Raw genomic sequence first — 141,386 nt, 5'->3', positions numbered from 1 at the left:
GATGGCCCCTCAACACAACCCAGCTGAGGGCAGAGATGCTGTACCCAAAACCAGATCCAGAAAAACTCATATCCTTAACAGTGGGACCTGCAGAGCCCACCCTACTCAGCCATCAGACTGTTTGCAGTGAGACTTAGACCCCCAGGCAGGACATCATAGGGAGAAAAGATCTACACACCTGGACAGGTAGGGTTCACATGAAAGGCCCAGCAAGATCCCCGACCAGTGACAAGGCTGCCCATACACAGAAAGCTTCCAGTCACATTTTAAGGACCACTAGGGAACTCCCTCAGAGAAGGTAACGGCACCCCACTCCAGTACTCTTGCCTGGAAAATCCCATGGACCGAAGAGCCTGATGGGCTGCAGTCCATGGGGTCACTAAGAGTTGGACACGACTGAGTGTCTTCACTTTCACTTTTCACTTTCATGCATTAGAGAAGGAAGTGGCAACCCACTCCAATGTTCTTGCCTGGAGAATCCCAGGGATGGGGGAGCCTGGTGGGCTGCCGTCTCTGAGGATGCACAGAGTCGGACACGACTGAAGCAACTTAGCAGCAGCAGCAGCAGCAGGGAACTCCCTGGCGGTCCACTGGTTCGGACTCCACACTTCCACTGCAGAGGGTATGGGTTTGACCTGTGGTCTGGGAACTAAGATCCCACATGCTATGTGGTGTGGCCAAAATAAATAAGAACTTCACTAAATTTGAGTCTCTAACATAAAAGGCAGAGACCAAAACCAACAGATAAGAAGAAATGATATCTGGAGAAAACAGGCAAAATTCAAGGAGGAAAAAAAAAATTTTTTTAACTACCATTAATGTCCTGGATGATATAATATAGCATACTGCCCCACTAACATGAGAATGGGTTGTTATTAAAAAAAAAAAAAGACATTAAAAGGATAAAAGAGGATCTTTGGAATTAAAAATATGAGAGTAGAAATGGAAAAGAGAAAGATCAAAGGATATTGTCAAGATAAGAGAGAAAGAAACTAGAAGAAATTAGGGGCAGTGTAGGAGAAACATGACAGGCTGATGCCCCTTGAGGGGTCTGCAGAAGTGAGATACATGCCCTTCCTGGCCTCACCCTCCTGCAAGTTTATTACAGCCAGGTTTTGGTTGTATTTGGATGTCTTTTGGGGGAAACAACGGTTTTGGAGCTTCCTAGACCATTTTGCTGACATGAATAATCTTAAGTAAAGTTTGATTGCAGCAATTTTTTCCCCTGCTTTAAGATGTATATTAGAAGCAGAGAATAAATTTCTTAAGACAGATTTATACATCCTTTTAAGAAACCACTCTGTTTTGGAAAAGTATGTCAATTGGAATATTGTTGCTCTCTCATTTGAAAATACTTTAGCAGGAGAAGTACTCTAAAGACACACAGATGGATCTGGAGCTGGCATAGGAATGAATTCTGTAGGTCAGAGGGCCCTGTCACCTTATTCTCAGTTTTATCCCTCACCTACCCAAAGGCCTCATCATTAACATCTTAACTGATAAAACTGCACTTTAGGTACCACTTTGGGTAAAGTCCAATTTTCAGATGCTAAACTTCTAAGCATCATGAGAAACACTGGGCTGGATGAAGCACAAGCTAGAATCAAGATTACCGGGAGAAATATCAATAACCTCAGATACGCAGATGACACCACCCTTATGGCTGAAAGTGAAGAGGAACTAAAGAGCCTCTTGATGAAAGTGAAAGAGGAGAATGAAAAAGTTGGCTTAAAGCTCAACACTCAGAAAACTAAGATCATGGCATCTGGTCCCATCACTTCATGGCAAATAGATAGGGAAACAGTGGAAACAGTAGCAGACTTTATTTTTTTGGGCTCCAAAATCACTGCAGATGGTGACTGCAGTGAAATTAAAAGATGCTTATTCCTTAGCAGGGAAGTTATGACCAACCTAGACAGCACATTAAAAAGCAGAAACATTACTTTACCAACAAAGGTCTGTCTAGTCAAGGCATGGTTTTTCCAGTAGTCATGTATGGATGTGAGAGTTGGACTATAAAGAAAGATGAGCACCGAAGAATTGATGCTTTTGAACTGTGGTGCTGGAGAAGACTCTTGAGAGTCCCTTTGACTGCAAGGAGATCCAACCAGTCCATCCTAAAGGAGATCAGTCCTGGGTGTTCATTGGAAGGACTGATGTTGAAGCTGAAACTCCAATACTTTGGCCACTTGATGCACAGAGCTGACTCATTTGAAAAGACCCTGATGCTGTGAAACATTGAAGGTGGGAGGAGAAGGGGACAACAGAGAATTAGATGATTGGATAGCATCACTGACTCAATGGACATAAGTTTGGGTGGACTCCGGGAGTTGATGATGGACAGGGAGGCCTGGTGTGCTGCGGTCCATGGGGTCACAAAGAGTCGGACACGACTGAGCGACTGAACTGAAGTGAACTGAACTGAAACTTCTAACCATATCACAAGACCTAGGGACTTTCCACCCAGGACTTCCCAACAACAGGGGGCACCCTCACTGTCTCTGGACCTCCCAAGCAGCACCCTGGCCACAGCATACATCATCCATCTCTTTAGTCAGGGATGGGAGGAGCTCTCCCACTAATAATTTTGATTGCCCAGATAGGTGTGGTGACTCCACAAACAGGTGATGGCATTTGTTAATCAGTATTTTAATACAACCAATTCATATGAAACAAAGCATGATACACATTGTATGACATAAGCTCCCACTCCTTCCCCACAGAAGTGCTAATCGGGAATACATATCCCAGGGTTTACTCAAAAATCTGCCTGAAGTTAGCCATTTCTTTATATGTCTGCCTTGCTAAACCCTGGATGTTTGGGGAGTTGCTGGGATACAAACCCCACAGTCTTCCCCACAATATCACATACTCTTCCGTTTTCAGTGGGGATATGATCAGGGCCATGAAGTTGTGGAGCACCACACTCAGAGCCATCACTCCTACAGTGATATATGCCCAGTCTCTCAGGTGGCCTTTGTCCCTCCGTACATCGGGATTTATATATTCCAATGCTGTTCTGGAGCTTATCCTGGGTTCTCGACTCCCAGTCTTGATTTCCCTCCACCCACCTTCTTCAGAGAGCCTGAGAACATCCATACATGGCTCACATGTCCAGTAGGTACTATCAGTGCTGGCAGATCATTTGGGGATAAATTTGTGATAGGTACTTAGAAAACCAAGAAAAAAAAATTTTTTTAATAGAGAAAGAGACAGAATTATTAAGTCAGAGAAAGACAAAGAAAATGTAACTGTAGTACATTACATGATTCAATTCAAATGATATATAGTTTTTCAAAACTATTATCATTAAGTATTGATTTCACTAAATATTATGCCATAACTTTATTGGGAGGATGGAAATAGGAAAAGGGGGGATGAGGTCTTCAAGCTAAACCTTCACCTTCATATAAAAGAGATCAACAGACTTGTATCTAAAATAAAAAAATAATCAAGAAAGGGCATTATATGCAGTTTAATTAGAAATTTAGGCAAATATCAGAAACAACAGCTGAAAACACAGTCGTCATTGGAGAGTAGGGACAGGAAGCAATTATTCTTCAAGTAAATTTTACAGAATTGTTTACCTTTTTAATTTCTTTCTCAATAGATACATATATTCATATAAAGTTTAACTGTAAAAAACATTAAGTAAAAAATTTAAAGCATGCCCATTAAAATAGAAAAAAGATCACTTATCTTCTACCTCTGAGAGTGGAGGAACTTATAAACACTATGATTTTTTTCACCTAAGAAGAGTTGGCATTTAAAAAAAATATGTAATGAAATCCAACCATAAAATAAAATTTTTTAAGATTTTAAAGGAAATCTAATCAATCACACTGGGTGTTTTTACACATAATAAAAAATTTTTGTGTTATTACAGATTCTTTAGGAGAATACTAACCATCGCTGTCCAGCTGGACCCTGGAATTTTTTCTTGGAGAGAACCAGTGAGCAATGCAGTGCCTAGAACAGTGCCTGTCACATAGCGGGCACCCCATAAATGTTCATTAAATGATGGATAGGTGGATGAGAGATACTGATTCACTAAACACGTGTGAACATCTAGTTTTCTAGATTCAGAGTTCAGTGACTCTAACCCTATCTCTGAGTGAGAAGAAGAGTTCCTTGAAAGCAGAGGCAGTGTTGAATCTATTTTGGGGTCCTGCTCTGGAATAACTGACATTACCCATTCTGTGTCTAGCACACCCCTATTTTTACAGGGATTTTATACTAAATAGGCACTTTTTGAGCTGTCTAGTATATCAAGTGCTCAAAGATTCCTAATTTTGGAATGCCCTTCCCCTAACTTAAGATAAGTGAAATGACCGGAAATGTTTACTCCTTCATCCACTCAACAGTATGCAATGAGCACCTTCTGTGTGCCAGGCACCATTCTCGGCTCAGCTTAACAAACAGACCAACATCTATAGCCTCTTGAGGCCCATAGATTATAGAGAAGTGTGTTAATTGCCAAATATTTGGGAATTTTCCAGATATCTTACTGTTACTGATTGCTAGCTTAATTCTAGTATACTTTACGAACATACTTTGTGAGAGTCCCTTGATTTTTTTTAACCTGCCCTCCATCCCACTGGCCCAGCAAGGGTGCCATGCACACTCTGTAGGCAGCACCACTACTGCCCACAAGCCAAAACTCCAGGAACCAAGAAGAGGTTTCCATTTTTAAAAGCCTGTTAAGGTTTACTTTATGAGCCACTGTATGGTCTACCTTGGTGAATATTTTGTTGGAAATAAATGTGTTGGGGAAAAAAATGTGTTTTCTGCTCTGAGTATTCTATAAACATCAATTCGGTCGCTATTGATATTATTCAGATCTTTGTCTACTGTTTTCTGTCTACCTTTTCTATCAGTCCTTGTGGTCTCCATCTATAATTGTTGAAGTCTCTTTCTCCATTGTTTTTTTTTTTCCTTTCTCCTTTCAGTTCCAGTAGTCTTTTCCTCATGTCTTTTTAAGTACTGCCTTCGATACACACATATTTAGGATTGCTATGTCTTCTTAGAGGATTGGTCCCTTTATCATTATGTAACATCACTATTTATCCCTGACAATATACTTTATATTAAAGTCTAATTTTTCAGCTATTAATATAATATAGCTATTCCAGTGTTTACTGTTTGCATATTTATTTTTCATCCTTTACTCACAATGTATCTATGTTTTTATATTTAAAATGAGACAATGTAAAGTGGTCTAATATAGCAATTGAAATACAAGAAGGAGAAGAGAGAGAATGAGGCAGAAGAAATACTGAAAGAACTCATGACTGAGAATTTTTCAAAATTCATAGCAGACACCAAACCACAAATCCAAAACCTTAGAAACATCAGGCAGAAAACAAAAACATCATACCTAGATATATCATTTTCAAACTGCTGAAAATACAAGATGAAGGAAATCTTGAAGACAGTCAGAGGGGGAAAAAAGGTATATTACATTCCCTGGGGAAGGCTGCTGCTGCTGCTGCTGCTAAGTTGCTTCAATCGTGTCTGACTCTGTGCGACCCCATAGATGGCAGCCCACCAGGCTTCCCCGTCCCTGGGATTCTCCAGGCAAGAACACTGGAGCGGGTTGCCATTTCCTTCTCCAATGCATGAAAGTGAAAATGAAAGTGAAGTCGTGAAGTCGTGTCTGACTCTTAGTGACCCCATGGACTGCAGCCTACCAGGCTCCTCCATCCATGGGATTTTCCAGGCAAGAGTACTGGAGTGGGGTGCCATTGCCTTCTCCGTGGGGAAGGCTAGAGACTCTCAAACAGTAGTCAGAAACATCATTCCAGTACCTCTTTAGAAGATCATCAATCCAAAATTTTAAAAAGGAAAAAAATAGAATTGACTTCACCAAACCTGGAGCATCTGTTTTGCAGCAATCTTAACAATTTTAATAACATGCTTTTGAGCACAAGACATTAGAGAAGTGCCTTATTCAAAATAATCCAGAAGAACAACTCCCCACACACCATACACTTCTTTTACCAATTTCTTCATCAACCTGCCTGCTCTGCCCACCAACCCTGCAGGTGACTTCTGAGCTGTTCCCCCACAAGCCCTACAGAGGGGCACTGGAGAAGAGCAGGACCCCTGTAGGCACATTCAGCTTCAGGGAAGGAGGCTAAACATATTGCCAGGTGGGAATGACCCACGCAAATTTCTGGAAACAGGATGGAAGGGGCTGGATGGGGATTGATCACACCTGTCTCGCAAGTACTAGAGAGCTCACTGGTGAAGAGCCTGGGAGGTATGGCAAAAGGGCTGCTGATACCAGGGCTGCTGGTGATGTTGATCAGTTTCAGCACCTGCGATCTGGTTTCCACATCCCTGGGAGAGGGCTTCCCTCATAACTCAGTTGGTAAAGAATCCACCTGCAATGCAAGAGGCCCCAGTTTGATTCCTGGGTCAGGAAGATCCGCTGGAGAAGGGATAGGTGACCCACTCCAGTATTCTTGGGCTTCTCTTGTAGCTCAGCTAGTAAAGAATCTACCCGCAATGTGGGAAACCTGGGGTTGATCCCTGGGTTGGGAAGATCCTCTGGAGCAGGGCATGGCAACCCACTCTAGTATTCTGGCCTGGAGAATTCCATGGACTGTATAGACCATGGGGTCGCAAAGAGCCAGACACGACTGAGTGACTTTCGGTTTCACTTTCACCCCTGGGAGAGAAAAACCAAAGCAACAGAAAAAAAGAAAAACTGTAATAATGGCAAACTGAGTAGAAGACACAATCAAGAGCACAGTATCAGAATAAAACAAGTATGTGTTTGCTAAAGAAAAGCTAGATGTAAGATGGTAGACCGGGGTCTCCTGCACTGCAGGCGGGTAAGATGGTAGACAAGAAAATTAAAAGATAAAATGTATACCAGGACACAGAACAATTAAGTGATGGGACACAGGTGTGAATGTGTGTCAGGAGGAGAAAAAAGAAATGAAGAACTGACAGGAAGAAAGCATATGTTGTTCATAGGAAGGTGAGTGGGTACCCTGGGGCAGAGCTAACTCACAAAAGCATAGGGGTACATGTTGAAGGAGGGGGCCAAAGAGGGAAGGCAAGGAAAAGGGCAGCGGTGCCCATGTGCACAAGTGATTCAATTAGTCTTCTACCCAAAATCTCTTTTCACCTAAAATGCATGAAGGAAAATTATTAATGTGCTCACCATGGATCAAGAAACTGATGATTCAAATGATTTCTAGGTACTAATTAGCAGCCATAACTTCCAACATCTTTAAAAGTGTACAAAAGGGTACACTTTTGTGTACCCTTGACCCTGCTGGATCAAGGCTTCCTCACTTTGCCAAATAACTTTATTTTTAAGGACAGAGTCCAATTCGTTTTCCGAACTACCTCCAAAGCCCCCAATGGCACTGGCCGTCACAGAATGGGGACTTCCTCCCTGAAGCCATTCTCCATCCCATTTGTTCACGTGTCAAATTTTGCACCTTCAATACATTGATATTTTAGGGAAATTGAAAATTCATATCCCCAACATAGTGAGACAATGGATCTCACTTTGGCAAAAAGGGCCATTCAAAATTAGGCCTGGGGGCAGGGGGTTGTCAAAAATCTTTCCAAATATGGCAGGACGTGATGGCCCTGACTACCAAGTTAGCATTGGCGGGGCCTGGAGACTCTCCCGGGGGGACCAGTAATGCTGGGAGACCGCATGTGCTCCTAGCCTAATTTCACTCTGAACTTAGCAGCTACTGGACAGGTGATAGTTCTCTGGAAACTACAGAGTGATGGACTGGATTCTTTTTGTCTCCATAAATCACTGGAGGAACTGGGATTCTCTCCCTTACCTGAAAGATTTCCTGTTACTAATTAGAATATTAACATCTTACGGAACAACAAGGTAACCAAAGCCTGTTTGAAACTCTACAGTGACTATACTCAGAAAGAATTAGGCACAGCATTGTTTTGAGTCTTCAGATTTCAATTGTATGTGACAGAACACAGCACTGCATTAGAGTTCTATCTTCCAAGTAAGAACACACAGTCCAGGGAGGCAGGGTTTTATGAGACCCAAATTATGATAAACATTTACTACATATTATTAAATTTTCACCTCAAATCCTCCAAATGCCTGCCCTTGTTTTCCTTTCCTGGACCAATCCCCAGTTCCCCAGTGAACTTGGGTGTCACGTGTGAAGGACAAATCCATGGAGGATGCTCTGCTCAGGGTCCTGTTTTCACCTGCAGTGAGAGAAGACAAGTGGGCCTCTGCCCTGGGGAAGACAAGAACCCCCTCCCTGGGGCGAGCATCTCCACCACATAAAGGCTCATTTGTGGGAAGGAAAGCACCTCTCCTGTCAGGAGCTCAGCTGGTTTCTCTGACCAAGTTTAAGCATCTGATGGGAACAGTGGGCTCTCCCAGGAAGCCAGCACTTCCTGGGTTTTGGGAGCTTCCTGACCATAGCTCCAGCCTGACAGCCAAAATGCTGGCTATGAAGGTCCAGATGGGACACCCCACCCCCAGAGTCATCTTTCAGGTACCAATGAATTGCACTTTCACTCATCAGGGTTTTCTTGGTGTTATGGGTTGAATTGGGGCTTCCTTGGTGGTTCAGACGGTAAAGAATCTGCCCGCAGCAGGAGACCCGGGTTTGATCCCTGGGTTGGGAAGATCTCCTGAAGAAGGAAATGACTACTCACTACAGTATTCTTGCCTAGAGAATTCCATGGACAGAGGAGCCTGATGGGCTACAGCCCATGGGGTCACAAAGAGTTGGACACGACTGAGTGACTAACACACACACACACACACACACACACAGGTTGAACCATGTCCCTCACAACAAAATATATTGAAATCCTAACCCCTACTTCCTCAGAACATGACCTTATTTGAGATAGGGTCTTTACAGAGGTATCAGGGTAAAGTGACCTCATTAGTTCAGTTCAGTTCAGTCACTCAGTCGTGTCCGACTCTTTACAACCCCATGGACTGCAGCATGCCAGGCTTCCCTGTCCATCACCAGCTCCTGGAGTTTACTCAAACTCCTGTCCATTGAGTCGATGATGTCATCCAACCATCTCATCCTCTGTCGTCCCCTTCTCCTCCCACTTTCAATCTTTCCCAGCATCAGGATCTTTTCAAATAAGTTAGTTCTTCCCTCTCAGGTGGCCAAAGTATTGGAGTTTCAGCATCAGTCCTTCCAATGAATATTCAGGACTGATTTCCATTAGGATTGACTGATTGAATCTCCTTGCAGTCCAAGGGACTCTCAAGAGTCTTCTCCAACACCACAGTTCAAAAGCAAAAATTCTTCAGTGCTCAGCTTTCTTTAAGTCCAACTCTCACATCCATACATGACTACTGGAAGAACCATAGCCTTGACTAGACAGACCTTTGTTGATAATGTCTCTGCTTTTTAATATGCTGTCTAGTTTGGTCATAGCTTTTCTGCCAAGGAGCAAGTGTCTTTTAATTTCATGGCTTGCAGTCACCATCTGCAGTGATCCTAGAGGCCAAAAAAAAAAAATCTGGCACTGTTCCCACTGTTTCCCCACCTATTTCCCATGAAGTGATGGGACCAGATGCCATGATCTTCATTTTCTGAATGTTGAGTTTTAAGCCAACTTTTTCATTCTCCTCTTTCACTTACATCAAGAGGCTTTTTAGTTCTTCTTCACTTTCTGCCATAAGCGTGGTGTTATCTGCATATCTGAGGTTATTGATATTTCTCCCGGAAATCTTGATTCCAGCTTGTGCTTCATCCCATCCAGCATTTCTCATGATGTACTCTGCATATTAGTTAAATAAGCAGGGTGACAATATACAGCCTTGACATACTCCTTTCTCTATTTGAAACCAGTCTGTTGTTCCATGTCCAGTTCTAACTGTTGCTTCCTGACCTGCATATAGGTTTCTCAGAAGGCAGGTCAGGTGGTCTGGTATTCCCATCTCTTAAAAATTTTCCACAGTTTATTGTGGTCCACACAGTCAAAGGCTTTGGCATAGTCAATAAAGCAGAAGTAGATGTTTTTCTGGAACTCTCTTGCTTTTTCAATGATCCAGTGGATGTTGGCAATTTGATCTCTGGTTCCTCTGCCTTTTCTCAATCCAGCTTGAACATCAGGAAGTTCACAGTTCATGTACTATTGAAGCCTGGCTTGGAGAATTTTGAGCATTACTTGGTTAGCATGTGAGATGAGTGCAATTGTGCGGTACTTTGAGTATTCTTTGGGAATACTTTGAGTATTGCCTTTCTTTGGGATTGGAATGAAAACTGACCTTTTCCACTCCTGTGGCCACTACTGAGTTTTCCAAATTTGCTGGCATATTCAGTGCAGCACTTTCACAGCATCATCTTTTAGGATTTGAAATAGCTCAGCTGGAATTCCATCACCTCCACTAGCTTTGTTCGTAGTGATGCTTCCTAAGGCCCACTTGACTTCATATTCCAGGATGTCTGGCTCTAGGTGAGTGATCACACCATCGTGATTATCTGGGTCATGAAGATCTTTTTTGTATACTTCTTCTGTGTATTCTTGCCACCTCTTTTTAATATCTTCTGCTTCCGTTAGGTCCATACCATTTCTGTCCTTTATTCTGTCCATCATTGCATGAAAAGTTCCTTTGGTTTCTCTAATTTTCTTGAAGAGATCTCTAGTTTTTCCCATTCTATTGTTTTCCTCTATTTTTTTGCATTGATCACTGAGGAGGGCTTTCTTATCTCTCCTTGCTATTCTCTGGAACTCTGCATTCAAATGGGTATATCTTTCCTTTTCTCCTTTGCCTTTCACTTCTCTTCTTTTCATAGCTATTTGTAAGGCCTCCCTCCTCAGACAACCATTTTGCCTTTTTGCATTTCTTTTTCTTAGGGATGGTCTTAATCACTGCCTCCAGTACAATGTCATGAACCTCTGACCAAAGTTCTTCAGGCACTCTGTCTATCAGGTCTAATCCCTTGAATCTATTTGTCACTCCTACTGTATAATCGTAAGGGATTTGATTTAGGTCATATCTGAATGGTCAAGTGTTTTTCCCAACTTTCTTCCATTTAAGTCTGAATTTGGCAATAAGGAGTCCATGATCTGAGCCACAGTCAGCTCCCAGTCTTGTTTTTGCTTACTATATAGAGCATCTTCATATTTGGCTGCAAAGAATATAATCAATCTGATTTTGGTATTGACCATCTGGTGATGTCTATGTGTAGAGTCTTCTCCTGTGTTGTTGGACAAGGGTGTTTGCTATGACCAGTGCATTCTCTTGGCAAAACTCTATTAACCTTTGCCCTGCTTCATTCTGTACTCCTAAGGCCAAATTTTCCTGTTACTCCAGGTGTTTCTTGACTCCCTACTTTTGCATTCCAGTCCTGTGGCCTGGACATCTCTTTTGGGTGTTAGTTCTAGAAGATCTTTTAGTTCTTCATAGAACTGTTCAACTTCAGCTTCTTCAGCATTACTGGTTGGGGCATAGACTTGATTACTGTGAAATTGAATGGTTTGCCTTGGAAATGAAAAGAGATCATTCTGTCATTTTTGAGATTCCATCCAAGTACTGCATTTCAGACTCTTTTGTTAACTGTGATGGCTACTCCATTTCTTCTAAAGGATTCTTGCCCACAGTAGTAAATATAATTGTCATCTGAGTTAAATTCACCCATTCCAGTCCATTTTAGTTCGCTGATTCCTAGAATGTCGACGTTCACTCTTGTCATGTCCTGTTTGACCACTTCCAATTTGCCTTGATTCATGGACCTAATATTCCAGGTTCCTATGCAATATTGCTCTTTACAGCATCAGACTTTACTTTCATCAACAGTCACATCCACAACTAGGTTTGTTTTTGCTTTGGCTCCTTCCCTTCATTCTTTCTGGAGTTATTTCTCCACTGATCTCCAGTAGCATATTGGGCACCTACTGACCTGGGGAGTTCCTCATTCAGTATCCTATCATTTTGCCTTTTCATACTGTTCATGGGGTTCTCAAGGCAAGAATACTGAAGAGGTTTGCCATTCCCTTCTCCAGTGATGTCATTAGGGTGGGTTCTAATTCAATATGAACTGGTATCCCTATAAAAAGAAGAACTTTGGACATGGACAGACGTGTATAGAGGGGAGACAGTGTGAAGAGACACCAGGGAAAAACACCATCTACAAGCCAAGGACAGACCCTGGGGTGATCCTTTCCTCACAGTTCTCAGAAGGAACCAACTTTGCTGACAGCTTGATTTCAAAAATCTAGCCTCCAGAACAGAGACAATACATTTCTGTTTTGAAGCCACCCAGTTTGTGGTAATTTGTTAGAGCAACCCTGGGAAACTAATACATTTGACTTCCTCAATAAAGGACAGAAATGGTATGGAACTAACAGAAGCAGAAGATATTAAGAAGAGGTGGCAAGAATACACAGAAGAACTGTACAAAAAAGATCTTCACGACCCGGATAATCACGATGGTGTGATCACTCATCTAGAGACAGATATCCTGGAATGTGAAGTCAAATGGGCCTTAGAAAGCATCACTATGAACAAAGCTAGTGGACGTGATGGCATTCCAGTTGAGCTGCTTCAAATCCTGAAAGATGATGCTGTGAAAGTGCTGCACTGAATATGCCAGCAAATGTGGAAAACTCAGCAGTGGCCACAGGACTGCAAAAGGTCAGTTTTCATTCCAATCCCAAAGAAAGGCAATGCCAAAGAATGCTCAAACTACCACACAGTTGCACTCATCTCACATGCTAGTAAAGTAATGCTCAAAATTCTCCAGGCCAGGCTTCAGCAATTCATGAACTGTGAACTTCCTGATGTTCAAGCTGGTTTTAGAAAAGGCAGAGGAACCAGAGTTCAAATTGCCAACATCCGCTGGATCATGAAAAAAGCAAGAGATTTCCAGAAAATATCTATTTCTGCTTTATTGGCTATGCCAAAGCCTTTGACTGTGTGGATCACAATAAACTGTGGAAAATTCTTCAAGAGATGGGAATACCAGACCACCTGACCTGCCTCTTGAGAAATCTGTATGCAGGTCAGGAAGCAACAGTTAGAACTGGACATGGAACAACAGACTGGTTCCAAATAGGAAAAGGAGTACCTCAAGGCTGTATATTGTCACCCTGCTTATTTAAGTTATATGCAGAATACATCATGAGAAACGCTGGACTGGAAGAAATACAAGCTGGAATCAAGATTGCTGGGAGAAATATCAATAACCTCAGATAGGCAGATGACACCACCCTTATGGCAGAAAGCGAAGAGGAACTAAAAAGCCTCTTGATGAAAGTGAAAGAGGAGAGTGAAAACGTTGGCTTAAAGCTCAACATTCAGAAAACGAAGATCATGGCATCCAGTCCCATCACTTCATGGGAAATAGATGAAGCAGTGGAAGCAGTGTCAGACTTTATTTTTTTGGGCTCCAAAATCACTGCAGATGGTGATTGCAGCCATGAAATTAAAAGACGCTTACTCCTTGGAAGAAAAGTTATGATCAACCTAGATAGCATATTCAAAAGCAGAGACATTACTTTGCCGACTAAGGTCCATCTAGTCAAGGCTATGGTTTTTCTAGTAGTCATTTATGGATGTGAGAGTTGGACTGTGAAGAAGGCTGAGCACCGAAGAACTGATGCTTTTGAACTGTGGTATTGGAGAAGACTCTTGAGAGTCCCTTGGACTGCAAGAAGATCCAACCAGTCCATTTTGAAGGTGATCAGCCCTGGGATTTCTTTGGAAGGAATGATGCTAAAGCTGAAACTTCAGTACTTTGGCCACCTCATGCGAAGAGTTGACTCATTGGAAAAGACTGATGCTGGGAGGGATTGGGGGCAGGAGAAGGGGACGACAGAGGATGAGATGGCTGGATGGCATCACTGACTCGATGGATGTGAATCTGAGTGAACTCCAGGAGTTGGTGATGGACAGGGAGGCCTGGCGTGCTGTGATTCATGGGGTCGCAAAGAGTCGTACACGACTGAGCGACTGAACTGAACTCAACCTCCCAGACTAAGCAGGTTAGGACCAAGGAGAGCATATCTAGATCCGAGTCAATCCTATTTTGGATGGGATTTCATAGTGGAGTGAGGAAATAAGCTCAACAAGGGCCAAGCAGTGTTATTAGGAATTTTATAAGGGATCAGGTTCCTCATAGGGGATTGAGTCCTTTGACCCAAAATCTAAATGTAACAGACACACAGACTGTTGGTGTGTGTGTGTGTCCTATAGGATAGTGGTTGTAAAATAGTTATCCAAAAGTGAAGTCTCCAGGAGGCTTCCACCGGGCTTTGTACAGGGTGGTGTACAGGTGGCATCATGAGTTCCATATATCTGCCCCACCCAACAGTCCTACTCAGCCTGGTCTCCAGTCAGAAAGTAAACCTCTGTGCCAAAATTACAAAGCACAAATTTGGCTGTTAAAATAAGTTTACTTTGGCTGCCTGATGCAAAGAGCTGACTCACTGGAAAAGATCTTGATGCTGGGAAAGATTGAGGGCAAGAGGGGAAGGGGACAACAGAGGATGAGACGGTTGGATGGCATTACTGACTCAACTGACATGAGTTTAAGCAAACTCAGGGAGATAGTGAAGGACGGGGAAGCCTGGCGCGCTGCAGTTCATGGGGTTGCAGAGTCAGACACCACTTACCAACTGAACAACAACGACAATATAAAAACATTAAGCTTCTCGAAAGGAAAGCTTCCATAGACATAAAGGGCAGCAGCTTTAGCTGAATTCCATGATCTAAGTGATTGGTTGTTTCTTTTTAAAATCTGTTAAGAAAGCTGATGGCTTGGGAGAAAAGTCACAGACAAAACTGTACTTGAGTTTACCGGAAACAAAACAGAGAAAAATTGCATTAAAAAAAAACACAACTATCCAGGTTTTTACAAGTGGAGTTTAAAATATATAGATAAGAAGACATTCAAAAGAACAGAAATGAGTGAGTGCTGAGAGCTTCACACATTTTTCCATTCATCTACAGATTTCCCTTCCTCCTTCCACATAAATTCATTCTTGGCTAGTTACCAGAAAAAATACAGGACATTCAGTCAAATTCAAATTTCAGAGAAACAAGAAACACACACACATACACACATATACATTTAGCATACCAACTGTATACTCCTGATACATGTATATTTATTAATAATGTTTATATATATTATGTAATGTATTTAGCATATTTTCCTAAACACACAGTATAAAAATATATAGTTAAATACATTTCAGTATAAGTGCGTACCAAACATTGCATGAGCCACACATCCTAAAAAAATAATCTGTTGTCTATGAGAAATTCAAATTTACCTGGCATTCTTTTGCGTGCGTGCTAAGTCTGGCAACCCTGTTGCTGGACCCAGAGCCAGGCCCCTGACAGCTCGGAAGGAATGTATTTATCCTGGGGGTGCCTGTATTTTCTCCCTGCTCTAGCAAGAGACCCCCAAATTCACTGGGTCACTCCTCCGAGGCAATGACCGTAGGAAGCTGTCGGCCCTCGGGGTAGGGGGTCAAGGGCTGGGTCCTGGGGACAGCGGGGAGCGGGGCGGACTCTCTGGGGCAGGGCGCCAGCCCTAACATCCGAGAGACCAACAATCAAAGCGACAGTGACTCCCTTTTGCCTCCAGAGTTCCGAGGAGGAGTGGGAAGGGGGTTCGTGGTCGGGACTCCGGGCCGCCCGGACCTCGGGAGTGGCAGGGGCCTGCCCTGCGGCCGTGAGGCGCCGGCGGGGCTGCGGAGCGCAGCGGCGTTCCTGCCACAAAGGTTCGGGCCGCGGGGTCCGGAAAGCGGCCCCGGATGTCCCGGCTCCTCCTCGGCCTCCTTGCGCCCCCTGGCGGCCGCAGCTGGACACGCGGCACTGAGTCCGTTCCCGCCTGAATCTGAACACCTGCACTAAACACCTGCATTGAAGGGGGAGAGTCCTGGGGGAGCCAGTGCTTCACGGGACAGGGCAGAAAAAAGTGACCCTTTCAACCGAAGGCACCTCTTTCAGGGTCTTCAGAGACAAGGGAATAACTGAGCTCCTGGTCAAAAGTCCCCCAGGAACAACCTCACTACTTCTGAGAGCACTTTTGCCCATGACTTCTGCAGGTATTAGCTTAATGCTCTGCTAGCCCCACCACTTAGAATAACTTGCGTTAAATGTGATGAAGAGTCCATCTTTTCAAACACAAGACTTGCCAAAGTGTAAGCAAGATGTAAGTGGATATCTTGCTTACTCAGAATTAATAATATCCTCAGGCTCTTGCTGCAAACTCAAAAAGATCACGGTCTCAGGCCTGTTTTACCTGATTCACACAATGAGTCCATCCTCTCCACTTCCCACAATGCTGTGTGCACGTTCTCTAGGTGGACAGAAAAGTCAGGAGGCAGACGTTCTAGTGAAAATTGAAAGCAAGGAGTCCTAGCAGCCAACTGACTGTCTCCCTCCTTCTCCACCCCAAGCAAGTTAATTGACAAATACTGTCAAAGTCTTCACAGTGAGTGGTAATTTTCTGTGTCAGTTTGGCTGGGCCTAAGGACTCTCATATTTCAAACACAGGTCTGGATGTTGCTGTAAAGGTAGGTTTTAAATGAGATTACCAGTTTGATCAGTAGACTCTGAGTAAGGTAGATTATCCTCCATAATGTGAGTGGGTCTCATCCAATCTGTTGAAGAGATCAAAAGGGAAAAGTTTGACTTCCCCCAAGGAAGGTGGAAATTCTGCCTCCAAGCTGCCTTTGGACTCAAGACTGCATCAACCCTTCCCTGGTCTCCAAGGCTGCCAGCAGCCACCCTAGAGATTTGGGGCCTGCCCAGCCTGTACAGAGGATGAGATGGCTGGATGGCATCACTGACCAATGGACATGAGTTAGAGTAAATTCTGGGAGTTGATGATGGACAGGGAGGCCTGGCGTGCTACAGTCCATGGGATCGCAGAGTTGGACATAACTGAGCGACTGAACTGAACGGACTGAACTGAGCCTGTACAACTGTTTGAGCCAATTCCTTAAAATGCCTGTCAGTCTCCCTCTCTCTCAGACACATAGATATAGAGATGTCTATATCTGGCTGGCACCCAGCTCAGTCCAGACTCAGTCCAGCTCATCCCTCTTGCCTACTGCAGAACCTGGCTTCAGCAATTCCCCTCTCTTGTCTTGTAAGTTTTTCCTCTCTAGTAGATGACTTCCTTCTGCATAAAATACAATGTTATTTCATTTCTCTTCCAGCCACTACTCTCTTTGGTCTTTTCCACACCACCCCCTTTGGTCTTTCTGTAGCAATATTCCTCTAAAGAGTTGCTTGCACTCTTTCTCCAGTTTTCTCCTCCCATTCTCTGTTTGCCTTTTTTATCATGAAATACAACACATATACAAAAAAGGGTGAGGGGTGGAAGGTAAAAACCGAACCATACTGCTTAATGATTTATTTGAAACAAATACCTTTGCTAAAATAGCACAGAAGCCTTCCTCAGTCCTCCTCCCACTTCCCCGTCTGCCCCCAAAGGTAGCCACCATCCTGACTTTTGTGACCAACACTGGCTTGATTTATTTTCCTGTTTTGCCTTGTAGCCATGCATCCCTCAACACTGTAGTTTTACCTGGTTTTTGAACTTTAACAGTAGGATAATAAAAAAATGGATTCTGATCCTGGCTTCTTTCATGCAATATCATGTTAGTAAAATTCACCCATGTTGACAAATGTGACTGCATTTCATTTATTTTCATTACTTTATAAAACCCCTTTGCACTAGTTATCTATTTCTGTGTAACAAATTACCCCAAGATTTAGTGGGCAGAAACTAGCATTAATGATATCACCTACCTCCTGAAAGTCAGGGATCATTTATGGCTTAGCTGGGTATTCTGGCTTTGGGTGTCTCGTGTAGCTGCAGTTAAGCCGTTGCCTGAAATTATAATCACTGAAGACTTAGTCTGAGTTGGAAGATCCTCTTCCACTTTCACTAACATGGCTGTTGACAAGAGTGTTGCCACAGGGGCCTCTCCACAGGGCTGCTCATGACATAGATTCCCCAGAGCAAAGAGTCCAAAAGAAAAAAAAAAATGTGATTGAAGGAGCTCCCAAGATGGAAGCTTCAGTGTTTTGTGTAACCTAATCTCAGAAGTGACACATTGCTGCTGTAAGCTGTTGATCACACGGATCATCCTTGTCTAGTGTGGGAGGGGACCACCAAGGGTGTGAGCACCAGGAGGCAGGGGCATCACTGGGGGTCATCTTGGAGGCGGCCCACCTCAACCTTTGTATAAACATAGAAAACTTGATTTATCCATTCTATTATCAATCAATATTTAGGTTACTTCTAGTTTGGGACTGTTATGAATAGGGCTTCTATGAACATTCTTATACATGCCTACTGGTGCATATATACATGCATTTTTGCTGGATAAATTCCTAAAGGTGTAATTTCTAAGTCACTGTCTATACATGTCAAGTTTAGTGTGTGTGGCAGGGGGAGCGGGGTGTGCTCAGTCATTCAGTTGTGTCCCACTGTTAGTGACCCTATGGGCCCTATGGAGCCTGCCAGGCTCCTCTGTCCATAGGGTTTCCCAGGCAAGAATACCAGAGTGGGTTGTCATTTCCTCCTCCAGGGGATCTTCACCATTCAGGGACTGAACCAGAGTCTCCTGAATTGGTAGGTGAATTCTTTATCACTGAGCCACCTGAGAAACCCCATCAAGTTTAATAACAAATGGCAAACTGTTTTATATAGTAATCTACAAAGTTATAAGCCTATCAGGAGTAGATGAGATTTCCAGTTGTCCTCAATATCACTTGGTATTGTCAATCTCTTCAACTTCTGCCATTCTCGTGAGTTTGTAGTGATATCTCACTGTAGTTTTCATTTGCATTCCCTGATGGCTAAAGGGTTTGAGCAGCTTTTTGTGTGTCTTTTTGGACCTTAGGATACAGTGTTTTGTGAACTGTAGTAGATATGGAGACACAGTACTCAGCTCCTTCTTCCAGGAAGGACTTACTGCCCAGCAGCAGGAAGTGTGGTCCCCAGACAGCCTCCAACCAGCAGCTTCTTCAGGGTCAGCCTCAACAGCAGAGAAACACCTTGTCCAAGGTCATGCTCTTCCTGGAAAGCTCTACTCTGGCTGAGCAAGGCACGGCTGCATCAACCTGACACGGGACACAGGACACATCAATGAGCAACCTCCACTGGATTAGCCTGGGCTTTGCTGAGCCTGCCTCGAAGTTCAGCTCCTTTCTCCTCCCAGACCTGCTTCTTCTCCCTTTGGTTCACAATAAGCATCTTGATTCTTACAAACATCTCATACCACAAACTCCTTCTCATGATCTGCTTCTGAAAAACCCAGTCTGTGACACAAAGTGTCTTTTTAAGCCTATTGCCCATTTTCCTATTGAGTTATCTACCTTTTTTTTCTTACCAGTTTTGTCAGCATTTTTTATTTAATATGGATACAAGTCCTTTGTCAAATACATGTGTGGCAAATATCTCTCCCACTATAGGGCTTGCTGTTTCATTTCTTTATTGTGTTTTTGAACAGAAGTCCTTTATTTGGATATAATTCAGTTTCTCAATTTTCTTTCCTTTTTAGACATGCTCATTGTATCCTACCCTAAGGTTATGAATAAATTCTCCTGTATTTCAAAAACATTCATTGTTTTGTCTTTCAATTTTAGACTTACATGGAACCTGGAATTAATTATTGTATAAAGCATGAGACAGAAGCCTTACATCTTTTTTTTTTAACCAAATGGATTTCCTATTGTCCCAGCACCATATTTTGAAAATGCCTTCCTTTCCCCCATTGTCTGCAGCTCCGAACTGTCACATATGTTAAATGTGTGAGTCTATCTGCACGTGCGGGATTGTTTCTGGATTCCCACTCTGAGCCACTGGCCTCCTTGTCTGCTCTGGTCCCAATACTGCAGTTATAATTTCCATTTGGAATTTCAAGCCTGCTTGGAGCAGGGTTTTTGTCTCCAACTGTTCCACTGAAATGGCTCTTATAGAGATCAGCACCTTCTACCTTCAAAATATGCACATCCCAAATCCGAACACTGCACCCCCCCCACATGGCTGCCAGCCCATAGAAGCCCCGACTTGGACAAGAGCGCTATGCAGGCATAGAGGCTTCCCTGGTGGCTCAGACTGTAAAGAATCTGCCTGTGATTCAGGAGACCCAGGTTCAGTCCCTGGCTCAGGAAGATCCCTTGGAGAAGGGAATGGCAACCCACGCCAGTATTCTTGCCCGGAGAATCCCATGGACAGAGGTGTAGGGCTACCGTCCATAAGGTTGTAAAGAGTTGGACATCACTGAGCAACCAACACTTCCTTTCCTTCACACAGGCATACCTAGTTTTATTGTGCTTTTTTTCTTTTTTATAAATTGAAAGTTTTTGACAACTCTGTTTCAAGAAAGTCTATCAAGCCCATTTTTCTACAGAATTTGCCTACTTCATGTCTTTGTGTCACAATTTGGTAATTCTCACAATATTTCAAGCTTTTTCTCTATAATATTTGTTGTGATGATTTGTAAGGGTAATCTTTGATATTACTACTGCAAACAGATTGACTTGCTGAAGGCTCAATGATGGTGCTTTAGCAATAAAGTATTTTTAATCAAGGTGCATATGTTTTTTAAGACATAATGCTATTGCACACTGTTATAGTATCATGCAAATATAAGTTTTATATGCACTGGGAAACCAAAAAAAAAAAAATACCAACCTTGTGACTCACTTTATTGCGATACCTGCTTTGCTGCAGTGGTCTGGAACAAGGCTGCAGTCTCTGAGGTCTGTCTCTATATTACCCATTGCCTCATAACACATGTAAAAATTCCAGGGAGAATTCTTCAGTAACCTTCTAATTGGTCATCTTACTTCAACCCCTCTCTCCTTCATTTGTTCTTTTTTTTAAAACACAATAGCCAGAGGAATCCTTTGAAGACTTAAGCCAGATCCTGTGATTCCTCTGTTCAAAACCCAGCAGTGGCTCTTCCGTCACTCAGAGCAGAAACCACAGTCCTTAAACAGCCTTCAGGGCCTTTCCTGCTGCGCCCTTGGCCTTCCACGTCTCTGAGCTCATCGGCTGCTCTTCTCCCCTGACTCTGTCCAGCCACTTTGATGTCCTGTTTGCTGCTCCCCACGCTTGCCAGCTGCTTCTGGCTTACAGCCTGTGTGTCAGCTTCGCCCTCTGACTAGAACACTCTTCACCCAAACATCTGCATGGCTAACTTCTTCACTCCTTGGCCCAAATGTCAGCTTTGAGATGAGAATCGTCTTGACCACAAAAATCAAAACCTGTTTTCCATCTGCCTGCTTTGATTTTCTCTACATTCTTTTTCCCATCACTCTTATCACCATCAATGTGTGCGTGCAGCTCAGTCATGTCCAACTCTTTGTGACCCCACGGACTGTAGCCTGCCAGGCTCCTCTGTCCATGGGGATTCTCCAGGCAAGAATACTGGAGTGGGTTGCCATTCCCTTCTCCAGAGGATCTTCCCAACCCAGGGATTGCATGGGAGTCTCCTGAGTCTCCGGCATTGGCCGCAGATTCTTTACCACTGAGCCACCTGGGAAGCCCCGTCACCTTCAGTGATACTATATAAATGATCTATCGATTGCATTTATTGTCCATTCTTTCTCCTCTTCTAGAATGTCCCCAGGGATCTTTGTCTGCTTTTTTTCTGTGTTGCTCTCTTTGCATCCCAAGCACCCAGAACTGTAAACCACAGTCCAGTGTGCGCGTCCTCTGCCCCTCCCCTCTCTCAGGTGCCTGCCCCTGCAGCCCCTGGAGGAGCCCAGGCAGTGATGGGCTTCTGCTCTCGCCCTGCTATTGGCAGCAGCGGTGCGAGTTGAGACATGGGGATTGTTCAACGTAGCCCCTGTGGTGCAAGGTGCCTGGGTCCCAGCTCCAGGTCTGTCAAGAACTGTGACGGGTCACGTCTCTTACCTTCGTTTCCATGTCTCTCCCTCAGGTCAATGCCCTGCCCTCTGTGGGCACAGATGGGAGTGTGACTTACTGCGAATCAGAGCTGGGGACAGGGAGCCTCCCAGGGCCTCAGCATGTACACTCAAGCTCTCATTAACTCCCCACTGTAATGCCACCCGATGGAGGTAGCGCCAAGACTAAAATCCATGGATTTTGCTTCCATACCTATATCCCGGGCTCTTTTATTAGGCTGTGGAGGGGGTTGAGGGAGGGGAGGTGTGGGCAGGCACTTGGTTCAATCAGATTGTAAGTACCTAGTACTAAATGCAAAGAAAACTTTACAAATTATACCAAGGGAGATGATTTTTTCTCGTTCTAAATATTATTCTTTCAACACACCGAAACAGTCACAATTCTACTCAAAATTCAAACCTAAGCTCATCTGAAATGTGCTGCTCCTGAGGTGTCATTCCTGACACTCAATGCGATATCCTGTCATTAAGTCAGAAGACTTGAAAGACGTGGGGGCTCAGTGTATAAAGAAATAATGCTGTGAGTCATAACACTAGTTCCATCTCCAATTCTCAAGAGCACCCTGCTAAAAATCGCATTAATCCTTATAATTTCCATGGTAATAGACCCAGATCAGCACTTGGTGAGTGGGGTGGGTAGATGGAGCAGGATCTTCTCCTCGGGACGATGAAGGAACTGCGGAGTTCTGAACAGGGACTTGGTGGTGGGGAGAGCTGCAACTCCGATACTTGGAAGGGAGGCCCTGCTTCCCTTCAACTGGGGGCACCTCTCTCGGTGTTCCTCTTTCTCTCTCTCACTCATATATGTGTTGTCATGTCAAAAAGAGGAACTGTAGGCTTCTGGAAAAATTTGAAAAGTTGGATGTACAGCATCGTCGGCAACTAGAGTCGCAAGAAAAGTGGCAGAGAATCAAATTTAAAAGCTGGAGACACTGTGGATCTGATTACAGACTAATTCCACAAAGATATAGGTGTGGATTAATTCTTAAAAATGAGGGAGGCTATAGTTACCCCTGTAATATTACTGAATGTCTCCTTGGAAGTCCTCAGTGCACTTTAAATAAAAATCATGATTTTTTAAAAGTCACTCATTGAATTTTAGTCACATGCTTAAGTTTTCATTGAAATAATCAGCAAATATGACTATCCTCTCAATTTATTTGGATCATCTCTAAATACTTTTCACAGGAAAAAAATAAATATTCCTTCAAAGGATGATCAGATGCCAGCACAACAGTTCAGAAGAATATTTCAACGGTCCCTCGATTATTTCAGTCAAAGATGTTCCAAAGACTTCTTGGACTTGGGTAGCATCTTAGGAAAAAGGAATGGCAGCTGTTCTACAAGAATCCAGACTCACTTGGAGGCACACTTTCAGTTTGTTGGGAAGAGTGTGATTTAGGAGAGAAGGTGGATGGGTGTTGGCGAAGGACACGTTTTGGGCTGAGGTTTTGGGGAAAGGCACAGAGGCAATTATCAAAAGATTTCATGTTTACAATATATAACAACTATAGTGTTCATTTTTAGACACCTGTTTTTCCACTGTCACACTGCTCTGGATTCAATTTGGAAAATTCTGGACCTTTTTTTAGTTGGCACACATGTTAAGTAAACTGTCTTCAACTGTAACATAGAATTATCTTTGACAATAAAACATTTGTAAGAGGTTTATTGTCAAGGAGGATGGTCTCACTGGTCCTGCTGCTGCTGCTGCTAAGTCGCTTCAGTCGTGTCCAACTCTATGTGACCCCATAGACAGCAGCCCACCAGGCTCCCCCGTCCCTGGGATTCTCCAGGCAAGAACACTGGAGTGGGTTACCATTTCCTTATCCAATGCATGAAAGTAAAAAGTGAAAGTGAAGTCATTCAGTCGTGTTCGAGTCTTCACGACCCCATGGACTGCAGCCCACCAGCCTCCTCCATCCATGGGATTTTCCAGGCAAGAGTACTGGAGTGGGGTGCCATCCCCTCCTCCAGGGAATCTTCCTGACCCAGGGATCCAACCCAAGTGTCTCCTTTATTGCAGGCGGATTCTTTACCTGTTGAACCATCGGAGAAGCTCATGTCTTTGTAAATAGAGATACTCTATATTTTGAATTCCAACTTTTGAGACAATTCTCTATAGTTATCTCATGTTTCTGCAAACCTTGTGAGCAGAGGCACACTGCTTTTGTTCCAAACTATCCTTTTATATTTGCATAAGGAACAGCCTTGGAAGAAAGAGTACCTCCCTCTTGGGCAGCTATGCTTGCATACACTTTAGAGAGGTTTCTTGAGCTCAAAATTCCTCAGCATATGCATGCAGTGTCCACCTGGGTTGCTCCACATTGGCCCCATGGAACTTGGGGGACAGAGGAGTAACTAGGCAACAGGAAGCTGTCTGTGATGCCTCTGACTTGGGGGTCTCCTATCTTCTGCCAGCATCCACGACACTGCCCAGGGTGTTAGCTTGCACAGAGTCAGACCCTTTCATGGTTTCTGACACTTACCATCCAAAAACTAATTTCGTACAATAAAAGGATTTCTTTGTCCTACTCGACTTCCCACTTCTCTCAGGCAAACAATCTGATACAATTCTAGCACAATTAATAAATGTGGATTGTCTTCTGGAGTTTGCTGCAAAGGGGCTCAATGGATCAAGCCAGAAAACCAAGAAGTTTAATATATTAAAAGACATATATAAGAAAGAAAACACTGAGGAGGAAGGAGGTAAGCCTAGAAGGTGATGATAGAAATAAATTACACAGCATGTCTTTAATTTTGGTTGTCTCACAAACTAAATCACTCTTTTGCTAAAGAAAATTATAGCCCTATCGCCCTCTACCGGAACCAAGCTAGAAACTACAGGAAAGTGGTTTAAAGTTCTTTCTGAAATTTGCTGATACCCTTTGTGGCATCCAGGGGTTTCCCAGGTGGCTCAGTGGTCCAGAATCCTCCAGCCAATGCAAGAGACACGGGTTTGATCCCTGGGTCAGGAAGATCCCCTGGAGAAGGAAAAGGCAACCCTCTCCAGTATTCTAACCTGGAAAATCCCATGGGCAGAGGAGCCTGGCGGGTTACAGACCACGGGGTCTCAAAGATGAGGACACGACTTGGCAACTTAACAACAAAGTGGTATCCACTGCAGCAGTTATGCAGATTTTAAAATGTAAACTTCAGGTGTTCACGAAGGTAGAAGGTACACAGCTCCCTTTGCATACCAAGCCTGAGACATTAGTGCTAGGCCATCTAGTGCTGCAGAGTGGACAGCCCTTCTCACACTCACCTGCAATCTGTAGCAGCCACTGACTGCAGGGACCACTAACAGAGCTGCAGACTTTGCTGGAAGTCCCTGAAGCCGTACCTAGCACTTCTGCCCTCACCTGTTCCACGTTCATTCTGTGGACAACAGCTGCCTAGAACCCTCTGCTCATCTATTAACCCTGTCACCATACTTGCTCAGTTCCACCTCAGAAAATAACCACTTTGCTACACAGTGAATACTGGCCCTTCGACTCTAGCAAAGGAGCATCATCTTGTGAACTCAAATGGTAAGTACTAAAACCCCAAACCTTCATTTCTGCTTAAACGGCACTATACCAACACTTTAAACAGCACTACACCGACACTTTAAGGCAGCATATCCAGATATTTGATCAAGCATTGAATCAGAAAAAAATGTCTAATACACCAATAAATGTATTTATTTATAAATTATAGAAGTGTACAATTGTACAATATATTATGTACATTATAAAACACACAAAAATAGAAATTTAAAAGGTTGAGATTAAATACAAACAACCACTTTAACATTTTCCCAATAGACTGATTACTGCATACTCCTGGGAGGTACACATCCCCACCTAAAACCACAGCCCTAAAGCATGCCAATGATTGCTAGATTTGAATTTTTAGCTAGTTACAGAGAAATGTACAAGATCACAGCTTTTTAAAGTTTTGCAAAATAGCCTGAGCATCAAGTTTAAATGTGAAGATGCTTGATGCTAACTTTTTAAGACATAATTGGACTGATCACTGCACAGCTAGTAAAATGTCACATTATAGCTCACTGGTAGCTGTCTCAGTTATCATAGAGCAGATTAAACTGGGGATTCTGTAAAACTTAATATGTGGGGAGGAAAAGCTTTAAAGAAACATTCAAAATGAACAAATAGCTAGCACCTAAAAAAAAAAAAACCCTCCTCTGCCTACAGTGGAAAAACAAACCAAAAAATGCATTCCAAACAATGACCATCAGAATGCAAACGGATTAAAATCGATTGCCATACATTTATTTGCCTGCCTTAACACCTGTGAGCCATAAGAACATAAATTCTTTATTTTAAATAGCCTCAGTGTCTGATCACAGACCTGGACATAATGAAATTCAGTAAACAGGTGGTGAACAATGAACAACTCTTGGAAAAATACGTGAGATGTGGAATTACATTTGGAATTACAACTGTTGCTAAAGACCACTCCAGTATCTGTCTTTGCTTGGCTGAAGCAAATGACTGGATAAATGTTGTGGTCAAGAATAACATGCTCAGAGCCTCTTTACATTCCTTCACACCCTTGCTCCCCTTTCCCACATCAGTCCGTTGGTGTCCGCCTGCTCCGCTTCTACCCAGGGCTTGAGCTTCCCCCATCGCGGGGGAGCCCTACGGCCAGACAGGCTCATCCTTTTCCAGCACGCAGTGCAAGCTGGGATAAAGAGAACACAGTTATGTTCTACACAGAAAACCTTATTCCATGTACTCCTTAATTTAAAAAAAATTCACAAAAAATTTTTTTAATTGTTAAAGGATATGAACACATGACTTTGAGACTGAGATATGCACATATGGCTTCAATCAAGTTGTGCAACAAAAATTTATAACTGAAAGACTTCCACTGATGGTCTCCTCTGGAGGAGTACCTTTTAATAGGTACTTCACCAATTCAAAAAGATAAAAATACTACACAATTTAAGTGGCTTAATTTCATAAAAAAAAACTTTCACTTTACATACACACACTGATGGGTTTTCATCTATATGTTTATCTGTTCTGTTGACAAAATGTCAGTGTTTTTTGATGGGACCAAACTGAAACTACACTTAATGAGTTCCATTTAATTAAATGCACACAAGGGTAAATTAGCTATTGTATCTCAAGAGAAGGAAAGAAGGGATGCAGAGTTCAGAGACGTGCTGGAGAGAATGATAAAATGAAAGCTCAGTCATTTCACTATGGCAATATGGAAAGAGCTTACTTAAAGTACTCATTAGAGGAAAACGTGTTATTGGCTGTGAAGTTCAGATATATCACACAAATGGCAAAGCAGCACAGACCAGTAGGATTTCCTAATGAGGTAATGCTGTTTTTTTAAGCATTGTGGTGAGTTACTAGGTTGTGAAATCATCCTCTAGTCTTAAAAAGGAGAAAGAAGCCAGTTGTTTGAGTAACTTATAAAACCTCTTTAAGACAAAACAGCCACCAGAGTAAGTACTTTTCTTGGAAAGTATCTTTCAAGAAAACCAGGACTGTGTAGTGACACTTTGTTTCATTTGCTCATTTTCACACCGCCTGCGTTCTCTCTAACCTCTCCTTTCCCTGGATGCTACTGGCTGGCTCACTCCCTTCCACCTCACTTAGATGACCAGCAGCTTCCCAGCAAAACCTCACCTGAAAATTAAACCTACCCTCTACTTACAAAATGAAACAAATCCTCACAAACAAATCAGTGGTACTCCTGCTTGTCAAGAAGGGTCTCACTAACACCTTTAAAACAAAAACAGATGATGGAGGCTCCAGAGAAAAAAATTTGCTTTGACCATATTATAGGAAACACTACATCCCAAATTTAGAACCAAAAAAAAAAAAAGAATTCGTGCTTTGGTAAGGTTCAAATTTTATTTCCAACTACTGCAGTAACAAAATACCAGTGGTAGTTCTGCATGGGAAGTGGCAACCTTTTAAATAAACAAGGCCACAAATTAGTATTCTGACAGCACTTGGACCTATGGAGATTTTGATAGGGGAGGATTATTACCATCAGTACTATAATATAAACTTATGTTTCCTCCGTATTTAGTAACAAAAATATTCATTTTACCTCAATAATTCATCATGTACACATTTCTACCCTTTGTAAGCATGATCCTTGCAGGCTGTACTGTGTGAGAGTGTGAGGGGAAGTTTCCCCCAATCACAGGTTTTTCTATAGTATACAGAAATAGCACTTAAGCAGTCATGGACAGTATTACTAAATTTTTAGTTGAAAAATAAAAGAATGAGTTCTCCTATATATCCCTTTCTGGGAGTAAAAAGACACACACCATTACAAACATAAAATGAGTCAAACTTCTATTTTATTGACAGGAGTCCAAAATGAATACAAAAAAATGCCTCCTTTGCATGTTATATTTTACCTTAAAAGGCTTCTGATAAGAGTCAGGTAGATTAAAAGCTAAGAATGTATTTCAGCTTTTATAGTGACCTTTTTTTAAAAAGGTTTAGTAACACAAGTCACCAACATCAGAGAACGTATGGTCCCACAATCATTTTTAGATCTATAGCTTATAAAAAGAATTAGATCCTGCATTGCTCTGCTAAAATAGAGGCTTAAAAATGTTTTAAGCCATTAAAAGCCGTTTTTATAATCTATCTGGTAACTCTGGGCAATTAAGAAAAGGAAAATCCCAAAACGTAGCCCTCTAGATTATGTGGAATGTGACAGAATGCCAACTTATGACCAAGATAGGCAAAAATAAAATATTTAAAGCTATGAATGGAGCTGTTATAAATAGTTTTATAACACTGCAAAATGTCAGTAAATGAATAATAGAGCTTATTAAAGACATTAAAACTTGAGCAGATGTTACTTAAAACATTTGTGGTGTTTATCACACATACTTTAATGTTAAAACTAAAGCTAAACAAAGAACGGTCACTCATTTATAGATTGTTTTTCATGTACCTTTACTTTTACTGGGACCACAGATGATCAGATAATACATAGCCCACACTTCTGGACAGTTATAACAAAGGGTTTATTATCATTTGCAGATGAAATAAATGCACCATCCCATACCTGAAAGGCTTTCACAAACCTTAAGCATCTTTCAGACTGCACCAAGGCACCACCAATGCCTTGGTAACACACCCATTTCTAGCAACACTTCCCTCAACATCAGTTCTGCACTGCTTTTGGTTTATTATACACTTCCGAAACAGCAAAAATTTGCAAAGATGTGCAAATATTGTGGTCCATGCTTAGTCATCATCTTCCTCCTCTTCTTCCTCTTCCTCAAAGCTGTCTTCAAAGCCCTCGCTGTCCTCCTGGTCTTCATCCCCCTCTATTGCTGTATCCCACTGTGGGTGATTTTCTGGCACGGGCTTAGCCTCATGAACTTCCAACTAGAAAAAAGAATTACATGCAGACATTAGAAATCTGGGGAGGAATAACGTAAGAAATATCTGGTAAAGAAAAGATTATCTTTGACAGCAACACTTGTAAAGAAAAGATTACATCTTTTAACTCTAAATTTAACACATTTAAGAACAGATAATCATCCTCAAAATAAAAACGTGAATCTAGTAACATGTTAGTATAATTAAGTTTCTAGTGTAGTTTAATAGAATGATTTTACAGGAGCTATATACTATTTATTCTGCAGTATGAAAGATGAATAATTCTGACTCTTGAGCAGGAACACTGTTCATAATAAGTCTTCTGTGGATGGAAAAAAAGTTCAAGTGTGACTTCCAAAGAGGTATTTGCAGCCTCCAGACTACTCATGAAGTTAACATCCTATAGCCAACGGAAAGAAATACAGTGCCCTCATGGGGAAAAAAAGCCACGCCTTTGTTGGCTCCTTTCAGTTTAGTCCCAGTACACAATGCAACACTTCTTCCGCACAATCTCTCTAACACAATAGCATGCCTTTTATGAAAAGCTCAAGAGACTTCCCTGGTGGCTAAGATGGTAAAGCGTCTGCCTACGATGTGGGAGACCTGGGTTCGATCCCTGGGTTGGGAAGATCCCCTGGAGAAGGAAATGGCAACCCACTCCGGTACTTCTGCCTGGAAAATCCCATAGACACAGTCCACAGGGTCGCAAAGAAATGGACATGACTAAGCAGCTTCACTACTTTCACAAGTGAAATGGTAACATTGATGAGAATGTGCTTCAGATGATACTCACACAAGTGTATACTCTAAAATGCAATACATGTGCCTTTCTAAAGAAAACAGAAACCATCTGGTGAGGCCCTATAAAGGTATGGCATATTTTCAGTTCAGTTCAGTTCCGTCGCTCAGTTGTGTCCGACTCTGCGACCTATCATGCTGGTAAGTTATACTCAAGGTTCTAAATCATCATACTCCTTTAACACAAGTTTATTATTGAGAGCAGTCCATCAAGTGTATTATATTAAACTATGAGAGGACCTCTTTCCCTGTTATTCTACATTTCAAAACTAGAACTGCTTCCCCAAGATGTAATACACTTATTCAAATAGACAACCTTATTTTTTTAAGTTCCCTTTATTACCTCAAAAATGTATAAAAAAATTTTTATATGGTTTGATTCACTCTTTTTCTCTGTGTATTCCTCTTCTTCCTTCTTTCTCAGGTATTTGAAAATTTCTCAAAAAGGAGGAAGTGGTAACTTTCATTTCCCACACAAGTATAATAATGCAAATCCATACCCATCATAGATTAAAAAAAATATTCATTTTCAAAAAAACTTTATTATAAGAGTATAGTTGATTGACAGGGTGTATAGCAAAAAGAATCAGTTATACATATATGTAAATCCACTGTTTTTTTTTTTTTTAAGATTCTTTTCCCATATGGGCATTACAGAGTATTGAGTAGAGTTCCCTATGGTATACCGCATGTTCTTATTAGCTACCTATTTTATATACATAGTAGTATGCATATGATCAATCCCAATCTCCCAATTTATCCCTGCCCCCTCACTTTTATCACCCCAGTAACCATAAGGCTGCTTAAATAAGTTAATTTGTATTTTTAGTGTGCACATATAAACAATATCATCTAATATTTGTTTTTCTGTGTCTGACTGACTTCATTCAGTATGACAATTTCTAGGGAACACCACATTTACAGCATAGTCATTATTCTTACCTTCAGTGGTTTAATCTGATCCAAACCCATATAGGAGTCTGATCTCAGAAACACTGTATATTGATAATTTCCAGGCTTGCCTGGTGCAGGAAACTTCAGTTCTACCTAGAAGATAAATCAGAACTTAAAATCTGTATTTTAAAGAGTGGAAGAAACAGTAGCTCCCTCCTAACATATTTAGACCAGAGAGTATTTAATAGCCAGTGCTTACTCAGAAGACAGAAGAGGTCCTAACACATGTTACAAAAGTTCTAATGACAACAAATGTATTTACATATATGACATTTGTGTCATATATATACTATGTAAAAAGGAAATAAAAATAAGCAGAATTGATGGGGGTAATTTCTATCTCCAGAATTCAAGAAAACATATTTAAAGCAACCAAGTTCTATCTTGATAATTTAAAGAAATGAAGCTGGGTATAAAAGTAAAATAAATGAAATGTTGAACTAAAACAGACTTCACCAAACAGGAATAGTTCTTGCCAAATTTTCTTATTTCTAGAACAAATGTTGAGAGAACAGAAAATACATTCATCATACATACATACATATATATATACATCATACATCATATACATCATACATACATACATATATATATATATATATGTCTCTGCCCTCAGTCACAGGCACAGAGCTTCTCAAATCCCTGTAATTCCAAAGTGACAAGAGCACATAAGGAGCATCTTCTTTTCTAAAATTTGGTCTTTGGATCTGGTTCAAGACACTGAGCTGACAAATCCTTTGGAATTTCCTGGACGATAAGAATAAGTTCTCTTCTAATGAGGCAACTCTTGGTCTCCTAGATGAGGACCAGTCACCAGAAAGCCCAAGCCATGGGTAAAAGCCTGGAACTTTTAGTCCCACCCCCTACTCTCTGGAGAGAGGATGGAAACTGCGTTAATGATCAGTTATGCCTAGGTGATAAAGCCTCCATAAAAATACCAAAATAAGGGGTTCAGGGAGCTTTCAAACTGGTGAACACGCAGAAGTGCTGGGAGAGCAGATTGCTCAGAAAGAGCATGGAAGCTCGACATCCCTTCCCATATACCTTGCCCCATGTATCTCTTTCATCCGGATATTCATCTGCTTCATCATACTATTTTCATAATAAACTGGTAAATATGTTACCCTGAGTTCTTTGAGTCATTCTGGCAAATTACTGAACCCAAGGAGGGGATCATGGGAGCCATGATTTACAGCCAGTTGGTCAGAAGTACAGGTGACAAGCTGGGACTTGCAACTGGCATCTAAAGATGGGCAGCGGGGCAACAGCAGTCTTCTGGGACTGAATCTTAATCTGAGCTGTCTGGGGAAATAGTGTCAGCACTAGGTTAAACCACAGGACACTCAGCTGGTGTCACAGAGAAACAGAAAGAGGTCAAAACCATCGATGAATGGTCTGTGGGGGCATGACAATATGCCTGCAACATTTTTCTGTATCTCACAAACTGAGAGGTAATGAACATACTACACTTGACCATTCTTTCTTCCTATGGAGAAATAAACATTTAACAACATCTATCAGAATTACAATGTACAGAGCCTCTAATTCATTAATTCTACCTCTATCCTATAGATGTGTTTGAATGATATGAGGTTATTCATTGCAGCAAAAGACAAGAAACACCTTGTAAGTCCTCTAAAGAGCTGAGCACTGAATAAATAAACTTCCACACTAAAGAATATCATGCAGCTGTAAAAACAAACAATGAAGCTTTTTTCTATATTAATATGGTACAAATTCAAAGTTTTATCACTGAGAAAAAGGCAAGGTGCAGAACATGATGTATGCTACTTTTTGTGCAAAACTGGGGAGAATATACCTATGTATATGCTTGTACTTTACTACAATATCACATGAAGAATAAATAAAAATTTGGTAATATCGATGGTTTCCAGGAAGTAGAACGGGTGACTGAGAGACAGGAATACAAGATGTTTCAGTGTGTGCACTTCTGTATATCTTCTGAAACACTAACTAGGCACATGTATAATCCATTCAAAAATGGGTAAAATTTAAATTTTAAAAAATGTTAAAAATTACTCTGTGAAAGAGATACCCATAAGTTGGCACTATCACTAAGTGTCAAACAACAACAAACTACTTTAAACATTTACTACTTGGTTAGAAAGGCAGGAAAAAACTTTTAGGATTTAAAAATCATCATTACAGAACTCTCTTGAAATTCAAAAGCTTTGCTCTTGTCCACCACGTCCAGGTAGACAGAACCTTCTTTCTCAAATACTAACGTAAAGAAATCAAGAAGAAAAACAAGGAAATCCAAGGGCAAAATATGTTCATCACAATGCTATTTAAGTGATGTCACTGACAGTGGACAATGCAATAAAATAAGAAATTCCACTTTAACAAATGAATCACTAGTACTTACATTTGTTTTTAACACAAAAGCACTAGTTCAATGAGGATATAAACAATAATTTCTGAGCACTAATCCAACGAGGATAAAACTCATAAAGGTTTGTAGAACATAACTAAATTCTGGAGATATGGTAAGGCAAATATTCTTAAGACAGCAACAGTGAAAACTCCCCAAAATAAGTTGAGAACAAGGTTTTAAAAGACCACCAAGCTGTCTACCTAAATTTAATATTATATCAATTTCCAATGAGCTCCCTCCAAAAGCTGTCAGAGAACAGTTACAAAATGTGTTTTCAATAAAATGCAATAAGCCATATATGATAAATGGATTTCTATACTGTTTTCTATATCTAAATAATGTTGTTGCATACCTACCTCTTCCGTATCTTTTAGTGTACACACATGATATGGCATAGATATTAATGTCTGTTCCTTCCTATCTGCGATATAAAGCCACCACCATTCTTGCTTTTCCTGCAAAGAGAAAAAGAGAAGAGTATAAATAGCCAGAAAGAATTACAGAAATACAGTTTCACCTTATCTCATTTTAGGGGTATGGTTACTCCTTGGTACCTGAGGGGGGCTGATTTCAGACAAGTTCCCCTTTCACCCCTACAATGTGGATACCAAAATCCATGAATGCTCGAATCTCTTACATATATTGGTGCAGTACTTGCATATAACCCATGCACATACTCCTGTACACCTTATCTAGCCTCTAGATTAGATTACTTATAATAGCTAATACAATGTAATTGCTATGCCAATATCCAGAAAATTCAAGTTTGCCTTTTTGGACTGTCTGGAATCCACCCCTCAACATTTTCAATCCACAGGTGATCAAATCCATGGATGCAAAACCCACAGATACAGAGGGCCAACTGTATTGCCCTTTAGCCACTGCTATATCCCCAGCACAGACACCATGGTTGGTACAAAATACAATAAACATTTACTGAATGAATAAATTCTTCTTAGAGCCACTCTCCAACAAAAGAATTTTGTATATAATTTTGGGGTTTCAATTAGCCCCTTAAACCCTACTGATGAACCTCTGTATTTTAAAAACTCCTAATTAACCTTAAATGATAAAAGATATGCTAAAAAATAAAACAGTATAAGCTATTACGAATTCATTTAGCAAATAATTTTAGTAATCTTACCTAGTAATAAGCAAAAGACAGAAAGTAGGAGTGGAAGGGACTTGGGTAACAGTATCAGAAATCAATACATTAAAACATATTACTTACAAGACAGCATCTCAGATTCTAAGAATCTATTTGTACCATTTACGGTACACGATTTCAATAAGCTCAGCATTTTCGGTTGTACTACATAAAAGATTAGGAACAGAAAAAGGGCTTGGTAAAGAAATTGCCACCAGAGTGCACAATGATAGCAGGAAACACTGACAGGAGACAAAAATCTATTAAAAAAAAATTAGAAGACCAGTCTGGGAGCACCAAACTTCAGTGTGGTCAGTAACCACCATTGCATCACAGCACAGATCAGTAACTTGTTATTCATTCGCTTTCCATCCACTGTTTAAGAATGGGATAGGGAAGATACCTTTCTAAAATGGCTTTTTAAAAGTTCTGGAGCTAAAAATGATATAAATTGTAGGATACGCGGATTAACCAAAGCAACACTAGAGTCTCAATTATCCAAGAAAAGTTTAAAAAAATAACTTTTTATTGAAAAATAGTTTCACAGGAAAAATGTCTATATCTTTAAGCCAAAATCACTTGTGCTTTCTATTTTATTTCAATCTTAAGACATTAAAATGCAGTTTATTATCTTCCTAATAATGGCACACTAAGCTCAACTAAAAGCTTTTGTTTAAATGCCTTAAACTACAAGGCAATGCAACATTAATAAACAGGATAACAAGTCATAAGTGGATGACTAACTCAACTTCTGCTTAATCCAAGGGTTAGGACTACTACAACAAAAGGTATAGGTGTATACATATGTCTTTCTACGTGTGTTTTGCACACACAAAATGGGCAGAAACATAACAGACTCTAAGTGCAGTACTGTTGTACTCACAGGAGATCGATTCCAGGACCACTCCATCTCCAGAATACCAAAATTCATGAACACGCAAGTCTGTTACATAAAATGTCGTGGTCTAGTTGGCCCACCACGTTTGCAGATGCAGAACCCACAGATTTAGAGGGCCAGAGAGTCTGTTGTAACTACTCAACTCTGCCATTGTACTACAGAAAGAATGGGTGTGGCTCTGTTCCAATAAAACTTCATTTACAATAATACTTCATTTATAAAACAAGCTGGGAGGCAGATTTGTCTGCAGGCAGTAGTCTGCCAATGTCTATTTCAAAGTCATCCAGACCTAATTATTTCACTTCTTGAAACCTCACCTTTTTTCTCTGTTAAGTGATGAATGCCTACCTCAAGTTGTATTGTGAAGATAAACTGAGATAATACAAAAAAACACCTGTTAAAATATCTAGGACACAGAGTCCAATAAAATTACAGTTACATGAATATAACCTCTCTGGAAAACAGTATGGAAGAGCCTCAAAAAATGAAAACTACAACTACCGTATGATTCAGCAATTTTACTTCTAGCAATTTACCCCAAGGAAAAAAAAGAGACACTAATTTGAAAAGATATGTGTACATCAATTCACTGCATCATTATTTACAATATTCAAAATATGGAAGCAACTGAAGTGTCCACTGACGGATGAATAGACAAAGAAGGTACATATAAACAATGAAATACTACTCAAGCCATAAGAAATCAAAATCTTGACATCAGAAACAACATGGATGGACCTAGAGGATATCATGCTAAGTTAAGTCAGAGAAGACAAAATACCACGATCTCGCTTATTTGTAGAATCTAAAAAACGAAACAAAATAAGATGAAAACAGGCTCACAGATACAGAGAACAAATATGCAAGAGGGGTGGAAGTGGCAGGGGAGATAATGAAGGAGATTTGGAAGAGATATTAATAAATAAGTCATGTGATATAATGTACAGCATAAGGAAGATGATCAATAATATTATAGTAACTCTGTATGGGAACAGACGGTTACCAGACTTACTGTGGTGATCATCTCATAATGTGTGCAAATATCAAACTACTAGATGGTACACCTAAATCTAACACAATGTATGTCAACTATATTTCAATAACAATTTTAAAAGTTATGATTATTAATGAAATGAGGTAAACATTTCTATATTTAAGCAGTCTGACATTTCATTTTCAGAAACATCATTACTAGAACATACATGTTCAAGAAGGTGCATTTATTCTTTATCTCTACTTAGAGAATGCCTCTCACTGCCCCAAATCTATTTGATTAAAATGAGATTCATTCAAGAAAAATGAACATTAAGAAGCTAGTGATTATCCAAAAGTCTGCAAGCAATAAATGCTGGATAGGGTGTGGAGAAAAGGGAACCCTCTTACACTGTTGGTGGGAATGCAAACTAGTACAGCCACTATGGAGAACAGTGTGGAGATTCCTTAAAAAACTGGAAATAGAACTGCCTTATGACCCAGCAATCCCACTGCTGGGCATACACACTGAGGAAACCAGGAACTGAAAGAGACACATGTGCCCCAATGTTCATCGCAGCACTGTTTGTAACAGCCAGGACATGGAAACAACCTAGATGTCCATCAGCAGATGAATGGGTAAGAAAGCTGTGGTACATATATATAATGGAGTATTACTCAGCCATTAAAAAGAATACATTTCATCAGTTCTAATGAGATGGATGAAACTGGAGCCAGTTATACAGAGTGAAGTAAGCCAGAAAGAAAAACACCAATACAGTATACTAACACATACATATGGAATTTAGAAAGATGGTAATGATGACCCTGTATGCGAGACAGCAAAAGAGACACAGATGTGTAGAGCGGACTTTTGGACTCTGAGGGAGAGAGAGAGGGTGGGATGATTTGGGAGAATGGCATTGAAACATGTATACTATCATGTAAGAAACGAATCGCCAATCTATGTTCGATGCAGGATACAGGATGCTTGGGGCTGGTGCACGGGGATGATCCAGAGAGATGATATGGGGTGGGAGGTGGGAGGGGGGTTCATGTTTGGAAACTCATGTACACCCATGGTGGATTCATGTCAATGTATGGCAAAACCAATACAGTATTGTAAAGTAAAATAAAGTAAAAATAAAAATTTAATAAAAAAAAAAAGAAGCTAGTGATTGCCAACCTATGGCATTGCACCCAGATTCTCTTGATGCACATGGTTAAAGTAGAAAAGAGTCTCTACCATGAGTTATTTGCACTTTAAACAAAACTGGTTTTTTGTTGCATGGGATTCCCAACCATTCTTGTTAAATATATGAGTTTTAATAACATTTAAGTCAATTAGTAACATAAAACTTTAAGTAATGTAAGTGGTTAGTATGGTGGGTAGGTAGGTAAATGAGAAGGTAGACAGGTAGAAGTTAGGAAAATCCCAAATAAAGTCTATCTGATAAACGGCACTTTGAGTTGTTTTACCATGCAGATAAAATTACAAGAAGGCACTTTTCACTGCTAAAATGTTCTAAGGGAGTAAATGAATGCTTTGCCTGTTAACTAAGCATGGTCTAAAATGAAGCTGTCTATTATAAGGGTACACATTATGCAGCTTACAACATCCCATGGTACTTTTAAAACCAATCAATGAATGAAATTTATTCGCTTGATTTCAGGAGCCCTGGTGTTGGCAGACTATACTGCAATGGGCGAAATGCCCCTAACAGATGGGCTATAGCTCAGGACATGCCAGAAGATCAGGATGCACAGTAAGATGGAATCCTGGGCTGACTGCTCTCCAAGTCAAAAAACAAAAGTCTGTGCATAGCCACTCATTTATTAGGAGAGCCAAATTACTAGTAATAGGAACTTGTCTTCAGCAGCCCCCAGCAACTATAGATTGACATTCTAGAGCAGAAACCATATTTATACATGAAATCACCCGCCAAACAGAAGGTTCTGAGGCAAACCTGTGAAGCAGTCTGTGGAACAGTTTCCCTGAACTAAGAGGCAGTAGTCCTTGACCTCTAGCCACAGAGAATTATCTGCAAAAGCAGTATGTCAAGATCTCAAATTGATCTCAAATTCATCTGAAAGACAAACAGCCTATCAAAGAGATCAAAAGCTGAACAGGCCACAAGCACAAGGGAACAAAGAACATCGCAATGATCAGTCTGGAGCTTGGGGATCAGCTCTTACTAAACTTAGTGGGTCCCTCAGGTCTGGGCTTGCCTTCTTCCCATGGATCAGGGCAATTATCAGAACAAGTCTAGTGTCTCCAGATGGCCAGTATAGGACCCTCAGAAAAAAATCCATGAGCAGAATTTAAGAACATTTTCATCCTATTCAAAACATGGTAGAAGTATGAGACTCACAAAAGCCACACAAAGTCACAGGCAAAATATGCATTTGTCTGATTAAGACTGCCTGAACTGCAAATAAGAAATCATCAGTAAGTACAACCCTCAGTAATCCAGGCACAGAAGAGACAGAGGCCCAGGACAACAACAAGGTACTTAAAAAGTTGACAATCCTCCTTTTAAACAACTCATTTACTCAAAGTAATGCACTGAAATATATGCTTCAAAAATGTGACATATTGAGAATACACATTTAGCGCATCTGAGTCAGTATACGTTACAGAGAGGATAAGAGTCAATTCACACTACAGAAAGGATAAAGAGCAACTAAGAAATATCTGACTAGAAGAAGGAAAACACTAGGCTGTGGAAACTCACCTCAGGAAAGTAAAGACTATAGACAGGATGTGTTATCTTTGATTTGGTTTCCAGTAGTGCTCTCTCCTTTCGCTGAATACTTTGTTGTAATTCTTGCCACTCCTAGTAAAGTGAAAATTAGAAATAATGGAGATCAAGCATGTTTTCAATCATTTTGAAGGGTGTCTGTCTTCTTCCAGATGGCATTCCTGACAATGCTAAATACTAGAGTTCATTCCCACAAATCTGATCACTTCCCTGCTCAAACCTTACAATGCTTCTTTTCATAAATCAAATCTAACCTGTCTAGCATGAACTACATTGGCAATCATGCCCTGACCTGAGCCTGTCTCTCCAGTCTCCTGTCACTGCTTTCCTCTCTTCACTTTTTATTCTCGTCATTTCAAACTGCTAGACCTCCCTGACCTCACCAGCTACTTCACTCTTAAACCTTGTTTGGATTTTTGCTTTCTTTTTTCTCTACCTGGCAAATTCCTACTCATTATTTTTTCAGGAGTACCTGGAGCCTAAAGAACAAGTTCCTGGGTCCCGCAGACCATCCTCTCAGAGCTGAGTTGATCACTCCTTTCTTTGTGCCATCACTGCCCCTTGCACAATGTGCATAGTCTCTTTCGTACTATAATATTTATTCACTAGTCTGCCTTCCCCTTCAGGCTACTATCATTCAAGAGCAGAAACTGTTTCACATTTGGCTTTCTATTCCTATTAATATTTGCTATTTGTATAATTATTTGTCAACTGAATGAATGCATTTTTGGTCATTTGAAGAAATAAGTTTATTAAAACCCCAAAGTCACCTCTACGAACCCTAATATAATCAGAAAGAAATATGTCAACTTTCTGTCAAACCAAGGATGCTGTGTTTAGTCGCTCAGTTGTGTTCAACTTTTCTGTGACCCCATGGACTGCAGCTTGCCAGGCTCCTGTCCATGGGATTCTCCAAGCAGGAATACTGGAATGGGTTGCCATGCCCTTCTGCAGAGGATCTTCCTAACCCAGGGATCTACTGTGTCTCCTGCACTGCAGATGGATTCCTACCCACTGAGCCATAATCAGAAAGAAATATGTCAACTGCTTCTCAAAGAAAGGGAGGGGTAATAATTTTTTTGATAGGTTTTAATTTCAGGGCAACCAACTTAATTCTCAAAGTATGAAAACACTCAAGGGCCAGCAACTGCTAAAAAGAGACATCCTTATTTTTCTCCCATGCCAAAGACAAGTACTTTATCGCCTTATATTTTTATCCTTTGCCCTTTCTCCCCTCCCTTTATTTTTTGGCCTCTGCTTTTGCTTCAGAGGCTATTCAGGGAATCTTTACAATTCCTAAACCACCGAAGTTACTTTTAGACCAATGGCCCAGTCAAGAACAACACAAACATTAAAAAAAAAAAAAAAAAAATTGGCTGATCGTTATAGTTCATCTGCAGTGAGCATCTATGGGCCATTATTTGTTCACCAAATATTCTTTTCTGCAGCCTTCTCATAAGTCATGTGCAACTTCATGCCATGCCATGAGATTTTTTTCTATTCCCTATACCCTCACCTGGAGAAGGCAATGGCAACCCACTCCAGTACTCTTGCCTGGAAAATCCCACGGACGGAGGAGCCTGGTAGGCTGCAATCCATGGGGTTGCTAAGAATCGGGCACAACTGAGTGACTTCACTTTCACTTTTCACTTTCATGCATTGGAGAAGGAAATGGCAATGCACTCCAGGGTTCTCGCCTGGAGAATCCCAGGGACAGAGGAGACTAGTGGGCTGCCGTCTATGGGGTCGCAGAGTCAGACACGACTGAAGTGACTTAGCAGCATACCCTCACCATCTTAATCCCTCAGTGACTTCCCCTTTTCCTAAATGTCTTATACACCTCTTGAAACAAGGTGGCATTCTGTAAATATTAGCTTTTCCCTTAACCAACCTCTTGACATTAGAGCCCACAGCAATGTTTGTTTACCCTAAATACTGCCTGGAACTTTTGAGAACCTCTTCCAAGTAGCTGCTACCTATTTCATAACCCACCTTTCCTTCCTCATATTTCCAGAGTCATCTCCAACACAAAAAACTGCCTTAGGAGAACAAGCTGAATTCACCTCAGACCCAGGTCTTACTCTATCTAATATAAGATTTAAGAAAATTAGGATTTCCAGTCCTTGTCAGAAATAATTTTTCTTCATAATTACAACTACCATCTCTCAAAAACATTGTCTGAAAGTAATGCAACAGTATAAAATATACTAGTATTGTTTAAAACAAGCAAAAGAAAAACAGCAACAAAAACCAAAACTATCAACAGAGGTATAATTCCAGTTATTTAAACCTATGCCTTACTGCTTCATCATCCTTGTTTTGTTTTTCATCTTGCTCTCTATCAGAGTCTCTGTCACTACCATCATCTTTTTCACTCTGAGAGTCTCTATTGGTTTCTTCTTCCTCAGAGTCACTGCCTTTGTCAGAAACTTCTTCTTCATCTTCCTTTACTGTAGCTTCCTAAAAGGAAAAAGCAACCACAAAAATTCTGAATGTTTCAGTGAATACATCCTGAGTCCCTGAAACTAATCTATGGTCATTATAATTAAACTGGCTGAAGACTAAAATTTCAATATTGATATAGAATTTTTAAAAATGTTTATGAACATTCTTATATATAAATATGTGGGAGTCGGGCTGAAGAGGTTTAATGTTTGACTTATTTGCTTATTTGTCAGTTATTTTATTCATTCTTCATAGCTCATAAAACAAAAAAAAATTATTTCTATTTGCAAAATATACTATGACAATGGCTAAGCTGATTCATTTTTCAAAAACATCAATTATATAATATTTTATACACTATAATGAGAAGTTTATAGAAAAGTACTGCTTTGGGAATTTAATGTTATCTTCAATAACTAATAGTATAATGCAGAAAGGAAAGTCAATGTCCCATACAAAATACTTAGTCCATTTCAAGAAGCAAGAAAAAGAACAGCAAATTAAATGCAAAGAAATCAGAAATAATACAGATCAGAAATCAATTAAAGAGAAAGCAGATATAAAAAAAGGAAACCCAAACAAGACTAAATGTTGGTTCTTTAAAAAGATTAATAAAATTCATAAATGAGGCAAGACTGATAAAGGAAAAGAAACAATAAAATTACCAACATTAGGAATAAAAGATACACAACTACAGATCAAAAGACATCAAAAATAAGGATATTATGAGACATCAAAAATAAGGATATTATGAATAACCTTGTCAATAAATTTGACAAGTTAGAGGAAATAGACAAAGTCCTTGAAAAACACAATTTACTAAAACTGATATGAGAAAAAAAGTAGACTATGTTAAAGAAATAGACTCTATAACTAAATTCTCTTTCAAACTCCAAGCCCAGATGGCTTCTCTATGTAATTCTTCCAAATAAGAAACAAATCCAATCTTATACACCCTTCCAGGAAAAAAGAGAGAGTAATCTCTAACTAACGAGGTCAGCATAAATGTAACCCAAAACCGGGCAAGAATATCACAAGAAGAATGACAAACTAATATTCTCTCCTAAAAATAGATACAGGAATCCTAAACAAAGTATCATCAAACCCAGATAAATAGTTTAAACATCATACTCAGTGGTGAAATAATGTATGCTTTTTCCATGAGACCAATAAGAGAAGGTGACTGCCATCTTAACTTCAAATCAACTACTGCAAGTTCTGGCTGGTACCAGTAAGGCAAAAGGGATGAAATAGCATAAACATTAAAGTAAAGCTGTTTCCATACCCAGATGGCATGATTGTGTATGTAAAAAATCTTTTTTTAATATCTGCAAATTGTTAAAATTATTGTCAATTCATCAAGAATCCTTGATACATACACCATCAATAAACACTGAAGAATGAACTTTTTTTAATGTTGTTTGCAACAGAACTAGAAAGCATCAAATACACAGGAGTAAATCTAATGAAAGGTGTATCATTCTCTGCCAAGAGAAATCACAAAACACTGCCGAGAAAAATTAAGGGAGATAATAAAGATAAAGCATAATTATGAATAAAAACAGTCAATATTGTTAACCTGTGAATTCTCCCCATATTGCACCAAAAATTAAATACAATACCAGTCTAAGTGCCAGCAGCTTTTTGGGCGGTGGACATTGTCAAAATTATTCTAAAATTTTAGCTGAAAATGCAAGGGACCTAAGGTAGTCAAGACAATTTTGAAGAAGTAAAATAAGAGTTTGAGGACTTATATTATTCCTTTTTAAGACTTCAAGCCACAATAATTAAGACAGTGTGGCACTGGCACAAGAAGAGACAAATAATCAATGGAAGGAGAGCCCATAAAGAGACTTCCACATATACAGTTAAGGCAACTGATTTTACAACAAATTATGACTGCAATTCAGAAAGCTTTCCAATAAATGGTGCTAAAATAAATGGCCCATAATCCCAATCTCACACTATTCACAAAAATTGAAGATGCATCATAGCGCTAAATATAACAAGTAAATTACTGTAGTAATACCTATAGAAGGAAACAAAGTATCTAACTCTCCTTGCATCCTTGGGATAGGCAGATGTCTTAAACAGGACACAAAAGCACTTAACCATAAAGACTGATGAAACAGACTTATTAAAGAATCATCTAAAACTCCATTAAAAGTTAAAAGAAACACTTATCCACAATACGCAAAAGAATCCTAAGAGCTGTCTGAAGACAAATAATCCAAAAATAAATGAGGATATCCAAATGGCCAGTAGGCATGTGAAAAGCTGTTCAATACTATTAGTCATAAGGTAAATACAAAAACGACCACACACAGAAATACCAACTACAGATCTATTACAGTGGCTAAAATAAAAGACTGGTGAAACCAAGTACTGGTGAGAATGTAGAACAACTGGACTCATATTTTGCTGGTAGGAGCATAATAAGGTACAACTTTAGAAAATGGACTCTTTCAGCAAATTAGACATACACCTATTTTATGACCCAGCAATTTTACTAATAGGCACATATCAAAGAAAAATGGATGTCCACAAAATGACATGTATCAAATCATAACACTTTTATTCGTAATAGGCAAAAACTAGAAAAACCTGTATGTCCACCAATCACAGGACAGACAAATTGCAGTATATTCATATAATGGAATCTCTCTCAGTCTCTCTCTCTCTCTCACACACACACACACACTTGCTGCTACACATAATACAGAAGAATGTCAAAGACAATGTTGAATGAAAGCCGCCAAATGACTCTGCTTACACGCATTTTAAGAATAGGCAAAACTAATTTATGGTAATAACACCATAGTGGGGAAGGGAGTGGGGGTGGATGGAGGGGTCACTGACTGAGAAGAGTACCAGGGAGCCTTCTAGGGTGCTGGTGGGTTTTATATCTTGATCTGGGTATCATGGGTACATACACTTATAAAACTTCAGGAGCTGTACATATAAGACTTAAACATTTTAGTGTACTTCAGACCTCAACAAAGATGGTAATAATGATAGTCTTTACGTAAGACAGTAAACTTACACTCCCAACGACTCCGTTAGCCTGTTTTTGTTTCTGTTGCTTTGGTTGAGATAAGGGCACAGGTGTAGGCTTTTTTTTCAAAGGTTTCTTTTTTTTTGATTTAGCAGTTTTCTTGGGTCCTTTACTCTTCTGTTGCCATCCTCCTTTTGTCTTGTTCTTGTTAGTATCACCCTGCCATAAATCACAACACACATACACACTCAGACGTAGCAATAGTTTCATTTGGGAGTCACAGTAAATTTTAGATGGAAATGGCTAAACTAATAAAATGTTTTAGTAAAGTGAATTCTTCTCCCACAGCAAGATAAATCAATCAGAGGACTAAACAAAACCGCTCTTTTACCAGAAAGCTAGGTAAACTCAAGTTTTTACCCCATCTTCTGCTGGCTGTTCCTCTGCAGCACAGATGGACTGCTCCTTTTCAAATACTTCCTAGAGCAGAGGGAGTAAGAAAAATAAAAACTCTGTTCAACTTATATTTAACCTTCATATAAAACAACCTTTCAATAAACATTATCAGTAAGTTTGTTTATTTTTGGCTGTGCTGGGTTTCGTTGCTGTGCAGGCTTTCCTTTGACTGCGGAGAACAGCGGTTGCTCTCCAGCTGCGGTGTGCAGCCTTCTTACTGCAGTGGCTTCCCTTGCTGCAGAGCACAGGCTTTAGAGAGTACAGGCTTCAGCAGCTGCGCCACGTGGGCTCATTAGTTGTGGCTACCCGGCTCTAGAACATAGGCTCAATAGTTGTGGAACACAGAATTAGGTGCTTCACAGAATGTAGGATCTTCTTGGATCTGGCATCGAACCCGTCTCCTGCACTGGCTGGTGGGTTCTTTACCACTGAGCCATCAGGGAAGCCTTATCAGTAAGTTTATTAACTGCTGACAATTACAGGAGGTGGAGACAAACACATGGCTAGACAGGAGGCTTTTAGCAATTACTAAATGATGTATGTGTGCAAATTTGGCCATCACTAAAGGACACCTTAGAAGTTACCTTCTGAAATATCTCATATCTGTCTTGAATATATTTTGAAAAGTACATTCTATTTAAATTTATAAATGCAATGTCTTAAAATATGTAAAATTTCTATAAAGTCAGTCATTTCATAATTTAAATTTTTACTTTTATTCTAACAGTAATCAGACATCACTATTTTGAAGTTATGAAAATCAGAATACCTTGCATTACTCTAACATCAAAACTTTATGAGACCAATATTAGTTTATTTATGATTATATGTGATATTACTAATGTAACTGATATAACTAAGTGGAACACCAAGAAAATCTATATATCCGAGACATACCCACCCACCCAATAATCCATTCTGAATCAGTACAGACACTATAAATTTAGAATTTGAAATCCAGTAAGAATTCAACGTGACTCTATATAGACCATGATAAGTGGGTTGTTCCATAAACTCCCCAGAATTATTAAAGCTAACAAGTGAAAACAATGATAACTACTGGGCTCTAAACTGTTGGCCTAATGCAGGGGCCAGCAAACTATGGCCCATTTTTTGCTTTTTAAACAAAGTTTTATTAGAATACAACCATGCCCATTTGTGAGTTCAGCCATTGCTACAGAGACTGTATGGCCTGTAAAAATCAAAAATATTAATATTTACTGACTGAACCTTTAGAGAAAAAGTTTGTCATCACCTAGCCTAATTCTATCATCTCTGCTTCATTTCTTCATTTGTTAGCTGAATTCTAATAATTATATTGAAATACAGTTGATACTAGAAGATAAATACTTGATTCTTCCCCTTTCTCCAGGCCACGTCTGCTTTTTCTTCTACCAATTACCTGAGAAACGTCAACAACAGCCCAAGGACAACTTTGTGCTCATTTCTCAGGCTGGGAATTCCAAAGCACGTAGGCAGTGTCAAAACCTAACCCTGGCCACCGGCTTAGAGCAGCCTCATCTCCCAGGAGGCACCTCTCATTCAGAGTCCATTATACATACAAATGCTTCCTTTACCACCTGCTACCATAAAATCAGTATCTTTGTTTTGGTATGTCCTACTGTGAATCATAGAATGGCTACCCACTCCAGTATTCTTACCTGGAGAATTTCATGGACAGAGGAGCCTGGCAAGCTTTAGTCCATGGGGTCCCAAAGAGTCCAACATAACTAAGCAACTAACACAATAACAACTACAAAATATGCTTTTTCTACCAGAGGTTTTAGACATGGGTTTTAAATGCACCATATTTCCTGAAGATGCCCATAGACCTCAGAGTAGAATAGGCTAAAATCTACCACTGGTTCAATAAAATAGAGCTGAAATACTATATAGTTTAGTAAAAATTAGTTACAACTATACTTGCAACTTGGGAGGTGTGCTTAGCTTGGGAGGTAATATAAATATGTAACAGAAACTGAGAAAAACAAGATGCAGGAAACATACATATGACTAGATTTAATGAAAAGGAATGAGAAAAGTACCAGCATACATATATATGCACTGAAAGGTCCAGATAGTAAACATGAGCATGGAGAAAGATACAAAATGATTTACACAAGACTGAGTTCTGGTCATCTGGGTCTGATAAGGTGGCTTTCTAAGAAAGCAGGGGTGAAATAAGGGATCCATGTTATCAATATCATTTTAATTCTGTGGGTATTCATGCATCAGGCTATCTAAAGGGATGAGCTTCAAAACTGATGATCTCAGAGTGGTAGAATTTTAGGTGATTTTAATTTCTTCCCATGCTTTTCTGCATTGCCTAAATTTATTTCCCAGACAGCATAAATTTTTTACATATTTACTAAAAGAGCTATTTTACTATACTTTTTGAAATAAAAAATAAAAGGGAGCAAATTCTCTCAAGAACTGATTAAAAAGGAGTAGGTAATGAAATTCTCAACAATAATTAATATCTGTATAACATTTTATAGTTTTAGAAAGATACCCAGATTACATTATAATACCTTGTAGGGAATTAACAAATCATCACCTGAAGAATTCATCTATCTTCCAACTTTGTGTGTGTGAAAACAAATGAGAAAATCTAAAATTAAAATTTCAAAATGGCTAACAAGAATCTGCAAAATTAGATTTGCAAAACTATATAATTTTGACTTAGAACATGTATAACTTAAAATGAGAAAATGAACATAAATATCTTAAACTCTCAGATATATAAACTCTTAAAGCATAAAAATACAGACTACTTACTGCCATTGTTTGCCTTGTCAATTTAACCAAAACTGTAACTAAGGATCCTACTGTGATGTTGTTGCTATCTTCATCATCCAATACTGTAAGACATAAAAATAAATAAATAAAAATCAAGCTCTACGTCAAGGCAAACAGCAAAACTTAACTTATCCAAATCAATCTGAGACTTTAGTATTTCAAACGTATAGAATTTTAAGGCTACTAAATAAAAAATAATTTACTATCTACTCTATATAAATTTCTCCAGAAGATGTCTTCAACAATGTACTCATTTAATCCTTAAAATAGCTCTATGAAGCATTATTATTATTTGTTTAAAGAGACTGAGGTTAAGGAATGAAGTAAAATGCCCAAGGCCACAAAATGGCTATGCTGGCACTGCCAAGTTTCAAGTCCAGATCTTTTAAAATATAGTATATTGTGAGGATTACCATAGCTTTCTCTCACAGTGATATAAAAGAGGGTTCTGTCACTCTATTAAATTGTACAAACTTTATACTCACAAGATTTTATCTGTATAATCAAATGCCTGCAAACTAGTATTCTAAGCAATGTTAAAAATACTTATTTTTTAAGGCAAGAACTTCAAAATAGTTTATATGAAAAAAGCACCTTAAAGATGTTTGCTGCAATGTTTTGTCATTGTTTACTTTTTAAAAACACATTTGCTACACACATCCCCAAAAGTCTTAATAATATAACGAACTTAACTACAAGCCCTTTAAAAACAGGAATGATTCCTAACACATCCTTGCATTCTCGGTCCCATAAGAATTTTCTAACAACAGCAACTCAGTAAATGCTGAAGCTCAGAATAATGTCACAATGAAGGAATGGAGCAGAATAATCTCTAATTCTGTCACCATTCTAAAATATTATATTCAGTTGTAAAATGGGACTCATAGGACAATTATATGGTAGAAAAATAATCTCTCTTTTTCCACTCCAAGCAGACATAAAGACAAAAGTCAAGAAAAACACATGAAACGTGACACAGAGCGTGGTGATTTTCAAAGCTGAATATGTATAAATAAGTTAGGTTTTTTAAAAAATTAATTTTAGAACTAAGCAGCTCTTTTATACTAACAATAGACATATTTCAAATATCTTCCATTACATTTGGAAATCTCTTCCATTCTTTGAAAAGTTAAGATGTTCCTTAAAGTTGATCTATAGAACAAAAGCATTCTCAAACCAAAACTACTAACTCTATGACATCTTCCATCACAGCAAATCTGACAGGTAAACTACAATTCTACAAAGTCTAATTAAAAGTTATGAAGTGTTTTGAGAACCTTGAGCCAAATAAACCAGAGCCAGTCCATCAACAGGGAAACAACAGGAAACCTCTCACTTACCCTGTGACTTTATGTCCATAGTCACATATGGGAAACTTCCAAGGACAGCCATAACCTCTTCATATTTTTCGTCTTCAAGGAAATGCAACAGATTGTGACGATCTGATTCTTTTAAACTCACCAAATCCTGGATAGTTTTAATTTTGAACTAAATTTTAAAGGAGACAGGAAATAAATCCTAAACCCATGAAACTCTTCATAAAAAGAAAGTTACTAATATGTTTACTAAAACAAAATCCAAAAGCTTTTAGAAAAATGTTAAAATTATATACATTTCAAAGCAGAAAACACAACTTTAGTGCATTTCACAGCCTTTTTCTCCAAGGAAATTTAAATTTAAGAATTTTTTATTACAAAGTTAATACACAGTTATTTTCTAAATTAGAAAAAACTAAAGTTGGAGGAAAAAAATAGTAACATTCATATAGACTCTTGACCCCAAGCAGGAACTACTGTCATTTAATTTGTTCAGTTTGCAGACCTCTATTTTTAATTTTAATGATAAAAACCTTTTAAGAATACAAATTTATTTCCAAGTATATAGCTGTATGTATTCTTTAGGTCTTACTGTTCTTTTAGTTTTTCTTATTTTAAAGAAATTAAGACACTTGCTCCTTGGAAGAAAAGCTATGACCAACTTAGACAGCCTATTAAAAAGCAGAGACATTACTTCGCCAACAAAGGTCCGTCTAGTCAAAGCTGTGGTTTTTCCAATAGTCATGTATGATATGAAAGTTGGACCATAAAGAAAGCTGAGTGCCAAAGAATTGATGCTTTTGAACTGTGGTGTTGGAAAAGACTCTTGAGAGACCCCTGAACTGCAAGATCAAACCAGTCAATCCTAAAGGAAATCAGTCCTGACTATTTGGAAGGACTGATGCTGAAGCTGAAGCTCCAATACTTTGGCCACTTGATGCAAAGACTTGACTCACTGGAAAAGACCCTGATGCTGGGAAAGACTGAAGGCACGAGAAGGCGACAACAGAGGATGAGATGATTGGATGGCATAACCAACTCGATGGACATGAGTTTGAGCAAGCTCCAGGAGTTGGTGATGGACAGGGAAGCCTGGCGTGCTGCAGCCCATGGGGTTGCAAAGAGTCGGACAGGACAGAGTGACTGAACTGAACTGATGCATTATTCTCATTCTTGTTATTTTCTAAATACAGCTGTTACTGCAGTAATACCAATCCTGGTTAAATGAATACCAAGGAGAAGGTTTTTTAATTTCTGAGTATTTGCTGCCAGTTATTAATTTTTACTTTCACAGATAGGGATTAGATCATGAGGCATGTGAAATGCCTGCTTTTGAATGATGAAGTTTTCAATTATGACTTTAAATGTGATCAAATTTAAAAGAGCAATACACTTACTTGAGAGAAGAGTGCTCTGATACAAATTTCTAATATACATTTATTAGTTCTACCTTACTATCAAGTCCAATGTCTATCTTCTGTCCTCTAATATATACAAAGTGATGTTTAAAATTATAATTTCATTCCATTTTTTTCCTATATTTCAAGTTTTTCATTTATACACATTTTTTGCTATGCCTTAAGATTCATTCTCATAATCTATATAGACTATAATTTCTAAATAAGAATTATCTTTATATGATCTACTTATTGAATATAGTGATTGAATGCTTAATTTTTTTTGCATACTCAATAAACTAATGCTCAAGCTTTAAGCCATTAATGAAATAAATGAAAAGTATACAGTGCATTTTTACACAGTACATGTATTTTTGGCAACATAAAGAACAAAGTGTTAACTGCTAAAATTTTGACCCCCTCCCAAAGTAGTAAGATCATTTCAGTAGTATTAATAAAAGGTTATAAAATAGCTACCTATTCAAGAAAGTGTTAACAGAATCACTTAAGGCATAGTTTTAGAATGCTTGAAACATTTTAAATCTAAGATGTTCATATAACCACTTCTAGAAAAATTTTCATTCATGTTACCTTTAAGTGACATGACAAACTGCTTAAGACCAATATTAAAGTGGCAAATTACCTTTTTATGATTAGAAACTCTTCTAAGATTGTCTTCTTCAATGTGAGGGAGCTGCAGAAGGGGAGACTTAAACTGCTGAAGGCCTTGCACAGCCATCTGGGAAAGCTTCATGCAGTTTTCAAGGGATGCCAAAGTTGGAGCACGAAACTCCCTTTCTTAGAAAGAACAGGAGGAAAAGCAAAAACAGGGCTGGACTATTTATATGTTCAGAGTACACAATTCATAACAAACACAAATCCATGTGAACATCCTTAACATCTCAAATTTTATGATCACAGTGTTGACTTTCCTTTAAAAGTTACTGGATAAGACACACAAAATATACAAACTTGGTCAAATGTACATTAACCAGCAACAACCATCGATTTTAATAGAAAAATTCTTTGCACCACTTCGAAAACCAGTAAATCGTAAGACATTTTTGGTATTAAGAACATACTGATGTCATGCCACAAAATGACATCATCCATAACAACAAAACACAGCCACTCCCTCCTTTTTTAAGGGTCACTTTCCATTACAGACCATAAACTCCCTTGTTCTTTTTTCCCTTCATGCAAACAACACTATATGTTGGACGAATCATCATGACAGCACTTATAGAATTATTTCAAACTCATTATTAACCTAATTCTAAAAATATTCAGAGGAACAAAAGGATATTTTAAATCTTTGCAAACAATTAAAAAAAAACAATAAAACAATGAAAAAACTGAATTAAAAAACATAAGTTGTGGTACTTTACATGATAGAAATTACAGGAAAAATAAGAAAAACCATAAGCAAAACTGGGAAAAGCTGTAAGTTTTCTGTCTGAAAACTTACAGACAGAAATATATTAGGTTCCCACAAATCTTAAAAGTATAATCTGTACTATATGCTTGCAAGAAAAAATACAACATAATTATGCTTCCTCCTCACCTTCACGGCTCCTGGCCATTATTATTAGTTGGCAGATTACATTAACCATTTCTTGAAGTAGGGCAGGGCATTTTTTCAGCATAAATTGCTGATCTGCAAAACAATAAAACACCTGAAACAAATCATTCTTCTTTTATACTAAAACATTTTTATTACGTGTAGTCCAAGACAAAAGCTAAATTTAAGTTGTCCAAAAAATTTTTCATATGACCTCAGAATTTTATAGGCTGAACACAACTGTTTCTCCTCGGCAGCACCATGTCAGCACCATGTCAAAATATCAATCAGAAAACCCTAGCTCAGATTAGATGTTTTAAAGGCAAACTTTTAATATTATGGTTTTTAGCTTTATAAATTACTCCCTACCTTTTTTTCTGATAACAGTCTTAAACTTAATCATAACCTAATTGAAGAACTTCAAAAATTTTCTTCTTGTGCATCTAAGTTTCTATAATTATGGCTAAGTCCAAAGACTAAGACTGAGAATGAATGTCAACTAAATGAAGAGAGAGGATAGGAGGAAGGGAGAGAGATTCTTTCACTTATACTGCAACAATAGTTAACCATGAGATCATTCAGTGGGGTTGATAAACTAAAATAAATTTGTTTCCTGTTCCTTACATAATTGGTAAAAATGGAGATGGCTTCATATCCGTACAGAACATCAGGGACAGAATTACTAGTTACTTTGCAACTTCAATAAACAATGCCTAAATAGTGTACCTTAATTCCATCATATGTAGCCTATGGTACTATCATTAATCACTGAGCATCAACTGACCTTGTTTTCAAAGGCATTTGATTGCATTACTGGCTTAAAGCAGAGGGAGGGTGGGTTTCAGAAAGAAAATTTATTCAGTAATGATAATAACTTTCTTTTAAAACTTTCAATTGAAATAATGCAAGTGAAAAGAGATGACACTCAAATTCACAACATTCCTGGAGACACCACAGTCCTAATCTACTGCTTTTTTTAAAGTAGAATAGATGGCTTCAAGTACTGATGAAGCTTTAAGTAAAGATTAAACAGACATGAGTATGGGGAGAAGGGAGTGGCAACCCACTCCAGTACTCTTGCCTGGAAAATCCCATGGATGGAGGAGCCTGGTAGGCTGCAGTCCATGGGGTTGCAGAGTCGGACATGACTGAGGGACTTCATTTTTCCTTTTCATTTTCATGCATTGGAGAAGGAAATGGCAACCCACTCCAGTGTTCTTGCCTGGAGAATCCCAGGGACGGGGGAGCCTGGTGGGCTGCCGTCTGTGGGGTCGCACAGAGTCGGACACGACTGAAGCGACGCAGCAGCAGCAGCTGGAGTATGATGATGCTACTAGTGGTGCTGACTGAGATATCTGTTGTGAAATCCATTTTTTCTCCCCGCAAAAAGCTTCAAAATTCTTTTTTTTTAAAAAGTCATCGGGATGACCCAGAGAGATGATATGGGGAGGGTGGTGGGAGGGGGTTCAGGATTGGGAACTCATGTACACCCGCGGTGGATTCATGTCAATGTATGGCAAAACCAATAGAAAAAAAAAAAGTCATCAGGAATTACTGAATAATCTGCAATTAACTAGACATTTTTCATAGAGTATTCTCTTACCTTGAAATGCAACATTTTAACATTTGACAAATCATTTGACTTACTAAGACCTTCAAAGTATTTGTGAAAGTAATTATGTATGTAGCATATAGATTTGTTTTTAAAAGGTCCTTGAGTAATTATCTGATTGAGCAAAAAAGAACAGTGACAAAAACACTGCACCATGAGGCCTAATTAAATCTACTGCTTTTGTACCACTAAAACCCTACAGACAGTAGAATCAAAATACCTTCTTCAAGGGTCTCAGGAATTTTCATTCTAGCAAGATGAGACAGTAAAAGAACTCTGGCCTTCAGGCTATAAGGGCAGGTAAGTGGAGGCTCATTCTTCTTTAAATTAATGCTGCCAATTTCTCTGATGAGCTAAGGAAAAGAAAATAATTATTATAAAGTGTATACTTAATAAAGCATAAACTTTAATATTTAAATGTTTATCGAAGAATTTGGGAGACAGGCCTAACCTGAGGTATTAAAATATTATCTGTTGGTCTGCTTGTGGCATCTTTATTATACTGAGGATCAAATTCAGAGGCTCCAGCCAAAACCATGATAAGACCTAAAAAAACAAAAGAAATACGAAGAAAAATAAATTTAGTGACCCTTAATCACCTTCCCCAAACGATACCAGATTAATCCTAGAGGGAGGCAGTTTTCTAATCACACACAATGCTAAAATCAATATTAACAGGTATAAATTTCTCTCGCAACAAAAGAAACATCTCATTTTTAAAAAGTGTTTGTAATATTACCTATCACAAGTAAACAGAAATACATGTCAAATTACGGGCCCAGAAGCAACTAGGTGCGTTAAAATCACTACAAATAGCATCGGTTTCTAGATGTAATCATGTGTTCCACATAAAATTTCTTTTTTTAAACAGAATTTTTATTGGAGGATAGCTGCTTTACAATGCTGTGTTAGTTTCTATCTACTGCTTAGCCGACTGAATTAGCTACACGTACCCATATACTCCCTCTTTTCTGGATTTCCTTCCCATTTAGGCCGCCACAGAACACGGAGTAGGGTGCCCTGAGCTACACAGCAGCAGCAAGGAATCTATGTGGCACTGCTAACTGCTTCATGAAAAAAGGGGGTTAGAAAGGGGTTCAGGTTTCTTCACATCATGACTCCCCAATGCCATGAGTAATCTAAAATATACTGTAATTTACAAAAATTTCTATTATGGAATCATGGAGGGCTTTGTGGGAATAGTGTTCCTTGAAATACACATGATTTGAGGTCACATATATTAGTGTTACTTTCCTTATTCTATACAAGCTCTTTAATGACTGGCACTAGAGTTATCAATCTTCACCTTATGCCAGAAAATGCATGCAATGTTCTCACAAAAATCAGGACAGCGAGTTAAGTGCATAAACCCTGAAGCTTTCAAGTCCTAGCTGAATGACCCAAGACAATATTCTTCACTTCTCTATGGGCCTCTATTTCTTCATATGTGCCTGATACATATAAGCACAGTAATGTGTGTGAGCTACTACTATTACTACCATCAAATGTTTGAATGAAAACAATGGTTCCTTAGACAGCTATACAAATGGTGCCAGTCCTAAAACCAATGATAACTAACCAAACAAAATTAAATAAAGCTAAACAAAGCTTTTCTGATAGAATTGTGTAAGCTAAGTACCACCCTCAGAAATGAAACAGAAATCAAGATCACTGGTCCAAAAAAACATATTAAAACTGGTTACAAACATGAAATATTTTCATAAGGGAGAATGTTTATATATTAAGATTTCAACCCAGCACAAAGAAGAGTGTACATGTGCACAAAGGAGGGTAACATTCACTCATTCCTCAGAAATAAAAGACCTGCTCACTCTTCAGAAATATAAAATCAACTCACACAGTCATATAATCCTGGGATTATATGATAAATCTCTTTCTCATTACCAAGAGAGCTAAAAAAATTGGCAAACACAAAATATGACAAAGTCCACTCAGGTTTTGGAACAAAAATGCATCCACCCATGAAGCACAATTTTAAACTTATGTCCTTTTTTTTTAAATGTGTAAGATTTCAACAGAGCAGTGTTTCTGAAAGGTAATATGAAGTATTCCAGGGATAAAATTTACAATGTTAGCTTTATGGGATCAAAGAAAGTACTTAGGATGTTACTTTTTATGTCATAATAAATTCTGAAATAAGCCTCTGGGAATGAAATATTTTGGCAAATTTCTTTAAACACTCCTAAGACCTCTACTTATTTTACACCATTAGCATGGTATAATGTACTGGCTTGGGAACCACACTGCTTGAGTTCTATCCTAGCTGTCACTTACTATGTATCTTTGAGCTCAGTTTCTTCATCTATAAAATGTGCTTAAATATAGCACTTATTTATGGGAGCATACAAAGATTAAATGAGTTAATATATGATAGTGCCTCACAATACTTGGCAACAATAAATACTCAAAAAATGTTAGCTGAAATTATTACAAAATTAATCCATAAGGAGCTTTACCATAAAAATCTCTGAAGGGAAAATATATACATATACATATAGCTGAGTGAATAACAGAACTACAGATCAAGAAATATGACAAAGGGTATTAGCATCTTCCTCCAGCTTTAGCTATAATGAACTGAATATCCCTAAAACTATAAAATGGAATTTCTCCAATACATATACCAATTTCACATAAATGACTCAGAAAATAATTTACTATCACAGTTACTTAAATTTACTTACGTTTCATATCCATATTTCGAGTTTTATAAACAAAGTAGGTATAAATCTGTGTTGTGCGTATTAGAATCTGGTCTCCGCTATAGCGTATTGAGCGATACCACCAAGAGCCCTAAGACACAAAATTAAACAAGGAAAAAAACATGAAAACCACAATAAATGTTAACTTTGATGCAGAATGTTTATGGTCAAATTTTCTAAATGTTCATAAACCAATAAAAATACCTGCTCTTTAGAACAAATACCTTTACTATATATTTCAAATGATTTATCTGGCAAGTATTTATGCTGCATGATGCCTAAATACCAGCCTAACTCATTATATATATAAGATTAAAAGATTTAAGTTTCAACTAGAAATCGTTTACAGACAAAACAGGAATGAAACAACCCACTGCTATAAGCAACAAGTTGGTTTCTGACACATGGCATGTCTTCAATAACTGTTTGACAAATAAGTGTAACAGCACTTTTACAGCTGATATACTACTTTCATTCACATTATTCCATACAATTGGATTCTAACACAACAATCCTATGAAGAAAGCAAGACAGGTTAATCGTAAGCCTCACTACAGGATTCATGGGAACCCTAACGTCAGTAAGAACACCACCAGTCACGAAGGTAATAAACAATAAAATCATAAACATTATGGTATCTCTATATTTGGGGTCGCAAAGAGTCAGACATGACTGAGTGACTGAACTGACTGAACTGATGCAGACTTTTTTAAAAATGAGGTTGTTCTACATGTTGTATTCCTGTATGAAGCAAAAAAGTCACAGGACAATATATATAGTAAGACCACATTTTAGAAAACATGTGTATACATTTAATGCATAGAAGAAGATCTGAAAAGGAAATCAACAAACTTAGTAGCGATTATCTCCAACAGAGAGACGGAATTGGGGGAGGTGGTGACAGAAGACTTTCACCTTAAATTCTAAATATATCTGTATTATCTCATTTGTGTATAACTTTTGAATCGTGAGGAGACACATTTTAACATACTAAAGTGATGTCACCTTTAGAAGACCTTAAAGGCTAGTTGAATACAAAATTCTTAAAACTCAAGGATTAATGGATTATGGATTATATTCTAACACAAATTACGATCTTATAAGGAGACCCCAAACCATGCCACCCACTCTCTTCCCTAAAAAAATGTTAATAAAAAGAGCTGGAACTTACCACAACAACTGGAAGGATAACCATGAATGCCAAGCCATATACAAGTAAAACCTTGAATTGAAAAGGAGGAGAAAAAAGACCATTCATTCCTTCATGAGGTAAATTACAACATCCATGAACACTTATTTTGAGGCTTACATGGAGGCACTATTAAAAGCACATCTTATGTATTTCATTTAATCCTAACTTTCAAACTCTACGAGGAAGGTACCATTATTATTTTCTTTTTTGCTGATAGGGAATCTGCAGCATATACAGTCATCCTTCGGTATCTGAGGGGAACTGGTTTCAAAACCCCCAAGGACACCAAAATTCAGGGATGCTCAAGTCCTTTATATAAACTGGTGGTAACAGAGTATCCAGGGATGTGAAACATGCTGATAGGGAGAGCCAACTTCAGCTGACCTTGAGTAATGTGGGGGCTGGGGGACCAACCTCCTTGCAGTCGAAAATCCACATGTAACTTTAGAGCTGGCCTTCCATATTGTGGCTTTGCATTCATGGATTCAACCATGGATTGTGGAGTACTATAGTCCATATTTATTGGGAAAAAAAATCATATATAAGTGGACCTACACAGTTCTGGTGGCTCAGTGGTAAAGACTCCGCCTGCAATGCAGGAGACCTGGGTTCAATCCCTGGGTTGGAAAGATCCCCTACAGAAGGGAAAGGCTACCCACTCCAGTATTCTGGCCTGGAGAATTGCATGGACTGTGTAGTCCATGGGGTCGCAAAGAGTCGGATACGACTGAGTGACTTTCACTTTCACTTTACGCAGTTCAAGCCCCTGTTGTTCAAGGGTCATCCACATCTTAGCAAGTAGTTAGTGCCTCAGAAATAAATGGTAGAACCTGGTTTCTTTGCCTCAATATCAAACAGAACATATAATGCTGTTTGCAGGTAATTTCCATTGGTATGATTTTTGTCCTACTACTCAATCCCAAATCCGGTAGCTAACAATCTTTCTCTTCTCTAGTATTCCCTCAACATGCTTATATACAACAACTATATACCCTAGAAGAAAACATGTAAATAAATAGCCATAAAATGACACTAAATAGCCATTTTCAAAACAAATGACAAACTGTAAGGATTGTAACAAATGTTACAAATGACAGACTGGTTTTTATTGCTTTAAAGACAGCTCCTAGATAATTATTTTCAAGAAAGGAGAAGTAGGAATTCCTAAACAACAGGTTAAGATAATTTCTGACGTTTTAAGACTTGCAGCCTCTCATTGCTGATTCAAGTCTGATCATCCTGCTGCCCCTTAAAGTACCATATAGAATACATACCATTATGTTAGGACACATTAAAATTAATTTAGCTTGGATAAATGCGGAATACAGGGTAATTTAGAGTACTACTTAGGGATAAATGTCAACACCATAAGAAACAGTAGTTCCCTAAACCAAGGGTAGGACCCAATCTGAAACTACCTCCAAAAGAAATCACCACAATTGGAAGGTTCTAAAACTACACTAGAGTACACTCCCCCAAACCGCAATGTAACAGTAAGAACCAATTCTTTTCTCCATTACATAAAAAGTTTCCATAATACACAGTTAAATTAGAAACAGTATACTGGAATTTTCTTTGTAATGTTATCTTTATATTACCAAGATATGTCTAACACATTATCGTGTGTCTTATTAAGTGTACTCACCAATATTGAATTTTTCTGGTCAACAATCCAAGCCGGGAGGGCAATTCCAAAGCTTGTGGCTAAAACAGGAAGAGTATCTTGAAGAGTCTGCACTTCCAGATTCATTTATTTATATCCCTAAATTCTACCTCCCCTGTCACTTCCAAAAAACTTTAAGATTATCTTACTATGTGTGTCTCATACACAAAAGTTGATGTGATATGGTTTATATTGGAAACTTCAAATTTTTCCAAAAGAAAAAAAAAAAAATCTAAGTACATGAATTCCTTCTTCTCAGAACACTTAAATCCATTTACATGTCCTGAGTTTATGTAAACACTATGAATATATGGGAAAATGTTTAGTCAGTAAAGAAAAGAAAAGATTTTTCATCCTATTTTTATCAACCACTAACTGGAAATGATAAATAATGACAGTGACTACTCTTTTCACCAAATCAAGGATCTTTCCAACTAATCTCTAGAAAAATTAAGTAAAGGAAGCTCAATTTACATATCCGTTTAACTCTGTGCAGTTGTAATTTTTCTATTCACAAACTAAGAAAATCAAAACGTTCTTTTAAATCTAACATTTTCATAATATACACAATACCTTAACCCCAATATTTTTTTAATCATCATTTACCACACCTTGAGGCCCATCTGGATTTCCAAATTCTTCCCAATTTTTCCGGGATTCTTCATCAGTTAAACTAGCATAAAAAGAACAAAGGTGCAAAATTAGAAAACCACATCTGAAAAATAAGTACTCAACTACACAAACTCCATTAACCAACCAACTCATTTCTTAAGAGAAATAATTTCAGAGAATCAAGAAAAACCCTCTGGAATCTGAAAAAAAATAGGGACAAGTAAGAAAGGAATTCAGCATTAACAAAAAATGCTAATTAATTAGCCCAGATACAAATTCTTAGTTGGCCCAAGAGTTCTCAAGTTCAGCCAGTTCAAGACAGAAGATCAAACTTTAAAGGCTATTACATTTTCTAAGGAGGCAGGGGGAATTAGATGTGACTTTTTTCAATGTTATACACTCACTTATTTCCCAAAATTTTTTAATGGGCATGCTTTAGTTTAATAATGATATATACCTATATTTTAAATATAAACTTAATACATGATTAATAATAATCCCTCCAAAACTTGCACCACATTCTCAAAGAAAAAAATGAACACCACCTATAAAACTCTACTGCTATGGTAAAGCTCATTTGCACTGTGCTGAGATCCCAATTTTCTCCTAAGACAACTTCCAGGAAGACTAGGCAAATACTTGCTAAAGCAACAGCTTCCTAACTCAGGCAATATGAGAGAGAATGATTTTTTTAAAATACGTAAACATAAATATAACCAATGACCTGGGCAATGGCTCAAGGCACGGGATAAGAGTAGCTTTATTCCAGGTCCTGGCATAGACATTTAAAAAAATAAAATAAAAACATTAAAAGAACTCTTTCCTTCAGAAACCTTACAAAGTTGTTAAGCAGACACGGCAGTCAAAAACATACAAAAATGACCAATAACATAATAAGGAAGACATACTTGCAGACCTACTGGCAATAGATTATGTTTATGTTCAAACCTAATTTTAGCCAAAGATGGAGAAGCTCTATACAGTCAGCAAAAACAGACCGGAGGCTGACTGTGGCTCAGATCATGAACTCCTTATTGCAAAATTCAGACTTAAATTGAAGAATGTAGGGAAAACCACTAGACCATTCAGGTATAACCTAAATCAAATCCCTTACAATTATACAGTGGAAGTGACAAATAGACTCAAGGGATTAGATCTGATAGAGTGCCTGAAGAACTATGGAGGTTCATGACATTGTCAAGGAGGCAGTGATCAAGACCATCCTCAAGAAAAAGAAATCCAAAAAGGCAAACAGTTTGTCTGAGGAGGCCTTACAAATAGCTGAAAAAAGAAGAGAAACTAAAGGCAAAGGAGAAAAGGAAAGCTATACCCATCTGAATGAAGAATTCCAAAGCACAGTAAGGAGAGATAAGAAAGCCTTCCTCAGTGATCAATGCAAAGAAATAGAGGAAAATAACAGAATGGGAAAAACTAGAGATCTCTTCAAGAAAATTAGAGATATCAAGGGAACATGTCATGAAAAGATGGACATAATAAAGGACAGAAATGGCATGGACCTAACAGAAGCAGAAGATATTAAGAAGAGGTGGCAAGAGTACACAGAAGAACTATATAGAAAAGATCTTCAGGACTCAGATAACCACGACGGTGTGATCACTGACCTAAAGTCAGACGTCCTGGAATGCAAGGTCAAGTGAGCCTTAGGAAGCATCACTATGAACCAAGCTAGTGGAGGTGATGGAATTCCAGTGGAGCTATTTCAAATCCTAAAAGATGATCCTGTCAAAGTGCTACACTCAATATGCCAGCTAATTTTGGAAAACTCAGCAGTGGCCACAGGACTGGAAAAGGTCAGTTTTCATTCCAATCCCAAAGAAAGGCAATGCCAAAGAATGTTCAAACAACTACACAATCGCACTCATCTCACATGCTAGCAAAGTAATGTTCAAAATTTCCCAAGCCAGGCTTCAACAGCATGTGAACCATGAACTTCCAGATGTTCAAGCTGGATTTAGAAAAGGCAGAAGAACCAGAGACAAACTTGCCAACATTTTGGATCATCGTGTTCCAGAAAAACAGCTACTTTTGCTTTATTGACTACAACAAAGGCTTTGACTGTGTGGATCACAACAAACTGTGGAAAATTCTTAGAGATGGTAATACCAGACCACCTGATCTGTCTCCTGAGAAATCTGTATGCAGGACAAGAAGCAACAGTTAGAACCAGACATGGAACAACAGACTGGTTCTAAATTGGGAAAGGAGTACGACAAGGCTGTATATTGTTACCCTGCTTATTTAACTTATATGCAGAGTACATCATGAGAAATGCCGGGCTAGATGAAGCACAAGCTGGAATCAAGATTGCCGGGAGAAATATCAATAACCTCAGATATGCAGGTGACACCACCCTTATGGCAGAAACCAAAGAAGAATTAAAGAGCCTCTTGATGAAAGTGAAAGAGGAGAGTGAAAAAGCTAGCTTAAAACTCAACATTCAAAAAACTAAGATCATGGAATCTGGTCCTATCACTCCATGGCAAATAGATGGGCAAACAATGGAAACAATGACAGACTTTATTTTGGGGGGCTCCAAAATCACTGCAGATTGTGACTGCAGCCATGAAATTAAAAGACACTTGTTCCTTGGAAGAAAAGCTATGCCAAACCTAGACAGCATATTAAAAAGCAGTGACATTATTTTACCAATGAAGGTCTGTCTAGTCAAAGCTATGGTTTTTCCAGTAGTCATGTATGGATGTGAGAGTTGGACTATAAAGAATGCTGAGCACCAAAGAATTGATGCTTTAAAACTGTGGTGTTGGAGAAAACTCTTTAGAGTCCCTTGGACTTCAAGGAGATCCAGCCAGTCAATCCTAAAGGAAATCAGTCCTGAATATTCATTGGAATGCCTGAAGCTGAAGCTCCAATACTTTGGTCACCTGATGCAAAGAACCCACTCCTTGGAAAAGACCCTGATGCTGGGAAAGATTGCAGGCAGGAGGAGAAAAGGACGACAGAGGATTAGATGGTTGGATGGCATCACTGACACAATGGACACAGGTTTGAGTAGGCTCTGGGAGCTGATGATGGACAGGGAAGCCTGACATGCTGCAGTCCATGGGGTCACAGGAAGTCAGACATGACTAAGCTGAACTGAATTTTAGCCATATTTTTATTTCCCAGAGCATATGTACCTAAGATACAATATATTTTCTATTTAATAAAGCTCCAAGTTGAGAGAAAGAATGCAGAAGTACCTTAATAAAATTGCAAAATTTTTCAATGATTTGATAATATTTTTATACTTATCAATTTGGTCATTTATGAAAACGAGCACCTTGACATCTTTAGTCCTTATTCAACTGTAACTTCACTTATACTATTTGACCTAAGGCCACAGTAAAATATAAGAGCCACGGAAAGGCATTATTAGACTGCAAGTTAATAAGGAATGATGCTAGGATTCTTTTCTGTTAAGGAAGGGCTATTTCTCAAAAACGTTTGCCTTGGTTTCCCTGTATAATTGTCCACTTCAGCAAGAGCTTTAGCTATTGTTTCTTTAAATTTTGTCTCCTAATCAGATTCTTTTCCCCAAAATAATTATCTTGTTCCTTTCTCCCTTTCTAATGATGGCAGGAACATAAACTGTTCTGTTCTCTATTCAGTGCCCTCAGATTTGCAAAATAAATCACAGCTCACATCAAAGAAGCATTTGATTTTTCAACCTGCACACACATCTGATTAAAATTTCATTAACTCATTCATTAAACCAATCTGTGTACAACTGTTGTGTAACCAGTCTGTACAGTCAAAGGAATTATCAAATTTTTTAAAAGTCAGTTTAAGAAAGCAACTGATTTTTTGCTACTTATTAGTGCTTCAGTATAATACCACTTCTAAGACTTAAAGAACTTAGAAGCTGTGTGATTTCAGTATAATTTATATATAAAAAGCTCACACAACACCACTGGTACTAACATAATTTTTTTTTTTTTAATTCAAAGAGAGTCAAGTTTCCTAAACATATTCCTTGACTTTGAGGGTGGGAGGTTGTATCATAAACCCTATTAGGAATCTAAATCTAATGAAATCTATGCCCCTCTTGTCCTGGAAAAAAAATGCACATTTACAAATATACATAAATTCTGTATACTGTTTCAGCGACCTTAGATTATAAATCCTAATCCAGAGAATGCCTTCACTAAATTATATATGAGTGGCCTGAGTTGGCTATACACAGCTAAGTTATGTATTCATATCTAGGAATACATGCAAACATAGGTTGTAAAAATTAAAATAGTTTTAAGGATGTTAATTCATGCTGCCCGTGTGTTAAAAAATAGTTTAAACACAGGTTCTATACCCAAAAGCAAAATCCCAACTGTATCCAGAAAAATGAATCACAGAATTCATAAATTGGCCTAACTCCTCAAAAATAACCATACCTCCTTTCCTTTAAGTAACAATTTGGCCTGAAGAAATAGGAATGACCCACTTATTTATTATAATGAGCAAATAAGGGAAGAGAAACTAGCTTAAATAACCAAGGCAAATTCTGAAAAACTTTATAGATCAAAGTCTATAACTGCATTCCACAAGTTGCTTGAAATACGTATCTTAGGCTACTAGAGTTATACATAAGACAGCAGCTTCAATTTAATGACTCAAACCTATTACATACATATTCAGTAAAATGTACCCTTTTAACTAATCTAATTATACTTGTACAAGTTACAATAACTCAAGAGTTCTGGGTCCTGTAATCATTTTACTTCTTCATCTGTCTGATAGACCATCAACTATTTTAGACCCTTTACATACAAAACACTCTACATCATGATCATGTAACTGAGTTGAAACCAAAGGCCATATATTGTTCTCCAGTACTTTTTAGAATAGTGACCATACATAATAAAGCCCGATTTCCAGTAACCTGAGAGCAAAATCATGACCTTGAAAATGTGACAATACCTGAAAACTAAGGGGGGGGAAATAACTGTACCAAAAACACTAAAATTAAAAATACTAATTAATCTTGGCTATCTGACCTCTGGAAATCTTCAGTTCTTAAATTACCTGAAGACAGCAACTAAGGCATTGTAATACTTGTGCAACAAGGGTAAATGTGTGAAGGAGACACTGAAAAAAGGGGTAAAGAACACACCAACTGAAAGACAGCAATCTGGAGAACATCTGCTGTATAGAAAAGAAAATGTAGAGCACACTTCAGAAGCTCCTGCAAGTACTGCTTTATTACAGAAGCATATTCACACAGAAAACATCCAAAGGATGGCAGTTGGGGAGGAGGGTGTAGGCAGAAAGGAGACACAGTCAATATACTTCTATCAGGCACAAAAATGCATAAGACAGTATTTACCAAACTTTTGTCATTCATATTCCACTTTCACAGCCTGCTATTATATCTGCATATTCTATTACTTATATTTTTTAAGTTAGCTTACACAATTGTACATCACTGAGTTTTCCTCAAAAAACAGATAACATCTTGTCTGTATTTTACTCTTTAATTCAACATAAAGGTTGTGTGGGATATACCTATCCTGAAGAATCCAGCTACCTTTTTATCTCCTGCAATATTAACACCCAAGAAATAACTAAATTTTATATCCTCTATCCTGTTTTCTAAAAATTAAACTCATCTTTTAAGTAGTTTAAATGAAACAAGCTATAATGCTTGTATGCTTGTCTCATTTAAAAGAACTAGATCTAGCCTAATAAAAAGCCTAGAAATGAAAGCAAAGTGTTAGTATATCCTCTTCTAATCAGTATGCTTTGAAAATACCTCAATTAACATATCACTTACTACTTAATCAACTCACATGGCAAAAGCACTACTGTGAGTTACTTAAAATTAAGGTTTAGCTAAATTACCCCTGCAGGGTTATCAGAAGTTCCATAGAAGACTCAACATATGAGGTCAACACTTGAAAAAAGTATATGACAATTATTTCACTGATTACTATTTTATTCCAATAGAAATCTTAAAAATGTATAATGAGTCCTAAAATACTTACGCTGCATAAGCTTTTGCTATTCTCATGAACATAACTTCATCACCTCCTTTATCTGGATGATATTTAAGAGACAGCAAACGATACTGTTTCTTAATCTCTGCTACAGTTGCCCCCTAAAAGAAAAGGCTTTCTTTTAGTAAAAATAAGGAGACTACTGTAAAACATAATCCATCCCATTCTGAACTTAAAATATTGAACTACTCATATTTTCAGAAAATGAAGTTTTTATCTTATGTATCTTGTCCTATAAATTTCACTTACATATTTTTAAGTAAAAATATTTATGCTGTCCAATATATTTTATTTTACTGAACATCTAACTATATGCCATGCACATAGATGATTTGAGATTGATAATATATGAATGCCATTTAAATAAAATAAAATGACAGAGAATTTTAAATATCAAAGAATGATCAAGTTAATTAATTCTGGCTGAAAAAAAATCTCAAATCAAAGGTTAATCTCTTTTCTAAGAAATAATCTGAAGACTATCTGGTTCCATCTGTTTGACAACATTTTAATATTAAGTAACTTAGTAAGTTTACCTTAGTTGTTTCCTAATTAGATTCAATTTCTATTCATCAATTTTTCAAATTGATTTTTTTATGGCATTAAATTGTCCCCAAACCTTTAAAACTTAAAATATCTCTCTTGATGACCATGATCATTACAGTAAGAAAATTCAGATGGTATGCAAATTTTCTTCTACAAAGCAGAAAACCAGAAGATAAATACACTCCTTACTTGCATTATGTGAATCTCTGGATCAAGCCATCTACTGAGCAGAGACAAGAAATAAAAGAAAGCAGGATCGGGGAGAAATGGAAAGAGCACTAGGTTCAGCTTGTTTACTAGGAAGTTATGGGACCCCAGACAAAACACAGATTTTCCGGGCCTCATTTCCTCCATCAGAAGAAAATGCTAGATGATCTCTAGCATACATTTCAGTTCTAACTTGCCACAGATAAATTTAAAAGAATAATTTTCTACTTAGACCCATCAATCAAGTTCAATTAAGAAAGTCACCTAACACACAACACTGTAAAGCAACTATACTCCAATAGAAATTAATTTTTAAAAAATGTTAAAGAAAAAAAAAAAGAAAGTCACCTAACAGATACATTCCAGGTTAATCTGAATTTCTATGATAAAGCTACCAGTTCTTTACTAGACATAAAGATTTAACATACTGCCTTAGTGTCAACTAAAACAGGGTCCTATCCAACTAACATAAATAAACCTCCTGGTTCAAACTTTGCATTAAACCAATCTTAGAAATGTCTTTTAAAAATATACTAACTTCTCATCTCCAAATATTTTTACATTTTAGCAATTACAAACCACCTCTTAATAGGATGGTAATTGACCTCTGTAGCTTCAAATATATATATATATATATATATATATATATATATATATACACACACACACATACACATGCATCAGAATAAAAATAGATTAGGTATCTTTTTTAACTGATCAGTGTCTGATTTCTTTAGGCACAACTCAATTTCTTTTATGCTGTGGGCCTACAGTATTTTCAAGGGATCATTAAACTAATGTACATTATATAAAAATACTACTTACGGGATCTAAATTTAATACTTCATAAGGATTGTATTCTTGATATTCTCGGTCTGTTTTGGAAACTTTGTATGCAAGGAATAAGAACAATGCCCATCCTGCAAGAAGAACTATTTTCCTGTTGAGAAAAAAGATAAGTGAAATCTAAGTAAATACAACTCTTTGGGTTTCCTTTAGATTCTAAAGACATTTTGGCAAGACCAAGGCATAGAATAATCTAAAGTAGTCTCACTGACTTAAATTAGTGCTATTGACTTAAATTCTGTAATCACTGGGTTGTAAGATACAATAATAACAGTGTCTTTATGGCCCCTTTGAATTCTCTAGAATCTAGCACTGCCTGGCATGTAATATTCTCAGTTCCTATTTGCAGAATTTTAAGTAAGAAGTTAATTCAACTCTCATTTACTGGACGCATTAAATTAGATCAAATATATTAATACTTACTATTCAGTAAACCATTTAATGTAAAAAGGAATTGCTCTTGACCTCACAATTACACTTTTAGTAAGGTAAACTACAAAAAATAATTAGTCAATTGGGCAAAGATAAGTAGCCTTAAGTAGTCTTGTTTACCATAACAGTAAAAAGTTGGAAACAAACTTAATGTTCATTTATTGGGAACTATTAAATCATTCATAGGAGACTAATTAAATAAACCAAGATAAAGCCACAAAATGGAACATTTTTAGCTAACAAATACAGAGACATGTGGGCTTCCCAGATGGTTCAATGTGTAAAGAATTCGCCTGCAATTCAGAAGACACTGGAGACTCAGGTTCCATCCCTGGGTTGGGAAGATCCCCTGGAGGAGGAAATGGCAAGCCACTCCAGTATTCCTGCCTGAAAAATCCCATGGGCAGAAGAGCCTGGCAGGCTACAGTCAAAAGGGTCACAAAGAGTCAGATGCAACTGAACACGACAGAAAGATGTGCACTACAGGTTAAAAAAAAGACATAAGAGAACATATAGGTTTGGGGGGGAAACAATTTCTTTCTACTTCAGTCTGTTCTATTTAATAAAAATATTTTTTAATTGATATTACCAGTGTTGGAGAAGCTAAGGAAAAAAGGAACTCTCATACAATGTACACTCTGACAGAATATCTGGCAATAAGATTATCAAAAGCCCTAAAGAACTATATACCTTTTAAACGATCAATCTACTCCACTTCAAGAAATTAAGAAGTAAATAAACTAAAACTAAGTTTATAAAGTATAAGGGTGGTAACACATATAATTAATACCTGAAAACACATATAAATGTCCATCAGTAGAGTACTGAACAGATCAGTAGAGAAATGCTATCTAGACACTAAAAATACTTGCTGTGGCAGATTCTCTACTTTACAGTGTTAAAATAGAAAAACAGATTTCAAAGCTGTATGTACAATGTGATCCTATTTTTTGTAAATAAAGAAAGTTTATTATAAATAAAAATACAGAAGGTAAATCATCTTAATGGTGTTTATCTTTAAGTGATGAAATGGAATAATTTTTATTTTTTATATGTTTTGTATCACAATCTGTTATATTAGATAGGAACTGTTAAACAAAGATATAAATGAATCATAGGAATCCCAATCAAACAAACCGAAGTGATCTGTTTTCAAACACAAAAAAGAAAACATTTCATGCATTTAAGCTCCCTTGATAGAAACATAGCTTAAAACGTGTTTATTTGGATTGAGTTTCTCGGGCCCAATTCCAACCTACCTCTTTATTTTTATCATCCTAGTTTTTCAAACAAAATAAATCGCCACCTCCCAAAGTTCCCTAAGTCTTTCCACCATCATGCTTTTGCTCTCCTGGGTCTTTCTACCTAGAATTCCCATTCTTCATTTCTGCATATCCAAACTGTATTCATCCTTCAACACTTAAATTATCTACCCAATCCATAACCGCTGTCAAGATGATCAACAGGAAGATCATGATTACAGTCACAAAGAAACATAAACCATGACCCTCTTCCTCTGGCTCACTGCAAACTCCTTGAGCATGTGGCCAAGATTTTATACTCAGTTCTGACTAACCTCAGAGTAACAAACACAGATGGCACTCAGACGCAAATTTCGTTCTACCTGGCCAAATCAGTATTCTAAACCTTATTAAAAGGCATAATGCTGGAAGCGGCTTTCCACATGCCCAAAGACAAAGAATACCTAGAATACGTCCAGTTTTACCTTCCTATCCAGTGATAGGCTCTGGAACAAAACTACCTTAAGTCAAATCCCAGTTTTACCCCTTATTACCTAAGAGATCTTGGCAAGTTGTTTAGCTCAGTTTCCAATTTCTAGAGTGGGTCTGAGAATTAAATAAGATTAGGTATGCAAAGAAGAAAGGGAAAGATACACCCAACTGAATGCAGAGTTCCAGAGAATAGCAAGAAGAGATAAGAAAGCCTTCTTAAGTGAACAATGCAAGAAATAGAGGAAAACAATAGAATGGGAAAGACTAAAAATTTCTTCAAGAAAATTGGAGATACCAAAGGAACATTTCATGCAAAGATGGGCACAATAAAAGACAGAAACAGCAAGGACCTAACAGAAGCAGAAGAGGTGGCAAGAAGTTTTGTACACAGAACTGTACAAAAAAGGCCTTAATGACCTGGATAACCATGATGGTGTGGTCACTCACCTAGAGCCAGACATCGTGGAGTGTGAAGTCAAGTGGGCCTTAGGAAGCATTACTACAAACAAAGCTAGTGGAGGTGATGGAATTCCAGCTGAGCTTTTTAACATACTAAAAGATGATGCTGTTAAAGTGCCACACTCAATATGTCAGCAAATTTGGAAAACTCAACAAAGGCCACAGGACTGGAAAAGGTCAATTTTCATTTCAATCCCAAAGACAGACAATGCCAAAGATTGTTCAAACTACCGCACAACTGTGCTCCGTTCACATGCTAGCAAGGTAATACTCAAAATCCTTCAAGCTAGGCTTCAATAGTATGTGAACCAAGAACTTCCAGATGTACAAGCCAGATTTAGAAAAGGCAGAGGAACCAGAGATCAAACTGCCAACTTTTGTTGGATCATAGAGAAAGCAAGAGAATTCCAGAAAAACACCTGCTTACACTTCACTGACTAAGCTAAGAGCCTTTGACTGTCTGGATCACAACAAACTGTGGAAAATTCTAAAAGAGATGGGAATACTAGACCACCTTACTAGCCTCCTGAGAAACCTAGATACAGGCCAAGAAGCAACAGAACCAAACATGGAACAACAGACTGGTTCAAAATTGGAGTATGTCAAAAAAGGAGTATGTCATGTCTGTATATTGTCACCCTCCTTATTTAACTTATATGCAGAGTACAGCATATGAAATGCCAGACTGGATGAAGCACAAGTTGGAATCAAGATAGCCAGGAGAAATATCAACAACCTCAGATATGCAGATGATACCACTCTAATGTCAGAAAGCGAAGAGGAATTAAAAAGCCTCTTGATGAAGGTGAAAGAGGAAAGGTGAAAATACTGGCTTAAAATTCAACATTCAAACAACTAACATCATGGCATCTGGTTCCATCACTTTAATAGAGAGGGGGAAAGTGGAAACAGTAGCATATTTTATTTTCTTGGGCTCCAAAATCACTGCAGACAGCAACTGCAGCCATGAAATTAAAAGACGCTTGCTCCTTGGAAGGAAAGCTATCACAAACCTAGACAGCATATTAAACAGCAGAGACATCATTTTTCTGACAAAGATCTGTATAGTCAAAGCTATGGTTTTTCCAGTAGTCATGTATGGACATGAAAGTTGGACGATAAAGAAGGCTGAGTGCTACAGAACTGATGCTTTCAAATTGTGGTGCTGGAGAAGACTCTTGAGCGTCCTTTGGACAGCAAGGAGATCAAACCAGTCAATCCTAAAGGAAATCAACCCTGAATCAGAAGGACTGCTGCTGAAACTGAAGTTTCAATACTTTGGCTACCTGACTCAAAGAGCCGATTCACTGGAAAAGACCCTGTTGCTGGGAAAGATTGAGGGCAGGAGGAGAAGGGGGCAACAGAGAATGAGATGGTTGGATGGCATCACTGACTCAATGGACATGAGTCTGAGCAAAATCCAGGAGATAATGAAGGACAGGGAAGCCTGGCGTGCTGCAGTCGGTGGGGTTGCAAAGAGCCGGACCTGACTTAGGAACAACAAAGGTATGTAAAGCATCTAAAAGGCGCTTCACAGATGATAAACAAACAATTCATGGCAGCTCTTGGCTGTTACCCCTAACTCTTGCCCATGTCTCAGCTCTCAACTAGGACCCCTCACTTACTCAAGAATGCCTTCACTGTCTCAAGCCAGTTAAGAGCCCTCCCTCTGTTCTTTCATGGCACCCCAACCCTCCTTTACAACCCTTACTAAACTCTATTATCATTTGTTTTCTCGCCAGTATTTTGTTACTCAGTGTATCAGCACCTAGTATAATATTTGACACATACACAGCACACAGTAACTACTTACTGACTGAATAGTGAAAATAATTTAAAATAGGAACTTGTGACTCAAAGCCAAAGTTTGCTAATACCCTCAATATGCTAAATAACATTTTAAATTATATTTTATTTCCATACAAACTTAGTAACTCCACATCTTGTTTTGCCAACTTTCCCGAAAGGCTACAAAGCTCAAAAAACAAAGATAAAAGAGAAACTGAAAACCACTGAAGTAAAATTTTTAAAGCAACCAAGGTTAGAAGAGAAAGGGAACAGAGCACCTAAAATACACGACACTCCATGTTAGACTGTTCTAGGTGCAGCATCTGGCCCTCTGAGCCAAAGGATAAAGGGACGAGCAGAGGTTGATGAGAGAATTCCCGAACTGATGAAAACTACCACAACCGATAAAAACCATCCTCTGATTTCCTGAGAGCCAGACCAAAGGAAGAAACATAACAGATTACATCATGCTCTGGGTCCAGTTTTTTAAAAGCATGTTTGGTTTCCCTGAAAAGACAAGCATTTTCCCTATATGTGGCTTAAATAATTACTGTCCTGTGTTTTTTTCTTTAAGCATACCTTAAAAGTCATTTTGGAAGCAACTTCCAGAAATTAAAGTAATAGATAATGACTGCTTAATTTTGAAAGAAGGCTTCAGGGTTAAGTAGCAAAAAAGTTTTGATGGCGCCTGACCTTATCTGTATTTTTACCAGTATTATTTAATTCTTACTTAAACATCCAATAATCTGAAATTCAATTTAAGTAAATCTCTTTACTAATTACTGAAGAGAACATCACAAAGTTAGGTTTTTTTCCCTTGAAACTGAGGTTCAGACAGTCACAATGTGTTGACCAAAGTCCAAAAGAGAAGAAACTGGAAAGCCAAATGTATCTGCCTTGCTGCCTCTTAAGTTTAATTTAAAAAGAGAAGCAATAGCAAGGAATACATAGCAAATATGAAACTACTCTGGTAAACACTAATTTTGCCTTTTAGTTTCACACCATTAAAGTTAAGATTCCCCTCCCTCTACAAAGGAACTAAACCAGGCAAAGTAAAATCTTGCAAAGAAAACTATTTAAGTCTCCTTAAGTAATACACATATGTTGAAAACTATCATCATTTAAACCAAGATTTAAAAATAACTGGTTCTACTTTTACTAATTTCCTCTGCCAGGTCTTGCCCTCCTATCTACCAGATAAATATATGTAGGTAATTCACAGGGTATAGTCCTTCAGACAGAGAAGGCAATGGTACCCGACTCCAGTACTCTTGCCTGGAAAATCCCATGGATGGAAGAGCCTGGTAGGCTGCAGTCCATGGGGTCACTGAGTCGGACACAACTGAACGACTTCACTTTCAGTTTTCACTTTCATGCATTGAAGAAGTTGAAATGGCAGCCCACTCCAGTGTTCTTGCCTGGAGAATCCCAGGGACGGGGGAGCCTGGCGGGCTGCCATCTATGGGGTCACACAGAGTCGGACACGACTGAAGCGACTTAGCAGCAGCAGCAGTAGCAGTCCTTCACTAATGGCAGCTCTTTCACTTCCCCTCAGTTTCATGTTACCTCTAAACTGATGACTTAGGGTGAAGATCCAAAGCCTAGGTGCTAACCAACAAAGCCTTGAAAAATCAAAGACATCCACTCTGATTAAACATGCTAATGGCCTATTTAAGCAGATGGCCTTGCAAAAATAAAGGGTAACCAGATCCTCACTCTACCACTGGTCAAGTTTCCTCATCTTCTTAGTCTCAGTTTCCTCATTCGAGAAAAAGCAAAAACATCTACCTAAAACTTAATATAAAACTAACGAGTAACATACAAAATCCTAGTACAGCACCTGGCACATAGTATGCATCAACAAACTTCAATCACTCTGAAATGCAAACTTGACTATGTCACCTCCATGCTTTTGATAATCTTTTAAAGATTCCTCCATAGTCTTTGAGACAAAATTCAAATCCTGACACAACATATATAAGATCTTCCTTCAAAATTTGACTTCTCTTTTTCCCCTCTCTCTAGTCAGAAGTACCCTCTCTCTCTTTTGAACTTCTAAACCACTCAGTTCAGACTGTTCTCAAATTTACTAATCACATCTTACTCCTACTAAGGTTACAATTTCTTTACAGACACAGATTTTATTCATCATCATGTGCTCAGTCATGTCCAATTCTTTGCGACCCTATGGACTGTAGCCCACCAGGCCTCTCTGCCCATGGGATTCCCCAGGCAAGAATACTGGAGTGAGGTACCATTTTCTACTCCAGGCAATTTCCAACCAAGGATTGAACCTGGCTCCCTTGTGTCTCTTGCATTGGCAGGATTCCTCACCACAGTGCCACCTGGGAAGCCCATTCATCATTATACCCCTATTTCATATGATACCTAGCAAAGAGTAAACACAAATCATTTTTTGTTTTGCTTTTAATTGAAACCAATTACTTACTTTACTGTAGGAATAATATTTGGCTGGGGCTTTAATAACCGTAAACGGTACCACATACATCTTCCATATACTTTTCTGATATTCTTTAATCGATTTTGCTCTGTCAAAAAACAAAAAGAAAAATAAGGGGATAAGTTAAACCATTTTCACAGTGAAGGCAAAATCAGAGTTAAAACCATACTAACCTTCATTATCATGCTAATACTTCACTGGAACATGAAAGTACTCTCTGTGCTGTGCTGTGCTTAGTTGCTCAGTCGTGTCCGACTCTTTGCAACCCCATGGACTGCAGCCCGCCAAGCTCCTCTGTCCATGGGGATTCTCCAGGCAAGAATACTGAGTGGGTTGCCATGCCCTCCTCAAAGTACTCTCTACTTAACGTTTTAAGAAAAATTCACAAGATAGTTTCAATTTTCTACCACTTTGAACAAGTGATCTATCTGGAAAATTTTATTCAACTACCAGGCAATCATTTTTCATGTGAGTTGTAACTTTTAATTGAAAAACAAAACCTGACTTGAACCCAAAATATTTAATTACATAGTAGTTTCTAAGAAAATTCTCTTCTCCTCCTCCTTCTGCTATAGAAAGTAACAAAAAGTGCTAAATAGTTGAAACACACATTTTATTAAGGAAGCCAACAGGAATGATACTCTTCAAACATAAAAATAATTAAGTTAAATGAGAAAAGTCACACAAACTCAGAAGAAATTAAAACAGATATAAAAGCTGTAACAAAAGGCATTATTCTAGTCCCCAGGAAAAATCTTCAATTCAATTTTAAAAGGAATTAAACCAAAGACAACATACCATATACTGTTTTACTAAGCTCACCACAATCACCTGGTTTAAATAAGTCTCCCAAGTTTAAAAAAAGGTGTAGATTAAGTTTTAAAATAAAAATCTACCTTTCCATGAAGACAGCATACATAAAGCAAAGAAAGAAGCCCATGTCACACCAAAGCCAAAAACGAAAGCCTGGAAGGCCAGGAAGGCAGTGCTAAAAGGCATCCACAGCCACAGAAAGAGAGAAGATCATATTACCCACCTTCTGGGTGGCCCACGACACTCCAAAGGCAGCCCAATTACCCTTGGAAGAGCAATAAGCCTAATCATTATGTCATCATCAAGTTCCCCCTGAGCAGGGAGTTGGTCATGAAGACGACAGAAGACAGCAACACACTTGTGTTCATGAAGGATATCAAAGACGAAGTATCACATCTACGAAGAAGCTCTACAACACTGATATGGCCCAGGTCAACACCCCGATTAGGGCGGATGGAGGGAAGGTATATGTTCAACAGGCTCCTCACTACAATGCTTTGGATATTGCCAACAAAACTGAGATCATAAGCTGTTCAATATCAAATAAAACATTTTTCATAATATATAAAAAAAACGACGAGACTTCCCTCGTGGTCCAGTAGTCAAGACTGCACTTCCACTGTTGGGTGCACAGGTCTGAACTCTGGTCAGGGACCTAAGATCCCCAAAGGCCACATGGCATGGCAAGAAAAATAAAAAAACACCTACAAAACCAAAGTCCTTAAACGAGATACCAGATAAGTAAATAAAAGAACTCTGCATATAATAGAATGCTCCAAAGCTGTCATCTAACAAGTCCGCCTACCCTGTTACCACCATGCTTTGAGGAAAGAATCCCCATGAGAGCGCTATGTGGCAAGAGTTACCAGAATCAGGTAAGAGGAAGAGGGATTCAGGAAGGGGGAGGAGTAGTAGCAGAAGGGAGAGTGGTAATATGCAAGGAGACTTATCAAGTAAGTTAATATAGTAAGGACAACTGGAGTCAGTTTTTCATGTCAGAGAAGTGAGTTACATGTATGACTGGGAAACAAGAAATGACCTCTGTGGTATTAAGACTGGAACTGAAGGTATCAGTATGAAGCAACTAATATCTTTTAATATAGAAATACAGATGTAGACCTATACACATGCATACATACATCTTTCCTAACTCGACTAAGTGAGCCTAGGAACAATGACATCTCAGTAGCAGTGAACACACCTAGCACCCAGATCTTGATTTCCAAATAGCACTCTCCACTAACAGGAACCGGAGATCCAAGTATCTCCCCACAAAATATCACAAAAGGAAGAGAATGATTTTACAGTGGGTAAGTGATATGCTGAATAACTGCTCCCCCTGAAGATGTCTACCTCATCCTAGTTCCCAGATCCAGTGAATGTATTATCTCACATGGCAAATAGAGGACTTCACAGATGTGACTAAATTAAACACTCGAGATGGGAAGATTATTCTGTATTATTTGAGTGGTCCCAATATAATCACAGAGGTCCTAACAAGGAAGCAGGAGGGTCAAAGAGAAGATGTGACTATGAGAGCAGAGGTTGGAGCGACATCCTTTGAAGAGTGAGGAAGAGGCCACAAGCCAAAGAATACAGGCTGTCTCCAAAAATTGGAAAAGTTAAGATTCTGTTCTAAATCCTCCAGAGAGAACCTGCCCTGCCAACACCATGACAAGCCAAGTAAAACCTGCCTGGCAAGTCTGGCCTTCAGAACTATAAAAGAATAAATTTCTATCATTTTAAGCCACTGAGGTTGTGGTTTGTTATAGCAACAATCAGAACTTAACACAAAAAATCTGATGGGCACCATCTTAATCAGGTGATCAGTAAACATCACCAGGAATGAGACAAATGCAATTATATGCCATCTGATAGAACGCAAAGAGAAGAACACAGAATTAGTTTTGCGAAATTCTTCTCTAAGATATATATAACCTGAATCTAATCATGAGAAAACATCAGACAACAGAACTTTGGGTCCATTCTACAAAATAACTGGCCTAAGATCTTAAGTCAAGGAAAAACTGAAGAACTGTTCCAGCCTGAAGGACATGAAAGAAACATGTCAACTAAATGTGATGTGTGATTCTAAAACAAATCATCTGAAAAGGACATCACTGAGACAAGTGACAAAGCTTGAATAGGTCTGAAAATTATTTGGTAATAATGTTAATTTCCTGATTTTCACAGTTAAATTATAGACACTTTTGAAAACACCACTGGAGATTTTAAAATCTGTATTTCATTAAATTAAGCCTCCACAGTCTCCCATTTTAAGCATAAAACCAAGGAAACATGTTACAAGAACATGCTGAAGTCTCTTTAATAACCAGATGGCTTGATCTATTCAAAGGAATGATATTCTCCCAATGTTTCTGTCCAAGAGAAAGTACACATGGTTTTCAGCCCCCAAAGTCTTGCACAATGTGTCCATGAACCTTGTCTTCTTACTCTCAATCCAAAATTCACATCCTAACCTTTTAGGAGGATATTTAATCAATAAGTAGTATGGGGTTTGGCTGACACATAACACAGTGGCATCCAGCACAACTAAATATTCATAGTACACATTCCAAAATTCTATACGACCTCAAGTCAAAGTAACTATCAAAAGTAAAATCTTTCCACAAGGAGGGTTGGCTTGGGAGTTTGAGACCAGCAGATGCAAACTATTAAATATAGAATGGATAAACAACAAGGTCCTATTGTAATAGCACAGGGCACTGTATTCGATACCCTGTAACCATAATGGAAAAGGAAAAAAAGTGAAGTCCTAAGGAAAAAAAGTGAAGTCCTTCAAGATGGTTTCTTTTAAAGACATTTAGAATAAAAAGAAATTCATTTATAAGCTTCTAGTTTATAGAATTACTAGTTTCACGGCCAGGAAAAACTACCTAAGTAATATCATTAACTTATACTTTTTAAAGAAATTGTTCACATTTATAGAAAAGGGAAATTACAAGGCCACAAATAATTCCGTGATTTAGAAAACAACAGAGCAACATATGATGATTGCTCTCAGCCATCATAAAGTCTGTATGTTCACAGGAATAGTCCAGGTTTGGGGATAGGTTATTATGATTGTGATTCATAAGCTATACAATGCCTTCACTAGAACAGTCACATCCATCTGTCCTGCAGAATGCCAGATGTGATCTTCAAATCTGTGTGCCTGCTTATTACAAAAGAATTTAAAATCATGTACCTTCTTACAGAGTTCTAATTTGGCATCTGAAATTTTCATTGTACGTTTGAAGAGGTGCCAAAGATGTCATTTCCAACGTAAGCTGACATTTTAAAATAAAAGCTTTTAGACGTACCAATGGAATCTGAAAACCACAGCAATTTCATACCCACCATCATCCATTTACAGAAATTCATGAACAAGCTCTTCATCCTACCGCCCCCACATAATTTTATCCTAATTGTAATATATTTTTATCCTAGTAAGTCATTTCTTATACTACTGACACATCCTTCTTAATGTTTTATTCCCTATGACTGTTTTTCCCAAATTTTATACTGAAAATTTTCAAGCCTTCAGAAAAGTTGAAAGAATATTACAATGAACAATACCCTTCACCTAAATTCACCAACTATTAATATTTTCCAACTCTTGGCTTTATCTCTAGTTCCTTCTTTCCCTCTCTCTCCCCCATTTTTTAAGAGTAAACTGAAGACATCAAGACACTTCACCTCTAAATGCTTTGGCACACATGGCCAAAGAACATTAGGAAAGTTTAACACATCCAGAAGTTTTTTTTTACATGTTAAAATTGCTGACACTACTTTTATCTGTATGTGTTTGCATGTCTGTGTGTGCTATCAAGGCAACATAAATATTATACATTGATAAATCACTAAACCTAAAATATCTATTGTGCTTTCACTTATAAGCAACTTGTAAATATCCCATGAGACTTCCCTGGTGGATCAGTGTCAAAAAACTTGCCTGCCAATACAGGAGTCACGGGTTCGGATCCCTGGAGAAGGAAGATCCCCTGGGGAAGGAAATGGCAACCCACTCCAGTGTTCTTGCTTGGGAAATCCCATAGACAGAGGAGTCTGGCAGCCTACAGTTCATAGGGTCCCAAAGAATTGGACGTGACTTAGCGACTAATCAACAACAATATGTATGATTATATTTCAAAACAAAACAAAAACCTGAGGTTTCAGAGAGGTTAAGTAACTTACCTGAAGTTACAGATGGTTACCAAAGGAACTGCAAATAACCACTAAAGAATACAGACAGGACTTATGCCCAGGTTTAAATTCAGTCCTGTGCACTTAATCATTTTAACTGCCTTTCCTAATCAAAGAATAGTTAGATTGCCTTGACAATTCTTAAAAGCAGCTAAAATATACTGTGTCCCTATTCTCATTAAGTTAACCAGAACTGATTATATTTCCTAAACAGAAAATGTTAAAAAATTTAAGAACAAGGAGTAGCTAAAAACAACCAATGAGGTGATCCTCTAGTAAAAAGTCTGGTGTAACAGATGTTTACAGACCAAAAAAAGTACTACAAATAAAATAACTGCAAGGACTTCAGTATTAAAGAGTGTGGGACAAAGCAAGGTAGCACATAAATTAGAGGCAGGGGAGGATGGTAAACCAGTTCTTTTCTTGTTTTAGTTCAATTTGCTACGGAAGTGTCAAGATCCAAAGGAAAAACAAACATCCATCCCTCGTATCTGTAGGACACAGGCATTTTTATAAGCCATTTGTCTCTAAACCAGAAGATAATACTAAGGAAAGATGGGAGGTTTCAGTTGCAGAAATGATTCAATTACATTTCTTAAACTGGACTAGAGGTGCAAGATAGTGGAGAAATCTAAACAAACTATAGTGTGCTCCAAGTGTGTCTCTGAGAAGGATGCTATGTCTCCTTAGCATGCCCCAAGATCCTACCAAAGGGCGCTCTCTGCCCTGCCATGTCATCAGACAACAACACAGTCACCCTGTTAGCTGCTTTACTCTTCATCCAATCCTCTATTAGCACTCTAATTTTCTTTTCACCTTTATTTAAGTGATAATCAATAGCCCAAGTCAAAGGTTACTTCTAAGACAAACCAAGAGAAAAAGAAATAGAAAAACTCAAATACTGTTAAAGATATAATAGCTTAAAAAAAAAAAAAGCAACTTAAAACACAAGGATGTACATCCCACTGGAACCTTAAACACTACATACCCCAAAGTAAAAACAATTCACTGAGCTGAAAGGGCCCATAGACATAAGAGGTACTGAGAATGTCTTCCTCAAGATCATAGCCAATCTGGCCATAGATTCTTTAAATAAGCTTTTAGACATTAATATAAATCCATATAGTAAATTCAGCATATACATAAGAGCAGAAGGAAGAAAACATTCACCATTCCAACACCCAGATAATAATCACTAATAACATTTTAATATGTTTCCTTTGTAGTCTTCTTTAGGAGAACATCTGGGAAGCAGGAAGAAAGGAAAGTTGGCAAGGTGGATGGTACATACTCAGGAAAGATTTCTGTGAACAAGGAAATTCCAGCAACTAATTTCTAGGGACAATATGCTTCCCTCAGTTGAAGGGCTGTGGGGCTGCCGCAATCAAGACTCTCAAGGACCCTCAAAACCCTCTTCTCGGCAGTAAACATGACATCTGCTACTATTCCCAGTGCAGCAGATGCCCAAGGGAGAGCTTCTCAGACAGCAGAACAAACAGGACATACAAAAGCTAATTTAAGGAAAGCACTGTATAATGTACCAACGTCCAAATGGAGACACACAGACACATAAAGCTAAAGTTTTAATTTTTCAATTTCTAAATATCTCCATGTTTAGAAACTTGTAAACAATATTTAATGATTACTAATAACCAAATGAATTAAGACATCATAATATACCTACCATCCTATATAATTAGGCATACAAACTGTTTCTAATTTTGTGGTATTATGGGCATACAGAGTGTTCTTTGAGATGCAATTTCCAAAGTGAGGGTGGGGAAAGTCTCCATACCTCCAATGAGCAATTCTTGGAACACCAGTTAGGTGTCCAAGAATTCAACTCAACTCTGACACTATCTACCCAGACAGCAGGGTTGAGGGTTCAGTCCCCCAAGACTGTACAGCCAAGCCCGCCTACTTTAGATGCCAGTCATTAGCCCAAATAATAGACTGGGGATTTCAGCAACCTCTTCCTTTGGTTTAATTTGCTAAAGCAGCTCACAGAACACAGAGAAACATTTTACTTAACTGCATTACCAGTTTATTATAAAAGGATACAACTCATGAACAGACAAATAGAAGAGATGCATAGAGCAGGGTCTGGAGAAAGGGCGAGGAGCTTAGACATAAATGTATAGAAGAAGTACATATTTGGTCATTCAGATGACCAAAATATATTTAAGCCACAATATCACACTATCTTTCTCTAGTCCTGAATTTAGAGCTGTATCCTTAGATCACTGTCCTAGAGGTAGAATTACTAAATTTAAAGTTTTTAACATTTATATAGCTCTCTTCTAAAAAAAGAAGTAGGACTATACATTCTTTTTCAGCAGTTTGCATGAATAGCACCACCATTCTTCAGCAGCCAGTAATAAAGTCAATTTTTATTAATCTGCACTCAACTCCTGGAAGCAGACATTGTTTTCTTATACATAATCACCCCTCCCCTTTCCAGCTGCCAAGAATATAACAGGCACTATATAAATATTTGTAAAGAATGTACAGAATTCCTTTATCTAGAAAACATTATTAAATGTCCTTTATTAAGTACATATTAGTAAGTACCTACTGTGTGCCCAGATCTTTCTGGACACTGAGGACACATCAAAAAACAATATAAAAGTCCCAGCTCTCACAGACCATACATTCCAGTTCAGGAGACAGCAGTAAAAAATTTAAATAAACTTTATAGTATATTAGAAGATGATAAGTGCTGTGAAGACAAATAAAACAGAAAAAGGGAAGAGCTTTTTTGCAGGCAGAAAGAAACTTAACAATTTTAAATAAGGTGCTCAAAGAAGGCAACACTGAGAAGATGGCATTTGAGCAAGGCCATAATAGAGATGAGGAAGATCACAACAGGCCATCTAGAGAAAAAGCATTCCAGGCACAAGAAGCAATAACCATAAAGGCTCAACAGAAGCACGCCTCACGTGCCCTGAGAACGGCAGAGCAGCTGGTCTGACTGGAATGGAAGGAGCAAGAGAGAAAGGAACAAGAAATGAGGTACAAAAGTTCATGAAGGATTTCACAGACCACTCCATGACTTTACTTTCTATTGAGATTGAGATGGGAGAGCCTTAAAGGGTTCTGAGTCCAAGAGTGACTGACATGAGCCAGCTTCAGTTAAAAAAGGATCACTGTGCTACTATTTCGAGAACAGACTGCAAGGAGCAAGGGTGGAAACAAGGAGGCCAGTTTGGAGGCTAACAATAATCCAGGCTATAAAACAGGACAGTGATGGTAGCAAAGCAATTAGAAATGGTCAGACTAGATGTAATTTGAACGTAGAGCCAACAGGACACACTAACATCTGGAAGTGGCACATAAGACAGAGATAAGACCAGAGAAACTCCAAGACTGCTGGCCAGAACAGCTGAAGAAACAGTTGTGATTAACTGAAATGGGAAAGACTATAGGTCAGGAAGGTTGGGAGAATGGGCAGAAATCATATTGGTTTTTTGCACAGTAAGATCTCTATTAGATACGCAAATAGAAATGTGGAGAGTTCAAGAAGAGTTCTAGACTGGAAATGTAAGTCTGGGAAATGTAATTTTTATGAGCCACATAGATGATACCTAAAGTCATGAGACTGGGTGAGATCACCAAAGGAAGAAGTACAGATGGAAAAGAAGTTAAGGTATCAGCCTAGAGGTATTCTAATACTGAGGTCCTCACTGGTAAACTATGCTCAATAAATCATCCCACGAAAAAACAGATACTACCCTCACATCTATAGCCAAGTGATTCTTGAAAAGACTGTGTTCATTCAGTGAAAAATGAACAGTCTCTTCAATAAATACTGCTTGGACAACTGGATTTCCACCCATAGGAATATACTCAAAAGAACTGAAAATAAGAACTCACAGATCTGTATACAATGTTCACTGCAGCATTACTCACAACAAAGAACAGAAATAACCCAAGTGTTCATCAACAGATGAGTGAGTTAAAATGTGGTTATATCCATACAACAGAATATTGTTCAGCCATAAAAAGAAATATGTTCTGATATATGCTACAACATGGATGAATCTAGAAAAATTATGCTAAATGAAATAAGCCAAACATGAAAAGGCAAATACTGGATGATTCCACTTATATGAAATATCTAGAATAGGCAAATTTATATAGTTTTGTCTATATATATGGAGTTTACCAGGGGCCGAAGGAAAGAGACAATAAGAAGCTATTGCTCAACAGGCAGAGTTTATTTAAGGTGATGAAAAATTTTGGAAACTGGTGATGGTTGTGCCGCATTGTGAACCTAATCAATGCTACTGAACTGTACACTTAAAACAGCAAAACTACAAATTTTCTCTTTTGCTTTGTGACCCCATGGACTGTAGCCCGCCAGGTTCCTCTGTCCATGGGATTTCCCAGGCAAGTATACTGAAGTAGGTTGCCATTTCCTTCTCCAGGGGTTCTTCCTAGCACAGGGATCCAAACACCCATCTTTTGCACTGGCAGAAGGGTTCTTTACCACTGAGCCACCAGGGAAATCCCTCATCCTTTAATAGTCCAGTCAAAATCAACCTAACTCTAAAGAGACTTTCCTCACCTCTAGATACTGACAACTACCACCAATTAGATGCAAATACTTTATCCAGCTAACTTCCATAGCACTTATTTTCACTTTTCTTACATTTTCTTTGTTGTGTTTTAGATATATTAATAATAATTTGTATTTGTCTAATTCTAATTCTCCCACCCCATCCGGGTTATAAACTTTAACAAAAGACTATAATTACACTGCATGCCTCTTTGCACTGTCGGCTGTTTTTATATAGGTAAACAGTGAGTGGTCAATCAATAACTACTAGATTTAACTAAACAGGCAAAAATCTATAGCAAAAAACATCTGGAATACACATGAGAAAATTCCTTCATCCATACTGACACAAATGTAATTCCAAAATGTAAGGAACACCTTATGTTACCAGACCCAACTTTGGGTTCACCTACCTACCACAGCAAAGCCAATTTACTGATGCTAGTTGTGGTGAAGGACACTACAGTGTTTACTGTGGATGCCAAGCAAGGAGTGGGGGCAGCTTATGCTCAAAAGACCCAAACTCCACAACCCAAACTCCAAGGGTTTTTAAAGGCAACCTCTGGGGGCTTCGGGGTTGCAGGATACACAACTTTCTTCTGATTGGCTGGTAGTGAGGTAGAGTGGTTTCAGGAATCTCAACTATCAACCTTCCAATGTCACCTCAGGGATGCGTGTCTTAGTTCCTAAAGAACAAATCCAAGAGATCCTTCAGACTGTTCTGTGTATTCCTTGAGGACAAACTAGCACTATTTTTACCCATGAACTACTGTCATTACTTTTCTTGTTTAATTTCTTTTCCTTTGTGTCTGCATTCACTCACTTCCCTACTTAAGTAACTACCTATGCCTGCTCTATGGATCTCAAGGAAGGCCCAGGAGACTGAAGTCTTTTTCTACAAACAAGAAATGGGGAACACCAAGGGGCTTTTGTACCTGGGAGGGCCCTGCAGGGTCCTGCTTGGTTTCAATCCCCCATTTCTTTGATGCTCTTCACTCTTGAAAAGAATAGGTGCAGGACAAGGAAGGGAATAGTTTTGGATAGAGGTTAATCATAAACTCTGCAGAGGAACTCAGGCTCTAGGGAGACTTAGTTTCACTTATTAAGAAAATGAACAATAATGCCTTTCAAGCAAACAATGTGATGGTGAGATGGTGTAAATATATTTATTATCAATAAAGTCTGGTAAAAGGAAATTTTTTTCAATGAAGTCCAAGTACAATATGGATACATTTGTTGTTGTTGTTGCTTAGTTGCTGAGTGGTGTCCATCTCTTTTGCAACCCCATGGACTGTAGCCCGCCAGGCCTCTCTGTCCATCAGATTTTCCAGGCAAGAATACTGGAGTGGGTAACCATTTCCTTTTCCAAGGGATCTTCCCCATGCAGAGATTGAACCTGCATCTCCTGTACTGGCAGGCAGATTTTTTTACCACTGAGCCACCCGGGAAGCCTGGATACATTTGTCTGGACTTCTTAATTTCTGAACAAAAAGTATAATTAAGGGAACGAACAACTGAAAGTTTTATTTGATATGAAAATAAACCTATCTTTGTCTTTCAGGTTCTCCAAGATCAAGCAAGAATGTAAGGTGACCTTTAAATAAAAACAATTTATGTAATGCATTTACTAATCCCAATGTTTATCACCATATTTATAAAACCTAAATTTGTACTGCCAAGTTTTCAGCTGGTTTCCTCTACTGTGTGGAACTTAAATGTGTCTATGCTCATGTCTGGTACCGTTTCTGTCTGGACAGAACAGAGACAATGACTTGATTTTAAAATGAGTCAAACTTTTCAGATCTCCAATACCCCTTTCAAAATCTAAAATTTTAGGAAGACTGTATGTTCTAAGCGGAATACGAACATTCATAAAATATACTCCCTTGCACACAGCGCTTTCCACTTCTCATTTTAATACTTATTATAATGTGTTATACTAATTACGGACAGAGTACAAGGTAGTGGCTAGCAAGAGAAGCTTTGGCACAAGATGAATTTGGGTCCAACAACCAATCTCCCACTTAGCAGCAATATGGCTTTAAGCAAGTTGGTTAGCTCTTCTTTGGCTCTATTTTCTCATTAATAAAATTGGGATAACACTTGAATCTAACTCAAAGTGATATAGTGAGTGCATTCAGCACTTCCCATCCTTGAGGCTAGTAAACATTCAATGAACAGCTGTAGCACCTGACATGAGGATTACAATCATCTGTCTCAGACTAGAAGGGGATGTGGGATCTCCCCCATAAGAAAAGGGACTACATCTAAAGTCATCTCAAAGGAGATGCCCACACCAAAATATTTTACCTGTTTTTGGGTGACAGAATTACAAGCAATTTTTGTTCTGTCCCTTTGATCTTTTCTGCATTGAGTATATGTAACTTATTAAGAAAAAAGCTATAAGCCCTTAAAAACCTGACCTATCACCTGGAAGCAGCATCTAGCACAAAGTCTTACATGCTCTATGTGCGTGCTCAGTCACTCTAGTTGGGTCTGACTCTGCAACCCTACAGACTGTAGCCCGCCAGGCTCCTCTATCCACGGGATTTTCCTGGCAAGAATACTGGAGCAGGGTGCCATCTCCTCCTCCAGGGGATCTTCCCAACCCATGGATCAAACCCAGGTCTCCCGCAATGCAGGTGGATCCTTCACCACTGAGCTACCAGGGAAGCCCATTATGCTCTATAAATAACTTGCAAAATGAACAAACTTCTACAGTGCATTTAGTTTTAAAGCAAACATGTTTATATGCATTTATTTCTTTGCTTCTCATCATCACTTCTTGGTAGGTAGGGCAGTTTATTATTACTACCCCTAGAAAATGAGGATAAGAGTTCAGAAACAACTAATCAGGGACTAGGCTGGAACTTAAACCCAAAACCTCTAACTTCAAATTCCGAGTTTTTCACTTTACTACTAAGCACTAAAAGTGAACTCTTACATTCCCAAGTCAGAGAGCTAAATCACTTGCACATATCTGAGAGGCAAGGAACAAAGAATAAAGAAATGCAACTTTTAAAAAAAGTTTCATTAATTCTTTCAAACAATCTGAGTACATGAATGTACCAAATCAAATTGTTCCAGAAAGTCCAAGTAACCAGTAAAAACAGCAGGCCCTAACAGCCCCAATATGTGCCAGACACTGTTCTAAACACTTTACATATACCTATTTTATTAATTTAATTCTATGGAACATAACTACTGTCTCTATTTCACAAATGAGTACACTGAAACATAGAGAAGTTAAATCACTTGCCTCAGATTAACACAGTAATTGGCAGACCCAGGTTTCAAAACTAGTTTTGAAAAGTAAGCAATCAAAAAAAACCCCCAAATTTGGGAAAAAGTAATGATACATTTTATCTCAATTCAAATGATCTCTAATCCTTAACCTATGGAAAAAATAGAAGTCCTCTCAGGATTATTTGAATTTCTAATAATTACAGTATTAATTTTCTCTTGTCAAGTATCACTGTAAACCTATTAAAGTTACTCTAACAAAAATATTCTGCTTCAACTACATTATTTTATAGCACTGTTTTACTCTAAGGGCTTCTTAGCTTGGTAAAACCAAAAGGTTAAGACATTAGAGACATTTTTGTTTTTATCAAAGTGCCCATATCAAAAGAAATATGCCACCTCCCGAAATGAAAATTCCAACTAAAGACGACTACCTACCTTAGCAACTCAACCTAGCTACAATTTACAACCTTGTAAAAAACCAATACACACACTCACTCCAGACCAATTAAATCAGAGTACCTGGTGACAGGTCTAAGTGTTTTTAGACGTTCCTACAAATGATTCTAACAAGGAGTCAGGGCTAAGAACCACTATTCTAAGGAAATCCAAACCCTCCATATTATTATTTCAAACAGAATCTTTTTCGTAATGGTCAGAAAAAGTATTTAGTCATCTTATTCAGCCAATTTGCAAACAACCAAGAGAGTAAGATAAACAGGACCCTTCAACTACTAAAAGGGGTATTAATTATAAGCGCACTTAGCCCAACAGATTAGACAAAAGTCAAGGCAAAATGGGGCTGTCCAGGTGGCTCAGCAGTGACGAATCCATCCACCAATGCAGGAGACACAGGTTCAATCCCTAGGTCAGGAAGATCCCCTGGAGAAGGAAATGGCAACTCATTCCAGTATTCTTGCCTGTGAAATCCCATGGACAGAGGAGTCTGTCAGGCTACAGTCAATGGAGGTAGCAAAAGAGTCAGAAGCAACTCTAGGGACTAAACAACAACAACAGAAAAGGGATTCCAGTAATAATATTAACAGAGTGACTTAAATTAACATCTCAAATATGCCAAAGCAAAGACCAAGCTACTTCTGTTTTTCAAATCCAAGATTTGCAAACCTGAAATGGTGCCATGCTTTCTTGATGGACTCATGGGCCCAACAATTCCAAAAGAGCAACACTGAAACAATCATCAACCTGAAAACTGAAAGCCCCCAAAAGTGTTATCTTAAAAAAAAAAAAAACTAAACAAAGATTAAACTCAACTTTAAGGTTGTATAACTGCTGGCAAAGAAAATCTTTTTATGCTTTCATATAGAAGATACCTCTGAAAAGTCAAGACTGCCATAAGAACTTTGAAATTCTAAATCATCATATGCCTACATGTTTGCAGGAAAATAATTTGGTGACTTGTATTGGTAGGAGGCTATTTATAATCTTTATTCATCTCACTTAAAAAGTAGTCATATTCTGCTGTTGGAATAATTTGCTTGACTATTAGTGATATTTTAGACCCTTAATGGCTTATTAGGGCAGGTATTATCTTTCTAAAATCTGAAAAATTCTGTGGTATATCTGTCCTCAAGCATTTTGAATAAAGGGTGTGGGTCTGTAGTAGTAATTTTGAATAATACAACATGATAGTTTAATATCTGAACTTATTTGATTTTCCTGTGAAACAGTAAGCAGCCAAAAGCACTGAATCAGTCTTAAAGCTTAGTAAGATCTGGGTTGATTCAATGCTTCACTGGGTAACAATGTTCCCAAAGTAGAGTATATCACCTGGACAACGTTGACCCCCAACACACCCAACTTGAGTCTATTTATTCAAGTTACCAGAGCTCTTGAGAAACAGAAAACCTTCCCTAAATGTTCATACTCAAAACCTGTTAATGTTAACGCACCATAAGCAACCTCCATAAACAACCTATTATAAGGCCTTGCAGTTCTATCAGTCTTAAGAATATCACCTGCCATATGTCCTAACACGAGTGCAACAAATGGAATCCAAACATTACCCAAACATAAAATGCCTTGACAAGAATCTATTTAATTATGTGTTCTAAACCGATGTCGTTCAAAGTGAACAAATTTAGAACTGAAAGAAAATGGACCAACGACCTCACAACCGATCTACCTACAAGACTTAATCCTTCCTTCTTAATCCTTCCTTCATACTTGCGCTTTTTCCGCCATAAACAGGAAACTTCTAAGAGAAGGAAATAGAGAAATGCCTAATTCTTGCTAAGGAGAATAACATCATTGCTTCCAACCCCCACAGTGTGAGTGAACAAATGAAAAGGCAACGAGGGAAAGGCACGGAGAGGTGGGGGGCGGTTGGGGAGCTCAGTTGGAGTCCTATACATGCCACCCAACTCAGATGGTGCCCTAAACATCTGTAACGACAGCTGCAACAAGGAAACGGGGGTGTCGGGGAAAGAGGACCGTGGCTTGGCGGCTCAGAGTGGAGCCTGCACGCTTGTCTTCTTCCTTTGCCAACTCTTCTCTCACCTTCCAATTCCCATCCTCGCGATCCCATCCTGCTCTCTCCATAAAGAAAAATACCAATAAAACCCGAGGCAGAGAAGACAAAGGGGCAGGACGCGGCTGTAAGGAGCGTCCAGAACAATAGGGGAGAGGGTGCATAGCGAAACTCCTGAGGAGGACAATGAAGGGGGTGGGAGGAGCCCAGAGAGACACCCAGGGAAACACCACCGAGCCCGGGCCCCGCGGGCGGCGGGCGCCTGGACGCGAGGCCCGGCCGCGCGGGCGGTATCACCCCGAGCGCGGCGGGCTGGGCTGGGCCGGAGCGGCGCGGCCCGGAGGGGCCGGCAGGGCCTGCGCGGGTTCACGGGCAGCTGCCGGCGGGACTCACCGGCATTCTGATCTCGGGGCCAGAGGTAGTATGTGGCCGGAATCACGATGAGCCCCACGAAGGAGGTGAGGAAGTAGAAGAAGGTGTTCCCGCTGTCATCGTACTGGAACTGCTGCCCCGCCATGGCACCTCCTCCTCCGCCTCCCTCTTCTCACCGCCGCCGCCACGACCCCGCTCTGCAATCCAGCTCCCAGCTCCCCGGCTCCGTGTGGCGTAGCTCCTACGCCGCCGCCGCCGCCTCTCCTCCCCGCCCCCACGCTACTCTCAGGGACACGCCGCCGCCACTGCCGCTGCCGTCTCCAGCTCTCGCGAGAAAAGAGAGCTCCCGCCCCGCTCGGTTTTTCTCTCCCCGTCCCTCGCTTCTTCCCTAGCTCGCTGAAGGAGACGTGGCGCGCGCAGCCGAAGATCTCTGCGAGGTCCCGCCCTTAGCCCTGCCCGCTTAGCCTCAGCTCCGCCCCTCGAGCTCTGGTAGACCCTCCCTTAAGGCCCCGCGTCTACCCTTAAAGTTTCTCGTCCCCACTACCAGTTCCGTTTCCTGGCCCAGGGTCCCACTCCCAGCTCGCGAAGGTCTGTTTATTGGGTCCGAGCCAAGGCTTCCCGGCCGAGCAGTGGGCTCGGGCGGTTCACCTGCCTGCGAGCGGGGTCGCACCCATTCGAAGCAGAGCTGAGTCTTCTTGCCTCCCCTGTCTTCCATCCCTACGTCACCCTGTCCTGCACTCTCTCTTTTCTATTTCCCTGGTTTGATAAGAATGTTTCCTTAAGTTCCGGATCGGCTCCTCCACAGTTTGGAAATTAGGGTCTCTCAGGATAGGGCGGCGTGGGGACAAAGCGGGAGCTGCGAGAAGGGACGGTGAGGGGTTTGTTAGGGGCCTTTTGCAAAGCGATGTTAGCTCTTAAAAGACCGCAATCTACGATGTGCCCATTTTGCAGATGGAGATTTCCCACGCTGGTAGAGATGGTGACCGACCTATCCCAGAGCTAAAATATTCATAACATTTTCTTCGACACACGTGGTAGGCAAAGATCTTTATTGCTTTAAATGATGGTCGGCGAATTCCTTGGAATAAATCAAAGCATGCCCACTCTCCAGATAAAGGAAAATGAGGCTCAGAGAGATTGCCTACAGTCAAGCACAGTAAGAGAAGGTCTGGGGGTTCAAACTCAGATCACACTGACGCCACAAAGCCAGAGCCCCGTGACTACCAACTCGTCGCCGACCCTTGCATTTCCCTAAGAGCAACTGGCACTCCAGCGCAGAGCGTGGGCAGGAATCCGCGCTAGGAGGAGGGACCGCTGGGGGAGCAGACGCCCTCTGCAGCCTCTTTGTTCGCTGGCTGTGAGATCCCAGAAGCTGGTGTCAGCCAAACTGGGAGCCGAGACTGCTGGTGCCCTGATCTGCGAAAGAGCCTGTTTTCCCGGGGCAGTCCTGACGGGGGCCTATCCCTACATCTCCATCGCCCCCTCAGGGGACCAAAAGGAAAGGCCCACCCGACTCACCTCACAGAGCTTTTGTGAAGATTAAAGGCAGTTATAGTAAAAATTGGAAAACAATGTGATAAATATTACGCTGTATTTTAAAAACTCACTTTAAGGTTATATAGACTATTTACTAAGTTCCTTTCAATATACCTTCCATTGTTAGAAGAGAAATCTGGTAACGTATCATCTTCTATTTCATGTCCTCAAAGATTGTATTTATCATAATCAGGGATGACTTCCTTCATAAAAGACTATATGCACATGCATTCTCTCTTCCCTTTTAAATGACCTACCTACCCATTTTGAAATGAAATTTCAAAAAATCAGTTCTCTGTATTCCCATCCTCACTTTTTTCTGTATAAAGTTTTCAAAGACTGTATTTAAGGGGAAGAAGAACAGAAGTGAGGGGAAGAGAACTGGACTATGAAGTCAGCACAGCACTGTGATAACCGAATGCTGATATGCCCAAAACAGTTTGCCTTGTTTCAGAAACAAATTTGTCATAAAATTGGCTCAACTGCAGTGGGTAAAATCCTGAAGTTCCTCTTGTTTCTTTTGAATTTGTAATTAAGTTTTCCCAGGTTTTAATACTGCTGAAATGGTTGTTTTTTATTACTCTGATTATAGGTTTTACTCAGCATTTGTATAAAGATAATACATCAGTTTTATAACCTTGTGTCAATATAAATTATTCATGATAGATATTCCTCTTCTGATGTTTTTTCTGCAGGAGTAATCTTCTCGCTGCAGCTTTGGGTTATGCATATGAGTGGTTTGAACAGAACTGAACCATGAAACAAAATTTTGAACAAATCACACTTATTTGCTAAACTCTAGGCCAATCTAAAATATGAATTTTTTTACCAAATTAAAAGATTAAAGATTTGAAAATGTATCTTCTAATTTCAAAGGTATAAATTCACTGTCTTAGAACTTAATGTTATTCATCATAGATGAACTCAAGTCACCCAAATATTCTCCAAGGCAAATCTGAATCATACCTTTAATTAATCACAATTTTCTGACTTTAATTTTTAAATTGTTTTTAAACAATTGTTTCTTTCAAGATATCTTTTAAATGAAATATATAATAGTGGATATGGTTGAACTAGAGCTACAAATACATTCTCTTTAGTCTACAGGATATGTTAAAAGACATTTTTAAAGTTTTCTCTACATGTAAATTTATTCTGTAAATGAGAATTTTCACCAATTGATTTTAATTGCTAGGTAGATATTTCCTCTCAAATGTAAAAAGCCTGGCTATTCTTTGGTTCCTCCTAATAATTTGCTTTTTCCTTAGAGTGAATCTTTCACTCATTCATGCTTACTAGTGTTGACTTACACTTATACATACCAAAATACATTTGTGTAGCCATAGTCAACATGATTTAATTTTCTTTTCTTGAGGCTTAATGTAATTAGCCTTAAAGAGACTGGAAAGAACCAAATTAATAAGATACATGCAATTATTTCCAATCTTTTCCCCCTTCTCCACTCCAGGATAACCTTCACTATCATAGCTTAGCAAATCTTCTTTAACATTATACCTCATTACTTGGTTTCAGTGTCAGGATTCCCATTAACAGCTGAATCTCCTCTAATATAAATTGAAGGATATTATTTGGTCTCAAAGAGGTGAAAAGTTATCCCCATCATGATGACAACAATAACATCAACAAAGTAACATTTGTGCAACACTTTTTAAAAAATACTAATTTGTTTGGCTGTGCTGGTCTTAGTGGCAGCAGTGGGATCTTTGATCTTCATTGCAGCATGAGGGATCTTTAGTTGCCACCTGTAGGATCTAGTTCCCTAACCAGGGATGGAACCTGGGCCCCCTGCAATGGGAGCACAGAATCTTAGTCACAGGACCACCGGGGATATCCCTGTACAACACGTTATTTACAAAAAGCTTCCTCAACATTATTCCAGTTGAAATTTGAAAGCATGACCCACATGTTGGAACTTTGACAAGGTAAAAGGTACTAACCCATTGCAGTCCTTTAATTTCATAGCTTCCTAAGGCCCTTAGGGCACCAGGAAACCTCAGTCTTACACTTGGAGAGAATGTGAAGGGAAGTATGGGTTGAAAAGACATTAGAATGGGTTATGCTCCACTCTTTATTGACTATGCCAAAGCCTTTGACTGTGTAGATCACAACAAACTGGAAAATTCTTTAAAAGATGGGAATACCAGACCACCTGACCTGCCTCCTGAGAAATCTGTATGCAGGTCAAGAAGCAACAGTTCAAACTGGACATGGAACAACAGACTGGTTCTAAATCAGGAAAGAAGTACGTCAAGGCTGTATATTGTCACCCTTCTTATTTAACTTGTAAGCAGAGTACATCATGAGAAATGCTGGACTGGATGAAGCACAAGCTGGAATCAAGATTGCCAGGAAAAATATCAATAACCTCAGATATGCAGATGACACCATCCTTATGGCAGAAAGTGAAGAAGAACTTAAGAGCCTCTTGATGAAAGTGAAAGAGGAGAGTGAAAAAGCTGGCTTAAAACTCAACATTCAAAAAATGAAGATCATGGCATCTGGTCCCATCACTTCATGGGAAATAGATGGGGAAACAGTGAGAGACTTTATTTTGGGGCTGCAGATGGTAACTGCAGCCATGAAATTTTTAAGACGCTTGCTCCTTGGAAGAAAAGTTATGACCAACATAGACAGCATATTAAAAAGCAGAAACATTACTTTGCCAACAAAGGTCCATCTAGGCAAGGCTATGTTTTTTCCAGTAGTCATGTATGGATATGAGAGTTGGACTATAAAGAAAGCTGAGTGCCAAAGAATTGATGCTTTAGAACAGTGGTGTTGGAGAAAACTCTTGAGAGTCCCTTGAGCTGCAAGGAGATCCAACCAGTCCATCCTAAAAGAAGTCAGTCCTGAGCATTCATTGGAAGGACTGATGCTGAAGCTGAAGCTTCAATACTTTGGCCACCTGAAGGGAAGAACTGACTCCTTGAAAAAGACCCTGATGCTGGGAAAGATTGAAGGCAAGAGAAGAAGGGGACAACAGAGGATGAGATGGTTGGATGGCATCACCGACTCAGTGGACGTGAGTCTGAGGAAACTCCGGGAGTGGGTGATGGACAGGGAGGCCTGGCGTGCTGCAGTCCATGGGGTGGCAGAGTCAGACACAACTGAGCAACTGAACTGAACTGAACTGAAGGAGCACTCTGAAAGCATGAAAACAATGTTAAGAAAGAAATTAAAGGCTGTGGTTTTCTTTAGTGTTGGGAGCAGGTTTGCATTTTGGCTCCTCTCTTTGCATGAGTTTCTTGGACTTGTCAATATTGTTCTTATTCTATCCCTACTTTTATGATTACAAAACTGATAATTTATTGCACTAAAGCCAGTTGTCAACGATGTATCAGCAAACTTAGAGTTATTCCTTTATGAATTAATTGTATGCATTACCAACATATCTAAATTGCTTAATGAAAAAAAAAAAAGGATTGGCATCTCACAGTGAGCCTTAAAATAGCACTTAATGAAATTTCCCACTCAGATTGAAATATAATTTGGACGAGTGGCCAGAAATAAACAGGAGAGATCACTTCAGGCAATTTCAAGGTTGTATATTTGCACAAGAAGAATAATTCTCAATAGAGACTAGAACCTAAAAGGAAACATTAATCACCTTGTTGAAAAGCAAATATTTGTGGGTCCTGAAGTTTATAAAATTGAAAAGCCTTAATTAAGAAAAATATGTAAAATTATTATTATAAATATGCTAAGTCTCTTCAGGCATGTTCGATTCTTCACTACCCTATGCTCTGTAACCTTCCAGGCTTCTCTGTCCTTGGGATTCTCCAGGCAAGAATACTGGAGTGGGTTGCCATTTCCTCCTCCAGGGGATCTCCCTTACACAGGGATCAAACCTGCATCACTTTCATCTCCTGCATTGGCAGGCGGGTTCTTTACCACTAGCTTAGAAAGTTCGTATTTATTCTGGACTTTGATGGTGATGATGTGTCAAGATAGGTTCATTGCTTGTAACAAGTGTACTGCTCTAGTGAAGAATGTTGAAAATGGAGGAGGCTTTGCATGACACCATAGGGGTGGAGTTGGGGAGGAGAGTAGGAAATACATGAGAAATCTTTGTACCTTCTACTCTGTTTTGCTGTGAACCTAAATCTGCTCTAAAAAATAAAGTCTACTAAAAATAGCTATTATTTGTAATAATTATAATTGCTATAGGTTTGTGTTCTACAAATGAAGTCTGATAAATTCTATTTTTGCATGATTTTCACCAGGATTTTTAAAAATATGGCTCATTTTCAATTGTATAAGCTACATATTGTATATATTTCTACTAAAAGAGAAACTGTGGAAAATTCTTAAAGAGATGGGAATACCAGACCACCTTACCTGCCTCCTGAGAAATCTGTATGCAGGTTAGGAAGCAGCAGTTAGAACTGGACATGGAACAACAGACTCGTTCCAAATAGGAAAAGGAGTACATTAAGGTTGTATACTCTCACCCTGCCTATTTAACTTATATGCAGAGTACGTCATGCGAAATGCCAAGCTGGATGAAGCACAAGCTGAAATCAAGATGCAGTGAGAAATATCAATAACCTCAGATATGTGATAACACCACCCTAATGGCATAAAGCAAAGAGAAACTAAAGAGCCTTTTGATAAAAGTGAAAGAGGAGAGTGAAAAAGTGAGCTTAAAACTCAACATTCAAAAAAGGAAGATCATGGCATCTGGTCCCATCACTTAATGGCAAATAGATAGGGAAACAATGGAAACAGTAACAGACTTTATTTTCTTGGGTTCCAAAATCACTGCAGATGGTGACTGCAGCCATGAAATCAAAAGACCCTTGCTCCTTGGAAGAAAAGCTATGACCAACCTAGACAGCATATTAAAAAGCAGAGACATTACATTGCCAAAAAAGGTCTGTCTAGTCGAAGCTGGGAGCCTGGTAGGCTGCAGTCCATGGGGTCGCTAGGAGTCAGACACGACTGAGCAACTTCATTTTCACTTTTCACTTTCATGTGTTGGAGAAGGAAATGGCAACCCAGTCCAGTGTTCTTGCTTGGAGAATCCCAGGGACGGGGGATCCTGGTGGGCTGCTGTCTCTGGGGTCGCACAGAGTCAGACACGACTGAAGTGACTTAGCAGCAGCAGCAGCAGCACCATGTATGGATGTGAGAGTTGGACCATAAGGAAAGCTGCACGCCAAAGAATTGATGCTTTTGAACTGTGGTGCTGGAGAAGACTCTTGGAAGTCCCTTGGGCTGCAAGGAGATCAAATCAGTCAATCCTAAAGGAAATCAGTCCTGGCCATTCATTGGAAGGACTGATACTGAAGCTGAAGCTCCAGTACTTTGGCCACCTGATGCAAAGATCTGACTCCTTGGAAAAGACTCTGATGCTGGGAAAGATTAAGGGCAGGAGGAGAAGGCGGTGACAGAGGATGAGATGGATGAATGGCATCACCAACCTGATGGACATGAGTTTGAGCAAGTTCCAGGAGTTGGTGATGGACAGGGAAGCCTGGCATGCTGCAGTTCATGGGGTCACAAAGAATTGGACACGACTGAGCGACTGAACTGAACTGAAGAGAGATTTTTCCTTTTTGACAAGGCTCCAATGACAACCAAATCCTCTGCGTACAATTTGAAAATCTCATGAATGGAAGAATTTTCCACAGAGTGGTCTCTGTCTCTGAACATTTCAAACAATATTTCTCCTCCATTACCTACATACTTCAGGTACCAGGCCAAATGGAATATATTCATATCGTGAATCAAGATGTATCACTCTTTCATGTTGCAATGCTAAGTAAGTTTGCCCCAGGGTTGGAGGTGGAAGAAGTATTCCTGGAAGTGCTAATACCTATACACAGAAGTGACTGTAAACTACATGAAAACATCATCCAGTGATATCATTCAGTCATTCAACATTTAACATTCACTGAATGGCTGATTTGGGTTGCTGTATGGCAGAAACTACTGCAACATTGTAAAGCAATTTTTCCCCAGTTAAAAATAAATTTTAAAAATCCATTGAGCTCACATAAACTATTAGCCAATGTGGGGAGCACAGGAATGTTGTGATTTTTTTAAACATTTGGAGGGTGCTTCGCTGGGCCTTCGTTGCTCTGTGTGTGGGCTTCTTTAGTTGGAGCCAGCAAGGACTACTCTCTAGCAGCTAGGTGAGACAGGGTCTCTCACCTTTGGAAACTTGTCTACAGTCGAATGAGAAGGACATACTTTTCCAATAAGTAACAAAAAACCAGAGAAAGGAATTGATAAATGCTTTAAGAAATATACAAATAAAATTATTTCTGAGTTCATAGTAAAGAGTTCTTTCTTTTGGCAGAGAAGGCTTCAAAGAAGAGGTGGCAATTGAACTAGGCCTTGAAACTGAAATAGGAATTGAAGGAAAAAATTCAGGTAGAATCAGTTCAGAGAACATTTGGAGAGTCCTATGAAGTCCAGTCGCTCTGTGAATGGGAATCACAGAGATGGGAAAATACTTTTAAGTCCAGGTTACAGGCAATGTGTTAGCAATATTACCATTTAATGAGCTTTGTTAAAGGACTGCATAAGTGGGAGACATTGCGATCTCCATTGGATACCTTAAAAAAGAGAGAGAAAAATAAATGATTCTAACTAACATAGTTTAAGTATGGGCCTACAGAATACAAGAGGGTGAACTATGTCACCATTTCTAATATTTTTCATTTCTTCCTTTACCTACCACATAGTTTTCACTCTTCAATATCAATAGTTGTGTCCCCTAAAAGACTTTGACATACCTCTCTCTGCTGGCTCCTATGTTTCACATCCTGTTCACTCCCTTCTTCCAGTTCTGCTTCCCCACCCCTGTCCTGCCTCACATCTGTTCTCTACACAGCAGCCGGGGATCTTTTTCTTCTTTTAACTTTCTATTTTGAAATAATGATAGATTCACAAGAAGCTACAAAAATAGTAGAGACAAGATAGTCTCCTCCAGGGGTAACATCTTCTATAATTATAGCACAATGTCAAAATCAAAAAATTGTCTTTGGCATAATCTATAGGTCTTACTCAGATTTCACATTTTACATACAAACATGCTCATGTGTGTATGTGTGTGTGTGTGACTTTTCTAAAGCCTATAATCTGATGTAACTTTGTTCAAAATCGCCCAAAGTCTACCTGCTGCTGCTGCTGCTGCTGCTAAGTCGCTTCAGTCGCGTCCGACTCTGTGTGACCCCGTAGACGGCAGCCCACCAGGCTCCCCTGTCCCTGGGATTCTCCAGGCAAGAACACTGGAGTGGGTTGCCATTTCCTTCTCCAATGCTACCTCAGAGTGAAAGCTGAAGACTTGGGTCCGCAGAGGTCATGAGTCACCTACCCAAGCCCCCACCTCTCTGACTCCATTGCTATCACTGCCCCTTCCTTATTTCACTCCAGTCACACTGGCCTTGTTGCTCTCTGGAGAGAGAGAGACTTTTACACATTTTCTTCACCCAGTTCTCCCAGTGGAGCCCTTCCCCTCTTCCTTCAGATCTCTGGTCAAACATTGCTTCTTCAGATACGCCTTTCCTGATCTCTTTCATTTTCTATCTCATTTACTTTTACTTTTCTTCAGAGATTTTGTCACCAGATGATATATTCTATATTAATTTGTCTATTTATAAAGGTTATTCCTTCACTAGAATGTAAACTCTACAAAATTAAAATCTTGCTTTCTTTGCTTTTATATTCTAGGTGCCTGGAAAATAATGTCTGGCATATGGAAGGTGCACATTAAATTATTTGTTTGTTGAATGAATGAATATACAATTTATACTGTCATATTGAAATTTTTGATGCACCATTTTTAACTCTTTTTAAACCTGTCGCATTCTATGTTCTAGTCTTTTGGTTCTAGGTAAATTCATGTTAATTGTTATAATCTCAGAAACTGGACTTTCTGTTTAAACTTGAAAAATCTGGTCAAAAAATATCCCATTTAAAACAGATCTCATTGACTCTTTCTTCCCTTTTCTTCCTTCCCTTGTTTCTCCTTCATTTTCCTGATACACACTATTAAATATCAGAAGACATAATAATGAGAAATAGGGATTTCTTATGGGATTTTTGCATTTGCATAGAGAAGTTTAGGGTTTATATGATTGTCCAGTTGGTGGAGCCCAGGCCACAGCCAGCCCCCTGGTTTTAAAAGATGCTGGAAAAGGGAATATTTAGTGTTTTTATCTTCTGTGGTAAGATAAAATTTCTGCCTCGTAAGCTGGAAGATCCCAAACTTTGGAAAGGGTGGACATGTCTCAGAATGTCATTGGTCCATGATAACTGAGCAGTTATATGGTGAGATCCTCTAGCCGTTACTTCATGTGCTGCAGCTGGTATCTTGCTGAGATTTTTAGTTGAAAAAGGAGAATATTAGATGTTTGACTTTTTTAAGTTGCTGAGGGTGTTACAATCCCACCCACAGTGGAGATGGGCTGAGTAACTTCAGAAGCAAGTGAAAGCGACATGGCAACCCAAATCAGTCAGGGCAGGCAGCTGGACTGGGGACCTGCTTTGTTACGGGGCTGCAGAGGGGTGAGCGGTTGTGGTCACTGTGGGGTCCCTAGCTCTTATGGCTCACTTAGGTTAGCACAGACTCAGAGTAGCCATCCTAGAGCTGACTGATAGCCAGTGAGGATGTTTCAGCATCAGCAAGCATTTCCAGCTCACCAGAAGCTTGGTGTGTGCCATCCCTGCCAATGCTAACTAATCAGATCAAGGGAGGGAAACTGACCTACAGGCTGACTAGATGCAACCGTCATTTAATCTTTGATTCACTGGGCAGGTTGGCAAGAGACTATAAGTATTGAATAAAAGAATAAACTTGCCCTGCTGGTTCAATAATTGCTTTGCATTTTGGATAGTGAGGCAATGGCCAAATGTATCTGACAATAGAACTCTAACCCCTTACAACAAGTAATCCACAAAGCCAAAACACAATGTCTTCAGCAACTGGCCCAGAACTTCAGGAATCGCTTCCCAATGTTTTGCCCCCCATTTGCAAATCAGAATCAACAAGTCAAATATGCTACCTTACTAGGAGGATACCCCACTCCTAGCCAGCTTGCCTTCAGCTTCTCCATCAGAGCACACTGAAGACTTTCCGTTTTTTCACTCTAAAGCTTCCCCACTATCCTGCCTGGCTTTGAGTCTCTCCCAAACTCAAGTGATGGTGGCAGAATCTCTTGCTGTTTAGCAAGGTCTGAATAAATAACCACTGTTCGTTCTCATTTGGATTATCTTCACGTATTTCCACATTATGTAAATACTAAATGAATTGCCTTTAATAGTTGTTAGGTATCCATAGTATGACATACATAGTATTAATAGTAGTCTAGCATGGGCATTTTAATAATTTGCTGGGTGCCTTCATCTCATCTCACTAAAACCCAGACACTCAGGAAAAAACGACCAACCGACCAACCTAAGAAATCAAACTTGCTGCTTGAATCTGAGACAGGAGCACAGAAATAAAAAGCGTTTTTAACACCTGAGGAATGTTCTCCCTTAGCAAGGATTACTGATTTGATCCTTAAAATTAACTCTTTTGTGTGCCTGTTTACAGATCTTTTCCTGTTGCTATGGATGAGAAGAACTACCAAACCTTGTGCCATATACAGCCAGGCTTTTCACATTGTTTTTGACCATTATTTATAGCAAGGGGTTTATTTTTACGTTATGGCTCAATAGAAGTGTCATAAAAGAATACTTAACTCTCATCATGTGCAGTGTGGTGTGATATTTTTCTACTGTACCTTATACATCTATTCATAGTAAATATATAAGTAGTTATTTATGTGTTAAATGCTTTATTAAAGAAACACAACTACAATCTGGAAGATTCTGAAGATCCATTTGCTAGTCATTCTGTCATGTCCAATTCTGTGCAACCGCATGGACTGTAGCCCACCAGGCTCCTCTGTCCATGGAATTCTCCAGGCAGGAATACTTGAGTGGGTTGCCATGCCCTTTTCCAGGGGATCTTCCCAACCCAGGGATCAAATCTGGGTCTCCCGCATTACAAGCAGATTTTTTATCATTTGAGCCACCTGGGAAGCCCCATGCTGCTGCTGCTGTTGCTAAGTCGCTTCAGTCGTGTCTGACTCTGTGCAACCCCATAGACGGCAGCCCACCAGGCTCCCCCATCCCTGGGATTCTCCAAGGGAATGCATGAAAGTGAAAAGTGAAAGTGAAGTCGCTCAGTCGTGTCTGATTCTTCACAACCCCATGGACTGCAGCCTACCAGGCTCCTCCGTCCATGGGGTTTTCCAGGCAAGAGTACTGGAGTGGTGTGCCATTGCCTTCTCCAGGGAAGCCCCATAGAAAAACTCAATCATAGAATACAAATAAGGTCTCCTTCAACAGTAACTATATTCTTCAACATTGTTTTATCAGGTGGGGAGCTTCTCATTTAATTCTCTGGCACTGTAGTTCTCAAATTTCAATTGCAGGAGAATCACTTAGAAAGCTCATTAAAATTCAGATTGCTGGGCCCCACCCCCAGAGTTTCTGAATCAGGCAGTAAAGGGCAGTCTGAATATCTGAATATTTGCATTTCTCACAAATTCCCAGGTGAGGTGATACTGCTAGTCTGGAAACCACACTGTTTTAGAGAATCATTTTTGTAAATCGTCATCTTTTTGTACAATGAATAATCACTTCCTAATTTGTCTGTCATGTGTCAAGTGTATTGAAACAAAATATGTTCTACTAGTTGGATGTCTGACTGTAATTTGTGTCTGAGCAGGAGGTTAAAAGCCAGGAATAAGGGATACAGTCTGTTTGCTGGCTCCTTCCTCCAGCTCTTTAGTGCTCCTTTTCAGAATCATTTAACCACTCATTCACTTACTTAAATATGGCTCAGATGATAAAGAATCTGCCTGCAATGAGAGAAACCCAGGTTTGATGCCTGGGTTGGGAAGATCCCCTGGAGAAGGGAATGGCTCCTCACTCCAGTATTCTTGCCTGGAGAATTCCATGAACAGAGGAGCCTGGCAGGCTACTGTCCATGGGGTCACAAAGAGTTGGTCAGACATTCCCTTGGGGAATCTTAATAAATTGAAAGTCCTAATTCAGTAAGTCCAGGGTGTGACCTTCGAGTCCACATTTCTAACAAGTCCCAGGTGATGCTTATGCTGCTGCTGCTGCTGCTGCTGCTGCTGCTGCTGCTGCTGCTAAGTCGCTTCAGTCGTGTCCGACTCTGTGCGACCCCATAGACGGCAGCCCACCAGGCTCCCCCGTCCCTGGGATTCTCTATGCAAGAACACTGGTGTGGGTTGCCATTTCCTTCTCAACGCATGAAAGTGAAAAGTGAAAGTGAAGTCGCTCAGTCGTGTCCAAGTCTTAGCAACCCTATGGACCGCAGCCTACCAGGCTCCTCTATCCATGGGATTTTCCAGGCAAGAGGACTGGAGTGGGGTGCCATTGCCTTCTCCGGATGCTTATGCTGCTGCTGCTGCTGCTAAGTCGCTTCAGTCGTGTCCGACTCTGTGCAACCCCATAGACGGCAGCCCACCAGGCTCCCCCGTCCCTGGGATTCTCCAGGCAAGAACACTGGAGTGGGTTGCCATTTCCTTCTTCATGCTTATGCTACTGGACCTCAAACTACGCTTTGAGTAGCAAAGCTATAGATTGTCCCCCAAATCTAGTGTCAATAAATAAAAGCAGCAGAAGAACATACAGCTATACCAAATAAGCTAAGATAGAAGGGATAGGTGACTGAGGCTCTCATGTAGGCAGGACACAATAAAGTTTACTAAACATCATAAAAAATAGTATTTGAGGAAACACAGATGGAAACAATTGCAGACCAAATCTGATGAGACAGAATTGAGATAGTCAAAGTTCAACTGAGAAAGATAGCTAGAGTGTAGATGGAGAAAAGCAGGGGAGAATAGAAGGTAAGAGCTTGGGCTTCCAAATTAGCTGAAAATTTAAACCCTGGCTCTACCACTTACCACCTATGTGACCTTAGGGAAATGGCTTAATTTCATCTGTGAAATGGAAAGAACTTTGTGTGTGTGTGTGCTTAGTAAATGAAAGTCGCCCAACGCAATGCCCGGCAACAGTAGGTCTTCAATAAATGGTTGTTGTGTGCGTCTGTGCTTAGTCGTTTGTACTCTGTGTGACCCTGCAGACCATACCCGCCAGGCTCCTCTGTCCATGGGATTCTCCAGGCAAGAATACTGGAGTGGGTTGCCATGCCTTTCTCCAGGGGATCTTCTCAACTGAGGGATCAAATCTGTGTCTCCTGCTTTCCAGGCAGATTTTTTTTACCGCTGAGCCACCAGGGAAGCCAAATTGTTGCTACAACTCTATAAATGTAGCCCAAGTGTGTAGGATTTCATGCCTTTCTCCAGGGGATCTTCTCAACTGAGGGATCAAATCTGTGTCTCCTGCTTTCCAGGCAGATTTTTTTTACCGCTGAGCCACCAGGGAAGCCAAATTGTTGCTACAACTCTATAAATGTAGCCCAAGTGTGTAGGATTTCACCAGATTTAGGTTCACTCATCTGACCTTTTTTTTTTTTGGAGTTTAGCTAATTCCTTCTGATCCCTTGCATCTAAATTCAAGTATATTTAATTACTTTGAAGAGTGATTTTCAAATTCTGTGTAGTCACCTGAAGACATCCATCTTTCTCCTAGTGACTGCACTCTAACTCTGTCTTAAGAGCTAATGATCTGGTCTCACTTGGTAACCCAGTCCAGTACTCTTGCCTGGAGAATCCCATGGAGGGAGGAGCCTGGTAGGCTACAGTCCATGGGGTCGCAAAGAGTCAGACACAACTGAGCCACTTTACTTACTTACTTACTTACTTACTCATTCTATTAAGAGGATGAATGTGTCTTCCCTGTGTTGAGGAATCTGAAGCCTGGATGGCTCTTCCCTAATTCCTGGAGTGGGTAAGAGAAAGTCTATCAGTGTCCAGGAATTAGCGAATAGGGGGAAAATGGGGAGGAGCAGGAAGATATCTATGAAGTGACTGGCATTGAAAATACAGAAGGGATAATTCAAAGATTTATTTATGAGCACTAAAATGCTTTTAATTCTAATAATTAATGTACTTATAAATACACTTGGCAAGAAAAATACTTACAGTATTTAGCATCCTAAGAGATAAAACACAAAACTTTAAAAATGTGGGTACTAGTTCTGAAAATACTAACTTTGTGACCTTGGCCAAGTCACTTTACTTTGCACTTCACAATTGTGTGTGTTTGTTTCTGTATACAGAATGATCTAGTATTATACACTTTATCTCTCTCGCTAGAATACCATGGAGGTCAAGTCAGATTACATTAAAATAGTTTAATTAGTTTCATTTGCATAGTACTTTATCATCCACAAAGCACTTCTGCATATATTATTCTATTTACATGAAAGAGCTTTGAAAATTTATAAACTGTTATAATAGGACAATACTTGGGTTTAAATACCAGCTCCATCTCTCTCTCTACTTCAATTTTCTTATCAGTAAAAAAATGGGGATAATAGCAGTTTCTACTTCATAGGTGGTGTGTTAGTTGCTCACTTGTATCCGACTCTTTGCAACCCTGTGGGGTGCAGCCCACCAGGCTCCTCTGTCCATGGGATTTTCCAGGCAAGAATACTGGGGTAGGTTGCCATTTCCTTTTCCTTCATAGGTGGTGGACAGGATTAAAATTGCACCACCTTGAAAAGAAGGCCTGTACCAGTAGCAGTCACTCCTCATTCTCCCTTGTCTCCTTCCAGCCTGTGGCAACCACTAATTTACTTTCTGTCTGTGTGAATTTGCCTATTCTGAATATTCTGTATAAATAAAATCATGTGCCATGTGGTCTTTTGTGACTGGCTTCTTTCAGTTTGCATAGAATGTTCCTAAGTTTCACCCATGCTTAGCCTATACCAGCACTTCATTCATTTTTACGGCTGAATAAAATTCTAGTATATGGACATTCCACATTTTATTTATCCAATCAGTTGATTGACAGTTGGGTTGTTTCTACCATTTGGCTGAATAATACTGCTATTAGCAGTCATGTATAGGTTTTTGTGTGGTTGCATGTTTTCAATTCACCTGAGTACATACCTAGGAGTGGAATTGTTAGATCACATAGTAATTCTATATTTAACATTTTGAAGAACTGCCAAACTGTTTTCCAAAGTGTCTGCCCATTTACAGTTCTGTAATGGAGAAGAACAAACCTGACTCCATAGCTCTAGCCCTTGTGCTCTGTTGCCTGTGCTTGGTCATGCTGGCCCTGCATTTCTGTAAAGGAATGTTGCCTATAGCCTGAAATATACATCATAGCCCATTCTCAAGGCTCTGCCTCCCAAACCTTTAAAGGTGTAACACTTTTCATCCATATAGAGATAAAAAGTTGTGGAACAGAGAACATGTATCTTGTTGGAGGTTTTCAGGAACTTTGTTAGCAGACCTACATGGACATATGCAAGAACAAAGGATCATCACATTTCCCTCTGGAGTCTGGCCAGCACTAACAAGTTTGCAACAACCAGCCACACCCCTCCTCCCCTTTTAGAATAAAAGAAGTCTGAATTCTAACTCCAGTGAGATGGGTTTTGAGGATACCAATCCACAATCTTCTCAGCCTCCTGGCTTTCCAAATAAGATGAGTATTCCTTGCCCAAACACCTTATCTCTCAATTTATTGGCCTGTTGTGGGGCAAGCAGTATGAGTTTGGACTGGAAACAATCCCACAGCAATGTGTAATGGTTACAATTTCTTCACATTTATTATCATCTTTGTTTGCGTTAGTCATCCTAGTGGGCATAAAATGATTATCCTTTTGATTTGCATGTCCCCAGTGAGGGTACATCATGAGAAATGGGCTGGATGAAGCACAAGCTGGAATCAGGATTACCAGGAGAATTACCAATAACCTCAAATATACAGATGACATCATCCTTATGGCAGAAAGCGAAGAAGAACTAAAGAGCCTCTTGATGAAAGTGAAAGAGGAGAGTGAAAAAGTTGACTTAAAGCTCAGCATTCAGAAAACTAAGATCATGGCATCTGGTCCCATCACTTCATGGCAAATAGATGAGGAAACAATGGAAACAGTGACAGACTTTGTTTTCTTGGGCTCCAAAATCACTGCAGATGGTGACTGCAGCCATGAAATTAAAAGACGCTTACTCCTTGAAAGGAAAGTTATGACCAACCTAGGTCATAGGTTGAACCTAGACAACATATTGAAAAGCAGAAACATTACTTTGACAACAAAGGTCCATCTAGGCAAGGCTGTGGTTTTTCCAGTAGTCATGTATGGTTATGAGAGTTGAACTACAAAGAAAGCTGAGCGCTGAAGAATTGATGCTTTTGAAATATGGTGTTGGAGAAGATTCTTGAGAGTCCCTTGGACTACAAGGAGATCCAACCAGTCCATCCTAAAGGAAATCAGTCCTGAATATTCATTGGAAGGACTGATGTTGAAGCTGAAACTCCAATACTCTGGACACCTGATGGGAAGAAGTAACTCATTGGAAAAGACCTGATGCTGGGAAAGAGTGAAGGCAGGAGGAGAAGGGGATGATAGGGGATGAGATGGCTGGATGCATCACCAACTCAATGGGCATGAGTTTGAGTAAACTCCAGGAGTTGGTTATGGACAGAGAAGCCTGGCATGCTGCCACCCATGGGGTCACAAAAAGTCAGACACGACTGAGTGACTGGACTGAACTGAACTAATGACTAATGATGTCGATCATCTTGTCATACGCTTATATGCCATCTGTATGTCGTCTTTTGAGACAAATGTATCCAAATCTTTTGCCCTTTTTAAATGGAGAGTTGTCTTATTGTTAAGTTATAAAAGTTCTTTATCTACTCTGGTACGAGTCCCATTTTACCTATAGGACTAACTAATGTTTTCTCCTATTCTGTGTGTTGTCTTTTCACTTTTTTGATGGTGTCCTTTGAAACACAAAGGTTTATAACTTTAGTGAAGTCTGGTTTATCTATTTCGATCCACTTTTGAAATTTCTTCTCTTTAAGGCCAGAGATGATTGATCTTTGTCCTATTGCCCCAAGAGTTGGCAAGTTATTTTTGCCAGGTGTTGCTGGGATGTAGTCAGTATGACTTAAATTCAGTCTCTTTCTCATGTTCTGTGTCATGGCGAGTGCTGGTCTCTTACATGGAATTCCATCACTGCCTCCATCTCCTCTGCCTAGCCAGGTCTTTATTGCCCTTAAAGATTTTGTGCAGATGTTTTCTCCTTCTCTTTGGGGATCCTTCATGGGGTCACAAAGAGTCGGACACGACTGAGCGACTGAACTGACTGAACTAAGGTCTCCTTCCGGCAGAGGGAGCCAGTTCAGTCTTCCCTCATGGAAGTCATCAAAGGCAGGAATTTTGATTTACTGTCTCCATTATACAGAAATGGAATCTGAATAGGCCTGCATTTGAATTTCAGCCTCATAATTAGCTGTACAAACTTGAGCAATGTCATATTTCTGATCCTTCATCATTTTTATAAACTGAAAATAATTTCTAAACATAGGGTCATTGTAAGACTTGACATATAGTAATAAGTTAAACTTTATTACTTTATTTAAGTAAAGTTTAACTTATTAATTAGATTCTTAGTAAGTCCAAGATATTGTTTTTAGCATTACTATTATTAGTTTCTATTTAATGTGGGAGCTAACAGCGTCAGGAATATGGCAAATTCCCAGTAATGGATGTCTGGTGACAAAGAGAACCACTATAGGCATGTCATACCACCTGTGTGGGCACCTCAGCTATACTCCTTTCAAAGTTTCCAGAGAGCTGTTTCCTGATGCATCTTTGAGTGTCTAAGGAAAACAATGAAACGTACCCCCAGAAAATGCACATTACCCTTTAGTTTGTGTATTATTTTGGTGGGATTTCTGAATACCTGAAACCCATCATGGGTCTAGGGACTAAAGGTTAAGTAGATTTTATCAAATATTTATATTTCATATAAATATTTATCAAATATTTATGACCAGTACGACCTACATAATCCTTTTAAAAATGAGCAGCCAGAAACCATACCATCATCCATCAGTGGCACTCCTTGGTATTTACCCAAATAAGTTGAACACTTCAGTTCAGTTCAGTTCAGTCACTCAGTCATGTCCGATTCTTTGCGACCCCATGAATGGCAGCATGCCAGGCCTCCCTGTCCATCACCAACTCCCGGAGTTCACTCAGATTCACGTCCATCAAGTCAGTGATGCCATCCAGCCATCTCATCCTCTGTCGTCCCCTTCTCCTCCTGCTCCCAATCCCTCCCAGCATCAAAGTCTTTTCCAATGAGTCAACTCTTCGCATGAGGTGGCCAAAGTACTGGAGTTTCAGCTTTAGCATCATTCCTTCCAAAGAAATCCCAGGGCTGATCGCCTTCAGAATGGACTGGTTGGATCTCCTTGCAGTCCAAGGGACTCTCAAGAGTCTTCCCCAACACTACAGTTCAAAAGCATCAATCCTTCGGTGCTCAGCCGTCTTCACAGTCCAACCCTCGCATCCATACATGACCACAGGAAAAACCATAGCCTTGACTAGACGGACCTTAGTCGGCAAAGTAATGTCTCTGCTTTTGAATATGCTATCTAAGTTGGTCATAACTTTTCTTCCAAGGAGTAAGCGTCTTTTAATTTCATGGCTGCAGTCACCATCTGCGGTGATTTTGGAGCCCCCCCAAAATAAAGTCTGACTCTGTTTCCACTGTTTCCCCATCTATTTCCCATGAAGTGATGGGACCGGATGCCATGATCTTCATTTTCTGAATGTTGAGCTTTAAGCCAACTTTTTCACTCTCCTCTTTCACTTTCATCAAGAGGCTTTTTAGTTCCTCTTCGCTTTCTGCCATAAGGGTGGTGTCATCTGCATATCTGAGGTTATTGATATTTCTCCCACCAATCTTGATTCCAGCTTGTGTTTCTTCCAGTCCAGCATTTCTCATGATGTACTCTGCATATAAGTTAAATAAGCAGGGTGACAATAGACAGCTTTGATGAACTCCTTTTCCTATTTGGAACCAGTCTGTTGTTCCATGTCCAGTTCTAACTGTTGCTTCCTGACCTGCATACAGGTTTCTCAAGAGGCAGGTCAGGTGGTCTGGTATTACCATCTCTTGAAGAATTTTCCACAGTTTATTGTGATCCACACAGTCAAAGTCTTTGGCATAGTCAATAAAGCAGAAATAGATGTTTTCCTGGAACTTTCTTGCTTTTTCCATGATCCAGCGGATGTTGGCAATTTGGTCTCTGGTTCCTCTGCCTTTTCTAAATCCAGATTGAACATCTGGAAGTTCACGGTTCATGTATTGCAGAAGCCTGGCTTGGAGAATTTTGAGCATTACTTTAGTAGCATGTGAGATGAGTGCAATTGTGCAGTAGTTTGAGCATTCTTTGGCATTGCCTTTCTTTGGGATTGGAATGAAAACTGACATTTTCCAGTCCTGTAGCCACTGCTGAGTTTTCCAAATTTGCTGGCATATTGAGTGCAGCACTTTCATAGCATCATCTTTCAGGATTTGAAATAGCTCAACTGGAATGCCATCACCTCCACTAGCTTTGTTCATAATGATGCTTTCTAAGGCCCACTTGACTTCACATTCCAGGATGTCTGGCTTTAGATGAGTGATCACACCATCATGATTATCCAGGTCATGAAGATCTTTTTTGTACAGTTCTTCTGTGTATTCTTGCCACCTCTTCTTAATATCTTCTGCTTCTGTTAGGTCCATACCATTTCTGTCCTTTATGAGCCCATCTTTGCATGAAATGTTCCCTTGGTATCTCTAATTTTCTTGAAGAGATCTCTAGTCTTTCCCATTCTGTTCTTACATGTATACAAAAACCTGAATGTGAATGTTTGGAGTAGCTTTATTCGTAACTTGTCAAAACTTGAAAGCAACCAAGATTCAACAGATGAATGGATAAATAAACTGTTTCACATCAACACAATGGATTATTATCTAATGCTAGAAAAGAGCTATCAAGCCATGAAAACACAAGGAAGAAATTCAGTTGCATATTGCTAAGTGAAAGATGCCAATCTGGAAGGGATACCTGCTGTATGATTCCAACTAAGTGACATTCTGGAAAAGGCAAAACTATTGAGTAAAAAGATCCAGTGTCTTCCCAGGGGTTAGGGAGGGATGAACAGATGGAACATAGGGGATTTTTTAAGGCAGTGGAATGATTCTGTATGATTCTACAATGGTGGATAAGGATACACGTTATCATATGTTTGTCAAAACCCATAGATTGTACAATGAAAAGTGAGCCCTAATGTAAACTATATATCACTTCAGAAGATAAAGATGTGTCAATATAAGTCCATTGATTGTAATAATTGTACCACTCTGGTGCCAGATGTTGATAGTGGGGGAAGCTGTGCATGTGTAGGGGCAGGGAGTATGTGGGAATTCTGCATTCTCCACTCAATTTTGCTGAGAACCTAAAACTGCTCTAAACAATAAAGTCTTTTTGTCTTTTTTTTCTTTCTTTCTTTTAAAGCCACTGGGCCTACAGAGTGAGTAGCTGTGCAACCATCTTCCCAGGAAACAACTACATGACATGATTCCTGAGAGGCGTGTCCTCTGGAACCTTCACACAACTCTCTGGTATCACTGTGGGCATTAAAAATACCCTTCTCATTGGGGTTTTGTTGCTGCTGCTAAGTCACTCTCTTCAGTCGTGTCCGACTCTGTGCGACCCCATAGACGGGAGCCCACCAGGCTCCTCTGTCCCCGGGATTCTCCAGGCAAGAGTACTGGAGTAGGTTGCCATTTCCTTCTCCATCGGGGTTTTGAGAACTACTCAAATCAAGTAATAACCAGGTTGTTGCAATTTTCCTGGGAATTTTTATTTTCTAGTATAGAGGACCACCAGCAGATGGCAATCAAAGAATACAAAACCTGAGTCTATTCAAGATTTTTGATAAATAGGTTGAAGAATGATAAATAAGATGAGAAATTTAAAGATAAGCAGACCAATGCTTTCCACCTTTTGAATACCGATTCTCCATGGAGCCACAGTTTCTTCTGCTCCAAACAAACAAGTCTTTTTCCACCAGAAACTGAAATAAATGTTTAGCCTCAAAAGAAGCACCAGGGACAAATTCCTAGATTTTTTTAGTTAATTAAGTGGGAACTCTATAAGAAAGTGAATTAGAAGAGTTTGTTGTTTTTATTAGGCATTGTATTTACGGTAGACTTTCTGCTTACATTGTAAGCCAGGGTAAATGTCCGCTGGTATATAAAAATGAACGTTTGTGTAAATGATTTCCCAGTGATGAAAAATATACAGCTATAGTAGATCAGAACTGCAAAATCACCAGAAGGAAGGAATCTGCTCAAAACAATCCCGTGTATGCATGGGAATGGGAGTGAGGAAGGTTGGTAACGGTGTTCTTACCGAACTTAGGATTTTACAACTGGTTTTACAAAAATAGGAATTTCTTCTTTTGCTTCTGGAGATGTTCTACTAAGTAGATACCTCATTAAATTTTGCATTCTCAATTATGTGCCTATTAAGCATAAAATACTTTGTTCTTGTTGGTAAATTCTGGTACTTATGCTTTCCTTTTGCTAAAATCTCTATGAGTCCACAGAGAGAGTTACAGTATAGTAGAACCTACAGAATATGAATATTGCTAATTTGTCTATTGAGACAAAATTTCAGTTTATAGTTTACAGATCAGGCATATTTGATGGCATAACAAAACCTCTTTATACATGGCATGTGGATCATTATAGAAAATGATGAATCTTTTTGTTTATTGACAATATCTTTATGAAAAAAAGCCTCATAAAGCACTTGAAAAAAATTAGACCTGGGGAGTATGGGAAATATTCCATGTTTAAGAGAAGCAATGAACAACAAATAATATTCTAGGGACTCCTACTACATGTTGCTGCTGCTGCTGCTGCTGCTGCTAAGTTGCTTCAGTCATGTCCGACTCTGTGCGACCCCATAGACGAGAGCTCACCAGGCTCCGTCATCCCTAGGATTCTCCAGGCAAGAACACTGGAGTGGGTTGCCGTTTCCTTCTCCAATGCATGAAAGTGAAAAGTGAAAGTGAAGTCGCTCAGTCGTGTCTGACTCTTTGCAGACCCCATGGACTGCAGCCTACCAGGCTCCTCCGTCCATGGGATTTTCCAGGCAAGAGTACTGGAGTGGGGTGCCATTGCCTTCTCCACTACTACATGTTAGGCAATATTATCTCAAGACAGATAAATTATTCAGCCACATATTTACAGATGAGGGAACTAGTGTTCAGAGAGACTCATAACTGCCAAAGTTATGTAGCTAGTAAGTAGCCGAGCTGACATTTGAACCCAGGCCTGTAATTGTAAGCACGTCCCTACATTGTAATTGTTTGTTTTATTCTAACAGATGATCCCAGGTGGCCCTAGTGGTAAAGAATCTGCCTGCCAATGCAGGAGACACAAGAGATGTGGTTTGATCCCTGGATCAGGAAGACCCCCTGGAGGAGAGCGTGGCAACCCACTCCAAAGTTCTTGCCTGGAGAATCCCCATGGACAGAGGAGCTTGGTGGGCTGCAGTCTATGGGGTCTCAAAGAATCAGACACAACTGAAGTAACTGTTGTTGATGTTAAACATTTGAAACCTAGCTATTTCAGAAGTTTAACCAAATCACCTGGGTAAGTTGTTAAAGAATCAGAGTTCCAGATCATTCCCATAGAAATTCTAATTCAGAAGATGGCAGTTGGGGCCCAGGAATCTGAGTTTTTAATGCTCAGTAGCTTCCCCCAGTGATTCTGCTGCAGGTAATCTTCTGACCCCAAACACTTTAAGAAAACCCAGACCCAATTCAGTGGACTGACTTTTCATGAGCAAAGAACCCTCTGAGGACCTTGTGAAAGCTCTGGACCATTTTTTAAGAAAAAGGTACAGTTTACATTAGAAACTGTACATACAACTTCAGGGGGTTCATAGACACTATGAAGAAATGGACACTTGGTCTCCTACATGTCTCCGTTAAAAGTGGCCTAATAAGAAGTCCCTCCCATCTTTCCACCAAAAGATGTCACTCTTCAGCCTCAAAAAGCCATTCCAAAAGATGCTGGTGTTTTTATATTTTTTTCCTTTCTTCTCAACTGCAAGAGGTGAGTTTCCTAGGAAAATGAGTTTACCCGTTGTAAACAGAGCAGACTCTGGTGCAGTGCTTCAAAAAAGTAGGTTGAAACAAATGATAATGTTATCTCCCATCACAATGAATCTGATATGGAAATTAAGGTGCTGGGATTAAAATCAACAGTGGAGACCACAGATGAATATGGGCACAACCAGAATGAAGGATCCTGTTTACTTTCCCCAAAGCTCCTTCTCTAACTTCTTTTCAGTCTCTAGGTTTTCTCTTTGGTCTCCACTTTAAAATCAACCCTTGCATCATTAAGTAAGTAAAAACTTATGCAGCTTATCTTTTGAAATATTTTTGAGGGCGGGCGCACCACATAACATGCAAGATCTTCCCCAGACCAGTGATCAAACCTGAGCCCCCTGCAGCAGAAGCATGGTGTCTTAACCACTGGAGCACGAGGGAAGTCCTCCAAGATATACTGAAACATGTATATAAACGATATTAACACAGAGTCCTCAAACATTTACCATTAATAGATTCTGGATTATGCAAAGTAGGAAAGGCATTAGGAGAAAATGTAATTTTCTGTGTAGAGCTGGGGTCTTGATAAACATAGACCAGAAGTAAGAAAGGAAGTGTCTGCAAACATCCTGATTTGTATGTAAGTGTCATATGTTTATTATCTTTTGGAGGGAAAGAGTCCATGGCTTTCATCAAGTTCTTAAAGAAATCTTTAACTAAAATTTTAAAATTAATCATTTATAGGAGGAGTCTTTTCTCACTAGACCTAGACAAGCAAACAGGGTGACAGAGCCATATGATGCTTGCTTGGTGAGCGTCTTCTTCATAGATAAAGCGATAGGCCACACTGTACAATATATGTTGTATGACACACCATTGTCGGAGCACATGTCCTGATTTTGGTGCCCTTCTGGGGCATTCTGCCAGAAGGTCTATTCTTCCAGAAACATGTCTTCCTTGTATGAGAATGCAAGCATGAATTTTGGATCAGAAAGACTTTTATCGGAGACAACACAGATTATACATAGCTCTCTGACTCCGAATGTACTTGTAAGTCAAGAAAAGTCAACCTAACTCAGCCAGTTATTAGGAGGCAAACATGAGACTGCGTGTGTAAAGCTCCTAGCACAGTGTCTGGCACAGAATGGGCACTCAGAAATGTTTGTTTTTGTCCCGTGTACAACACAAAGATTTCCCCTAAGACAGGGATCCTGAGCACAGACTATCTGCTGCTCAGCTAGGACTGCGTCATCAGCCTGAAGGAAATTAGGTTTCCTTTAGGAGTTCCCACCTTCCAGGCTCCCCTTCATCATTACTGCAAAGATAAACAAGGACCTCAGGCACAGAACATGCGTAAGTCATGAAGGATGAAAAGACATTGCTGAACCCTAATAGCGCACACAATATAAAAAATAAGTTAGGGGAAGCCACAGGGCATGGGATGCTAATGATATACATGTAAGCACAAATATTCTACATACATGTAGACAGACAAGTTATAATAGAAAGGGCAAAGTCATGTGGAGCTGACTAGTTTAGGAAACTATCATGAAGAAAATGTTTACTGAGCAATATTTTTTTTTGTCTTTTATTTTTACTTTATTTTACTTTACAATACTGTATGGTTTTGCCATACATTGACATGAATCCCCATGTGTGTACATGCGTTCCCAAACATGAACCCCCCTCCCACCTCCCTCCCCATAACATCTCTCTGGGTCATCACCGTGCACCAGCCCCAAGCATGCTGTATCCTGCGTCGGACATAGACTGGCGATTCGATTCTTACATGATAGTATACATGTTACAATTCTATTCTCCCAAATCATCCCACCCTCTCCCTCTCCCTCTGAGTCCAAAAGTCCGTTATACACATCTGTGTCTTTTTTGCTGTTTTGAGCAATATTTTTAAACTGGGGAAAGATAATAGGGTAAAAGAAAGAAGAGGGGGGAAAGCTAAGAAAGAAGGAGAGAGTGCCATAGGGGTGGGCTTAGGAGGTAGGTGGACGTGGAGCAGATTTGCGGCCACAGGAGAAGCCATGCTTAAGGGCCTGTGAAAAGATGACAGCAGCTATGTGTGGGGGAAGGGAGGCAGCTAATTGGTAGAGATCCTTGAAACCCATGATTAGGAGTTTTAATTTAATTCAAGAGGCAATTGGAGCTATTGTAGGTTTCTAAGAAGGGGAGTGATATGATCAAAATGATGCTTGAGGACAATGATTCGGCTGCTGTGAGCATGGTGGATTAGATGAAGGAGACCCTCAGACTGGGAGGCTGATCTGAGGCTATTTTGGGAATGCAGGGTTACAGGGGCATAGCCTAGAGCAGGGCTCTGGAAGGAGCAGAACTGAAATATATTATGGAGGGTAAACTTTCTTTCGTTCTTTTTAGAATCCAATACCGGGTTAGGTGCTGTGCTACTATGGGGAAACAGGCACAGAGGCTGGGATGGAAAGAGACAACTAGGCGATTGTAACATGGTGAGATAAGTGCCGTGACTATAGAATCAGAAATATATAAGAGTACATCGCAGGAGCGGCACTTAAGAGAGTCATGGGGAGGGATGCAGGTGGTCAGGAAAGCCTTTCCTGAGGAAGCGGTGTTTAACCTGACAATTTAATCAAGGATCAGAAATTGACTGAAAAAATTACTGGGGGAAATGTTCTAGGCAGGAAGTCTCAAGATGAAAGGGTAGGAGCAGAGCCTTGAGGGAAAGGAAAGAATGGTTTCTAGAAAGGCTGAAAGAAGCAAGAAGGGTGGGACCAGACCAGGAAGGGCCTGGAGTTTGTAGTGTGAACTGTGGACTTCATCATTAGGGCAATGAAAGGCCAGGAGAGAGGTATAGTTCATTTCTCATTTTAGAAAAATCTTTCTGGTTATTGTGGGAGAAAAAGATTGGTGACTACGATAGGAGACTTGCCATAAACTAGGCAGAGATGACTGGGAAATAGAGCTGGAGACATGTAAATATTTCGACTACAGAATTTATGGGATGAAAAAGCGATTTGGAGGAAAAGAGTATTAGCAGGAATGTCATTAGCCCAGAGACGGGAGGTCATTGTCTTGGGTCAAACAACAAACATGTGGAAGCAACAGTATTATAATCCAAGTCTCTGGTTCTTTTTAAAATGAGACCTTTCATATCTATCCTCATCATGCTTATGTTTTCCTTTATATTGTCAAATATAAGGACTTCCCTGGTGGTCCAGTGGTCAGGACTCTGTGGTTCCATTGCAAGGGACCCAGGTTTGATCCCTGGTCATGGAACTAAGATCCCACAAGCCACAACAAGGTCAAAAAACCAAACAAAAGCATTGTCAAATATACCTATATGGTTTACAACAGATGTTTTAAGTTCTTTGTCTGCTTATTCCATTATCTCTGTCATTTTTGAATGTCTCTACTATTGATTTTTCTCTTGGGTATCAGTCATGTTTTTTTTTGCTTCTTTGTATGGCTGATAATTTTTAGCAAATGACAGACAATGTGCATTTTACTTTGTTGGACATTAGATTTTGTTGTATTGTTAAAGGGTTTTGGACTTTGTCCTGACATTTAGCCAAGTTATTTGAGTTTGATCCTTTCAATGTTTTCTTTTAAACATTTTTAGGACAGATCTAGAGTAGCCTTTAGGACTTCTGCTTTCCGCCATGATGGAATAAGAGGAACTGGATTTACTCTCCCACCTGAAACAAGAAGGAACTAGACTAAATGTATGAAACATTGGTCATCAGGCAACAAAGGACAGTGACCCTTGAGAGGTAGGAAACAAATGGGGTAACTCCTATGATTGTCCCAGCTTTCTGCCTTGAAAGGTTCTCAGGGCACAGAACTCTCTAGAGCTCTCTTTCTGTTTACCTCCCTCCACTCTGATACTGTCCAACACAAATTCCCCAAACTCTGATCTCTTTTAACTTGGCAAGGTTATTAGGTTGCTTAGATTCCTTCTTCTTCTTCATTCTTTGTTTCTTTCCCTTCTTTCAGGGATTACAATTCATGACCCATTGTCTCGTGTTTGGAAACTGTTTCAAATGTTTTGCCTGAAAAAAAAAAAACAACAACCTTGGTATTCTAGTTGTTTATGGTTGAAGGGAAATTCCTGCAGTATTTAATCCTTCATAGTCTAAAGCAAAAATCTTTCGAGTTAATTTTAACTTTTCCAAATGTCACTGTGCTCACTCACTGTCTTTGGAATTCACTCTTGACCAAGTAAAACTCAACTCCAGACCAGATTACAGGGGAAATTGGTGGTGGTGGGGGCAGGGTGTTTACCTAAAGTGGAGCCAAAATGAATGAGGGGCAGAAGGAAAACAGAGAAAGAAGTCAGAATGATGTCCAGGTTTATGACTTGGGTATTGAGAAGATAGTGATGCTATTAAAATAGCATGGATAGAATTTGTGCATGTTGACATTGAAATATTTATAGAAGACACTTAAATCTTGGGAGAAGAGATCTTGCCTGGGCTGGAAAAATAGATTCCAGTGTTTTCATTGTACAGGTGTACAAGCTTGGTAGCAAATATTATTAGAAAGAGAAATTTAAAGGAACATAAAGAAAAAAAAGTAGGTCAAGGGTAGGATCTTGAGTAATGACTACATTTTGGAGGATAACAGATAAAGAAAGAGATGTACAAAAAAAAAGACACTGAGAAAGCTTTGGAAGAATTGGAAGAAAACCTGGAGGAAGAAAGAATGATCTGCTCTGTGAATGAAGCAAAGATGCTGCTGAAAATGAACTGTTTGCCTTAGCAGCTATAAGTTCAGTGGTCTTTGCAAGAGCAACGTCAGTTAGGTGGTCTGGAATGAAGCCAGGCTGGGGCAGGTTTAGAAGTGAAAAGACACAGAGCAAGTGAAGACAATGAATGGAGGTAGAAAACTGGATGAGAAGCGAAGGAGGTAGAGACAGTCACAGCTGTGGGAGATCAAGGACCTTGAAAGAATATATTTTTTTTTTCTTTTTAATAAAAGAAAACTAGAGTTGTTCATGGCATCAGGGGAAGGACCCAGTAGAAAGGAGAAGTCTGGAACTGGAGAGAAAGAAGATGCATGGAGGAAGTCCTGCCAGAGGAACCCTGTGATGACTGCTTTCTGTACAGTGAAACAATAATTTATAAGGAAAGTAATTATGGACATTCTCTCTTCTCTCCTCTTCCTTCCCCTTTATGAAAGCTCTTTCCTGCTCTCCAAAAAAATGCATAATTTATATACTCTGTAAGTTTGATTGTCACACATCAGTTTTCCCTAAGGCAGTATGGCTTCTTTTTTAGACTGCAGGACCCAACATACCCATTGTGTCCCTCTGAGATGGTTGGCTAGAGCATGGCATAGGCATCCAATTATCTGTTGTGAGTCAAGGAGTGTTTTGGGTCCTATTCAAATAGAATATATTCTGCCAAGAAAAGTCTCATGGGCACAGTCATTCAGTGACTATTCACTGGGCACTGCACACTGCTGGGAGCAAGGCGGGTCATCCCTACCTTTGAGCAGTCTACTATCCAGCTGTGGAGAAGACAAGTACACACAAGGGACACTAAACAGGTGATGCTAACCGTGTGTGCTGAGTGTGCACAATGTGGATGTGCTGGAGAGAGGGCAATCTCTGGTGGAGATTTCTAAAAGTTTGGGTGGCTTGGGAAAGGCTCCTCAAAGAAGCAGGGCCTGAACTGGCCCCTGGAGAAGGGCTCTCACGGCTGGAACATCACATGGACAAGTGCACAAAGGTTGTATTGTGTTGCATGTTGAATGTGGTGCATTTAACGGGCAGTCACACATCCTGTCTGGCCATGGCTGAAGGTCCAGAAGTGGGAACAAGTAACTCTGGAAATGTGGTCAGACCATTTCTCAAGATAGAGGCAGAAGGCAAGGCTGACTCCAATTATTAAAACACCTATACTCCTAATTCTCCTCAAAGCTGCTCCAGCACCACACAGCCACCACTCCCAGACATCCTGGAATGCTAAGTCAAGTGGACCTTAGGAAGCATCACTATGAACAAAGCTAGTGGAGGTGATGGCATTCCAGTTGAGCTATTTCAAATCCTGAAAGATGATGCTATGAAAGTGCTGCACTCAATATGCCAGCAAATTTGGAAAACTCAGCAGTGGCTACAGGACTGGAAAATGTCAGTTTTCATTCCAATCCCAAAGAAAGGCAATGCCAAAGAATGCTCAAACTACCACACAATTGCACTCATCTCACACGCTAGTAGAGTAATGCTCAAAATTCTCCAAGCCAGGCTTCAATAGTATGTGAACCGTGAACTTCCAGATGTTCAATCTGGATTTAGAAAAGGAAGAGGAACCAGAGATCAAATTGCCAACATCTGTCAGATCATCGTAAAAGCAAGAGAGTTCCAGAAAAATATTGGCTTCTGCTTTACTGACGACACAAAAGCCTTTGACTGTATGGATCACAACAAACTGTGGAAAATTCTTCAAGAGATGGGAACACCAGACCACCTGACCTGCCTCTTGAGAATCTGTATGCAGGTCAGGAAGCAATGGTTAGAACTGGACATGGAACAACAGACTGGTTCCAAATAGGAAAAGGAGTACATCAAGGCTGTATATTGTCACCCTGCTTGTTTAACTTATATGCAGAGTATATCATGAGAAACACTAGGCTGAATGAAGCACAAGCTGGAATCAAGATTGCTGGGAGAAATATCAATAACCTCAGATATGCAGATGACACCACCCTTATGGCCAAAACCAAGGAAGAACTAAAGAGCCTCTTGGTGAAAGTGAAAGCAGAGAGTAAAAAAGTTGGCTTAAAACTCAACATTCAGAAAATGAAGATCATGGCATCTGGTCCCATTACTTCATGGGAAATAGATGGGGAAACAGTGACAGACTTTATTTTTTTTGGACTCCAAAATCACTGCAGATGGTGACTGCAGCCATGAAATTAAAAGACGCTTAGTCCTTGGAAGAAAAGTTATGACCAACTTAGACAGTATATTAAAAGGCAGAGACATTACTTTGCCAACAAAGGTCCGTCTAGTCAAAGCTATGGTTTTTCCAATGGTCATGTATGGATGTGAGAGTTGGACTATAAAGAAAGCTGAGCACCAAAGAATTGACGCTTTTGAATTGCAGTGTTTGAGAAGACTCTTGAGAGTCCCTTGGACTGCAAGGAGATCCAACCAGTCAATCCTAAAGGAAATCAGTCCTGACCATTCATTGGAAGGACTGATGCTGAAGCTGAAACTCCAGTACTTTGACCACCTGATGTGAAGAACTGATTCCTTGGAAAAGACCCTGATGCTGGGAAAGATTGAGGGTAGGAGGAGAAGGGGACGACAAAGGATGAGATGGTTGGGTGGCATCACCAATTCAATGGACATAAGTTTGTGTAAACTCCAGGAGTTGGTGATGGACAGGGAGGCCAGGTGTGCTGCAGTCTATGGGGTCGGAAAGAGTCAGACAAGACTGAGTGACTAAACTGAACTGAACTGATACTCCTAATTGACACCAATAACTAAAAACAATATGTTGGATAAGCACTGTCTGCTCCTGCTGCTGCTAAGTTGCTTCAGTCTTGTCCGACTCTGTGCAACCCCATGGACTGCAGCCTACCAGGCTTCTCTGTTCATTGGATTTTCCAGGCAAGAGTACTGGAGTGGGTTGCTATTGCCTTCTCCAAAGCACTATCTAGCACCTACTGGAAAGAAATTTCTAAGTGATGTTTTACAAAATTATCTCTGTTTGCCCAAGAAGGGAAAAATTAGGCTTTTAGAGTGAAATCTTTTAAAAATGGGTACTTTCGAAACTTCCTTTTTGTGTCAAACTGCTGCTGTGAAAATGAAGAAATTGGGGAGAATGATGGAAATGCTCTATGTCTTGATTGTGGTGGTATTTATATAAGTGTAAATATTTGTTAAAACCCATCAAATGACACACTTAAAATGAGTGTGTTTTATTGGATGCAAAGCATATTTCTCAAAAAGTTTACTTTTAAAAAGCAATTTGCATAAAAATTAGTGATTCCAAAATAAGTAAACAAACAAATAACTGCCCCTGAAATTTCTTTCAGCTGATCAATACCATCTTGGAAACAGTTTAGAACTTCTTGAGTATAAGCAGGAAAAGAAAAAAGATTCTGAGTTACTAAGATGACTGGAAACAAAAATTTCCAATGAATTATTATGATTATTAACCAGCCAGCATGGGTTTACATAATTAATAATCCCAGAGGTTTTTATGACTTTCATTTTTCTTTTGCCTTTAAACATGCGCTTCAATAAGCCAATCATGGGAATGTGCTGCAGGTGGTGAGAGGCATAAATTGCTGGGTGTAATTACCTCCCTTAGACATCGCGTTAGGGTGCAGATACACTTAAACTGGTGTTTTAGAATCTCTCTTTTCCAGCCTATAGTGTATGTGTTTGCTGTGTACTATAGAAGAAAGAAAAACCCATAGGTGGCTAAAACCCATAATAAGGATTCAGCATAGATAGAAAGTAAATGAGTAAGTTTACAAAAAAGAAAACTCAGGATCTGATAAGTATGCATGAGTGAGTAAATAGCCTATGAAACATAGAATTCATAAGATGTGCTAAGTATTAGGGAGTAATTGGTAACTTGTAAAATATGTTATATATCTTAAAAAGAACATAAAGACATGCATTCTGGCTTATACTATCTCTAGGCTGGTGGATATATCATCCCTAAAGTGGTGACTTTTCAGTCACCTCAGTATCATACTTTATGGCCCCATGTGTGCTCTGCCCCAGAAATGCCGATGGAATTCATAGCTTCAGTAAACTGATTGGCATGCTTTGACTCTGTGCTTGTGTACTTGCCCTGTGTCTTTCCAATAAAGCAAGCATGGGGTAGCTCTAGGGTAGCTCATCTTACTACTAACCCCCACTACCTTGTCCAGACTCAACTCGGGTACTCCTAACTACAACACAAGCAGAGAAGAGTGAGCTTCCTTCCATGCTGCTTGCCCCAGTCCTTAGGATGGGGCAACCCATCCCATCCATGTCCCCCCACTTCCCATTCTGTGTTTTAAGTAGATTCAGTAAACGATGTTATTCTGGAAATTTAATTTGGTCCATGAATCTTTTCTATTCCATGACCTGTAAGAAAGCTTCCCTGAGTCCAATTTTATATTGGAGTATAGCCAATTAACAATGTTATGATAGATCCAGGTGGACAGCAAAGGGACTCAGCCATACATATACATGTACCATCCTCCACTAGACACCCCTCCTATCCATGCTGCCCACATAACATTGAGCAGAGTTCCCTGTGCTATACAGTCGGACCTTGTGGGTTATCCATTTTCACTTACACAACCTTTGATGGAGTTGCTAATGACTTGAGAAACAGTTCTGTCTATATCACAAAGTAAATTTTTTCAAAAGAGGGTGTGGGGGACTTTCCTGGTCATCCAGTGGCTAAGGCTCTGTGCTCCCAATGCAGAGGGCCCGGGTTCAGTCCCTGATCAGGGAACTAGGTCCCACATGCTGCAACTTAGATCCAAGGGAGCCAAATAAATAAATAAATTTGGGGGGGGTGTAGGAAAGAGAGTGTGGAACACAGAAAAGCAGAAAGGAAGAGTCAGGATAATTTACTATCTGGATAATCTGGAGAAGAAGTGACCCATACCAATAAGACTTTAAGAAAACAGGGACAAAATCACCCTCTTGTTCAGATGCATCACAAAGGGAACAAGAACAAAAACCATCCAAGCGAGTGACTCTGCTGACTCCTGGACTTGGACCTGGGAATTTTCTGTCTCTGTGGTATTGTTTTACAGGCCAGTGAAGATCCTGGGTAAGCAGGATTCCTACATAAAGGCTAGCAGTCATGCTGGCTTGCAGAGCTTGCCTACATTTTTAATGAAACTGTCAGATTAAGCAATGCCTGGCTGCAGTATATTATTAATACAAATTCTTAACTGTCAATTAGTTAACTGGCTAGTAAAAAGAACCTGGTTTATAAGATTGCTGCTAATGAATATAATGCTTTGTTCTCAGGCAAAACATTTGCTTTGGATATGTAATTAGAAGAAGGGCACCCTCCCTCCCTCCCCATAGGGAAAACATGTGCAGCTTTATTCAAAGGAGCTTATTATACCTGTGAGGGGTCAAAGTCTGTGGATCTGTGGCTTATGGTATTATGACAGATTACAAAATCACTCCATTATGCTATTCGATCTGTTTCCAAGCACTTAGCAGGGAGCGAGCTCGGCACTGGACGCTCAGAAACAAGATTCCCATTGGTTTTCCTCCTAAGGCCTTATGATAAGTCAGCTGTTGTTGACATCACCTGACAGCTCACATGTCAGAGCCTTTCTGTCTGACTTCTGCCTCTGTTGCTGCCACATTCTCCTCTGAGAGTCAGCCTGTGCCTCAGGCCACCACCAGCTCCCAAGAAGAGCTTAAGTGGATTTGAAACCCACGGGTAGCCCCATCATTTGTGCTAATGAAGGGGGAAAGGAAGCTGAACACTTAAACCCCATGTGTCCTTTGTCTCTGACTCTCCCTCTCTCCGGCCTTTCCCCCATCCCCACCCCCCACCGCCTCTGTTTCTTTTCCATTATTTCTCTAGTTCCTCATCCCACTCCTCCCCCCATGCACATACGCCTTCTTAAAAGACATATTTAGGGAAGAGAGCGACTAGTTCCAAAAGCTTTTGTTTTAAAGTCAGTTGTCAAGTGTACCTACAAACCCATTTCAAACTCAAGTGGTTGAAAGATATTTGCTATTTGCCTGATACTCCAAAGAAGTGGTTTTAAGGAAAATCAATCTTATTTCCTCAGCACAGTAATAATTACTCTTAAAAGTTTTCCTCCCTCATAGCTACTTTTCCAGCAGAGCTGTGCCATGGGCTGGACAGCATGTGCAGGAAGGGAGGGGGGCATGCCTTCATTCCTGCCAACTACGCCCTCCCTGCCTAGTTTCTGTGACTGTCCAAACAGCCCAGAGTTTATGAAGGGGAAATTGATTGGGGGATGTGACCTGTCAAATCATAATATTTATAAGACTTAATGAGCTGGAAAAAACCCACAATTTTCAAGTAGTAACATCTGAAAGAAAAAAAAAAAAACGAAAACCATATCCACAGGAGCTGACAGGAATGGAATCGGTCTCCTGAGATGGAGAAAAAGTTTGGCTCCAGTGGAAAACCAGGACTTAGTCTTGCCTTTCCTTGGGGAAGTCACACCCCTTGGAAGACTCAACCTCTTGCCATCAGTGAATACTTTTTTGGTGACTGTCAGGAACTGAAAATGCCTTTGCTAAGGTGACTGAGGGAAACCTGAACAGACCTAGGGGATAAATGGTGTCACCCAGAAGGGCTCTGGCAGTTACAAAGTAGGAGCAGAAGCTGAGCCAATTAAGGCTCTTCTGTCAGTCATATCTATAATTGAGAGTTTAGTGTTGTTTCTGCCCTGTGTCCTCCAGGTATCCTTAGAGCTCTTGCCTTATTTAATGGTTCTGTTAGTACAGTGTGCCACTGGACTGCGCCCTCTTTGTAAAGGAGACTGCTTGGGACTACAAGGCTTTTACCTAGTGTCTATAAGATGTTTGGAGAAAGCAACGGCAACCCACTCCAGTACTCTTGCCTGGAAAAGCCCATGGACGGAGGAGCCTGGTAGGCTGCAGTCCATGGGGTTGCGAAGTCGGACACGACTGAGTGACTTCACTTTCACTTTTCACTTTCATGCATTGGAGAAGGAAATGGCAACCCACTCCAGTGTTCTTGCCTGGAGAATCCCAGGGATGGGGGAGCCTGGTGGGCTGCTGTCTATGGGGTCACACAGAGTCGGACGTGACTGAAGTGACTTAGCAGTAGCAGTATAAGATGTTCTCTAATATATGTAGAGAAAGGAAGTTAGGAAGAGAGCCGTTGTTGGTGAAAAATGGAGAAATTGGGTCCTGGAATATTTGAAATAAGAGCCTGTGGTGTAGCACAAGGAACATGGGCTCTGGCAAGAGAAACACCTGGATTTGATTCATGGCTTTCACTTACTAGACGTGTAACCTTGAACTAGTTACTGAATTTTCCCAAGTCTCAGCATCATCATGTGTAAAAATGAGTTTAATATAATTGAAACTACCTTGAGGGAAAAACAATGTAAAAAAGGCCCAGGATCTAGCACATAACAAGAGCTGAGTAATGGGCAGTTCTTTTTTTTTTTTTTTTAAATTCAGAATTGGTTTTGAAACAGTGGGCAATTTCGTGGAGTCCAAAGAATCTTAGGCTTCAAAGGTGAAGGATTCAGGAAATATTTCAAAATCTCATATGGTAGAGCACTCCTGAGACTACTTCATGTACTAATGAAAATCCTGTGGCCTAGGCAACTTCCAAAAGATAAAACTCCTTATGTCTTCAACCCATTAGAGTACAAGATGCTGCAGGAAAGGGAGGGAGACTTCCTTACCTATGTGGAGCCTCACAATACTGTTTGGACATTCCCTTATTGAGAAATTTAAACTGATATGTGATGGGAAACATTACAAGAGACAGATTGAAGCCCAAGTTTAGGAAAAGTTCCAGTTAGAAGCAACTGCCTTGGGCCAATGAGTCTGTTTTCCTGCCCACATCGTTGTTCTTGGAGACTTCACTCCTGGCAGGCAATTCTGAATCCAGTTAATATCATAGTTGCACAGCTCACCACTACTTGAACAATAATACACAATCCTCCATCTCGTTTTAGTTGTTAGTTCATATATTCAACAAATGTTAATCAAGCATCTACACTGTGCCAGGTGATATCTGAAATGCTGGGAATATGGAGGTGAATAAGACAAGTAAATTCTTACATAACTTACCTTCTGGGGGGAGAGGAGAGGCACAGACAGTTAAAGAAAACTTAATGATTTCCCATAGGTCTCTAAGGGAAAGGGCTTCCCTTATGGCTTAGATGGTAAAAAATCCACCTGCAATGCAGGAGACCCAGGTTTGATCCCTGGGTAGGGAAGATCCCCTGGAGAAGGAAATGGTTACCCACCCCAGTATTCTTGCCTGGAGAATTCCATGGACAGAGGGGCCTGGCGGGTTACAGACCATGGGGTCACAAGGAGTCAGATACACTGGGTGACTAACACTTTCATTTTCTATGAGAGAAATGGATTAGATGATAGGCTGGGGACTGAGTGAATACAGGTGGTGGCTGCTTCAGGTAAAGTGCCTCAGAAAGGCTTCCCTGGGGATGAGGAGCCACTCTAGAAAGGGAGAGCATTCTTGGTCACGGTGACATGTGAGGATGGGCTGGGCCTGGAAGCGGGCAACAGCTCATGTAATTTGAAGAATAGAATGAAAAACAGCTGGGCTGGAGCATGGTGAAAAAGGGGAGCGTGGTCAGCAATGAGCTTGGGTGAAACAGGAGGGGTCAGTTCACGATGATAATGCAGGCTAAACAAAGTGAGAGGTCTGGGCTAACTGCAAGCTTCTCTCATAGATCATTTGGTGAAAGCTTTCCATTTGTGTACACTGGCTCTTCTGCAGGGTACAAAGGGGGCAGTCTGGATCTCTACGAACCCCATTATACTATGAGCCTTTTAAATCATTCTTTGTCTACCCCTATGAGCCATAGATCCTAATGAATTGGGACATTTTTATTAAGGGTAATCTATCTGATATTTCATTTTTGTTTCAACTTTAACTTTTTATAGTACATCTGAATAAAGAGACACTTGAATGAGTACCTTTCAAACAGCTGAGAATCTAAAAGTAGGGAAGTAGTCAACAAAATTTGTGAAAAGAAAGTAAAGAAACAAGTAAGGCATATGAGAGAGTTCTAAGCCTCTCGCATTAGTCTAAGGCTAAAGGTCCCTGTGGCTCCATAGAGTGTGATTAGGACCTTATCAGAGTTTTGAATTTAAGCACCACTGGCAACTAACTAGTGAACTGGAGAAACAAATCAGAGCTCTCATAATAAACTTCTACTTAGAGAAAATAGTTTTATTTTCTAATTTAATTTAATTCTAATTTAATTTTTCTTAAAAGAAAAATGAACTTTTTCCTGCCAACACAAGAGCCTTCTTACTATTCTCTTAGAGAAAGAAGCAAGGCAATGGTACACAGTAGAAAGAATTAGGGGTTATCAATCAAAAATTGGTCTCCAACTGCTGTGGGAAAATCATTTCAACTTGCTGAGCCTCAGTTTTCCCCTCAGGGGTTATTAAACCAGACACTAGAGAATCTCTTGCATTCCCCCCAGTTCTAAGAGCTGTGATCCTAGAAAACGAGATGTTTCTGAGGAAGGATGAAGAAAATATAACGAAAGATGAGGGAAGCAAGAAGGAACAGAATGTAAGAAAAACAAAGGTAGTTTTCCTTCCTCACTTGACAAATTGACCCTAAAGTCCAAAAGGTTAAAAGGCATCTCTACTTTGCCTGGGCTTCTCCAATAACCTTAATTCAAAAGTTTCCCCCTTTCTTAATTTATCCAGAATTGCCTCTTCAGCCCTTTGCAATGCACGGCATCGAGGATTTCAACAAGATGAGGAAAAGCCCGACAATACTTCGATAGGTGAGCCTCAGAAAAGTTTCTCGGTTCTAGCTCGTCATGCTTTACTGTCTAAACTCATCATGATTCAGTTCAGGTCAAGTTCTCCTTTGAAATATATCTGTTGGCCTTTTCTTTAGTGTCCAGAGGTCAAACCTAGAGAAACAATTTTCTCATTGAGTATGCCAGATAGAATTCCCAACCTCCTGTCTTCAGCAGCGACTTAGAAAATACTGTCACTCAGATTCACTCCTTTATTCAATATACCAGGCCCTGAGCTCATCTGAGAGTTGGCAGGTGAGTAAACAGCAATTATAGCTCAAGGCCAGGGGGTGGTACTGGGTGCTGAGAGGCTCAAAGGAGGGTATTGCCAACCAGCTGTGAGGGAGGCATGGGCTAGGATGGTGCAGGGGAAAGGGAGTGAACAGACTTAAGATACATTGGAGGAAAAACAGACAAGAAATGGCAATGGACTGCATAAGGAAAATAAGGAAAGGCTGTGGTTTTAATTTAAGCAACTACATGGGCATTGGTACTCGTTTACCAAGATGGGGTACCATCTCAGTTTTGGACGTGTTATCTGATAAACCATAACTCCTAAATTTAGCTATAATTTCTCCAAGAGGTATATGATTTTAAAAAAGAAAGCTCTCAAGAATCAAAAAGAGTGAAGCTAGTGAGGTAAATGGGGGTGGGGCGGGGGGGGTAGTTGCATTCTTTGTTGTTGGTTTGGTTTTATGTGGGGGATTTTTTAAAATTCAGATATTATTGACATATTATATTATCTTTTAGGTGTATGATAGAATTATTTGAAATTTATATCTATTGCAAAATGATCACCACACATCTATTTAACATCTGTCGCCATACGTAGTTATGCTTTTTTCTTGTGATAAGCACTCTTGAGATCTATTTTCTTAGCAAGTTTCAAATATGCAATACAGTATTATTAACTATAGTCACTTTGCTGTACATTACACCCCCAGGACTCTGGAGTTTGGAGGTGAATTTCCCCTGAGTTGCTCCTGGCTACATCTTGACCTAGAAAGCTGGATAAAATCTCTCACCTGAAGTGGTCTGTGAAAGTGACCGCTGTTCCCCTCCCAGAGCAGCACTCATCACCCGTCCCTAAGGCCAACACCCATGGCGGGCAGGGCGGTGGCGCGGGAAACAGCTGAAGCTTCCAAAAAGCTGCCAGTCCCTGTGTCTGGAAAAGGAGAAGAGGGGGTAGGTAGAATTTCATAATCACAGAGAGCAAGGAAGAGAAAGAAACCATTGTCTGCTAGGTTTCCTGAAGCCAGGTTTCCTGATCTGATTCCCAGAAACCTCACTCTTCTCCAAATATCCAAGGCCAGGGGTTTGCTCCAAACCCATCCTGAGGAGCACCTTTAAAAAAAATCACAGTCATCAGTTCAAAAGAATTTGTAGCTAAAAATATTCTTCATTAAAAAAAAAAAAATTGTCTCTACATAGGTGAGTACCTACCGTTCGCTTAGCATTTAAAAGTTTTAAGTTACACCAGTCCTGAAGAAGCTTTTCACTGGTCTCTACTTGTTTTACTGAAATTAGAATATGCAGCCACAAAGTAAATTTGGTTATGGTTATATTACCTATAAGATAGCTTAATTTAGAGGGAAATCACCATGCTTTTTTAGCCAACTTTGTTTTTCATGTAAAATCAAAACAGCCAAAGAGACAAAACCATTTTATTTAAAAAAGATTTACAATTTTAAATAAAATGTAATTGCTAAGACTAAGTTCCAGCCCCCCTGCTCTTTAGTAGTTCATAACACCTGGTTTTCTCGCATGGGACCTGCCTGGTTCCTGACCTGGGCACTAGCCTGCCCCATTAGCTCCGTCATTAGATCAAGAGCTCTGTGAGCTCAGGCCCCTGTCTGTCTGGGTCCCTGCAGGAGCCCCACGGCCTGGCACACTGCCTGCCTAGCCTTACTTAGGAGGACAGAAATATGTCTTCAATGACTGAGTGAGTGGACACAATCCAGTGCCAGGGCTTGAGGATAAACTGAATCTGGCTGGATTATTTCTGGAGTGACTGGAAGGAGATAGAATTTAACGAGTAGATGTGAATGAGAGCAGGGGATGGGAGCCAACACCAGAGGCGTATCAAATGTTTTTTGTTTCATGTCATCTCACCACCCCTACCCCTTCCCGGGGGATTTTTAATTGGCCAAAAATAAGAGATAAGAGGAAAGTTCAGGCAGAGGACATCAGGAACTTCTCAGGAAATCAGGTGTGAAGAGGGTAAAGAACAGAGCGAGGGTCTCAGATGTTGTTCTTGGTGGTGCTGGACACACGTTACACAGGCCAGTTCTCCTGCTTAAAGTCGAGATTTGGTCCCCATAGAAACTTTCTTGAAACCAGACTCTTCCTGCCATAGCTTAAAATTTTCGAAACAATTTGACAAAAAAATCTTTACAGTGAGCTATACTGTAGTTGGGGGCTTCCCTAGTGGCTCAGACAGTAAAGAGTCTGCCTACAACGCAGGGGACTGGGGTTCAATCCCTGGGTAGGGAAGATCCCCTGGAAAAGGGAATGGCAACCCACTCCAGTATCCTTGCCTGGAAAATTCCATGGATAGAGGAGTCTGATGAGTTACCCTCCATGGGGTTGCAAAGAGTCAGACACGATTAAGTGATTAACACTCACACACAGAGACGCTGTAGTTAGGGGAACCTCAGCTCAAGATAGCATTCCCCAAAGTATCCTTTTTTGGTTTTTCTTAATAACTTCAATGGTTATAGAAATTATAGAGCTTTGTAGAAGGAAAAATAATGAGGAGTAAAACAAATGTTAAGCAGTAACTTTCTTGAGAAATTCTCAGAGCCTTTAGTATGTTAATGTACATATTAAATTAAATCCCAGAGAGAGAGGGAGTAGCATCTCTGAAGACTATAATTCTGCAGACCCTTTTTTAGGGGGATGAGTAATTCTACTTTCCTCTTAAGCACTCTTTACTAAAAGAAATTCCCCATGTACATCACCATTTTTCAGAGGGCTTCATTTTCCTTTTTTGGTGGCATGGCAAAAGCCCAAGTGAAAATATAAGGACCAGAAATATATGTTTTTTCAGCAAGAAAGAAATATTCTCTCCTTAATTTGGGGGTTTTTGCCTACTGAAGCCAGAACTGGAATTATTACTTTATATAAATATAAAAGTCCTTAAGTGATCATCACAAACAGAAAAATAGGACAAAATTGCTTTGTGAAAGGACACAGAGTTAGAAAAACAATTTACCAAAATATAATTTTAAAAATACTTTAAAAATTAAACTTAACCACAAAAACAGATATATAATGTGGATTTATCACCATGTATTTGAAAAGTAGAATGACATAATTTTCATAATTCCTAAGGGTACCATTTCATAATTCACCTAAAGGTTTTTTCCCCTAGTGGCCCCAAAGTGGCAATGAAAGTGAAAGTGAAGTCTCTCAGTGGTGTCCGACTTTTGTGACCCCATGGACTGTAGCCTGCCAGGCTCCTCTGTCATGGAATTCGCCAGGAAAGAATACTAGAGTGCGTGGCCATTCCCTTCTCCAGGGAAAAGTGGCAATATCTGCTTATAAAAGCCCTGGTTTGGACTTTGTGGGCTGCTGAAGTTTTTTCAGACCGTTTCTCATTAAAACAAGGTTGCATGGTAGGCTGACAGTGTAACTCACTTACTCATGCTTTCCAGAGACTTAAGTGACCAGAATTTGCCTTTTCCTTTTCTTTATATACCACTTTTTCTTCCTGTCTAATGCCTGCAAAATATCCTCCAAGAAGCTACAAAGTTTAGAATTTTTCCTTCTTCAGAAGTCAAAAGATTCATGAATCCTGCATTTCACACAAAATATTTTCTCACAGATTCCCTGCACCTCTTACTTTTTTTTAATAAAAATTTGTGAATAATATTAGATACACACAACTGATAGCGGTATGGGCCTTATCATTTAAGAGGTGTCTACTGCAGTTTAAAACAAGTTTTTGGTTCCCATGGACTTTCAGAAAATTGGGCCCAACTAAGAAACTTCTTAATCATTGAAGCAGCTTTTTGTCTGACCATCGTCTACTCACCTCTTTACTCTGCCAGCTGCTTCTCCTCCCATGGCATGAAGGAATACAGCAGTACAGGCTGAGACTGTTCTAAAGAATCACTAGCGAGGCCATGGGGAGGAAAAGAACCCAGGGACTGCAGGACTGAACTGCCTGCACTGCCCTGTAGACTTCTGAAGCAGTGTCATTTTTGAAAGCAGAGTAAAGAAGTGAGTGGATACTGAGCTCTGAGAGCTGCTCTCAGTCTTAAGGAAACTTTCCCTCAATGAACTGCCCAAAGAGTCTGTTTTCTAGAAAAAGTCTGAACGATGGCTGGATTACAGAGCTCTTATAGCTCATAGATGGACTGTGCTGGCTTTAATTCCTCGGCTTGCCTTCTAGACCTGTTCAAAGTCCTTCTCAGCTCTGCTCTGCACTCAAGGAGACGACCCCCTCCAATGAGAGGGCGGGAGGAGAGAGGTGCCAGGCTTTATTCTCTGCCCTCCCTCCTGAGCAGCTGTGTCTCTCTTGATCGCTGTGATGTTCCACACCTATGGCTCTGCTCAGGGAGCTCCAAATCTGGCCAGACTCCAGGCCACTTTTTCTTCCCCTTTGGCCCTAAGAGAAATAATGGCTTCCTGCTGCTGCCGGACTCTGAGTGCCTCAATATCCTTCATTCGTTTCCTTAACCGCGCCTACTCCCCTGGAGGTAGTCCCCTTATTACAGTCTCTCCATTGAACTATCTGTGGGGAACCTGACTGACACACCAACTGAAACTCATTTTCAACATGAAACTATTAAAAGAGATCTCGATTTGGTAGAGTATATTTCTTCACAACTTCAGTCAGAGTATTGCTTAGGAGTATGGGTGTTGGAATCTGTTCTTATTGATTGTAGGATTCTGGGTATGCTTAACCTTTCTCTCCAAGTATTAGTTAAGTATCTCTAAGTATCTCATCCAGAAAATGGAGCTAAAGAGTATTTAATTCATTTAACAAATAAAATTATTATTAGGATTAAGCAAGATAATGTTTGTAAAATACTTAGCACAGTGCAGTGCTTAAAAGAGAAGACTGTCAATAAGTTGGAGCACTTCTTTTTTTATTATCATCTATCTTTATATTTCAATTTTCAAACTATGTGATAATGCATGTTTCTCTCTCTATTAATTGTTCAGTGTTTCATATTTGTGAAACTAATAGTCAAACATATTATAGAACACTATTATTATTTTAATATGGACATTGATTGCTCATAGGATTTGCACTGGCTTAAGATTAAGGACTATTAGAGAAAAAAAGAGAGTTCAAAATCCTTGGCCTCTGTTTCTTTTAGGAAGTAGCATTGTTCCTATAAACTTCATCAAAATGATTGTCTCACTTTTCACCCTTTTCACTCCAGCTATCACACACTCACCTCTTCCAGAGTGACAAGACATATTCCTTTGTCCTTTAGTACAAAATAGAATCCTTCTGCTCATCTGCTCCACCTGAAATATACTAAATCAATTAGTATTGGCTTAATTGTGAATAACCAAAACCTCAAGACAAGAGTAGTTTAAGCAGAATGGAAGTTTGTTCCTTCTTCACATAAAATCTGAGTGGTCAGGCCTGAGTTGGTAGGGGTTCCATGGTGTCAAGGACTCAGGCTTGTGGCTCTGCTGTGTATGGCCCTTGCCTTTTCTTTCAAAATGGAATCCTAGCCATCACAGCCATATTCCAAGCAGCAGGATGGAGGAAGGGGAGAAAGATAAACAGCCTTGTAAAATAATAGAAAATATGTTTGGGTCTCTACCTCCCAGTTCCTGGCACAGAGCTCCTAAAAGCCTTGGAATTTCCTAAGTGATAAGAGCACTGCTGCTGCTGCTGCTGCTGCTGCTGAGTCGCTTCAGTCGTGTCTGACTCTGCGACCCCAGAGACGGCAGCCCACCAGGCTCCCCCATCCCTGGGATTCTCCAGGCAAGAACACTGGAGTGGGTTGCCATTTCCTTCTCCAATGCATGAAAGTGAAAAGTGAAAGTGAAGTCACTCAGTTGTGTCCGACTCTTCACGACCCCATGGACTGTAGCCTACCAGGCTCCTCTGCCCATGGGCTTTTCCAGGCAAGAGTACTGGAGTGGGGTGCCATTGCCTTGTCCAGATAAGAGCACTAGGAGCATCTTTTGTTCTAATATTTGGTCTGTGACCCCAGTTCCTGACACAGAGCTCCTAAAGCCCTTGGAATTTTGAGTGATAGGAATTTTGTTGTTCTAATGAGGAAACTCTTGGTAGGCCCTTGAATAGCTTCAGAATTGGCCTGGTAACCATAAAGACGGATCTATAATTAGAAGAATGGAGTTTTAATCCCAACTGCATCCTCTGGGGCAGTCTGGAAAGGGTCTGGAGATCAAGTTAATAATTGATGTTACCAAGCCTTCCTTAAAATTTCCAGAATGTGGGGGGTGGGGGTGGAGTGTGGGAGTGTTGAAGAATTTCCAAGTTCAGAGGGTGACATATCCCAACTCCACAGGGACAGAAGCTCCTGCACTCAGGCCCTTCTGGACCTCTCCTAGGTATCTCTTCATCTGGTTATTCATTCACATCCTCCACCATATCATTAATTATGTAATAAACTGGTCAATGTGTTTCCCTGAGTTTTTTGGGCCATTTACGAGAGTCATGGGGATTCAATTATAGCCAGTCAATCAGAAGTACAAATAACAACCTGGAACTTGTGATTGACTTCAAAAGTGAGGTTGGCATCTGAGGCTATCTCCAGGTAGTGTTTCTTTTCTTTAAAAAGTATTGTCTGTATAAACTGTATTGTCTCATTTTGCCCCACCTTAAACTCTGCTCAGAGTGTGGTTTCCAAACACAAACAATCAGTAGACCTTGTCTTAGACTGTTGCCCTTGCCCAAACACACCCAACATTCAGAGCACAATCCAGATTAAAATAACATTGATTGTAACTAGAATTACCGAATAGATGTCATATCTGGGAGATGGAGACAGGCTGGTATAATGGTCTGAGGTTTATCTTTGACTACCGAGGTATGGATTCAGCTAACAGCCATGAAAACTGCCTGACAAGTTCATTCTGTTGCCCTGCGGCCATCCATAATTCATAGGACTGGAGTGTCAAAGATTTTTGAGTAGATGAGGAGGTAAGATCAGAATTGCAATAGAAAGATATTAACCCTGGTGAGGTGTTAAGTGGTCAGGAAAGAGAGAAAATGGAATTGAACTCCAGTAAGTTGTAAATGGAATTGAACCCAGTAAGCAGATACTGCAATGGACCTTGTCAGTGGTACTGAAAATTGAGGTATCCAATGGGACCGGAAAGGTTACAGATAGAGATCTGCTCTGAAGGACTCAGAAGTAGATTGTTCTCAGGGGGAAGGTGTTTAAAATAGGAAGCTACCAATTTTGTCTTCTCAGAAGAGTTTCTTTTTGTAGGGAGATGCTCGCCTATCGTTCCATTTGATACTGGCTAAGCTGCCAAATTGTAGGACTCTGCCCTTTGAATATTAGAGAAGGAAATGGCAACCCACTCCAGTGTTCTTGCCTGGAGAATCCCTGGGACGGGGGAGCCTCGTGGGCTGCTGTCTACAGGGTCACACAGAGTCGGACACGACTGAAGCGACTTAGCAGCAGCCCTTTGAATACATTGGTGGGGAGGCAGATGGGAGAGGGTGGGGAATTAGTGGGAGAAGCAGCCAGTCATAGACCCTTAGGCCCAGCCAGTGACCGCACCTCATTCTCTTGGGCACAGTGATCGGTCCAGGGAAAGGAATATGCCCCAGCCTGGGTCAATTAGAGCCCTTTTCTGAGATTAATTTGGAGCTAGAGGAGAAGAGGTCTTTCTTTTTGGAAGTACTATGTGAATGGGGACTGCCTGTAGCCATACTTTTTTCATGAAGGTGTGTGTACATGAAGAACACCTGTCCACAGTAGGAAAAAATGAAGACAATATAGACAAATGAGTAGAGATTGAAGGTGGCAATCTCCCTTGAGTTCCTCAGTCCAATCAAACCGGAAGCTAGATCAATTCCTGGACTTCCCAGTTATGTAATCCAATAAATCTCCTTTAATGCTTAAACTAGTCTGAGTTGGATTTCTGTCACTTGTACAAGTCTGAACTGAAAAAAAAAGAAGGAAAAAAGTTAACAACATGCTCTTTCTATTAGAAATAGACTTAACTTCTATGATTCCACTGTAAATTCAAAGAAATGAGTGCTTAAGCAGGTTAGTATCTAAGAAATATTTGTTAGCAAACTATGGACAAATCAAAGGTGTTTAGGAGGATGTTGAGGAAGCCAGTTTTGCTTATTTTTATTGTTTTTCTTCTTATACTGGTAGTTTTTGCTTTTGGAATTGTAAGAAGAAAAACAGCGACTTAGCAGCAGTCAAGAGAAGGAATAGATGAGAGACACTTAAAGGAGGTGTGGGAACAGAGTGATGGAGAAGGGAATGGTGAGAGATGGTACGGGATATCAGAGCTCCTGCCCAGGAGTCAGGGGACCTGGGTCACAGCTCTGGCCCTGCCACTGGGGCTCTGTCTGCCTGTGTGAACCACTTTGACTACACCTGAGAAATAAGGAGGCCTGGAATAGAGGTGATTAAGATCCCTCTTGATTCTAAATCAATCCTTCTAGTATAACCATATTTCTAGTAGGAAAATGAAGGAAGCAAGGAAGTAGGGTGGATCACTATTGGTCTCACAGCTGTCAAGGGCATGACCTCAGGTTTCCTGAGAAGTCCAGTTCAGATGGTGGCTGTTCTGATACTCCCCAACCAGCTTCAGATGATTCCTAGGCAACTGAGGCTCTGGTGTTTCCCTGGAAGGGTCAAAACCTGGTCAACAATTATTAGGCTGGGGGTGGAGGTATATCCAAAACAGATTTAAGACTTCATCAGATGCCATGGGCAGGGAGGGCAGAACCCACCTAATCTTCCTCTTCCTTCCCCACCTTCTTCCTGCCCACTGAGGAATCCTGATTCATGTTAAATCCTACCCAGAGGAGCATGCTGGAACCCATCCAACATAGCAAGTGCAGCCTGCACAACAGAGACCTGAGCAAACCAGTTTCACACCAGAAAATTCAATAGCCGCTATTGTCACAGCCAGGGAGGCAGCGTAGGAACCCCCCCCAGCCATCACAGCAATTTAAGCAGGAGCAGAGACAAGAATGGGAAGCAGTGATGAATAAACATGGTGAACGGAAGCTCTACTGAAGTGAGCTCCTGTTCAAAAGTTGGGGTTGAGGGGAAGTGTCTGAGAAGAAAGGAGTTTTCTTCTAGTTCTTTTAAACTGTTTTCCCCCATTTTCATTCAAAATAGTCAGCAAGAAGTTTCTCAGTTCTTAGAGTGCTGAGAAGTGAGACTTAGCACACAACGGTGATAGTGGTTTCGTCGCACAGTCACGTCCGACTCTTGTGACTCCATGGACTGTAGCCTGCCAGACTTCTCTGTCCACCGGATTTCCCAGGCAAGAATACTAGAGTGGGTTGCTATTTCCTTCTCCAGGGGATCTTCCCTACCTGGGATCAAACCTGCATCTCCTGCCTTGCAGATAGATTCTTTACTGACTACACTTTATGCTTTATATCAGGGAAACCCACTAGCATACAGTAGGTGCTTAATAGACTTTTACTGCAGGAATAAATCAATGAGTGGATGGGAAAATCTGTTGGTCACCATGTTGACTCCCTGTTTTTGATGAACCATGAAAACGGAGCATGCTCCCTAGAGGAGAAGGCATGATGAAAATGGGGTGCCCTGCAGGCTCAGCTGAGGCTGATGGTCTCCACTCTGAACTATCCAGGTAGAGTCATAATGGGTCACATCACACAGGTTATTTCCTTCAGTCAAGGAGCAATTACTGGGCCCTTCTTTGGGGGTCAGGACCATACAAATGTTAGTCCCTGACTTCTGAGAGCCTGAAGTCTAACTGAAGTGATAATCTTAGCCCCTATAGAACAATGATATGGATTATATAAATCAGTAAATAATCAGTCTTAAGTTACGTAGGGAGAACTATGATTACAATTAGAGTTCAAAGAAAAGAGAGATAAGTGGGGCTGGAATCGTCTAGAAAAATCTGTTGAAATGGGATTTGACCTTGATGCAGAGAACAGCCAAATATACATTCACTTGTGGAACGTTTGGGTTAATTTTCTCAACTCTGATCACACCTGAGTCATCACAGTGCTATTTTCCAGAAGCATGGTCAAGCCTCCTTCCAATTTTCCTTCCACAGTCTGCATGGCAGGCGAGATTTTCATCACTGTGAGAGCAGAGGGGGGCTTCACAAAGAGCAATGCAATTTGAGTGCTGATGAGGCCAACAGGTTTTGATTCTGAAGGTTGCTATTGCTGCCAGGCTGTAACCTAGACATAGAAATGTGCTGCTTCAAATGTTCCATCAGGAGAATTGGCTGGGGAGCGCTAATCCTAAGTGAAACCATCTTGATTACAAAGGAAGAAACGACAACATCATATCGTTTAACTGCTGAACCTTACAATGAAACACAAAGCGGCATTAATGTTCTCTGCCCGTAATGCTGCAGTTTAAGCAGTTAATCTTATTTTAGCTGAATGGCATGTTCATTACAGCAAATAAGTAGGTAATGTGTGGGATTACTGAAAGGAAAGATAAATTAAACCAGTATTGGGCATGATGTTGGTTTTAACTGTCCGATTTAACTTGGTTTTTTTCAAGAGTCAGATCTAATATACACTCATTTAGTAGAGATTAAGTAGATGGAACTCTTGCCCAGAAAAGGTATTGTATGCAATTTAAGATGCTAGATTTAAGGGCAGCAATCCGTGATCCTTGGCACTGGTTCCAGCCCGGAATCTTCAGTGCTTAAACTGGAGCGTTCCTGAATGGCAAGATAGCACTTTTCTCTTTCCATTAAATAGTTATGTTTTCACCATTTATATTTTTCAAGGGCAGCTGAAGGACTTTTCTTCAAGGTCTCAAACATCCTTCTGAGTGGATCTGCTACAAAACAGTGTGTAATTCAGGGAAACACAGTGTTTTTCCATTTACTTTCTTCAAAAAAGTGTTACCCTGACTCCAAAAATCATTCATTGACCTGGTACAAGAGGAAATGGAGATATAGTCCTTGAACTGGAAAAGATTAGTCTAGTCAGGAAAGAAGGGATAATAATCCCAAACATAAGAAACCTAGGAAACAATGTGAGAAGATGTCTAATCAAGTGCCAAATTGTGTACAATTTGTGAGTACTACTGTCAAAAAGAAAAAGACTAGTACTTACTAAGAAGTATGAAGTACTACTTAGTATTTAATACCACAGTGGGGTATTGCACACTGCACTGTAGGCTCTTCATATACTTAATCTCATGTAATTTGCACAATGATCTTGTGGGGCCAGTATTAGTACCTCCCACTTGTTCAAGGAAGGGGAAGTAAATTGTCCAAGAAAGGGGAAAAGCAGGAGTTTAATCCCAGGTCTGATTCTAAAGTCCTTATTTTTTCCTTTATGACAAGCTGCTTTCTTAAACATGAAGAGTCAAGAGCAGAAGAAAATCATAAAAGATGTCATGAAAGGAGTGAAATTGGATCTGAGTCAGAATGTAACAAGTCCAATTTAAAGAAAACAAAACTATTTACCAGTACCCACTTGAAATTTTCCAGATAATACAATTACCTTAAAACACTTAACTCCAAGAATCTGACCTTGACTTTTATGTCATTGTTATGTTTTCATTATGTATATTTTAATCCCACAGGGCATTATTGTTGTATACAGTCAATAATTATTTAGACTTACCTATTTTATCCTTTTCATCAATCTTTTCTTACAACACTGGGTTTCCATCTAAGTTCATTTTGCTTCTGCCTGAAGACCTAGCTTTAGTATTTCCTTTAATGTAGGCCTGCTTGTAATAATTCTCTCAGGCTTTATGCCCAGATATGCCTTATTTCCCTTTTAATTTTGAAGAGCACTTTTTGCTGGGCATAGAATTCTAGATTGTCAGTTACTTTCTTTTAGCACTTTGAAAATATTCAGTTTGCCTTCTGGCTTTCATTATTTCTCATGAAAAAACAACAATAAGTTTAATTACTGCTCTATTGAAGGTAAGCCTTTTTTCTCTAGCTGTTTGTATGATTTTCTCCTTAGTTTTCATTTACTATGAATGTGACTAGGTTTGGGGGTTTGTTTTAAATTCTATTTGGACTTCTTAATGTGTGACAATGTTTTTCACCAGTTTTGGAATATTCTCAGCTATTATCTTTTCAAAAATTGTTTCTGTTCCATTTTTCTCTCTCCTTTGCTTCAGGAACTTTAATTAAATCTTCTCACCATTTCCTCTGTATCTCCTATCTTCCTATTTGTAGTTTAAAAATTTTTTATCTCCATGTTTTCTTCTGGAAACATTATAATTTATTCTTTAACATTATTTACTCTTTTGGCTGTACTGGGTCTTTAGTTATGGCACATGGGATCTTTAGTTGTAGCATGCAGGATCTTTTCTAATACAAATAACATCTATAGTGTCTTGTACCATATGAGACAATATTTATGTAATTATTGACAGACAATTCATCTTGTAAACAGATGACATAAACTTGTACTGACAAATACTTATATCGACAGTACTATATATGTATTTTCCTTCCTTATGATTTTCTTAATAATATTTTCTTTTCTGCAGCTTACTTTATTGTAGGAATACAGTATATAATGCATATAACATACAAAATATGTGTTAATTGACTGTGTTATTAGTAAGGTTTCTGGTCAACAGTGAGCTATTAGAAGTTGAGTTTGGGGAATTATATGTGGATTTTCAACGGTATGAGGAAAGTCAGCTCCCCTGACCCCTACGTTCTGGGAAAACATTTCACTTTATAGGGAGTACACTGCACTAGAAAATAGATCCCATCTGTGAAACATTAGAAAATAGTGTCCCACAGAAGTAACATTTACCAACTAAACTCTGTTATTCATTGATTTAGAGTTACACTGTGGGAGAGCTGATGTTATTTCTACCTATCAAATCTAAATCATTATCTTCATCCAAAAGTACATTTTTATTTGCAGCAAAGTTATAAGATAGATGGTACTTTTTAAATTAATTAATTTGGCCACAGAGTATGTTCAA

At 39.6% G+C, this 141,386-nt stretch overlaps 1 protein-coding gene across 2 annotated transcripts; it reads right to left on the bottom strand.

Moving 5' to 3' along the window:
• Nucleotides 1-27,474: 27,474 nt before the first annotated feature.
• On the bottom strand, nt 27,475-90,311 carry SEC63 (SEC63 homolog, protein translocation regulator). 2 transcript variants are annotated; one of them, XM_068984899.1, is made up of 21 exons: nt 90,150-90,311; nt 74,437-74,536; nt 67,555-67,669; nt 65,965-66,077; nt 59,965-60,026; nt 59,336-59,394; nt 57,670-57,720; nt 56,481-56,589; nt 54,227-54,321; nt 53,996-54,128; nt 52,167-52,259; nt 51,246-51,400; nt 49,230-49,377; nt 47,869-47,951; nt 45,055-45,114; nt 44,683-44,853; nt 41,496-41,654; nt 39,168-39,269; nt 33,772-33,870; nt 31,009-31,113; nt 27,475-29,274 (listed from the first exon to the last, which is right to left on the bottom strand). In XM_068984899.1, exons 1-21 carry the CDS (start codon nt 90,271-90,273, stop codon nt 29,131-29,133), a joined length of 2,280 nt encoding a protein of 759 aa, XP_068841000.1. In that variant the 5' UTR covers nt 90,274-90,311; the 3' UTR covers nt 27,475-29,130. The 2 variants fall into 2 exon arrangements, with proteins under 2 accessions (XP_068841000.1, XP_068840999.1); XM_068984898.1 differs by having other exon boundaries at nt 44,683-44,858; nt 45,057-45,114.
• Between the last annotated feature and the right edge of the window lie 51,075 nt (nt 90,312-141,386).

The sequence above is a fragment of the Capricornis sumatraensis genome, chromosome 13 (assembly GCF_032405125.1).
Source record: "Capricornis sumatraensis isolate serow.1 chromosome 13, serow.2, whole genome shotgun sequence".
Classification (NCBI taxonomy): Eukaryota; Metazoa; Chordata; class Mammalia; order Artiodactyla; family Bovidae; genus Capricornis; species Capricornis sumatraensis.
This window is presented reverse-complemented; position numbering and strand designations above follow the sequence as displayed.

Bases quoted from the DNA above. Each gene is read 5' to 3' on its own strand.
- SEC63 (XM_068984898.1), bottom strand. From the start codon at position 90,273: ATGGCGGGGCAGCAGTTCCAGTACGATGACAGCGGGAACACCTTCTTC. The intron at 74,537-90,149 runs GTGAGTCCCGCC...GTTTTTTGACAG, and splicing joins GCCCCGAGATCAGAATGCCG to AGCAAAATCGATTAAAGAAT. The intron at 41,655-44,682 runs GTAAGTTTACTG...TTTTCCTTTTAG, and splicing joins CTAACGGAGTCGTTGGGAGT to GAAGCTACAGTAAAGGAAGA.